This window comes from Drosophila eugracilis, unplaced genomic scaffold (assembly GCF_018153835.1).
Source record: "Drosophila eugracilis isolate 14026-0451.02 unplaced genomic scaffold, ASM1815383v1 contig_1197, whole genome shotgun sequence".
NCBI classification, from domain to species: domain Eukaryota; kingdom Metazoa; phylum Arthropoda; class Insecta; order Diptera; family Drosophilidae; genus Drosophila; species Drosophila eugracilis.
This window is the reverse complement of record NW_024571981.1, coordinates 3,222,116-3,359,130: the sequence shown is the minus strand read 5'-3', so window position 1 is coordinate 3,359,130 and position 137,015 is coordinate 3,222,116. Positions and strand designations below refer to the sequence as shown.

Here is a 137,015-nt window from a genome sequence, read left to right as displayed (position 1 = left end):
TAAATAACCAACCATTTTAATTGCTTTTCTGCTTAAACATAAATTGAATTTGCCTCTTGACTACCTCCTTATCCCCTAAGATTATCGAAATATTTGAAAATCTTAAACTTACAGTTGCATTTGATTGGCAAAAGTTTACGTGCCTAAATAAACACAGAAAGTTGAATACGGGTTTCTTTGGCTTGTGCTAAGCAAATGTTATGCAATTCCATTTTTAGCTTCAACATTCTAAATAAAATGTTTTCCCACCCAGATTAAATAACAAAATATTTTCCGAACCGAACTCCCACGAGCAAGCCGCAAAAGGTAAATGAAATGTGCAATCTGTGCAAATCGGGAAATCGAAAAACTTTTAGCTGGAAAAATTTTGCCAACAGCCGAACATGGCTAGCTTGTGTTTTTTCAGTGAAATCTGTTAGACCAGCAAATGTGTTGTTAGTCTTACAATAAAAAATAACTCCATTTTACCCACACATAAATATTCATTTATTTTATTAAAAATATTTTTGGCTAACCCTCTATGTAAGAAAACCGGATTACAAACATGAAAAGGAACTGAAGAATTTTTAATATCCGAAAACATATTTTCTCTGACTAATAGTAATTACGTTTGGCTTCTTTCGGATTCTGCCAAAAATGGAAAAGGTATTTTTCATGTTTGAATGACATTGGAAATATACGGGAAAACATTTTGAGCTGAAAGCATAAAAATCAAGAGAAATATGTGCATGTGAGAGAAGCCCACTGGGAGTCATATTGAAAAATGTGTCAGCTTTCATGCTAGAAATTTGCATTTGGCAACGAGTTGGTCAAACTAACACCTGGCATTGTGAAATTGTATGGCAAAAGGTATACTTTTTTTTATTTTTAGAACATTTTGGAAATTGTTGAACACGTGTGTGCGCTTGTGTGTATGTAGGTGACTTGTCAGAGGCAGTTAGAATAGTTTGTACATTTCCATAAAATATAATTAAAAGCAACTCGCCGGAGACACAAGTCTGACAGATTTTTGTGTTAAATACCATTCGTAACTCTGGAGATTTCTTGCATATTTTGCGGTGTTGTCTCAACATATTTAGCCCAGCTTTCAACGCAATTATCCTACCGATTATTGTGCAAATGCGTCAGTCAAGTATTTTCCCAAAAACAATTGCATATTTTATTGTAACTGCTGTTTGCAGCTGACAAATGCCTTTTGTGCTGCTTGTTTAATTGTAACTACGTCTAATTGGAAGCATCAACACTTGTTTTGTGCAGGCAACTTAATTAAAACACACACACACACACATATATGATTATATATAGATATGTACACTTATAGTCGCGCAGTGGGTCTGCTGGTGAAGTTTGAATGACTGCCAGTAGAGCTGTGGAAGAAATCGAGTATACGCCCCTTGAAAAATTTATCTGACATTTTCGCTTCCTTTGTTTCGAGAGGAAAGATCCGCCAACAGGCAAGAGCCAAAAAAGAATTCACGCTCGATTTGAAGCTCATCCCGGGTGTCTATCAGCAACAGCAGGCACACGGAGAAAAGAGTCGTTTACTAATATAATATTTTGTCTAATTCTTAACGTCACCTTCTAATAACTTGAGTATAATGGAAGTTAATAAACAAATTAATAAAAAGACCAGACCGATATATTATAGTTAAAATATAAGCTAGGATTACCGGCATAATATTTTTCCAAGTGCATCCCTCCCATTCCCTCTATGAATGCGACAGTTGAATGAGGCTCCTCTCAATGAACAGGGCCCGAGTCCTCATACCACACTCATTAGATCTGCCCCCTGACATTGGCATGAGATGTCCCCCTCTTAGGCTGACAACCCGTTTTCGGGCACACTGATATTTCGTCACTTAGGAACCCATGAGTCCCCGGACCAGAAATTGTTTTTACATAAACAGAGAGAGAGGGAGATAGAAGAGAGAGACCGAGCACGGTCCTGGTATTTTCTGGCTTTTCCGGTGTTATGTCAGTCATAATCATTCTGCCCCACATCGCCATACCCATCTTGCATTTGGCTGAATGGATTTGGGGAGATGTTTGCCCGAGATGTTGCCCCAGGCCCAGAAAACAGGACATGGCCCAAACAATGGTTAACCAATTTAGTGGAAAGTGTGGGCGAGTGTCTGAGCGTCTGTTTTGTGGTTGAAATCCGGCTATTGTTCGCAATTGATTTTAAATTAGCTTCATTTGCAGTTTACTTGGGTGGCTCCAAGTGGACTATTAAAGGTTGCTCTAAACGTTGCCTGTGGCGGTAACAAAAAAAGACTTTAACCTAAAAATTGTTTAAAAACTAAATGATTCGCCTTAAAGTTTTACTTTTACAGTTTCTGTAAAAACTAAGTATACATGGTTTATGGGTATTAAACAACAACTTTTTTGAATTGTTAAGCTGATAAAAGGATTATTTAGAAATGTTTTAAACATATTTTGAATTCCCTTATTTAATCCATGAACCTGAGAAGTCGATCAGTGTTGTCTTTAAATTGGCGTCTTTCGTGTTGGCTTTTAGATTTTTCTGCTTTTTATATAACCGGATTATGAGAATTATGCATTCAAAGTGCAAAAAAGATGACAGACAATGACCGGGCTTGAGACTTAAAAGTGCGAGCTGAAACAAAAGGCGACGTCAAAACGCAAATTGCATACAAATGCCTCGGATTGCAGGGCACATCCTAGAGCAGTGCTTAGTTTAATGCGTTTCCCCGGAGAACTCGACTCTCCCGTAGTGAGTAGAGTCGAGAGTTGGCTTACTTCCGGCACATTGCGACCATTTTATTTGGAAATATTTTCGCCAAGCCATCTGCTGTCTGCTGTCAATCCTCTGCTCTTCCCCTTACATGCAGAAAAACCTGAGTTGATATGAACAAAAATTGGTAACTATGTTTTTAATCAGACATATTAAAATTATATTTAGTTAAAGAGAAATAGTGTTTCCAAATTATTGTTAAATCTTTTTGAAAATAGAACATTTTTTAATAAAAAATACCTCATAGTTTTCCTTTAAGTGCATCCCTTGGCTTGTGTTTGTTTTTCTTTCGGTTTGTTGTCAAATAGTGGACCCCAGCTATACAGTTTTCAATGGAGTTGCAGAGGCATTTCGACAACTGACAAATGTCCTGGGTTGAACAAACAATAGATTTGGAGGGCTATCTCTATCTCTATAAAATGATTGCGACTCTGCTTGGTGGGAAATTTAATTTCCCGACTCCCACTGAGTCGAAGAGAGAAAAATTATTGACCCAAGTTTTCAGCATAAATTCTTGAAGTGTCGCGAATAATTTGAGTTTTCTTCAATTTCGCCTAAGTGCCCTGCCAAGTTCGGGATTTCCCATGGCACTTTTGAGTGCTATTAGTGCATTCATTCATGCAGCTCGGAATTGATGTCAGGTTCTTTGACTTACGATGCTCCGCAGCGGGCTCTTTGGCGCATTGCCTTTCTGAAGCTCATAATTCCTGTTTTCGCCCACTCCTTCGTTGCTCTCGGCCATTTTTTGCGTTTTTTCCTTGGTCCACTTTAAGTGACGGAATGTGTTAAAAAGTGAAAAGGCCTCCTCTCTGGAGGGAGTCTCAAAATGTGGAGGTAACTTTAAGGGCAGCAGTCAAAGATAAAAGTAGAGATGGCTTAGGAACTTTAAATTTAAGTTTCTCAAGCGGAATATTAAATATAATATTACACCTACACTAATATATATATAAAAAATGAATTTTTATTTTATATTTTTAATAATTAAAAAACCTATTAAATAACTTGCACAATTTTCTTTAAAGTGTTTGGGATAGAAACGCCTATTGAACATTTGCCAGTTGTTAAATTAGAATATTACCAGTTTTGGCACGCGGCCGCAGCCTTTGCATAATTTAATTATGCCAACTCTCATGCATATTTAATGTAAAAGCTTTTTAACGCCTTCCTTATTTATGTATTTTGAACACAGAAAATTTATTCCTTGTTATTGAAAACATTCAAAGGAAACAGCAACAATATTTGGCCCCGAAGTGTTTTTGCTAACCCACTTTCTGTTGGACCCTAATTAAGAACACTTTTTGGTCCGAACTTCTGTTTATGCCGGTTGCACTAATTGGTGGAAATAAGTTTTTGGTTCTATCTGCGGGGATCGGTTTGGAATCGATTTTCAATTTGCCAACATTGAATTGTGGCCTGTAGTGGCAACTTGACAGCGAATTTCTCGACTGTGGTCTGTCGTTTAGATAGGCCTACCATTTTCCAGGGAAAATTGATAAACACAAAGAATGCATTCTGTCCAACACACAAATCGACATCTGCATCTGTTGGCGTTCATTTAAAAAGTGTTCGCGGCCCAATATTGATAGCATTTCCCATGTGGAGGCGGAGTGGCCTCTATTGCTTCAATTACTGGCCATCGGAAAAAAAATGGAAAATGTTTGCCTTGTTTGGCAACTCTGGTCAGTGCAGCTGCATGGGTCGGTCGGTTTTTGGATGCCTTTGCCAGCTTTTACCCCTGGCTTCCCTTCGTTACCATCACATGTCAATAGGCATGTGGTGGGCGTGTCCGTTTTGAAGCAAACATCCATAGATATCCGGAAACTCTGTAAATGCCAAACCAATTTAAGTTCAAAAACATCAAAAAAAAAAACGACTTATTTTAAAAATAAGTTTCAAGAAAAGGGGTTTTTGAGTAAATAATTGCTACATAAATGATAGAATCGAAACACAAATATTAATAACTTTAAGAAAATCATCTAGCTTGTCAGTTATACTTTCCATTATACCCTCGTCAATTAACGGATAACCAAAAACCCAAAGGAACAACCCAAATAATTACCACAAAATATATCCCAAGGGGTGGCAATAAAATTAAACATAATTACAACAAAGTGCCCTCAGCCAATACAATCAATGGGTAAAATATACATACACATACACACACCAAAAACATGGATTGAAGAGCAAACAAATAGGCAAACTACCAATATAGTGGCAAAAACGATATAATTTTGTATAGCAAAGAAAATATTCTCGTTAACTTTTGCATAGAAATCGAGTGGGCCATTGTGAGTCGTTGGCAAAAACAGAACAACAAATATAAACCAGCTACAACGTACACACAAAATTTACTGGAGTTACAACACAGATTCACAGAAATAAGAGGGCAAACGTTGGTTTTTATTAGCAAACGCGTGTTGTGCCAGTCGTACGTGCCTCGAATTAGTTTTTTGCGATTTGAATAAAATGGTTTTGAATAAATTTGAATGCTACACCCACGCAACACAGCCAAGTACATAGCAACGAATCCATTGCAATTGTTAACTGGGCAATGGATATTCCAGCATTAGGCAAAGGACATTCAATTGTCCCCAGAGGCAATTTTGTAATTAGACAATCGCAAAAGCCCATCGATGAATGTAAAATAGAATAATCGTGTGTGTGAATGATGATTTGTTGAACTTCAAATTGCAACTGCAATCAGAAGATTAGTTATCAAGTAAATTCTAATTTTTAATCTTTTCCAAATATGAAAATATTAATAAAAAGTTCTTTCAAACTGATTTGTAAAAAGAAAATAAACTATAATTCAATTATAATTACATGAACTTTTCTATTTAATTTTACATTTTTAAAATCATAATTGAATGGGTCTGTCAATATTTTTTGTACTTACAAATTTAATTAACTTTTACATTGCAATTATAGCATTTATTATTTTTCCATTAGAGGTTGGGGAATACAAAAATCAAAACAAATGTAAATGTCAGCCAATTAACTGAACTACAATTAGCTGACTCCCTCCAAATAATATCCGAGTTAATCGCCGAGGCGTGACCGGGTCAAAGGTTAAGGCAGCATCGAGTGGCAACATAAAAGTCGGCCATTAAATAAAACACAGCCGTGAAATCGAAAAGGAGGGGGTCTACCGGGGTCACCAATACAATCATAAATCTAAGTGCACATCTGTGTGTATATGTGTTGGCATTTAGGTGAGCGTTAACAAGCCAAGGACTTGTATAATATTTTCTAATTTCTCAATTTCCCGCACATTGACATCCGGAACTAATAAAAATAAATCGCACTTTGATATCCGCTGCGCATTGCGTTCGTTCATTTGGCTTCGTTTTCCTTTTCCCGCCATTTTTTCAATAATCGTTATACCCACACTCATAAAGGAACACGGAAAAAAACCTATTTGTATTATTTATTGTGTACAAATTCTTAAAATAAAATATCATTTAAGTTTAGAATAATAGAAATATTCTCGCACATATATTAGTAGCTTCGGGATATGACTTTATCTACAGTTTAAAACATTTTATATTAAATTGATGCAGATTTTCCTTCAGTGCATACACATGCATGCCTGGCTACACATGGAAAGTTCTATCGGCTGTCAGTGTCGTGGCCCACTAACATTTTTATATCATTTTTGGTATTTCTTCTCCATTGTTTTCCTTTTTGCTCCCCGCACTTTTTTGGCCTGGCGAGTTAGCGCCAACAATAAATAAATACGCTCACATTCCCATAGACACATATATACTTTCCCACACACACACATGAGTAGAGATACAGTTACAGGAAATTTATAGATCTGACCGGATGTGCGTCTCTCTGGTGACAGAAACAGCGAGATAGGAGAAATAGTTGGAGAGCATATACCCCGTATCGGACATATATACATATATATGGTGTATATATTACACTTTATGTGTGTGTCTATTACATGTACAAGTTACAACAAAATGACCAACTAAATAAATAGTTTTCTAACCGCACAGAAACAGGCGGAACAGGCAAACAGGAATGTGTGCCACCAAACACCACTTCAATTTCATAGAAATCGCTTTTACGGCTTCCCAATGCCCAATTAGTTTGTTGGGGGTAATATTTGCAGTAAATATAAGGAAATATTTTATAGTGAAGGGCAGATGCAAATTCAAACCGAGTCTTGAATAAAAGAGCAACAGCACTCTGCCATTTATCCTGTAGCCCTCTGCCCAGTAATTGCATTGCACCTGAATCAAACTCAATTTCCCAGCCCGCCCTCTGAGCCCATTCCCTTGGGCAATTGTTCCAATCGAGCACTTTCGGGCTCCCTGGCAATTTGAAAATAGAGACAACTCGGCGCTCCTGCTTTTCTGCTGATTTCCTGCTGCTGGCATCGTAAATCCTGCCGAAGGGATAGTATATATATCACCGCCCTACAATATAAGCGACTCAGGGAAAGACGAGCCAAGGCAAGCGTATTATTGCTTCAGTGCTACTTGCTGTATCTATTTCTATTTCCGAGGATTTTGCACTTGGCAAAAACTAGAATTTAAAAACTAAAAATAATTCAATTTAAAATTTAAAATTACATATATATTAAATTGGCATTATAAATAAATATATATTTATCTAAAGCTAAAAATTAGCATATAATAAATATATAAATTTCTATAAAATATAAATTATACGCCAGCCAAAATTAGATCAACTTTAAAACTGTTTCTTTTTCCCAGTGCAACACAATAAAATTTCTCAAGTTGATGATGAGGAGCAAAACGCTTTTCAGTGTGTGCCAAAGTCTTAGAGATATATCTGCCTGCAACAGGAAGAAGCAGGTCAGCAAATGCAACAAAGCTGCTTATCGCTTAACGCTCTGTGTAATGCGTTTAAACTTGATGATTGATTCCGGGCAAACGCCCCTTCAGCCCCCTCTCTATCACAAAAAATCTCCCTTTAAGCCATTAGCTGCAACTAAGTGCAGATACCGATAGAAAACTGAACAAAAGTTTCTTGGTCAAACTTTAAGGGGGATTCGGGTTGGGTTATGGGTTATCCTGGTTCAGCCTAGGCTTAACTAAAGGAAAGCCCTTTTCCCTATACCTACACCCCCCACCAACCCCCTCGTAACAGATTTTCCTCCTGCTAGCGCCATTGTTCCATTCATTTTATGTTGTTGCCTGCGTTTTATTGACTGAAGTGTGGCCTGCGATGGCAATGGCGGCCATTGTGCCCTAAACTAAAACAAAGTACTGTTAGAAGCACTTTCTCCCGCTGTCAATGTGTGTGTGTGTGCCAGTGTCTATGTGCGTGTATGTGTGTGTACTGGTTATGGCTCGTTATATGCGTGCGTGTTACTGCGCAAAGATGCCCCATAAATTTCGCGCGTTTTCGCCTTCAATTTTTTGTTTCCCGCTCCTTGTTTTTAATTTTTTTTGTTGCTTTATTTTTAGTGATATTTTTTTATGGCTGAGCTAGAACGGCACAATTATTTTTGTTGCTGAAAGTTTTTTTCGCACTATATTTTCTGTGGCAATCTTTTTTCCTAAATTTAATGACTTTGGCAGCTCTAGGCCACTAAATCAAATTGTTATTGCCCGCTCCTATTTCTTTTTGTCACCTAAATTAATTTTACGATGTCTGATGTGGCAAGTGTCTGGCTAGGGTTTTTATTTGGCTTTGCTGCAGTAAAGTTAAAAAACTTGCAAGACTTTTTGCAGCTGCTGCCAGTTAATTAGCTGAAAAGGCTTTTGAAATCGAAAGAATAAAAAGGCTGGTGAAATTGCAATTGCAATTGAAGACAGAAAGTAAAAAAGGAATTTCCGCTCTGAGATTTTCAAAGAGATAAACGAAGCGACAAAGTCATAAAATAGTTTATTAATGCGGACACAAGTAACTGGCCAACTGTGAATCAAAAGGAATCGTTGACATCATTTAAATATGAATATAATATGCTATGTGTCATGATATATGCATTATATTTCATAACTGACAAGCTTTAAAAAGAGTTTTAAATAAATGATTTGAAAAATGTCACTTTTAGGTTTCAAATTTTTTTTTTTTATTTTTATGGGAAAACCTTTTAAAGTCAATTCAATAATATTTTATTTCTGCCCACACAATATAACAGTATTCGGCAATTCACCTTGGCATTCATTTAAAACATTTTCGTTTATTAACAAACCAGCCAAAAAAAATAGTGGGAGCAACCGAGCAGCATATTTACCTGGTGTCCCAGCACTTCGGCGCACAGTATTTATGGACCGGTGCTGTAGTCAAATATTTTTCCACGCACTCAACTCACGCACGAATGGAGGGGCATTTGCAGTGGTTGTTGTATTGCTGGGAAAACGAGGCTTTTGTTTGCATATTTTTTTGGCATAGCACTTAACGCCGTGGCAGAAACGCAGAGCCGACCACAATGCCCAGGCTCAAAATGCCATCCCACCAAAACTCCGGCTGAACAGATCCCGATTCCCCGGGGCGGAGCTTATCCCTGACTCTCTGGTCAGTTCGGCTGGCACTTTATATACTCGTACTTGCATTTTTCCATTTCCACATTTAAAACGCCGCATTTCCCTCTTTGGTTTCTGTTATGCTTTTGTTTTTCCCATTTCCATCGTGACGATGACGGGGCTCAGGTAGCGTTAACACTTGTTTAAAAATTTGTTATTGGATTTCTTTTGTTCGCATTGTTTATTTATTGTGGCAGTCGGCGGAATGGAGAGTGACAAAAAGGACAGATAGTGGGGGAAAAAGGAGCCGGGAAATGGGTTGCAGGAAGACCGGAGATGGCAGACAAGTTGACCTCACATGGGTCACGAGTTCTCCATTTATTGGTGTCGTTTTTCTTTTTTTGCTTGGTTGGTTTGTCCAGTAGCGCCTTTGTCACTTTCCATTGGCTTTACCGGATTGCACGTAATATTCCGGACAAATTGAATATAATTGCGCTTAAGCTGAAAAGCGCATTAACCAAATTGAATATCCCAGGCTGATTGAGGTATCAAAATTGATTTTAAGTTCCATATGTGCAGACAGAAATAAAAGCCCAAATAAAAAAGCTGTACCTTGATTCGAGGTGCTTAATTGGCCATTTAAGCCAATAAAAAAGGCAAAGATAGGTACAATTTTCTAGAGTTTATTTTCTTTATAAATTCAAGTTCTGAAAACTTCAACTTCTTTAGTTCCTAATCTTTATGCGTGCCTAAATATTTTCCTTAAACTAATTGAAAGATAAATTTCCATGAACTCAAGAGTCTGTATAATAGCATTCCCATTGAAACAGATGTTTCCTCTGCATGTCACCGACAATAAAACATTTTATAATTCACCTTTTTCGTATTAGGCTAATTAACTTGCAAACAACTTTGTTTTGCTTATTTCATAATTGAAAGGACAGAACTTGTTACTTTGCCTTTGCTCACATATGGAAGAGAAACAAGAAACTCGTTTGCGTTGGCCAGCAAGCAAATTAAGTTAATTAGAAGCAAATGAAATATGAGAAAAGTTGGCATTTAAATGCTGCAAATTCCCCAAGGGGCCAGTGGAGAGTTGCTATGGTCGTGTCCTTGTTGCTCAAACATAATATTTTTGGGCATTAAATTTAAGGAAGGAGTCGTAGCCGGAGTCACGTTTTACACTTCAACAGCATTCCCGCTTGTTAAATTCACTGGCCATTACAATTGCGTAAAATGGTTGAATTAATGGCTAGCCAATGTCTGGTCTGTGTTTTGGTTTTCGCCAGGTCCTCAGTGGACTCTGTGCCCTGCAAAAACAGCTGCGTGTAATTTTAATGGGAATATTCATTCGTGCCCACAATTTGGAGACAAGCGGCGGTTGAAAGATTGGCGAACACTTCCACAGGCAGCACTTAATGTAATGTAATTTGGATGCTCTCGGTTAATTATTCAGCAAATTTTCTACGACCTTTTGGGATGGTTTATATCAGTTAAACACACACTTTGATGTCGCGATTTGCCAAGAAATTCAGTTGGCTCTCAGTTTTACACTGGCTCTGGTTTCTCGGCTGGCTAATTAACGTTACTGCAGGAAGGACCAAAATTCAATTAGTTAAATTTTCCAAGTATGACAAGTATATTGCTAAATTCACCAAAGTGGAATTTATCAAAGAGATTTTATACATTTTTTTGGGAAAATTTCGATTATTTTCGTTTGTCACTCTAAGAGCTTAGATTGAGACATTCCGCATTAAAAATTAAGCTAATTTCCGCGGCGACATTAGGGAAATGTCACGACCAAATTTAGACCACTTTGATTCCGGTGGCGCATTTGATCCTAACATATAATTTGATTTGCTCTGTCAAGTATAAATATTTCCTATTTTTACACGCTTTTTGAAGCGAATTTTTTTGTTGCTGTAAATCAATGAATTTGAAATGTAGAAGGAGAAAATTTCTTGAATTTCCTTTATATACGAAGAAAAATATGAACGTTTTCTTTATTTTTCTATAAAAGAAAAATTCTAGATTTCCATTCCCTGTTGCTAGCGGTACTAACATTTTTTGACCTCTCTTCTCTGTCAATAAGATCCTATCAAGTGCGTCCTAAAAGTGTGGGATTGCATTACAAAGGTGGGAAATACCGGCAAAGAGCATCCCTTTGTCCGGGCATAAATCAAGGTCTGGATGAATATAAAAAGCAGGTGCGTGGCGCAACAAAAAGCGAAATATAAGAGAAGGAAATCTGCATTAACCAAAAAGGCATTTAGAAAGCGGTGGCCACGACCACGCCTGCTGCAGAAATTAAAAGCGAATTTCCGACACTCAAGAGGGCTCTCAGCCCGACGGTTTTCTTTTAGCTGTTTGGCAGTTTTATGAGCCGGCTTTAAAATCACGTTAATGATATTTACAACGGCGTCTGTGCGGGAAGCTGAGTTGCAAATTCGCAAGTGGAACGGTAGACTCACTGCGGCCTTTTGACCAGAGACGCTTCCGTTTTCCGACCCCTCTCGACCATGGTGTTAACTGTGTGAATTTCCCGGCATTTCCCGGGCAGCTCAAGTCATTTGCATAACAAAGTCCAACGAACACGCCCGCACACACACACACAGTTGGTATTTACAACATTTAAATTAGACATTAAATTTGAAAGATGGGCTGCCAGGGAACTTTGCCCATTTCTCTCGCAGGTGTTCCCTTCTTTATTTAGCCTTACATTTGCCTCCTTTTTATATTTTTCTGCCAAATTTATTTAAGCTGCAGATCATTTTTGGTCTCGGCACTCGGTAAATACCACTCTTGATTTACTTATTTACTTTGCTTTTATGGCACTCAAATGACATTTCGCCTTTTGTTGTTGCTTGTAATTTGGCCAGTTGTTGAGTGTTTTCTTTGGGGTCGATTATCGCGATAAGCGTAATTCCTTTTCTTTGGCCAAAATGAGACCAGTCTATATATTAACTTATTGGCAATTACAAAAGAAGATACCAACTGGAGAGTCAGCAAGTTCGGAAATCGTAAATATGTTTCGGGAGTTCTAGTTTAGTGCGAACATAATTTAGGCTGATTTATGGGTATTGAATTGGAACTGCCATTCGGGGACTGTATTTAAGGGATATTGACTCTTTATGAGAAGTTTTTATAGAAATCATATGAAAATACACCATTTAAAAAAATGAATATCAGTTTTGAACCACTATTTAAAAATCTCTCTTCAGACAGAACCTACTTCAGATTGTATTCAAAATATGCTCACTTTTGCCCATTAGGACTAAAAGCATAACAAAGTACAAGAACCGAGAGCACAAATTAATTCTCATACAAAAAGTTTATCGCTCCTGTCTGTTTTGGGGGAACCCCAGGCAAGGACAAGAGCTACACTATATAGGCGAAGTAGCTATAGAGACTACAGAGTACTAAGGAAATCAGCACATTTGGTTTTAACGACTATGTTCCCCGGCATTTTTTTCTGGTAACAACGGAGAATATGCTCCACCGCTGGCATATCTTTTCCTTTGGTTGTTTTCATCTCGTTTTTCTTATATATTTTTATTTGTGTCCAACCAGCTCGTTATTGTTGCTTTTTAATGTGCATTTGTTGTCGCCGGTGGTGTCGGTGGTTGGGTGGTGCTATTTGGCGTGGCATTTCAACATTCGAGCACTGCAAACGTCACAAGATGAGACGCCAGCATTCCTTTCAAGGGGTATGTATATATTTAACATCATTTTGACTCCGAGTTAAATCCAAATATAAATACATTTTCAGCTTGGGATTGTCATGGAATCAAGTTATGATATATTCTAGAGTAATATTTCTAGATTTCATTTTATATGCATATCCATTCGCATTCATAAGGCAATCAATCTTCGGCTTTCTCTCGCTCGGCAGCCGTTTCTGGTCCTTTTCCCTGTGTGGTGATGGTGTGGTGTCCTGTGAATTCAAGCAGCTGAGCAGCTCTTGAAATATGCAGACAGATGAGCCGGCAGCAACCATCACCCACAACAGCAACAATGCGATGATGGCAAACTGTTATTATGCAAACAAATTACATGGCGGATATATCACTGAGGGAAAATAAATGTTTGGAATTCCAGGAAAAGTTAATGATTTAAGAGCTTATCACTCTGAAAAAGATTACAATGATGATCTTGTAGGAATAACTCATAAATATAAGGACAATAAAAAAAGTAACATACATTCTTAAACTGTTTTAATAATTTAACCCTACAAATCTAGTAATTTTAATATGTTTTTTCCGGTGCATGCCAACTTAAGGACATCACAATAGAGTTTCCTTGCATTCCTTTGCCTATTTCAGCAGTTATTATTTGGCCATTTGGGTGGATACTTCGACTTTGCTTATTGCCGAATGTAATTAAAATATCCAATTAGTTCAGGGAGCGATCTGCATATATGTATATGCCTCGGTGGCCAGGACTTTTATGAGCTCCGTCTCCTGTTGGCCACATAACTAATGACCGAGAGGACAACCCCGGGTTCGGCCAGCAACATAAATTCCCTTTTGGGTAAAATTAATAAAAATGATTGCAGTCGCCTGTCTTGCTACGTAGTTCGTACAATGAATGAATGGCGCATGCCAGCTGTTGGCCAAACACGCTTTTGATTGCCAACAACATCCAGCTACAGCTACAAAACCAACATTGTTGTAAGCCAGAGAACGGGCCCAAAACAAAACATCAGGAAGGGAATCCAGTGTTGAAAAAAAAAATGGAACCCGTCTTTCATCAGCGCGTGCATAACAAGCAGCTCGGCTCAAACTAAAGCTGGACAGCCCTGGCTGACTGGGAATGGGCCAAAACCATGGTGAAGGAATGGGCCAGGACGGCACTACCACTGGCCTGTCGCTCACTTGGCTCACATGGTATAGGGAGGGCGATAGGGATGTACGGTTCTCCGCTCGGAAAACCATTTCGGATGTCCTTGGTGTCGCTTTCCTTGTGTCATGCCACTGCAAAATGACAAACAGTTCGCGGGATGTGATGCAAACTCAAACGCGAAAAATAAGACAGCACAAGTCAAACCAATATTGGGATAAAAAATACCCAAATTGTTGTTAATTTACTTTATAATTTTCATAAAAAAGTTAAGGAGTAAGTCTAAATTAAGTAAGTGTAAATTAATATCAATGCAAGGATTGATATTATTTATTTTATTTTATAAAAAAGATACCTCATTTATATGTACTAAATGCCTAAAAATTAAATCTTTCTTTTTAAAAACAGATTTTTTGGAAGTAAAGATGATAAATGTAATATGAGTAAAATACCAACATACCCCTTAATAGGAACTCTGACAAGCTTGTATGTCTGGGGCGTCAGAAAAATTCCATTTGCACAAGCCTGTCTCCAGAAAAGACCACTCAGCGTGACAGGCAGTGAGAAATCCTTAAACTCAGCTGCTGTTTAAAGCGCCTCTTAATCCAACATGGTGGCTAACAATTGTCATGGCTTTTTTAGCCACTCCACCATAAAGCACCACCACCCGCGTGAGCCAACAAAAGCGACCACATCGCTTATAAGCACTTCACATCTAATCAATTATGCCATCTGCACATATCGCTGGGGCTCTTGGAAAGCACATTGGCCAATGGCCACATAACATTTAAATATGCATGAAGATTTTAAAGCACCGCGCCAAGGATTCAGCGGGGAAAATAAAGAGAGAAAGAGATAATATATAGCCGTACAGCCAAATGATGTTGTAAAGGATAGTAGCACGAACAACGTGAAATAAACAAAGCCAGAATAGAAGAATAAGGGAAATGTATGGCGAAGGATAGCAATGGCAACTCCAGAAGCCCAAACAGAGATGGGAGGACACTCCAGCTGGAGTGGAATCGGGACCTAAATCCGAATCAAGATCCGACGCAGAATCAGCAACAGAAACAGCAGACTTGATACGGAGCAGAAACAGGAACCAGAGCCAACATTGCATGGCTGATGGTGCGCTAATTCCGTTAGCAATTTTACTTGCCAGCCGAGAAAGCGCACAAAAACACGGAAACAAAAATCAGACAAATTGGCGAAGTCATCGCCTTGAAAATGCTCTTTAAATGTGGATGGCATAAAAATATTTTACCACTGTTAAATGCAAAGTAATATAGATATTTTATGAGATTTACTCATCATAATGCTATTCTATGGAATAAATTATAAACATTAGATCATATAAAAGTGGTTTAATTTAGTTTGAAAAATATTAACTTTTATTTCATGGCTATATATATTATTAATTAAAACTACTCAAGTCTAGGATTTTAGCAGTATTTAATATCTGATAAATATAAGAGGGACTTTTCTATATCAAAGGAATATACATTTACGCTTGAAGATAACAATACAATTTAATTTGCAAAGTAAGCTTTCTACTTGTTAAGTCAAATAAATATAATAAAGTAGTCAAATTTTTGATACTCCAAGAATCAACTTCAAACGCACATATGCGTGGACTTCTTGGCATAAAAACTCAATTTCCCCGGAAACGAGAGCAAACATCCAAGACCTGGGGGAAGGGAAACAAACAAATCTTACGCTGCAATGAAAAACGAGGCGAAACTGCTTAACGGCTGCCGTTTTCTACTGCCATTCGTCCTGTCAAATGTGCGAAGGAAAAGCAGAGCACGCAAAAAACAAAACAAAAAAAAAATGGAAAAACGAGGGGGAAAACAACAAAGGAGATGGTAAAAACGAATGAAATGGCCAAGCAAATTGTATTAGTGCGGGGGTGTGTTGGCCACATTGCAACAGATTAACGTTCTTTACTTGGCTTAAGCATTAGCAAACAGGAGACGAAGATACAGATGGGGCGAGGTCGAGGCAGAAAATACGGAAAAAACCCTGCCCCAAAAGTGGACGCCGCACAAAAGTAACGTTAATTGCATTGAGGGCACACATATGCGGTCCCAACTGCCCCTCTCACTATTTCACATTACCCTCCTTTGACATCAACAAAAAATTTTTAAATAAAAGAAACCACGCACTCACTCGCTTGTTTGCATGATTTCCTCTTTCTGGTTGCTTGTTTCTTGTATTTATTTACATTAATTGGATTTCAATGTGTAACCAGCAGATACACCCGATTTAAATTGGATATAAGAGCCAGGGCAAACGCATCCTCAAAGGCCCAAAGGGAAGCTCAAAGGACTTGAACAACTTAAAAGGAAGCCCGATGGTCAACTCTGTAGGAAAAAACGAAAAAATAGTTAAAGGTGTTATTTTCAGAGGAGACTTTCAGTTATTTAAACCAAAGAAACGAACAGATCTTAAGAGCTATAATTTAAAAAAAAAGACAATAGGAAGGGTTAATAAATAAAATTGTAAAATTTCTATTAGTTTTGATTTTGATTTAAAATCAAGAAAATAATAAAATAAAATCTTAATACTTTTATGGAAAAGCAAAGGTTGTTAAGTCAAAATGCGGCAAACGAGCTTTAAGCCTTTTTTAAAATCAATATTATACTAGGCCAATCCACTCAATGACGAGATTAGAACTAATGGTCTAAAATAATTAAGCAGCCTCTGCAAGCCGGCTAAATCACTGGGTCCTTGTGGGCTTAGTTGAACAGATGATGTGGCCCTGCCAGCCCTGTTAGATGGAGCGTATATTTGTGTGTGTGTTAAAGTGTGTGGAGGGCAGGATCTCCTGCTAAAAGGATATGTAGGACTTACCCTAAGTACGGAGAAGCCGCAGCCAAGTGCAGCGGCGACACTAACAAATGAACCCTGTTCTGGGCTATGACAATGGAGATATGGAGGCAAAGGGCGGGTAGCTTGAGCATATTGAGCGTAAAACCAGAAGATTTAAAGGTACATGCACAAAGATGATACTACTTAGACATATGTCTTTTGGCTCCCAGCTCCCTTACAATTTATGGTGGCAAAAAGAGCAGCCAGCGAAGCATCATCAAGCCGGCCAGTGCAAGCCTTTCGCTCTCCATCCATCATCTTGGCAGCTTTTGCATAGACCAAGTCGAGTCCTTTGGCAGGAGAAAGAAAAGTAGAAAAAGTCAGTATATAGGGGAAGGGGGAAGAGAAAGCCATTTCATTGTGCCAAGTGGCTGTTTATGATGTTGTTGCTGGCCGGAAGTTATCAGTTGCCCCGGCTCAGGACCATAGACCTCGGTCTAAGACCAGGACCAAGACTAGACCAAAACCAAGACCAAAAGTCAACTCTGTGTGTTGCCCCAAAATGTTGTTAGTTTGCCATTTTGTTGCCTAACTCCTTGCAATCTTATTGCAGGCTGGTTGGCGTGGTCTTCTCTAACAAAAGGTTTTTTAGCTAATGAAAACTAAAATTAAAACTTTTCAACATTTGTAGTTCTTTAAAATCGCTTGAAAGCTTATACTTTTTATAAATACCAAACTGTATTCCGAATATAAAATATTCTTTTAATTCAAAAAATTTGCAGAAAGGAGAACTTATTTACAATTTTTAATGTAAACTCTTAATACTACGTACGTATAAGTGGAAATGGTTTTTTAATAAACATTAAGTAACTGAATATTTCAAAACAGATCTTCCTAACTATTTTAAAGAGTATAGAAACGTTGCAAACAGTCCAAAAGCACTGTATCATTTTTTTGGCCACCCTCAGGGCTTAGCCAACAAATGGTTTTCTTAAATTGTTTGCCATTTTCCATTTTTACTCCTCCTCGTGCAGTTGTTTTTGTTGCTCTCAGTGCGGCTGTTGAAAGCTTCCTTAAATAAATTTTTTGTAGTTTACAGTTTCCGCATTTTGGTGTAGAAGAGAAGCCTTAACCGAACAGAATAACAACCCGATGGTAGAAAAAAAAGCATCATTTTGTTGTCCTGGCCAAAGCCAATCATCAGAAGTCTCGCCTATTTTGGGCATCCGAGTCGAAAGTCCCACAACCCTGGCTTCCTGCTCTCGTTCGCTTTAACAATGTTAATAATCTTATTTTGTGCCTCAATGGACTTTTTCCTCTTTTTTTTCCAGGGCCAGAGCCTTTTGTTCACATCGGAGGGCAAAAAGAGCAAAAGGGCAAAATTTATGCATGGCATTTTATTGCATACCTTAAATGCAATTTTTGTAGCACAATTTTTGGCGTAACTTGCCCTGGGATGGAGGAAAAAACCCCTTGGTCACTGATTTTTGTGCCTTTCTGTTGGCCAATTTTTTCCTTGCTACTGCCACTGCAGTTGGCCCGAACGCCAGCCTTTGCCATTTTTATCATTCCGCGCAAAGTTGCAGCAACATTTGTCCTTTGCCATCCCCAGATTCCCGAGTCCAAAAGCTTTGAGCCTTTTGCAATGTCATTCAACCACTTTTTCCGCTTGAAAATGACAAGCCAGTTAACGGCAATAGCTTTAAATGACTTCTTGTTTTTATTGGAGACATGCTTTTAAATCGAATTTTTACAGTTTCCCAAAAATAAGTAGAATTTTAGACACTAGCACATAGATATGCACTTTGATTTCAATCATTTTTAAATTCAAATAAATAACTATTTTTAATTTTTATTCAAATGATATGATAAAGTTATATTAAGTAAGAAATAAATCATTTTCGTAGCTATATTATTTGTGATGTGCATTTATGATTTATCGTTTTTTTATTTTTATTACGAAACCTAATTAATCATTTATGCATTTCACTCCATACGTAACTTCATTTATTAAGTACTTGATTTGACTAATCTCATAACAATCATTTAAAGCAGCCTAATAGAATCAAACAGAATTAAGCCAGAATAAAATTGGGCGAAAAAATCAAGACCTGTAAGAGGCAAACCTTAAAAAAGGGAACAAGGTGACTAAAGTCCCTTTCCAGATGATGAAAGCACAATAGATGAAAGCGGAAAGGAATAAAAGAAAAAGTAAAATGGGCGGTATCATATCATTGATGGCCAACTCGGGATTGGGGCGGCCCAAATGTGTGGCGGAAAAAATTATACACGAGGAATAACAAAACTCAAACAGATTACCAGGAGCATGAAGCGACATGGAACGGAACTAAAGCTGGCCAAAAGTAGTAAAACGAGGGAGTCGGCGAATAAATAAATAAATAAAATCAGGAGCCCGCGCTGATTTCGTTGGGGGTCTACTTTTCCGTCTGGATTGCTGCTGCCCCCGGTCCGATTTCCTGGGTGCCCAGCTGCAAATGAAACCCAGCCAGGCGAAACTCAAACAATAAATGGCATAGATAATGCCCTAAAATATTCAATTAGTTTATGGCCACGTTCGCCATTTACGTTTGCTCCACGGATCCTCTGGCCCTGGTCAAACTGAAAACTCCCCGCAGCAGGAAATTTCCAAAAAATTAGAGATGTTTTCCCCGTCGCTTTTGTACCTTTTTTGATATATTGTGTGGGTTTTTGTTCTGTTTTTTTCTTGTTCATTTACGTGCTTTGCAGCCCTTTTAATGGGCAGCCGTAAAGTAAGGGAATTCGAGTGGCGGACAACAGGAGAAAACGAAAATTGTTGCATTAAAATATTTTTATTGCCTGCTCAAGTGCAGAAGGAAAATTTTCAGAATTAAAGGGCGACGGAAAAATTGAAAATAAAAATTAGATAATGGGCGAAAAGAGAAAACCAGATAGAACTTTTACAGGTCATAAACTCGCATTTTTAGTATGCGATGCTGCTGATAATGATATGCGGTAAATGAGGGACAAAAGAAAACAAAATATTTCTAAAAAAACTTTTTACAAAAGGTCAAAAATATGCTGATATTTGAAAGAAATTTGACTAGTTTTCACTAGAAATTATGTGCTTTTTTAAATAAAATTGTTCTAATTAGTGGAAAAAAAGCTGATGGCCATAATCCTGTTTGTGATTAAAAAATTCGAGATTTCCAAAGGTTTTTTTTTCTTTAAATTAATTAAACATGATGTTCGATAGATTGCCAAACTTGTTTTATGTTCACAAGGCGCAGTACAAGAATGAAAAGTCGGATTTAAAAAATTGATTATAAATTTATTGACAGCGCGTAGTGTGTGTTGTAGTAGTAGCGAGTAGTAGCTTAAGCCACGTTATGCAACGCTAGATAGTATTTGCAATGCGCTAGCCCTAGCTTGCAAAGTTGCCATACAGTTAAATTATTTCAACTAATTTTACGTTATATTCAAATTCTCTTGCTTAAACTTCAAGTCGATATATTTGAGGTCGAGGTGCTTGAGTCATGTTAAAATTAAACCATCATTCTCTATTTGACTTCAAAATGAAGCTCATATCTACTTAAAGGATTTCGTTAGTCTCCTTTGATCTCTGATCAAATCTTTCAAGAATCTCATCTGTCTCTCGAATCCCCTTCATTTATCAACCGGCTAGGTTACAATTTGCAATCACCAAACGTATATGGCACTGTACACCACACCACCTCCACTCACTCATTATTCACGCATTTGACTGCTGTCGCAGAGAAATTTGGGTTTAGCCTGCACATTTGCCAAAGCCCTGACAAATTAATGCACATTTGCGATAGCATCTTCAATTCAAATCACGCGACCTGTCACAGACTTGGCAGCAGACACATGCCATTGAAAACCAAATGGCGACTCATTTGATGCCGCCCCAGATGTTTTCACCTTTCCACCAAGACAACGGCTGCGATGTCCTTGTTTTCGTTGTTTTCGTCGGTATTGTTTGTCATTGTTGCCTGGCACCCAAAACAGTCATTTGCAAGGCTCCAAGTCTCAGAGTCTGCAGTCCACGAGTCCAAATCTACATCGCATCGCAGCCTCGAAAATGCGCAACAATTCACTCAAGTGTAAATAAAGCCAAGACCTGAGTCTGGTGGGGATGAACCTTATCTTTTGTAGAAAAGCTCGTCCCAATGGCGTCTGCGGCGCTAAAATGACAAAACACCTGCACGACTTGCAACATGGCAACAGAGCAAAGCGAATGTGATTTCTGATTCCTCTACTGCAGCCACCATCTTATCCTTACTCCAACCAGCTTATAGGTAAATCAAGCCGGAATGCTCTAGCATTCGAGGCGCCTTTAAAATGTTAATAAAATGCAAAGAAGGTGCGATGTAGATGTTATCCACAGACAAGCTCAGCAGTTGCATATTCTAAGAGATATAATTTAATAGAAAGCAATATGGTTAACTAAGATTGTACTGTTAAAACTCATACACTATTTTTGGTATTTTAAATAAAAATGAAGTTCTTTCAAAAGAACAGAAAATATATATGTACACGTATTAAATTCTGCTTTCATGTATATTTAAAATAAATAAAGATTTATTTCATTTTAAACAGCAAGCAGAAAATGTATCCTTTAATAATATTCAAATTTGTATACCAAGCAGAAAGCAATGGTAAGAGTTTGTCACCTTCATCTACGACTTTAGAGACGTGTTCGTATTTCTGGCAACTATTGTCGCCTGCCTCGCCTCCTTTGCAGACTCAGACAATCGCAGAGCATGTATAAATGTAGAATGGCATAGCTGCAGTTTCTGTGTACTTGTATTTGGATATGTATCTCATTTATGCATCTGTATCAGTAACTGTATCTGCAGCCATGTCTAGATGTCTGTCTTAGTGAGTGTCTGTGTATATCGCGAGGTGAACGCATTTGGCGCACACGTGCTTTTCAGGTGCTACGTACCACCCAGTATTCCCTAAGCCCCCGTAGATTCAGGGTCCCCATCCCATTTCCACCATAATGTATTTGTGCCTGTGCCCAAGTGGATATGGTACCAAAGGATGTCGCCAGCCATTGTGAGAGGTACTCGGGTGGACTAGGCAACACGTTGCCACGATGGAGATAATAAGTCTGGCGTAAATTAGTTTGCCATTTTGAGTTATGAATGCGCATTTCAGCGGATTTCTACCATTCTGATTGTGTGCTATTGGGTGAGTGCCTCGGAATGGATGCGAATGAATTTCGCTAAGCTGTCTCTAGCTCTAATGAAAGATGAAAGAGGATCCATGATTCTGGGTAAGAGTTTTTCGGAGCAAAAGCTTTACCCTTTAAATGAGAAAATATTGTTGGTATGGTAACGAAGTTAATCTTTAGAAACTCATTAGGAAACTAAACTCACGAAATGGACAGAAAGGAAAGTTTGCTAAAACATTTAATAATTTGGTGCTTATCAAAAATAAAATCAAAAAACCTTTAATGACATATTTTCACTTAGTAATACCTATATAATTATATATTTATCAACGAGCTCAGCTATAATAATCACCTTTATTTCCTTATCGCATCATTTATTTGTCTTCCCAATTGGCAATGTTAAATAATTAATGCCAACAAGAAATACGATGTACGCATAATTAAGCATTTGATGGTGCAAACAGACACTCACTAAGGCTTCTGACTAATATGGCCCAATCATAAAACTAATCCCCAAGGCACAAGAAAAACCTCATTAAAATAACGCATACGCAACGTTGTGTGTTGACAGACGGGAGTACATAAAGCGGGCAAACAGAGGAGGCTATGGTTAATGTGTCTACTGGCCCAAAACCGACACTGGTTTTTGCGGCCAAGAAGTCTAACCAAGCGAAATTAACATAAATGAATTTGCAGCTGTCCAAACGGGAAACTCCTACCATCCGAATCCGAACCCTTGCCCTCGAAATCCGAGAAATGCCCAGACAAATGGCAAAATCACACTGACCTGCAGTTTAATGTGGCGAGACGTGTGTGCATGCGGGGTCTCGGAGGTTTTTTGGAGAACGGGTCCGAGAATTAAAGATGAATGAAAACTTGTGGCAACACCATATAAATCATTTATGCCATGCTAAGTCCAGACCCCGAGCATGAAACGAGTCTAGAGCCAAAGGTGGCAAGCATATTAAGTAACGCACAGGGCTTGTGCCTTCGATTCAATGGCTTTAAGGCTACGACGACAACGACGAGGCACTAACCTACAGCAATGTGAATGCGAAAAGTGTGTCAACGACGACAAAAAAAGAAACCTAAAATGAGAGAGAACATTTTCAAGCATGCGCACTTTCCCATGCGATCCACAAACAATTCGAACTTCGGGTTTTGACTGTTAACATTGACCAAGAAATTATTCGGAATAGCCAACGACAGCAGCATCCGAGAAAAGTCAGTCAAGCGGCGTTGCTGTTACCGAGCACAACACAAAGTATCCTCGACTAGCGTCAGGCCATATATATATATTTTCCTTAGGAGAAAATCGCGTGAATTCGTCGTGATTTACCGGCACATTTTCTGTTTGTTTTTTCCGCAATTGGTGCTAAGCCGAGTGTCCATAATTGACAGTACTGTCAGTCGAAATCAAGTCAAATCGAGGCCGGGTGGAGCTGTAACGGCCAGCAAAGTGTGTGTTTAGTGCTTGACTTGATGCCACAGTTTTGGTGGCTCCGTTAAATATCTAAAATATCTGAAAGGTGCTGAAACCGGCTGCTAATTAGCCTGAGGTGGGGCAAAAAGTAAGAAATATTCAAGGAAAGAGCAGCAAATCAAATTCATTTCCTCATTAATCAAATTATAAATCAAGATTAAATTAATTGAAAATCAAAATAAATCAAAAATTCAATGAAGTGAATTAGAAAGAAATAATTTAAAAAATACTGAAAAGCAAACAAAGAATGTCAAATGATTTCAACCTAACAAAAGCATAAGAAGTAAAAATATTGTGTTTACCAGCAAAAAAAGCCCAATACTAACGCTAAAAAATATATAAAAAACTAACAAAGAAATATATACCATATATATATAGCATAAAAGAGGTGAAATAAAGAAGTTTTTTTTAAATAACTACAGGCGAGAGCATCAATGGTGTGTCATAAATTACCATAAAAACAGCTGCAATAAATTCCGTATTAAACGATTAACCGAAAAAATAGTTTGACACAAAAACAGAAATAATAAAAATCAAAATTCCACACTGAACAGCTTACAGTGATTTAATAATTCTGAATAATTTATAATTTGAAGTCATAACGAATGCAGAAGAACAACTGATTCAAATTAATACAAATTAGATAAGGTGAAAAAGAATAACATATGCTTATTAAATCAATGATAAAAACTTCATTTAATCGAGATTCATTTGACCCAAATCCATGTTAATCGGGCAAAAATAGCAGTTCGATCAAAATGCAAATGGCATGAAGCGGTGGAAGTTTCATTGACAACAAAATGGCGGAATTCATATAAAATGCAATAAATAGCAAATGGCAAAATTTCAAACGGCAAACGGCCATAAATCGATGATATAAATGCATTAAAGTGCTCTGTATCTGTATCTATGTATAACATTCTGTGCAGTTGTGTTTTTGTATTCGAGCCGCTTAATTGAGCATGCATTAAAATAATAGCAAAATATAAATTAATCTCGTCATAAAATATAAAAGAATGCTTACATAATTTAGGCTTTCGAAACATTTAAAGCCAAGCATCGCAAAAAATGTGAGTCTATTTATGTTTACATAAATATCAGTGTTCGTGTGTGCGACTGTGACTGTGTGCGGCTGAAATAAATGCTTTAATTAAATGCATGGCAAAAACAATCGGCCAGCTCGGATTACCACTGGGAATACGCAGATAAAAAATATTCAGTTTGGTAAGCTTAGATTTGAAATAATTTAATTTATTTCTCATTCAGTTCAAGCGAATGAAAAGCAAGCAAATACTCGTATGACTATGTGCTGGTTTTTATTTGAAATTAATTGACTATACAGCCATGAAAATTGTGGAATTGTAACAAAAACCTTCAGGTTGTCACTGATTGAACTCTATCAATTAAATCAATTTGTGTTATTGCATTGTTCGTAATTCCAAGCTCATCTTCGCCTAAACAAAGAATTGCAATCAAATTGAAACGTATTTATTGGAAAACTTTGGCAGCGGAAACAAAACAAAACCCCTAGTTCACTGGTTGGTAAATTATTTATTGATTTTAAAACTTATTGAAGCTGAAATAATTTGGAAAAACAACAATTTAAAATTCTCAAGCGGACGGAAAAGTCACTCACTTTTGATGTAATGCTCATTGATTTCCTTTGGCATATAAAACGAAATTAATTGATTTCTAATGTTGATAAAAGTAAAGTAAACAGAAAACTTGACAAACTTTTACGCAACGCTCCTTCAACTTATCACCTACACCCCGTGTATTTTCCCAGATTTTTTTCCTGTTTTTCCTACTTTGCTACCTCCCGTCCGCACCCAACCTTGGTTGTCAAAGTTTACTTTGAGTGTTGATTTTGGGGACGAAATAGCAAGCAAGTCTCCATCAGTCGAGGACTCTGTGTTGCTATTGCATGTAATTAATTTTCCAGCTCGAAGCAGCCGCGAGTTTTCCTTGGCAACCAAAAAAGAAACCAGCGAAACCCTCCTATAATTAATTTAAATTTAGCTTAAAATGTTTTGATATATTTCGAAAGATTTACCGTTTGCCCTTATAAATCAAATTTCAACTCGCACTTTGACTCTTACAGGGCAAATGTCAAATCAATAATTTTTAGATTACTAAATTTCGTTAATAGCCACGATGAATATCCTGTAATAATATTGTGGGAGACTGTGACTTGTCCTTTTCTTATTCGAAATCCTGGAAAATATTCTTTCCCTATTGTTCGAGAGCTTTATATTTTTTTCCAAACCTTGATTTCTGTGGAAAAAGAAATGTCAACGCAAGAAAATTGACATGTAAAGCTTTTACCTTCTTTTTACGTTCAAAAAATTAACCTTCACCAATGTTATTTATATTTTTCCAAGCTGTTTAAACTTCAAATTAATTCTTTATGTATTCCTAAGCATGATAATTTATCTTATAAAAATGTATGCAGCTATTGAGAGTCTTGTACTTGTAGTGCAGGCTTTCTTTCCCCATTAAGATTATCATTTTGAATCTAACTAAGCGCCGCTTGTTGCACTAATAGTCACAGCTGCATTTGCCATTGCCACCCTTTCCTTGCCACAAATGGCGACGTGCTCAAGTGCATGACAAATATGGTGAGGTAAGCCAAGGGAAACCAGCAACAGACGTGGCAGCTCCAGAGCATGCAGACCAGGGCCATTACCAGGACCGCAGCTCTGCCAGCCGAGAGTGTTTGTGAGTTGCATTGAGGCTGCCTAATGCTAAAAACCGAACGACGTAAACAATTTGTAAGTCATGTGTAAACATCATAAGTTACTTGGCGTATTCCCGTTCGTTCCAATTATAAGTACTTAATGTATCAACGGGGAAAATCCATACGCCACGTAGGCCCATCCTGCATATATTACGCATACGCCACGTTCGCTGGCAATAAAAACAAAGAAAATACACACGTACGGGAAGCTGCCTGAGTGCTGCTACCCGGGAGTTAGTTAAACAGCAGCCAAGTAATTAGATTTTTCCACATGAAACACACAAATACAGATACAAAGAGAGAGAGCTAGTGAGAGGGAAGAGTGAGAAAGCGAGATGCCGCATCGAGCCAAGTAGTGTGCAAATACGAGTAGTTTCAAGTGCAAACAAAGGGCCTGCTGCCATACAATTCAATTATATAAAAAAAATGTTGGAATTCCAGAGCGGAAAAGAACGCCGCCACATTTAGATGTGGGGAAAAGTTTCAGCGAAAAACTTAATGCATTTAATGCGTGCGGGGCAAGCAAAGGGATTAGTGAACAGAGGAAACTTTTGTTATTCTCGTTAAAATCCGGCATAGCCACCATCCAAAGAAAAAGCCAACCCACCTGCCATAAAGTTTGCGTTGTCATATATACACTTTGCCATATGCCACATGCCAAAATCTCTCTTGAGCAAAAGGAAAACAAAAATAACCCAAATGCAGCCCTTTGGGTATTTTCTGCGTTTGTTTGTATATTTGAGTTGGTGTTGCTCCCTCAAAAAGTTATGCTTGAATCTCGAATTACATGTTCGTTGGATGTGCGCTTTTTTTCAATTTTTTTCTTCCCTTTATCGTGCCACAGCCAAAAACACGTGACTGCAGAGACAGGTGGCAAGTGGGCTGAAAAAAGTTAAAGAGGAGGCACAACTTTGACTGCACTAAAATTGATGTCGGGCAAAAAGAGAATGACAAAAGAATTAATAAACTTTCCGGACATTGTTTAATTACCCAAAAGTAGTTAAAGTTGAGGTATGCAAACCGTAATTACCAGAAAGATGCTTTTTTGATCAGCCAAAGTAAGCTCTTATAAGCTGCCACAAAGAAACTGTCAAGTGGGGGGACTAAATTTGCTTTACTTTGAGAAGCTAAAATGAGGGAAATCGGTGGTAATGAATATGACCATATAGTTTTCATAGTGCCTCTTAAATTGAAAACTATGAAATAAATTTAAAGCAAGACCATCATTCAAAAATAAAGTTATGTAGCATTTAAATTCATACAAAATTTTAATGGAGAAAGCAAAACTTAAACAAAAGTTCTAAAAAAAAATTTTCAAAAATGTCTATCCTGTACACTACAACAAAAGATAGACATATGAAACTACAAACTTAATTGTATTTTTTAGCAAAAATCACCAACAACTCATTATACTCAGTTGGAGAATAAAAGACAACAAATTTCACGCTCCGGGCAAAATAATGTTAAGTTCACCGATGTTTTGCATATCAGCTCCCGTACCCTAGTTCAGATATATGTATTTAGAAAATACATACAACCTGCATTCGCCGCAGGTAAAAGCTTGTGTGCCTAGCTGGGTGAATTTTAAAGTCCAATTTATGCATATTTTAAATAATACGGACTTTGTGCATACGCAAAGTTTATGCGACCACCGAGTAGCAGCCAAGTTTATAGCATGTCTGCGGATAGGTGAATCGCTGGCAGGCTTTGTGTTTTTGGCTTGCTCCTAAACTGCAGGACCCGAAGCTTCTTTTTTGAACAGATACTTGCATATTCCACTTGTGTGCTTGCCAGATAAAATAGCTGCATATAAATCATGTCATGGCCAAGATAAAGACCGAAAATAGTCTTCTTTCTCTGTGGCAAAAAGTAAGAGAAAAGCATATAAAAATGAAGTCTTGGACAGGCGGTTCTCAGGAGAATAGGACTTTTGTTTGATTTCGACTGAAATGCATTTATATGGTCAAGTGCACTCTGTACGCAAATATAATTGAATTACCTTTCAGTGATTTTTCTATACCAAAACGGTCAGGTTTTGCAGATAAATATAAAATATATACATTATTTTTAGTTAAACTCACAAACTTTACTTGCAGGCTTTTGAGCACTCAACATTATTTGGGCATAAATCTATTGAGTACATTTTCTGCAAGATATTTATTTCATTTCCTCTTAGTTTATCTTTCAATTTATTTGATAAGATTTTCCGACGAAGCACATATGAATGAGAATGCGAATATAATATTAGGAGATTCCTATTTGCATATCAGATTTTAGATTACCAAATGGAATTTTTATAAATTCTTATTGTATATGTTTTTCAACGAAAATAATATTTTTTCTGTTGAAAAATCAATAATTTTTCTGTTTCCTTAACGGAGAAAAGTATGTTCATAATTCCCCCAGCGGACATAACCACTTTGGATTCACGCTCGTATTTCCGATCCCCAGGAAGTTTGCCCAAGTATGACGCTAATCCCCAAGTAATTGTCTGCTTAGCGCTTACTGCCAATTTATTGAGATTTTTGTTTTTCCTTTTTCCATTCTCACCTGTCGCACGTAGTTAAGTGTGTCGATACTTTTGGCTCTACCTGTGAATTTTGTTGAAGGCGAGTTGGGAATCCCCTGCACACATAGTTATCACGTCGCAAACTTTGCGCACATCCATTTTTATTATGCGATTTTATTTATTTTGATTTTGCCCTAGAGAAAGTTTTCCGGCCAACGTCTAATGATGTTAACTGCTAAGGGCTTATCCGGTGAGTAAATCGGCTCAGGACTTAATAACTTTGACAGAACGTCCTTTTTGGATAGTTGCCATGAACGTTAAGTTACTGGATTAAGACCGTTGTGGCCTGGTTTTCATCCCAGCTGAGTTCCGTTCTTAATTAATACCAGGCATGTGCTGAAATCAACAATTTTCTCTGGCCGAAAAATGTTCTCAGATGAACGTTGGGGGGCGCAACGTTGGTCAGCGCAATGAACTGTCTCGTTCCTGCACTTAATGTACATATTTCTTCACTATATATGGGGTTATATGGGGTTTCTTGGGTACGAGGGTGGATATCACCTTCCCCATGTGCAATTTCAATTTTCTCGTATTCCTAAAGGAAGGGGAATGCAATTATTTTTACGCTACTTTTGCACCCACTTCACACTGCATCCGAATATATATATGTATATCACGGGATATACCTTACTGCACAGCAGCTTCGGGGCCCATTGATGGTCATAAATTTTTAAACAACAGAAATTACAATTACTGACCACGGCCAAAGGGAAAATTCAACGCGGATGCGGAATGGCGGTGGAAAATTGTGAAAAATGCATAATGAAAGCAATCCATATATTAAAAATATAAATCACGCAGTGCGCCAAGGATGCGGAATGTGGAATGTGGATCGGTGGGCGTAGGACATATGGCGCACTCTGGGAACAATAATAATATGGCCAGCTGTCAGTCAATTCGCCTGCGGCATGAGCCCGGCCAAATAATTAATTGGCTGCATTATGGCACTCAAAGACAGGCTCTTCATGGACAAAAGTGTGCGGAGCATTTAAAGTGATGAGCCAAGGGGCTTCCAGGACGCACTTCCACTTCCTCTTCCACCTGTCAATGGCAGTCATTCATCGCTGTCATCGGGCATTCCGGGGCATAATTTTCAACTTGTTGTGGTCGCCCAATTGCCGTTCATTAAGAGCGCGTAATTGTGGGCAAAGTGGTTTGGTTTGGCGCTATGGCGTTCACATTCAATGCTCCTGGCCACAATGCCACACGAGACGATCCCACTTTCCCACACAAAGAAAACTTTCCATCTGGCTTTAAGAGCTCCCAGTTAATTGTGGAAAATATATATTAATCGTTTTTCAAAATGAAAATGTGGAAGCCTGTCGCACATATTTAAAAATAAAACAAAGTTCTTTTTTATGTAAAAAAAACTAAACGAGCTTTTCAAAGATTCCTCATATGGATGTGTTACTGATTGATAAAATACACATTTAGTTTAGTTTTTTTTTTAATTTTCCTTCTAGCACATTGGCCGTTGAACCATAGTTATTTATTTTGCTACTGCCTCAAGGAAGCCCTGCAGTTGCCTTGGAATGCACAACATTTCAGAGACAAACACAAGTCAAGTCAAGCCCCCGGAGCAGTAGAATAAGGGCCCAGGGCCAAGGATATTAGCCTGCATTCCGAGCAGCTGTTGTGTCATTGTCGCCGGGCGGTATCCTTGTTTTTATAAGCTCTCTTGCATGTAATCAGTTAGGGATATTCATGGACATGACTATGATTTTAGTGCGCACACACAAAAAGAAAAACACAATAGCCTGTATATATACTACACAAAGAAGAATTTTGTATTTAAAAACATTATTTTTCGAGATAAAATATGAAATTTTCGAATTTTTCGGATATCTTACATTAGAGTTATTTAAACTCTCCATTAACTATTTGTTTCTCAAGTAGTTTCAGAAGTTATCAGAGTTTTCACATAATTATTCAGAAACTTAAGAAATTTTTCCCCAGTGTAAACATCTTCGGCAGAGATTTGTACATGGGCTGGCGCCAAGTCGCAGCAAGTAGTCGTTCCATAGTGAAAAAAAGAAAGCCCAAGCTAAAAAAACAAAAATCAAAGAACACTGCAATGCCATGCAAATCCTGCTGAGCAACACAACTCAACATGATGGCCAAGGAGCAAGCCAATCCACTCGTGTCCACTGCCCATTTCCCATTTGCCGTCAACAACTTGCTTGTCCAGCTGGTCCGGCTATATGGCGATATATGTGGCTGCCTGGCTTTAAGCCCATAATCAGGCGATTTGCAGGCATTAGAGATGGCGAATGGAGGGCTGCAGGGCCGCCAGTGTATCCTGCTTACCGAGGACACAAGGCAGCCTGTTGTCGTACGTCAGCTTTTGTCTATGGTTGATCATTTGCTAGCCAGTGGATTTGGTTCTTAATACTCTTGAAAATGTCTCCGACAGTTGTGTTCACTATATGCTCATGTGGAGCCGCTTTAAGTGGGCTTACCTATGGCAAGAAACTAAAGGCAGAAAACTAACCGAAATCTAAATTGGTTAAAAATATAAAATATGACATTATATGTATTTGAAGTCATTCCTGATATGTTCTATAGTTGCTATCTATATTTCGATGTATAAAAATAGTATCCAGGGAATCTCAAAGAACTTTCGTTACAATACACACTTGTCAATTTGCATAAAAAATTCTGTTAAATTGTCTTAAGTAATCTTGCAATGCTCTAATGCTAGACTGTTACTTAACTGCAGTTTCGCCCTGTGGTTTTTATTCTCCCCTCTCGACTATCAACTATTTCTTATCGAGCAAACTAATCTAAGGTAGACCAAAAAAGAAAGCAAATGGCCATCTATCTTCAGGCCTTATGGAAATCCGTTTTCCTTCTTGCCCGGCTTTTCAGATGCACGCACTTCTTTTGCACTTTATTCGTCATTTCTACTCTTACACAGGGAATAAATTTTCGTAACACAAATTTTATAAATTATTTTAAAGCATTTATAGATAATTTGATCAATTCAAAATGATTAAACCAATTTTCTCTATTTAAATCATCTTTCTTGGACAATTCGATTCTTAATTATAATCCGTCGTTATTATAATAAAAAAATAAAAATCAATTGATTCGATTTTTTGATTTCTGTGACAAAAGGAAATTTAAAGAATTATCAGTATTTTCCATGTGTATCTTTTTACCACAGTTTTTCCTTGGTCCATTACTAAGGAACAGGACTTTTTTATAGCTCTTCAGTGCATATGCTGACATCTCTTGGCTGCAGCTCGCTTTTCATTACGTCTGTCCTGCTCTCCATTTCCACTTCCATTCCCATTTCCACTGCCACTGCCCTTATTTTCTTGTTACACTTGCTCCAAGAATTATTGCCTTTGCATATTCCACTCCGAACTCTGTATGTGTTTGTGTGACTGCGCTTTTTTATGCTCCTTGGCATTTTTTGCCGGAATTCTTTCCACAAAAATGACAGCTGACACTTGCGTTTAACCGCACAGATTTGCTTTCAGTACGCTTTCGTGTCTCTACGAGTCGAATCCTTTAGCTCCCTGTCCGCCCCTGCGTTTGCGGTCCATCTGTTTGTGAGCTCCTCTGAAGGCAAGTTGTAATTGTCGTTTGTATTACCAGCAAACGACGACTCGGGGCGTTGTGATTGCGGTTTCCTCCTCCGCCGGCTGTTCCAACAACCCATCAAACGCAGCTTCTACCCAATCTACGCTTTGTGGTTTTCCCCAAATTCTTGACAAAAAAATTTTGAATTCCATTAAAATGACTAGGTTTGTGGGCTTTTCACTTCAATGCACTAAAAGTTGGAAAATATTGACTTTTCTTTGGAATAGCAGGAAATTTAGAGTTAAATTTGTATACATTTTCGAAAAATATTTTAGAGTAGTTTTTATAATTGTTCTTTGTGTGTGTTTTGGAACCCTGTGCTCGAGGAAGGATGGAAATATTAAACTAAGTTTATACCCTATTCTTGTAAATCTTGCTCATAACTTTTTTAAATTTATTTTAAACTGGACAACGGCAGGGCTTTATTTGGACTGATTTGTTAGCTTCAGCTGAGGTGCCAAAAGCGGAAGCCGTTGCCCCTATGAACCGAATTCTTCATCCGAAAATCCAGAATAAACCTCCACAAACCTCCACCGCTCTCATCAATCTCGTTTGGATGGTCCTGAAAAATATTGCCAATCCTTTACACGGCGCATGATGAATTTTTTGTAACTGCCACGCCCCAATTCACTTAGAGCGCCCACCAGTGGGCCATAGGCTTGTTGAGCAATTTCAGCAATATATGAGAAAACATTTTTGATTTTTGAAGCATTTCGAGCACAGTTAGCTGCAAAATATTGCAGCGCATAAATGTTTACTGTTTTTGTCTGGGAAAAGTGTGATGATTTTTCTATAGAATATTCATCAAATTCAAACAGTGATTTCAGTTCCTTTAGTGAACTTTGCTTTCGAGCTATTTGAGTATATTGCTGATGAGGCTTTACACATTTTACAAATTTAACTTTCGTGAATATTTCCCTATTTAAATTTTTCTATTTTCGTCTGAAAACACACTAAGCCTAATGCTCAGGGGTCTTAAAAATTGTGTTATGTAGTGGTTTTAGTAGTTTTAGTTTACCCAAAAACTAGAAGGAACTTTGTAAAATATTCAGAGGAGATTTTTTTTAGAATGAGCTCTTTATTATTTATTTTCACATCGTCACCCTTTAAAGCTGCCCTTCAATCTAACCAACAATGGAAAAACTTTCTAATCATCCACTCAATAATAGGGCCAAAGAGAATGACCATAAAGTCCAAGGGTAAATGGCTTAGAAAATGTTCACCAACAATTGCCATAAATAAAAGTCACTCGGGGCCACATAAATACAGTATCGAACGGCAACAAGAGGACGCCGGGCTATTGACGATGACAAAGCTGACAATACGCAAATAAGATTTGGCTCAAAAATTTATTTAATTTCATTTTATTGGATGAAATTCAAAGGCGAAGAAAGTCCAGACAGTGGCAACATGAAGAAGACCAAAACCGGCAGCGGGAAGGAAATGGAAAATGTTTACCATCGAGAGCAGCGGATCTGTTGTCGAATCATTAATCTTTTTGCGCTGAATCAGCTCAAAGAGCTTTGGCCTCTTTTGGCGAGACGAGCGGGCTGAGTAAACAAAGCAGCCATTTTGATACCAAGTCATTGGGCCAAAGTTCAGCGGCAGAATCTTGGCCATTTGCAAATGAGTCGCCAGCATAATGACCATGAAGCTATTTGCTCGACAACAAATTGCCAACAATTTTGCACACTCCATTGACTTTGGCCTTTCTCTCTCTCTTTCTTTTTGGCCTGTTCAATTTTCATTAATTTACTTATAATTATTTGCCGACATTTTCATATTGACTCTGCCCGTTTATTCGGTCGTCCGGCCTAGGAAAACAAGTCAAATTAAAAATTTAAACCCAAGCCAGGGAAGAGATGGAAATTGCTTTTGTGACCTTCTGCATCCCACGGCAGCAATAAAAAGAAAGCAATGAGAAATATGCGCCTGTTAACTTGTTCATTACCCTAATGGAGCGTTTTTCCCATGCATTCTCCTCCTTAATATTCCTTTCCACTCACATTCGGTATCCCTTTGGACCTTTTTGCTTTTGTGGACCGTCTCCTTTTCTCCAAATCTTGTCCTTCGGTTCGTTGGCCCTTGTATGCCTCTCATTGTGTCCTTTTTTTATAACATTTATGCGGAGTGAAAAGGACAAAAAAGAAGCAGGCTGTCTGCCCCGCCTTAATAGAGTGAAATTCCGCACTGTTATATATTTCATTTAAATGACATTTTAATTAATGTCAACAATTTTGCCATTGTGGCGAGTCGACGCTCTCATTATGATGCCTTGAGAATTCCGCTCTCGCTTGCCATCACTTTCAACATATTTTTTACTGTCTGCCGCTTTAATGTGATTATTTCTAATTAGATATTTTAATTATGCGAAAGTCGTTGAGGGTCTTCTCAAGGTCCCTTGTTCATTAAACAATTTCGTAGCTGAAGGTGAGAGCGTGAGTCGGTTTCCTGACTCACGCACGAGCCATAAATTTTAGACAATTATTTTTGTTTTCTTAAACTTATAAAATTATAGTAGTCAAAAAAATCTATGCAAAAATATAACAACACCATGCGGTCATTTCTTTTCAAAAATAACAATTTTTGTGCTCCTTGGAAACAAAGTTTCGGCCTTTAAGCTAATTTCAAACAGCCAGCTCATCATCTTTTATTCAACAGTTTTAACCCATTTAAATGACATTTAATTCAGAGACAGAATGACAACCCATTTGATATCTGCATAATCCCAGATCTTTTCGAGTGTCAATTCGATAGGCAAAATGAACAAAGTCGAGAGCAGATGATAAATAAAAAAGTCAAAGGAATGTCGGCTACTAATCACAGCTTAATGTCGGTTTTAATCCCAGCCAAAGTCACTGCTGACAGTCGAGTGTTTGGCAAGCCGAGATCTTAAGCTCACCGAAAAAATAAACTTGCACAAAGGCTCTGTTTAAAATTGCCCACGAGAGACCAACAAAATTCAAAGGACCAAAGAAATGAAATCCCTTACTTATTTTTCGGCAGGCCAGAAAAAAGGGGCACAACTTTTAGTTACAATAAATTATATGCAACAGTTTAAAAAAGAAATGGGCCAGCCAAAGAGTTAACGATGTTGTGAGCTGTGGCTGCGGATCCCCGAGCATTTTTTTGTGTGTTGCCAAATAAAGCACTTGAGGGAATTGCACATAAAACGACTGACGGGATGACAGAGGGTAGAGAAGGGTTAAGGCCATCATTGGCATGTGGCAAAAAAAATCTTTTCATTTGGGAGATGCCCAATATTTGCAGGTAAAAAATAGACGACGGAAAAGGGACAAATCCCAATATGCCAGGCACTTTATTGCAATCCCTTTAAACAAGTTTTCCGAGCTCCTTTCCTTTACTTTTTCTTATACATATTTGCTTGGACGCCTTCACGTGCGGCTGCGGCAAACAAATGTGTGAGACTTTTTCGCCAAACACTTGAAATTGTGAACTTCTATGTGTGCTTGGAAGTTTTCCGTCCCCCCTGAAGAAATCCTTTCTATTTCGGCAAATAAAATATGGAATTACTTAACGGCCATGTCAGAGTCGCAGACTTTGTGTGCGTCTGTCTATTTGCTGGCGGTTGCCTTTGTGCTGGATTTTATTTGTTCTGATGTGATTTGTTTAGCTCAGCGGTCCCATATGTCAGGTTGTCTTTAAACTCTCGTCGAGAGTTAAGGGAACTCTTTCCGACTTTCAGTTTTTGTGGGATTATGCGAAAGTAAGTGCTACATGTGTCTCTGAGTCGGGGCTTTACAAGTAATTTCCCTTGTTTGTCCAAATTGTTTTCAGTAAGCAGCTGCGTGTGATTGATATTTTCGCAAAGGCAAAGTATTTATAGCCTTCTGGGAATAAGTTTATATTGATTTTAGCACAGCATTTTTATAGGCTAGAAGTAAAGAATTAATTAAAACTTTGAATAAACTTTTTAAATAAATAATTTGGTATACCGAAAACGCGTAAAAATTTAACTAAAACTTTCGCTTTTGAGCAATAAATTCTTCTTCGTCTGACCAACTTTTGCACGCCTCATAAAGCTGGGGCGTATAAATAAAATTTTCATAAGAAGACAGCATTTCTGAAGAAGGGTTGCTACTGCGGGTGAAAAAACTCATCAGAAATTCAGCATGCGTGGTCTTATGAAAACTTGATGCCTCCGTGATGACACTCATTGTCTTGAGTGAAAAGTGTGGCAAATGACATGAGCAAGGAATGGTTGTAGGAAGGCCTGAACATTTTTGGCTTTTATAAAATTGCCAGTGCACCCACACACACACATTTTAGTCGCGGTCTTTTGTTCAACATTCCCCTAATGCTTTTTAAACACTCATACATACACATTTTTCTTAAGCGGCAAATGACTTTCAAGCTGCCTTTTCCGCTAAATTTCCCTCCATTTCACCCGCCAGGTGTCCCCTGTCTTGCTCAGTGCATAAAAAGTTTTCTAATGAAAAATTCAGCTGCTCAGTTAAAGTTTTTGTTTATGAAAATGCAGATGCCAGCCGAGGAGTGACCAGATAGCAGAGAGATGGAAATGGAAATGGAGTATTCGAGAATAACTCCCCTGAATTGGATGCGGATGGCTTAAGCTGCACAAACTGCCTCGAATTGCGAAATGAAAAGTAATCAAATTCTTGTTGCTAGTTTGCAGACTCGTGAAAAGGTTGAGCCAAGTTTTTACTGAACTCTAAAAAGTTCTGAATCGTGAAGGTGACATTTTAGTATAAAGGTGAACTAGACAGGTCATAACAACTTATTTAATTAGGAATCCGGCTGTTTATTGTCCATTATTTTGTTCTTCAAAGTTTTCATTTTGGATAATGTAAATATTTATAATTCTGTAATTTGGTAAGTTGAAAATGCCATAGGGTATCGCTTTTTTCATTATCTCTATTTTGTACACGAATTTATTTATGAATTTCAAGGATACAATTTTTCTACTTTCGCGAAACTAGATTCGTTATAAAAGGCATTCGCCCAACGTAGTTCAAAATTAATTTTGTTCTAGTTAAGAGATGGAAATTTTATTAAAGCCCACGCCCCTGCCATCCGCATAATTTATAAAGTGTCGAGCTGAAAACTGCCCACTGAGCTGCTTCAACAGCAGTTTCCATCTCGGAACCGACCATCCAACCAACCAACCAACAAATCCGTCCATTTATCCATTGAAGGTCCGGCTGCGGCCATAACAAGGCGTGACTTACAGCGTACTTGAAGGGCCAGAATGAAGCAATTTTAATTTGCTGCTCTTGGCTGGATAGTAAAACATCAGCAGTAGCAACCAGAAGATGAAGATAAAAGCCCGAAAGAATGGGGCACTTGCTTGCCCCCACCCCAAAAGTTTTTACAGTCAAAATGCAGTGGGTGGGGTTTAAGAAAAGTGTTGCGCTTCATAAATAAAAAAGGGGTGGCGAAAGTTCCGGGCAGAGGATGTGGTGCTGGATGAGCGGCAAACTTATAGCTCTGTTGGCCAGTGTAAAAGCATATTTTCTGCTTTTAATTGCAATATATTCTTTTAGACAAAATGACTGATGATGGTAAAGTTGCCTTTCTTTCTCTCTCACTCGCTGGCTGCCTGGATATTTGCCGTCTTTCCTCGCCGAAGCAGGAAAAATATATTGCCATGAAATTTGCAGATGGCACAGGAAACGGAAACCCAGCGGAGACAGGCATGTCTCCACACTGGCAAACTCCGTTTGACTGCTAAATGAACAAGGGAAACTCATTCTACGCTTTTCTCTGAATTTTCCCACACTTTCCACTATCCAACAGCTTCGAGGCACTCCGAGTATTGCGGTTCTTGGTCACTGTGGTCCTTGATGTTGTTTTTTATGACAATACTGTGAAAAATTTCTTAAGTTATCCAAATATAAATTGCAAAGTTAATATTATTATCTGAGTTTTGAAATTATTTATAAAAAGAAATAATAACGTTACAGATCCAAATGAAGATCTAGATTAAAAACATAAGTTCTCACAATTTGATTTTAGATGTTAATTTTGGGTATAAATGCAATGAAACCCCTAAAGTATTTCCAATTTCGAAAACCAAGTTAATTGCTGTGCAACTCTTCTATGGCTTTTATATCTCAAGTGCAGCCTCCACGAATCCTTTCTCCGCCTCGGCGAAACAAATAACTCTGCTATAAAGAGAGGGAAAGAAAAGGGGCTGGAGAAACTAAGAGAGAGCGGCTTCACTGAGGCCTTTGTCTTAGCCATCGCGACCGCCATTTTGATGATGAATAAATGAAGGCCTTTGTGTTTTTGGACGTGGCTAAGGAGAATTTACCACTTTCATTTACTCGACATGCACTCCTTCGGACAAATGGAATAATTAAAATGTTTGCCAGTGCTTTAATCCTTGTTATTCAGTTAATAAATTTAATATTAATGTCTATTTCATGTTTCGCATTTATACGTTATCCCATTTCTTCGGTGAGGGTCATGAACTGCAGCGGTCATTAGTCATGGAAGTTTTCTCCTTATTCACTCGGCTTGTTATAAATTTCCTAATTTATTTCTCACAGAATCCAGAGTTATTCCCTTCCCATTGGGGAGAAGGGATTTGATGGAATTTTCGCTGAACTGCAAAAATGGCAAATCGCTGAGAAAACTCATAATTTTTTCACTGACCTGCTGTGAAGGCAGCGTAAATTTTATTATTGGCAATGCCAACTGCACGGGCTCCAGCAACTACAACAAAGTTTCCGGCCAAAGTTTTTGGTTTTTTTTTCCGCGCCCTATCAGCCGTTTTTACACCCCCTTTAAATCCCCCCTCAAACAGATGATTAATGAAGCTTTGAAAAGTTGAGTGCAAATTTAATCAAGCGCACAAGCAAATCGAAACAATCGACGGAAAAAAATGGAGAACTTATAATAAGCTCCAAATTGGCACAATATGCTCAGGAAAAAGAGAATACGGAATGGAATTATGCAAAGAGGCTGGGAAAAACAAAAGAGCATCGGGCTTAGGAAATAAATTATGCAATAAGTAGGAATCTGTCCTTCTGTGATTTATTATTTGATTTTTGACATGTATTCAGGATAATGGAGTGAAGTGCTGAATAATGAATGGTCTTATGTAAATTGTTTGATTTTTATTAAAGGAGAGCTAAATGTTGATTAATTTTTGTTGGATAAGCTAAGCAATACTATTGGAAATATGAACGAACCTTGTATATATAATAAGAAGCCTCAAACCATGATTTGTTAGTTAAATTTGCCGAAGTATTTGATACTTTAATAACTATAATTGCACGAACATTAATAAAATTTTAACCTAACTTAATGCCCTTTTTATCTTTTTATTACAGTTGACAAATTTCAATTTGGCTGGAGTCATTTTAAGCGTGAGTATATATATTTAATAGAATAATATAAATACAAAGGCAAATAAGAAAAAAATAATTTATTAATAATCAAATTAATAAGATACGTAAGAAGTTTTAAAATAATCAGGTTCAAAATATTTGATGAATGCAACATTTTTATTAATAACAAACAAATCTCAGTTACCTTAACAATCTTTACCCAATTTTGTTTTCATCCCTTAGTTTATTTTATTTTACCCTCTTCAAAAATATTATCACCTACTCTCAGTTCGAAATCCAGCTTAGACATTTTCTTAACCCTTTTTGCTGGCACGTGTTTCACATTGGGCTCCCGTATGTTTTTGTCCTTAAAGACAACTTCATTCATCATGCTGTCCGGCTTATATGAAAAATTTCATTAAACTTTCGAAGGACCCCCAATAATCAAATGGCCATTTTATGCGTATTTGTTCTCTGATGTATTCATGAGCACCAACTAACGCCATCAATTTGCGAAATGTCCTTCCAGCTCAAAAATATTCCCCCCTTGACAGGCGAGGGCCTAACTTTTGGCATTTCTTGGTCCTAGGGTGACCTGAAGACTTGACAGGACCTTGTGTCCCGGTGTCCCGATGCCTGGATGTCCCGGTTCGTGGCCCAATTATTATCATAATGCCAAATGAAGATGACAACATTGACAGCATGTTGGCTGGGGGGCGAACTTTTAATGATACTGCTAAATTCACTGGCTGAGGGCCAATTAATCACTGCCGCCCAGTGTCTCCTTTTGAGTGTCACTTAATTTTTTATGATACTCCTCCGCCTTGACTTAGCGTCAAACGTTTCACGTTCAATTGTTTTATGCCGTCTGCGCTTTGAGGTTACGAGTGGTTCCTATAAAGTGTTTCCAACCCCCCCACCACCAACAGCACTCAAACCGCATTTTCCCGCTCGCCCCCTCGAGCGAATTGTTGTCGAGACTTTCGAGCCATTTTGAGTGCCTGGCCAGAAAGTTTTCTCTGTTGCCCGAGAATGAAACCGTCAATTTGCCGCAAATATACGTACACATAGGATGTTGAATGAGGGAATGCGGAGGGGGTAAATATATACCAACTACGAGAAGTTTTTAATGGCCATTGAGGCCAGTTTATGCAGCTGCCACTCCCATTCGGGTCTTACCAACCAACTGCCCTCAATCCTCCCTCCCTTATGGTTTGTTGCTATTATTAAATTAGTTGCGGGCGATTTGTGGTAATTAGGGTAAAATTTAATGGCTCTTTGAACTCGGTGGCAAAATGCAAAATTTATATGCCAGCATCATACATGGTTAATATTCCCCAGCAGCCTCTGTCAGATATTTTGTTTTCAAATATAATTATTTTATAAAATTACTGAATAAAATATACTTATAAAATAATAATTTAAGTCAACTACTGTTTCTTTAGAGATTGCATGTAGATTTTAACAGTAAACAGTAGTGCAGGACTTTAATGAAGGGAGGTCATTGCTCATCCATCTGGGATGTCATAGGCATTCATGTGGGTTCTAATTAGGTCGCATCACTGCATCGATTAGCTGGCTCACACTATTCCCTCTGGGAATTACACCTCCCCCTCAACTCCTTAAGCTCTCGATGGGATATGGATACGGATATATATCAGTGTGTCTGAAATCTCATCAGGTGCATAATCCTCTTGCTACTGGCACCTTCAACCACTGAGATCTCGCCAATCTGTACGTGCATGATGCTGAATCTTATTTGAGGCATCAGGAGCCGTATCATCATCATTTATTTATGCGTGGCACAGCGTTGCATGGATGCATTATGGGCATGACGACATCTGCTGGATTCACGCGGTGTTAATAACACGTCAACATTCGGGGCGTATACTTGATGGGTGTGTGTGCGTGCTGTGCTGGGAAAAGCGCATCCAGTATACGCCATGCTGGCACCTTACACAATGCCGTCGCTGGTAGAGGAAGAAAACCAGTTGACAGCGGCTGCAACTAAACGCGTTTAATGGCCAACGTTGTCTGCTGCGCGCTGCGTCTTTGCAAATTGCAATTAATTAATTGAAGTGCCGGTGGTACAGCATCCACATCCTCATCCACATCCCCATGCACATTCACCCATTAATGTCTGCACAATGGCAGGCTGCAAACTGCTTAAATGGCTGTCACGTCTGCCACTCGAGGAACAGCCAAAAGAGCCACCCTGGAGCTGTTCTGTCTTATTTATGAGTCTTAATAGCTAGCCAACCCACACAAGTTGGCCATGCTTTCTTAACAGGTTAAGTAGCAGTTTGCCTTGGAAAATTAAAAAGTCTAGCAACGAGTGGCATATGTACGCCAATTTAATTCCATATTCAGTTCGTAGTTCAATTTCGTAGCCCCTCCTTAATGAAGGTAATTCAAGCGCTTCCCACCTTCACCAATTATTAAAGATAATATGATAAAATTGCGAAATAATCAGCGGTAATGAACATACATATGTATTCAGCGCATGTGAGAATGATATTAATTAAGTTTCATCTTTACCTTTTTATGTTTAAAGATGTAAATAAGTTAAGGGGATATATTCAGGAAACAAGCTTATAACCCGCATGGTAAATTCCATTTTCAGAGCATATTCGATTTTTACTTCACTTTCTGGGGATGCCAGTTAAAGGATAAGCTCTGTGAAAGCCTTTAAAATTTCCCAATGAAAATCAGAGTGTCAGGGAATATTTACAGGCGCCACGCCTTGAAGCTGAATATTTTGAATAACACCGACATGCGTGTCACTTAATTAAGAAAAAAGTGACTATTTTACATCCTCTTTAATATGCGATATTTGGGGCGTGTCTATATACTCGTACTTGCATGTTCGTCTGCTTTCAAAAGCAATATTTATTGTAATTTGTTTGTAATGATAAAAAGAATTGAATGGCACACGCGAATGGCATATAAAAAAACAAAATCGAGCTGGTGAATCAAATTAAAATTGCACCCACATTTAATATTCATTGAAAACATTTTGTAACAACAATAATATTGCTGCGTGTATCTCGCAGACCGACTGGTGGAATTGAATGGATGTTCGGGGATATATATATACATATAAAATACAAAGACGGGATATACACGTTTGATATGAAACAACAAACCAAACTGTCGTGGGCGGAATCGCAAACACATTGAGAGCCCCAAAAGCCGTGGCAAATTTATTGATGGAATGTGTTGCGGGACCATTAAGGTTAAACGCTTGGATTGAACAAATATTAACATGAGAATGATTTGTATATTTTAATTGTTTCAAAATGAATTAGAAATTTGAGTCAATTTATAATCTACATTAAAAGGTTTTTGACAACCTTAATGCCTTATTTTAATTCACATTTATTTTAATGTTTAAATATAAAAGCATTTGCTGGATTTTCTACTAATTTTGTGTATTTTATGTTTTGGATTCAACTACAAGTTATGTCTCTAAATATAAATGCACTTTTAATTCCATAACCTGCTTATTATTCATTAATTAAACTCTGTTTATTTGTTTGTTTTTAGTTATATTTAAGCAGCTTTGCAGTGTTTCTTTAATGAATGATTTCTTTGATACAATGAATTATGCTTACTATACGATTTTATGAACATTTTATCCTTTAACTCAATTACCCAATAAATGGAAAGTCAATTATCTCCATGACTTGTTTGATTAAGATTGTATTTCAAATTTATTTAAATATTCGAGAGTCCAAACTTAATAAGATTACTTACTTTGCCTAAGTATGTTTGGCCACAAACAGTAGATAATTCCGTTCATTTGGCACTTTGGATTCTTGCCAAATACAGAAGCACATTGTCTGGACATTTGATTAAATGCTCGTTTCAAGCAGATGCTTATAAATACACATGCATCTATCAGGCATAATGAATTCAATTAATTTACTCCTGCCAAAAATACGGGATTATATATACACACATGAGAGACCTTCATAAAAACACATGAGAGACCTCCGACTCATCCTGAACTTCATCCTCCTTGTCTGAGCCTCATTATGATGAGTGATTGTTGCTGCTGGGAGTGTCTGCGTGTGTCGAAGATTTTTCTCAGCCGATTCGGGGATAAATTCCTTTTCCCTCCCATTTGTGGCAATTTTTTCCTTTGTTCGTCGCACGTTTCTTGTGGTTTTATTAATGTGTGCTAAATGTGCCGTCTACTTATAATATACGATCTACTCATTCATATATACTTGTGCACTCCAGACGCGAATGGCTTATTTTTATGAAGTCTCATGAACCCGAGGTTCCTCAATCCTCGATGATTTGTTTGCCAAGGCCATCAGTGTGAAGTGTATGTTTATATACTCGTACCTCAAGTGCCAACGATTTTCATGCTATTATTCACCAAGACAATAGGCTTATGGCTATATATTATGTTGTACATAGGAATTGTGGTCACCAGAGGGACTGGATTGATTGGAATGAACGGAAAGGATAGACAAATTCGGCTGATTGAAGCTGAAAAATTGTCCCATCTAAATCAAATCCTGGCCATTGATTTCCATTTTGATTTTCAATTCAGCCAATCTAATCGAATGCATTTTAAGAGCCTAACTTATTGGAAACCCATTTTCGGTTGCCCATTGCATCCTCAATTTATATTTACAAATCTGCAGCGAGCGACATTTGAAAAGCCAATTTCGTCCGCATCGCATCGCAAATTTTCCGCCTGGAGCCAAACTAATACATAATTAGTTCAATTTCCGTTGTTGTCGATGACAGCGAGGCATTTTCACAATTTTCCCCATTGCTCTGCAGTGCAGTCGTCTAGCTGCCTAGAAAATTCCACTAACGCTGCATTTTGTGGGAAATTTCGCATGAAAATATATCTGTATACTGGGTAAATTTATTCAATTAAAAGTTTGTGGTCAATGGTCCATTGAGGTTTATTGGCCTGTCCTTAAAAGGCTACCGTAAAATTGTATTTAATACAAAGTATTTGGCTTGTAACTCAAAAGTTTTGGGGCCAAGAGGATGCTAAGTCCAAATAAACATAATGCGTCTATTTGCCACTTAATGAATATTTTTTTTTAAAGAGAAAAACAAAAAGTAGCAAATGGCAAACCTGTGTCCCATGTCCTGTGTACTGTTCGGCGTCTTCATTTCTTGGCTTTTGCCAACTGGCAAGTTTCAGCCAACCGAGTGGCAAATAAAATATCGCCAGCAGAAGAGGGAGAGCCTCTGGCGCAGGGCTACAAAATTTTCGCTTCTGTCTGCCAAGTTAAATGTAATTGTAATTTTTAATTTTAAGTGCTCTCTGCCAACGACAACAAAAAAATAATAGAATGCGGGAAAATGCTATGTGCGCCAGCATTACAAATGTTAATTGCGCAGCACATAACTCATAGTCTGGTTGGGTCTGGGGAAAGCGGGAAAGCGAGTTTGCAAAGTTGTTAAGGCATTTTCATATCTGCATGCTGCTCGGAATTTCTTTTAATAAGAGAAGCCTTCGCAAATATTTACTTTTCATGGCAGGTGAACTGATGCGCTGCAGGAAGTATTTCATAATTTTTTGGATAAAGAAGTGAATATTTACTTAAAGAACAAATTATTAATGAATATCTATTCGCATATCATGATAAGATAAATATTCATTCGATAAAAATATTAAAGAAAATACTAAGAGCACTTTTTGCCTGGGCACCTGCCATTGCATGGAAACGTTGCAGTCAAAGGGTGTTTGGTGCAAATGCTTGCGACTGTCAGCTAGGCAATATAAAGTGTCCGCTTCCTGTGTACATAGGACACTTTTCCCCTTCCGCTCTTCACCCTTTGGCGCTTCTGCACTTATGTCTTTTGTGCGATACTTATGGCAGGCAGTGTAACTGATAAAAGGGCGCTGTGTTCGCCATCGGGTGCTTGCAGCTTTTGCTGCAGGACAAAGCATAAATTCGGCGTTTAACAGTGCCCACATGGGAGCAATGCTGGTTTTTCCCATCCCCCTTGTCGCCTTCCACATGAGTGGGTGGAAATCCCCCTCCCCATGACAAAAAACCCCCTCCATTTTTGAAAATCACCCGCACTGACCATTGTCCTGTTTTCGCATCTCGCTTTCCCTGCAATTGCAATTGTTTTCTATGGTGCCTGCATCGACGATATGGGCATGACTTGGAGTTCAGTTATCTTAGCTGTTTGCCCTTTGCTTTTCCATCCGCCTTTCCGCTCACTTTCCCAGCTCCCTCTCGTAACGGTTTTAATTTTCATCCTCACATACAGTTGATATGGTTGCGATTTTAATCAGCTCGAAACCGTTGATTGCCATTTGCAGTGCCTGTTGTTTTTACTGGCCACTTGCAGTTGATTATCGCCTTCGCACTTGGCCAACTTCGGAATTGAGATGTGCTTTATGGCCGCCTCATTAATAATCACTGATACGGACACTTATGGAGGCTTAGGAGCTTTACATTTTCAAAAAGTTCGTTGACTATCGAAAGAGCTTAGGCTATCAATGATATTTTAATAACATTTAAACATCTGTAAAGTCTGTTGCTGTAAATTGCCAAATTCAAAAACCAGTGTGCATAGCGGGAAGCTCTAAGGCCATTTCAAATCACAGCAGCGACAACGTTTTACGGAAATTAAAAAAAAAAAATTAAAACACAAACAGGAACCAGAGCAAACAGATAACAAATTAAAAATCTGGCCAGTTTGCTTACATTGTGTGGCCGGAACTTCAAATAGCAGGATGGGGCATATGGTCTGAAATATTTTGCTGGTTACATAATTATTTTGGTTTGGCCTCTGGCGGATGTGGTCGCTTAACTGCCGGGACACAAAACTGCAAAATGCATTTGATGGAAATTTATTCAGCCCCCGTGGCATACAGCTGCATCCCATCAAAGCCTCCATTTTCCCCTTCCCTAGTAGTTGGTAGCAGCGAAAAATTCAATAAAAGCCTGGCCCTTTTTGCCCTTTCCTTTTGTTGGCCTGGACAATTTTTCTAGCTAATGATTTGGTTTCCGCTCTGGCGAATGTGTGCGTGACCCACTGTGTTTTTTCCCGATGTGTTTGTGTGTGTGTTGAATTTATGGCTTGCCAAGTGGTTAATTGTGAATGCGTATTCGCGGCTTGGGCGCTGAAATGTGGATTCGCTGGTGGCTTATAAGTGAAATCGGCTGTGATTGAAAAGAGCAAAATTGCATTCGGACTCTAAATCCTAGGACAAAACCACCAGAATGCCTTTTCACAAATGAGAAAATAAAAGTGTTTTTCGGAACAAATGTATCTCAGAACTGGAATTTCTCAGATAAAACAGTTGAGCGGGAATGATTTGCTCCTTTTAATTTAAATTGCTGAAGCATAATAAAGACAAAAAAGGGAGCAATTTTAGTTCACTAATCTTAATGAAATTGTTTATTTATAGACATATATTTTCAATGGTTATTCAGGATAGAAAAACTAAACAGCTTTTCTTATAAGAATCTCTCCCATTTCCAAATACATTTCAAGTTCTAAACACTACAACTATCAACCATTACCGCTAAAGTCCAAAACTAATGAGCTTTCCCAAAACACGCTGTTTTGCATACATTTCCCAACTTAACTACTGTTTCCCCAGGGTAGGGAATACTGGTATTTGTGCGGCTCAAAATTAATGGACAGAGGGTGCAAAGGGTGCTGCGTGTTAGTGGTGCCTGTGTGTATTGACCAAATATTCCAGATCGATCGTGAAACGCCACCTAATGAGAAATCCTATTAAAGTACAAATTTAATCCTCTAACTAATTTCGCAAGCACGCCGGGAGCCGCACGCACATATTTGGCAGCTCCCTTGGTAGCTGGCCACCATTTCCAGAAGCCCCCACTTTCCCCGTCATTGGCGACAACTGACAGTTGCTGTTATATATTTGGTTGCTGGGTTTCAACGGGCTTGCTGGTGCACAGAAAAAATAAATATTTAAGTTTCAATTTATAATATACCAAACTTGTTGTTAGACTTAGTTTCTGCACAAACTTTTTCTTTTATATTTATTAGTTAGCTTACTGATAAATGGTTTCATTTTTACTTTTTATCCTGTCTTGGTTTATACCCGAAAAACGATTTCTAAAATCCCTAAGAACAGATAATCTTATCAGAGTAAATATGTTTTTTCAAATAACAATCTTTTATAAAACCTTAAATCTTAATACCTAATTTACATTTTTTGCCCTGTGCTAAGCCAAACTGGAGTAAACCAAAAATATGCACAGGCGATTGAATCAATTAAAAGTTTGCCACAGAAGTACGAGCTTGCAACAGCAACGACAAAAGTGCATATAGCAAGTGCGGCAAAAACTCGACAAAATCACCAGAGAGGTTCAGCATGGGGACTGAAATACTTTCAACAAATTTACCAAAAAATTAACAACAAATCTCGAAGGGTTGAACGGGGAGGTGGGGATGAACTTCAGCTTGTGTGATAGGTAAAGTGCACAAGTTGTGGCAAATATTTTGAGCGCACTTTATTGACCAATATGTGTAGCAGTTGGCAGTGGGAAAATGCGGAAAATGCTCGAGCGGACAAGCAGTCAATTGATGTGGCTCTTGGTGATATGGCAAACTTTTCCGGCATCCCAATGGGACAAGTTTTCCACACACAGCGTAAGAGACTAAGTTCTGACAAAACTTCAAACAGCATGCTCTGACAGCATCGAATTGGCATTTTTTAATTGCTCAACACAGTTGGCAAAGTTATTAAGTCGTGTGAGTGGGTAAGCTGCCTGATTAATCAGAAGATAAAGCACTTCAGAGATAAAGTTTATCTGACGAATATTGTCTAAAGTTTATGGACAAAATAGCATTTTCATTTGCAAATAGAAAACGATGGACATTTTGGAACGTTTCATTAATTTTAAATAAGTTTTTATAATAATATTACGTACTTAATATACAAAAGTAAAAGGATTATTTCGATAAGCCTTGGACATAGTTTCGTATTATTTTAAAAGAGAATTTATATAAGGTTTTCCCGCTGTGTAAAGCCCATTTAAATTGATTGGCTCAACCGGCTCACATGTAAATAAAATCCCAGACAGTGCATAGTGTCAGCTTAAATGTAATTGTTTGGAATTTTAATGAAATTGAAAGACTCCATGCTGATGCAGCTGCAGCGTAAAATAAGAAGTAATTGGCATGCAATAAAAAACGTCTAAGAAAACCGAGAAAAACTCTTTTACTGGGGTATGGAGTGTGGCAGTGGCAAGTAGAAAATGGGATATGGGGAACTTCACATGAGCTGGCAGCTCTCGAATCTATTTGCACTAAGTGTTCGTTAGAAAATGTTTGCATAACAGCACTCAACGTCATTCAAAACACATGTAGAACCGTTGAGGGACCCTTGAAGGGAGAGAGTTTCTTGGGCATGGAAATTGCGTGGGAAATGGGAGAAATTTCGGAAAGGCAGAGGAAAGTACAAGGCCTTGACTGTGCGATCCGAGTGAAGGAAATCAAAGAAAATCAATAAAAGGCAAATTGTCGTAGGAAAACAGAAATGTGCATCATTTTCACTTTATGCAAATTGCAAAATGTGTGATGAAGGCGCCAGGACTGCCGCTCTGCTGTATTTCCTTTCTCCCCTTTTTCCCCTTTTCCACCATTTCATTTCTTTTGCAATCGTCATGAATGAATACAAATACAAGTAAATGTGTATGCCGCCGCCCCATCGCCCGCCACGCCCTCTTTTCCACTGTTTGTCATGTGCAAATGCAATGGCTGACAAAAGGCATTTGCATATTTAATGTTATTACGTTATTTTGCATGGCACACAAAAATTTATGTTTGCATGCGACAAAACTCTCAGACATTTTCATACACCCAGAATGCGCATATTCGTTATATTTCCCACAAATTTCACAATAATTCCCTTACAACTTTTTTGGGAAGCCCCTGGAATAGTAGAGAGTGGAGTGGAATCTCGTTGCCACACTTGTTCGCCATCGTCATCACCATAAATAATACAATTATTGTCTGCTGCCAGTTTGAATTTACGCCCATTTCGAAACTTGGCTAGTGAAGTAAATATCGAAAATGCACAGCAACAGGAGAATGAAAAGTCGGAAACGTGAAGAAATGAAAATCCCATTAAAAACACGTTTCAGATTACAATGGTTAGAGGCTTCTGCCTCCTGTCTTCCACATCATCAACGCTGATTTGAATAACTATGAAAAACCATCAACAGTGTTTAGTTTTATTTTACAGTCGAGTCTATCATAGCCTTTTATTATAATTTTTTTTAGCAAAAATGAAGTATTTTTGCTGAAAATATGAGAATATCCCAAAGATAATAAAGTTTATTTTGCGAAGTCTCTAATATTTCATGTGTTCCATGTGAATTAGAAGTACATATATACTCGTATGTATATACTACAGAATTAAGTAAATAAAATGGTCCAAGTAAGTCGATCTCTTTCTGACGGATTTCACTTCTAAAAACCGCCACCACTGCCCCTGAACTTACAAAATCCAATTTATAACAGAACACTTTCAGTGAATTTTCACCACATAAATTTTTCCCTTGAAAAATTTCATCTACAAGCAGTCGCAATTTATGATTTTAAATTCCATATCATCATAATCAATGTTCAAAGCTTAATGTAATAGCGCAACCCACACGAATGCTATCACCCACTGGAACAGACACACACATATACATAGGCATGCCGCCTCAAAGGACTCAAAGGACCCGAGGACAGCCAACGGCAGCCCAAAGTGTGACTTCAGTCACTTGACTTTGCCAGCCAGGAAACCAACCAAAGGGCAAGCCTGCAGAGCGATGCCATGCGATAGAATCCTGGCCTACAATCCTGCACAGGATGTGTGAAACAAAGATGGAAATAGAGGAGGCTAGCATCTTCTGGCCGACAATCATGGCAACCGCAAATCATCATAGATATTTCGAAAATTTCATTACATTGTTCGGTTGTGCAGGGCAACTTGGTGAAGGTGGCAGGATTTCTTCTGCCTCCACCCTGCAACATTGTCCCACCACACCCATTGACCCACCTAGGGTATCTCGTTATTTCCCACTACACTTCGGGAAAACGGTGCCTTGAATGGCCAATTTGGTTTTATTAGATGGCTACATGGTAAAAATCAAACTATTATAAACCAACTTACAAAGTCACGGGATTAATTACACAAATAATATTATTTTCTTAATACAAAATAGACTTTGGACCAACAAATTAAAGAATTTATTTCTTTTAATAGAAATTTTTAATAACAAAGAGACCGGATTTGTTCTCAGTGCATTTGTGCACTTGGTTGAATGTTATCTACCATGCCAAATGATGTCAATGAATGGTTAGATGAGGTGTGCTTGTATGAGACGCTGTATTATATAACTCCCGAGCCACACACACTCACACTCACACATACACATACGCATAACAGTTAATGACGGCAGTGGAAATTCTCTGGCAGGAAAAGCCCAAGTTCCCGACAGAACCGAGCCGCCTTTCATTTCCACATTTTTACCCCAAGCCAGAATTTTTCGTGCCGTTTTCGTTGTTGTTGTTTGTTTTTTTTTTTTTTTTTCGTTCTCCCCACGGTCTCCTCCGCCCACTGCCACTACCACCACCCACCCGGACCCTTTTCCGCTTGTACAAACCATTCTCGTCTATTGTCTCATTGTCTGTGTGCTCATGTATGATTTTTTATTATAAATAAGCTTGTAGGCATGTGTCAGCTAGAAGGGAAAAAGTCCTCTGTGCCAACTAAACTCTGGCCGTAATCTGAAATGGTAAGGCAACAGCAACAACAGCAGCAATGTCTGGCAATCATGGTGTAACTGCCAGCAAACAACAAGCACAGAAACAACATGGGCAAAAACGAGAAAATGTGTTGTGACATTAAAATTTAAGATTTGAGGGAAACATTGGTCGGAATTTCATTAGATGATAGCCGGCAATTGACTTTAAAAAGGAAGCTGTCGAAGAAAAAGACATGCGAATACATTTATCTATTAGTAATGACGCAAGTCTAATAGATGTATTTGAATATTTTTACTAGAAAAACAGAAAACGAAATTATATTAAATGCTGCTTTACCAAAACGAAGCTAATATTTATAAAGAGGGAAAAATGGAATCTTAAGATTAAGTAAAAATACTAAGCTAGAATAAGTAACAATAAATTTGACAGTGATATATGAAACAATGTTTTCTTTTTATTACAGAATTATACCTAAGCATCAGAATGGTAAGCAAAACTCAGTCATTGCTTTAAAAATAAAATTTAATAAGTCCCATTCAGACAATCTCTTTTAATTTATTTATGAAATTGTCTTATTGTATGTTCTTATTGTAAAAGTAAATCGCTTTCTTCCAAGCAATTCAAATTGAGCACCCATAAATACCTCAAGCAATTGCTGTAGGCCTGGTTGATTGTTATCTCGGCGCAAATCTGGGCAATTCAATAAAAAATAAAGGCACAATCCAAGCAAAATCACACACACATGCTGCATTTGTCTATCGAAAGCAATTTGGTTTTACTTAAAAATCAACGAGAAGTAAGAACAGAAACCTTTGGCTGGCACACGAATTGTATATCTAAATTGCAAACAAATCGAAAGCCGCAGACTTTGTGTGTGGGTGTGGATGAATATATCTCAATTGCTAAAGGAGTTCGAGGAAATGGTAAGGAAAACCAAAGGAAAAGGTGGCTAAAAAAGAATACACATTGCCTAGGGATTATTTGTCGATTGTGCGGCAATGCAACACTTTTTTGCTCAATCCCCAGGTTTAAATGAATAATGGCTAGGTCCATATCATTCACCATTCGCCATGCCGCCAACCAAGCCAATTTCAATTCTCTTCGCCAGCCACTCGAATCCTTCCTGGAAACTGTGGCTGCGTCATTTCCATCAGTTGATTGCCATTATGTTGTTAAGGTGAAAAGCGCAGGGACATTGTTGTTGTCGTTGCCACTGTGAGGCAGGAATATTGCGACACTTGCAACTTGCAACAGCAAAAAACACAGAAACAAAGTGCAATGAATGGAGCTGCCTCTGCTGTTATTGTTCTGCTGTTGAGTGGAAAATGAGTTTACACTTAAGTAAATCACTTTTGCGCTTTCATATTGACAAATGAAATTAACCCAGGGGGCAGGTGGAGAAAGAAGGGACTTTCTCCCCGAAGCACGCACACGTAACACATTGCGTATGCACAATATCTGGCTTACTTGCCTTCCTGCATTGTTAACTTGTTTATTAGTGAGTCGGACATCCTCTCGACCTGATTCAGGAAACACCGAACCGGTGATAAAGAAAATTTGATTTCGAATTGGCAGCACAAACCTCAGAATTACGGTTGAAGGAGTGAAAAAAAGGTCTGAGGTTGCGGAGGGCTTACTCAATTTGCTGGCTAATTTAATATGCAGGCTGCAGAAAAAACCTACCGAAAAGTAAAATAAAGGCATACCAAACACATTCAGCTCTCGTAATTGGATTTTGCAAAGTTATTGTCTACAGGACGCCATGGCTCTTTCTTTATCCCTTCGTTTCCATCTCGTACTCGCTGCATTTGAAATATCGAAAAAGTTTCTGTATAGGAAAAGGGTTTTTGGAGTCCTGAGTATGAGATATGCATGCTAAGTCACGGCTGACCAAGCATACGAAAGTTTTAAATGACTTTTGCTTACTCTTCAGCCCACTAAGAAAAGTACCATACCACTCTAACACACATCTGAATCGCACAATAACTTTCTGCCTGTAAGTTTAGTTTAATTAAATCTAAAAAAACACAGCTCGTAAGGAGGCTAAAAATTGTCAACTCTGGCAAGTTTCGCATTGCACACAACTATTTCAATTTATGTAACATTGCACGTCGGCAACTTTTCAAATTCTTTTCTCTCAGCTTAAACATTTTTTTCTTGCCGTGTATGTGTGTGGAATATTTTCAGCTTTTCGACATGCATAAAGTTTATCCTGTCTGACGTCCGGTACTTTTTTAGTCCAATTATTTAGTTAATTTAACTGATTTAGGGTTTTGACCTAAAATATGATGTAACGAAAGTTTTTAAAAATATTTTCGGATCAGAATAGGAGGAAAAAGCATATCTTGTTGCAAAGCTGAACTCTTCTCATACTTTGCATAACTTGTCATCTGCAGAAAATTACTTTAACGTCAACGAGAAGACGATATTCTCACCGAAAGTTCTTGTCTTTTTGTTTGCTCAACTTATTCTCAGCACACATAGGGAAAATTGTTGAAACTTTTCCAGATGCATATCAGTACAGGACATATTTTTCCTTTACTTTTCCAGAGAATTTTCATATAATGATTACGCTTACAAATTTATTAAAAATTTTTTTAATTTAATATTTAAACATCTTTTATTAAATGGAAGCGTAGTTACAGCTTCGGCTTAGCCTGGTCTTTTCTCTGGAATTTCAGTTTTAACCAAACACATGCATAATGTTCATAATGAAAATGTGCAAAGTGCAGGCATAAGTTGAAGTTTTTGCCAGGCTCTCAAAGCGGTTGCCAACCCATTTTCCACCTTTACCACTGCCATTTTCGCTGTCTCATTTCCCCACCCACGTAATCTTTCTCTCAAAGCTTTGAACCTGCACCTTCCGCTGTAACTCAAAACTGTTTGTTGGCAGTTTGATACCGTGTGTGCGTTATTTTCTGCTATCAGCCACTTCCTGTTGTTAAGTTTTGCCAGCCAACTTGTGTCTGTAATGTAGGTTATCAACTAAAAATGAGGCAAAATTTAAGTCCCACATATATAATATGAGGAAAATGTTCAAAAAATCAATTCAATATCCCAAAGCACACATTATGCTGATGCTCATTGTAATCTCTTCCGAGTTCCCACGGACCGCAACCCACACAACTCGCATAACAATGCCAAGTGATAGTAAAAATCAAATATTATAGACACAAAGCAAAGACTCTGGAAGGAGGCTAACGTCTGCCCGGGCAGGACCGAAACAAACTGGCTAACAGAAAAGTCAATATGCGCCTGACTGGTGCATTTCTCAAGTTGGATAATATTGCGGCAAGCTTTTCATGTGGGAGAATGTGCAATAGAAAGGGGAGCATCAAATGCATTGAAAAAATCTATTCTTGAGAATATAATCTATTCATTTATATTCTTAAAATAATACCTGTGACATTAATCAATAACCTGTTTAAAATGATATAAAATCTATAATTTATTTAGTATACAAAAATATATTGCGTATATTTTTAAACCAACAATTTCTGTAAGTGTTGAATGGGGAAATTTGCCTGCAACAAACTGCAACGTCTTAGTTTTTAGCCGACTCTTTTGACTGTTAATCGGCTGCAAAAACAAAATGTACTCGAGTGGCAAAAGTTCCCAGCATCGCCAGCCAACTGTGAATCCAAAAAGGAGCTGCTTCGGCTGAAAAGGAGCAGCAGCAGCATTGGGAAAAGGATCAGGCGGTAAACCCGTTGCTGACTGGAAGATGCCCTAATGTGGTTGCCACACATCACTTGTTCCCCGCTCGACTGGCAGTTGTTGTTCTTGTTCCAATTGTGGGCCAGAGTGCCTAATAGCAATTCAATTTGTTCCGAAACGTAAGCTCCAAAGTGGCAACAACTTGCAGGGGCAAGAGGTTGTGCTGAGTTCTTGAACTCCCAATGGTCCAAGGGCTGTGTATCATTACATTACAAAGGCATTGGACAATTTAAAGAACTTGGTAAGTGGATTTTATGATAAATGTTGTTTGAAGATTTTTCTCAATATTAGTTCATCTGATTTTTACAAATGGTTTCTGTTCTGACAGAAACAATAATGAGAAAATGATCCAAAGTCAATGATGATTATTCACAGTGATAAATACCCATTTTTAGGCCATGAAACTACATTCCAATTAGTCAGCTTCGTGTAAGACAGTTACTGCATTCAGAATAGAAAAATATAATAGCAATAGGATCTGCAAAAATGTACAAAATGCATTTTCTGATTTTCCGGGGAAAGTGTTGAGCTGCTTTGGGTTATACCATCAAGCTGAAGAGGGATAAATGAACAAAAAGCTATTAGGTCCTGCCGTAAATTCAACAGTTTATTGGCTCCTTCGCCAAAGTGCAGCCAAAATATTTTGCTCTCCTTAATTGAAAATGCGCTTGGCCAGAGGAGAGGAGCCACCCAACGAAAACACACATTTAGCCATTCAACCACCTCATCTCTGTCTGGAGCATTTCTAATGAGCACTTAACAATTACATACCTCCCGAGAACGTTGGCAGGACATGGGAATTCTTTTTATTCCTTTCTCCCATTCCATCTTGCACAAAGTTTAGCACATACTTTGCTCTACTTTATTTCCCAATGTCCTTTTAATCAAAAGCCAACTTGACCGGGCCAACAACAAAGCCATCCATCCCCATCTCGACAACGACTTTCACAAGGAGCATTCAGCATAGAGCATTGAACGGCAATCGATTTAGTCCGTGGAATTGCCGGATGAAAAGCTAGTTCTGCAGGGGCATGAGGAGAATTTACCTTGTCGAGTGCTCTTCAAGATGCACTCATTTAATTGAGTGACCCAAAAATGAACAAGCTGCATGTTTAATTTCTCGCTCTTGTGCCTCTCGAGCACTGATTGAGATCCCAGGCCACTCGATTGCTCTTTAAATATTTAAAGAAATTTCAAAGTGAAGGAGCATAAGTGGTGTCGGCCAGGAGTCACCAAAGGCACTTAAGTGGCCATAGAACGGATGTCGGTGAGGGACTTAATTATAGAGTTGCTAGTTGAACAATATTTTCAGCTTAAGATTGGTGATTGAGAAATTACTAACGTCTGTAGTTTATGTAATTGCAACTAAGAGTAGCACACTTTGTGTATTTTTGTAACCATTCAATTTAAATCACTTCTTCATAGAAGAAAATAATCAAATGATGTTTGATACTTTAAGTTTTAGGCCATTCAGTATTTCCAAGGAAATTCGCTGCGGGACAGTTGGCCATTTGGTTATATTTAGGCAATTTCAGCTCTTTCCGTGGCTAATATCCACATGGAATTTCCGCAAACAAGCTGATTGCATGTTTTCAGAAAATTAATAAACCAGAAGTACATGGCCATCCAGGAGCAGTCATCCAAGTTCCCTGTTCCCAAGGGCAACCACCCACATGAAACCCTTACCAGAAGCGCACATTAAATGCGTGTACATTAAACCAAACCGTGATTTTCCTTCTTTCCGCCATGGTTTACTCTCCATTTTCTTTTTTATACATCATGAATTCATGCTCCTCGAAGGTTAATGATATGGTTAATGGTTTGGGGGAAAACTCAAAGTGCTACAGTTAATTATGCGCATGTGAAAGGAGATGGGTGGGGTTTTTGGGGTGTCCTGATCCGGCCACATTAGTTGTATTATTCTAATTAGGCGACGGACAAATTAATCGTGTAGCTAAAGAATCCAATGAAGTGTGGGGAACGCAGACTCGCTCGATGGGTTGAGTGCAGGGAAAAGCACTTTAGAAAATGTTCAGACATTAACGCCACTAGCTGGTTTTCTTCTTGTTTTCCTCTCTCCTTTTCAGGTGTAATCGCTTGCAATTTCTTTTTCTCATACTTTCTTCGTCGTTTATTGCGGTTTTTATTTGACCTTTTATGTTCAATAGTTCCGCTGCTCATGAAATTGCCAGCGTTTCAATAACAATCAACTTGCTCCACCCCTTCTAGCCATTAAGAGCACTTAATTTTTAATAACCAGCAGTTAAATGGTCGGACCCGGAACACATTACATTTTTACTCCATTCGGACGCCATTACTTGAGTCAACATGCAATCAAAGTGATATATCATGAGCAGAGTGTGAAATGATGTATCTTAATTAATAATATTTTAAAAAAAGGAAATGATGTTGGGAGTTTAAGAGCTAAGCTGCAATGATCTGTTATATTCTTATCTATATTTAAGTATATAAATAAAGCCTTGTTCTTCCACTTTCTTTAATATTTTTTTTTTGATCAAGGAAAGATATGAATCTTCTCATGTTCATGAAAATCCATAATTAATTAAAGTCAAAGCCAAGGACCTTTGCTTAACGTAGGTCCTATCGCAGACTGCTTGGTGTGTATCTTGAGATACAAGTACCAGGGCATAAATCAAATCAAAAGGAAGGTTATCACGTTGATCACGTAATTGATTATGTAAGCTGTGCATTGGGTGTGTGCTTGGGTGGTGCCCCATATATACGTATTTATGGAAGGGAAATGCTCGCTTTTGTTCCACCAAGTGATTTCGCAATTAACAAGGAAAAAGTTAGCTGTCATCTGTGGGGCAGAACGAGGGGATGTTGGCAGGGAGGTACACGCAATCCCCCAAGCACGTGGGCATAAAAAGTCCGTACTCCGGACTACGGACTTTGGACTCCGGACTGCGGGTCCAGTCCGGTCGGATGCTATTCGGACTGCCGGAGTTTGCCATTGTTGATGCTGCCTCTCGTTTGGGACGTGACAATAAAGCGCCGAACCGTTAAACTATTGTGCCCCATAAGGATTAATGTCATTTACATAATTTTCCCATGTGTGAGAGTGGGTGGGTGGGTGTAAGGAGTAGAGAATGGGTTCGAAAACCCCAAAACAGGGGAACATGCGTTTCGGCATTTCAGCATTTTGGCCACTCGCACGAACAGCTGCTGCAACATGATTGAGCTCTCAAATTGCTAGACCACGGACAACACTCGGAAAAAGTTCGATTGCGAATTTCGAAGAAATATTTTCTTTTCACTTCAAAATTATACAAACAACTTTGAATTCTACAAAACCGATTAACCAGTTATAAATTAAAAACATCATAAAAATCATGAAGTTTAGTCACATTTCTCTTTAAAATAATAAAACACTTTTTACGCAAACGGAAAAATGTGACAGCAATATATTTCCAAGGGTCCTAAAACAAGTTTCCAGTGTTGCAGCCTATAAACAGAGAGTACAAGGATGCCTGGAACATAACCGATGGCATCCAAAATGCTACGACAAAAATGTAGCTATGTTCGTGGAAGATTTGTTTAATTCGTTAGTGGATTTTTCGAGGTTTCCACTGCTCCCATTCACTCTGCCTAACCATTCGTAATCAGAGTCCGCACCTGTCATTTGTTTTCCGGGCATCTCCCTCCATGGTCATAATTATCCCTCTGACTTGTGCTCATCCATGTGCGATGTCGGGACATTGGTTGGAAATTTTTCGTCAATTACGGCGACAACCGCTGCGAGTGTAGTCGAATAGTTGTCTATCATCAAGTTGTTACTCCTCCCGAATCTTTCTTCCTATGGAAGCAAAATAGTTGGGGCGTTGTCCGGGAAAATGGCGAAAACATAAAAACTTTGCCCTGACACTGTCAAACCACAATGGAGTCCCCTTACCCATGCATAAGGATTGTTGGGATTTCGGGCTGGATGAGTAGGGTTCTACATGGGTTGCATCACCCTCTGAGCTCCGACGTATCTCAGTAGCGACAATTGCATTGGAAATTGGATTAAGCACATGCCACAAAGAAATCAACAGCAGCTGTCTGCAAAAATGCAGCTAAAACTGGGTTCGGCTTATCCGACTAACAACTAGAAATTTGAAAATCAAATGATTGCAATATTTTTTAAAAGTTATTCTACTTACAAGGTTTTATTCGAAGAGTTGGTTTTAGGTTTATTTTAAAACTATAGATAATTCCAAAATATTTTATTGATCAACTTAATCAATCAATAAACTGTTTATTATTTGAATAGTTTTATAAATTGAATCAAGTTTTTAGGAACTAGCGAAAAAGAGTTTTAGACAGTGGACTATGCCTTGAACTAACTTATGTTGCTCGTAAAAAATGTTGGCCATGTACGGAACAGACAGTGACTATTGCATGGCTCCGCAGGCACCGCCAGCACCACCCACTCGAAAACGAACCACCCGGCACCACAATCATAAAGAATCATGGAGAGAAATTGTTGAGCATAGTCGTCATATCTAGCCATAACTCATGCTTTGTCCTCTTGTTCCTCAAATCTGTCTAGCGCCCCTGTCCCGCCCCCTTAGCTGTTGGCACGCCCCCTCCATCCGACCCCTCGACACGCCTTAATCTGAAGTCGCATTTGGGTTTTGGTTTGCGTTTGGCACTGGTTTCGTTGACGTGACGTGACGCTGGAGTTTTGGCCTGGTTGGCCAATGACAATGACATCGTCATGTCTTTCGCAGAAACATGAGATGCTGCACCTCATCGTAGTCTAGTCTGGATTTTTTTCCTTACTCCTGTCGATCCAGAGATATATATATCTGGATATATGTATATATGAATGGAGATGAAACGTGGAATGCTAAAACTGCGTGCCATAGCTTACACGTGTCAGTGGTCATGTCAATTGTCCGAATGAAGTGCAAGTTTGCTTCGTCCCATGTGAAAATTTGAGACACTCACCATCCGGGGAGTGAATTGTCCGATTTCCAGCATTGATTTCCAACTGTTGATGAGCTCAATGGAGAAGCTTTTGGATAAGCTGATTGCTGATGCTTTCTTTTGGCACTTATGCGGTGGAAAAAGGGATCTAAATTGATAATAACTGTTAAGAATGTTTAAAACGTCAGCTTCTTCTTTTAAAAATGAAAAATGAGTTATAAAATAAATATAAGATTTAAAAATAAAACTTAGTTCATATTTAATATTTTATAAAATTTATACTTAAAACATATGAGTTTCTTATTTTTCCTCTGTGTAATTACCAACATTTTGGGTTTATATGGCTGCATGCAAAGTTTCCTCAACTTTAGCTAGTTTCTAAATATCTTAGTCAAATAGACCTTGCCACTAATTAGGCAACTAAATTGATCCTATGGTGATGAGACGCCAATAAGGTCACAGATGATGATAATGACGATGATGCAGCAGCTTCCGGTGGGAAATTGAGCACTACAGCGAACACGTTGAGCATTAATAACTTGTGATTTATAGCAGGAGATTAACTTTCACCCCTCCCACGCCTGCATAAAATGGTGTTAAATTGCTACTAGTTCGATGAAAGTTTTCCCACGAAAGTGTTTGAGGGTGTATATGTTTGGAGAAAAGTTTTTGCGTCTAATTCGAAAGGATGGGAAAAGTATTTGATAAATGGTCTATGTGATTGGCGGATAAATTTGGCTATAGAGTTTGGTTTGTAAGTATAAACAAACTTGTAAATTAGCCAAAAAAAATATAATCGAGGATAATATGGGCTATTTCTAGTACAGTCTGTGAAATACATTTTATTTTTGAAAGGTGTTTAGATAGCTTTTCTTTGGCTTATAATGATTTATTGATCAGTCTATAGTATCATTTCTTATTATCATGTTGCACAGTCGGTAAAGAATCCCTCTTAAAGCGACAAACACTTGGCATAATAACTGGCAGCATTTGCATCTTTTACAAAACATAATGACAATGTCGGTCTCCGACCCTTCAGTGATTTCTAAACTGTCTTTTGTTGTGCCAAGCTTACAAAACAAAAAAAAAAGTAGAAAAACTGGGAAAATGAGGAAAAATGAAGAAGCGTGCATGGAGTGCAAGATAAGTCCCTGTTTTATCCGTTCCCCTTCGCACTCTGCTCATTGTGAAAACGCCACAATGCACAATTTTTACGCGCTCTACTTCATAAATTAAATAGCAGTCGTTCTCAGTGTGTGTGCGAGTGTGCGTGTGTGCGAGCCTTTCCACACATGCAAACAGTGTAATACACACACACACACAGGCATCCTTATTGTCTTTTGCGGTTGTTAGAAAACAAAACGTCAAGAAAAGAAGTAATTCATGGCAAAATGGAGACAGGCCGCCAATAAAACGAGACGAGACTAGACTAGAACCCAAAACCCTTTGAAACTCCATGCCTACCCTCATAAATCCATTTTTAAAATATTAAAGTAGCAAGATGATTTTTTTTTAGATATATTAAGGGTGAAAATTATGCTTGGTTATTCGAAAGTTTTTCGATTTTGGCGGTCTCACAAATTTACACTAAAAAAACCATTAAATTTTAGGCTGCATTAATGAGATGGCGATGATACTAGTTCAGCTGGCTGTTAAAACTTAGGGCATCATTTTTGTGTCGATAAAGTTGTTTCACAGTTTATTACACCTTTATGGTGAATAAAGCCAAAATGACAACAATAAATGCCAAATAAGCTCTCCTTTTTTATTGGCCTGACTTCGGTGAGCTGGGAGCAAATTTGCCAGCTTTATTTAATTTATTAATTATGGAAACGCTACTGTTTAACTCGTTTGCTCATTTTCCGGTGTGCTTCGTAAACATACACACCGCACTTTAAATACGTGGATGAAAAAAAATGTGTGTCCCACAATTATTCAATTTCGCCTTTATGTGCGTTGCATTTATTGCATTTTTAATCGCACTTAATATTTCAGTTTGTCGCGCCTCGGGTCTCTTCTGGCATGTTATTATTTTTTTCTGTTCAATATTTATTATGCCAATAATTTGTGCATTGTCCGCCTTGGCCTGGGCTCATAATTAATCATCGACACTGGCGGGAATGTAAGTGGCAAGTTAATACAGCATTTTATAGATTTTTTGTGATCTTAGTAAGCCACAAGCTTTTAATATAAAAATATATTCACAAATAGCAAAAATATTTGCATATTAAAAATAACTGGATTTTATTTGGGATCATGTCACATGTTAGTAAATCCCTTTATAGAAAGAAGAGTAAAGTCTCTTTAATTTTTAAACCTTTTCCTAGTCCACTTTAAGCACTTATACTTTCTTATTCAACTTTTGTGAACCAAGAATAAGCAAATCTAATCTTTATGCTTTTCCTTTTCCTTTCAGAGCTGGCAACAACTTAAGCCGGATTCAATGGGAAACACAAAATCGCAATAATTGACAAATCCAGTTAAAAACTGTCCAATTCCCCAAAAGCGAACACAAAACCGGCACTAAAAATAACTTAAAGACCAGGCCAAAAAAGAAGGGCAAGAAACAACGGAGACTGAGCCCTGAAATTGCCCCAGAAAATTGCATAAAATTGCAACTAGCCAACAGGAAGTGGAGAAGTGACAAGCAGAGATACGACAAGGATAACCAAAGGACACAGACGGGATAAGGAATAGGAACGGGGTCAATCATTTACTGCACGATTGCCAGCACCGACCAACGAACTGAAAGTTTAATTGCCTCTGTTATTCGTCGAAAAAAGAAAGATAGAAAAATCAAAAACGGAAACGTAGTCCAGGCGAATGCAACAATTAAAATCAAAAACTTTTGGACAAGATGATGCTGCCTACGCCGTGGCGACAACAAATCCCAACTGCTGAGCGCATCCATCGACAGCCATTCCGAGCCTAAGATCCTGTGCAGAATCAAGGATACGAACAGAGCAGAATCCTTCGAGCGAAAGAAACGGACTGAGACTGAACGATAGATTTGGGGAGAAAGCACGCTGGCGAGTGGCGGGGCTTTTAAATCGTCTGCTTCTAATTTGAATGGACTCAGCCGCATTCGACATTCAAATGCATATTTGGAAACTTTTGTTAATTGGTAAGTGCCAGTCCGTGTTATTTTATGCTTGATGAAAACGAAAACTTGACCAGTCTCAGATAACTTTCTCAGATTCAAATCAAAATGCACTGAAATAAAAATATAGAAAAAAATTTTTAAAAAAATATTAGAAATAGGGATATCATCTTTTGGTAGTAATTAAAAATTTTTACTTTCTTAACAACAAAAGATTTTTTATGATTTTTTTAGGACTGAAATTTATTTTTTTCAGTTTTAAATTTCACCAAAGTGTGTGAAAAAATGGGAAAATCTGAATACTAATTTCAAACTTTCAACTTTGGGTTTCTTGAATGAAAAAGCAAACGAAAAAAGGGATACAAATGTATAACCACGATTGCAAAATACTCTAAGAAAGAAAATAAGAACCAGCTTTGGGATTTAATATGTACAAATAAGGAAGCCTACGAAATGGGGGTCACCCTTCAAAGTGCTTCCGAAATTTACAACTGTCCTAGTCAAAGCGCAAAAAAATATCCAAGAGATAGCCAACTCTTTGTATAAAGGGTTAAAAGTTGCCGCTCTCATATTTCCGTATTTTATTTTTTCCTCGCCTTTCCCTCTTTTTTCTGTTCATATTTAACTTGCCCAAAGAGTTTCTACCCGCCGAGTGGAACATTTTTTTTATATTTGCAACCCCTACTCTTCTTGAGCATTTCAGCCAGGCTGGTTTAAATAGTACTTTCACCTACTTTCTTCCGAGTTTAAGTTGTTGAGGGTTTACCCACGGGAATAGACTCTCCTCCATGGCAGCCGGAGAGCTTTTTAATTATGAAGCAACATCTCTGGAGTGAATCTGCGAGCGTTTAGTTAATTTATATTTTTCAAGTTTATTAGAAAACACAAGTTTGTAATACGAAACTCGCTAGAGAAGTAGCAGATGCTCAGCGGCTTGGAAATTAATTTAATGCACTAATGAGTAGTTCAAGGTCCAATTGGAAAAATATTGAGTTTTATTATTTCTGACATTTGTATGAACTATATACAAGTATACTATTATATTAGCTCATCACAAACTGAAATGCAACTAGTTCTGCATGTTTCGCAAAATAATTATTTTACAAAACCATATTCAACTTTTAGTTAAATCTGAAAAATGTCGAAAATCGAACTGAAAAGTCACAGAATCTTTATAGAAGCTTCCAAGCCGAACTTGAATAATGCAACTGCAATCCCACTTTGTAAATTAATTTGATGCACTTGGATGAAACTTTCAGTTGAGATTGCCATCCAATTGCCTCGCCATATTAACAGGCAATCAAATTTGATTAATATCCAGCACAAAGCGCTTGCTTCTCGATTCAAGTTCAATTTCAATTTGTGGCCCGCATATCCCCCTGCCAAAGCAATTGCATTTTTCCCCTTCTCGAGTGCACTTTCTCCCTCAAGTTTGGAACTTTGACATGGAGACTTGCAGCACTTAATAAAGTTATTTATCTAGACCAGACTCTGCAGTTTAGCTGGAAGGTAAAAAGCATGTGCGTTGAGGTGATTGATGATATCGATAAGTTTTTATAAATTGCAAACGCTTGTGGCGGACATCCAAGTCACTTTTTTATCCTATATATAACAGCCAGATAACATGGCCTTAAGCTTTGACATCCCGGCAGTTACTTTAAATTTCGCATACTAAAATCAGCATAAACTGTCGGAAAAAGAAAAAATGGAAATCACCGCACATTCTATTGCATAATTACGCCATCGCCACTGATTTCGACCCCAATTAAAAGTCAACTGCACTTGAGACTTACTTTGGCTACTGACCACACACCACCAGCTGGAAAAAGAGTTCGGAGCAAAAAACTGGGTAATATAGAAATAAAACTGCAAAAAACTTTTGCGCCAAATACTTAATGAGTGGCTCATAAAAATTCTCATATATATGCAAGTGAAGTTCCTGAGCGGGCGAGGGCCAAAACACACAAATGTCAGACGCAAACAGAAACCTCAACAATTAAACTTTTGACTGGACTCTACAAACTGCCAGACCAAGCTCTTTTATAATGTATAAAGGTTTTCTGGCAATTGCCAAAACAAAATCACTGCAAATTGTGCAAAAAGCTCGGCCAGCAGAGTTATTCAAGTGAACATCTTGGCAGGATCTGACTTCTGCAAACTGAATGAGAGACTTTGTGGTCCAGACGTGTGGTTAACTTGGATAATAATATTTCTCAAAGAAGTTTTGAGACTTTTTGGGGTTTTCAACAAGAATTTTGGTTTTAAAATAAAGTTCAATTATTAGTTTTGAAAGTTTTTGATTTCAAAATACCTTTACATTATAAATTGGCCAAAAAACTAAAAACTTGTATATGTTTCAAAAAATGTTCGCAAATTTATTATTCATTGTATATATGAGAAAAAAAATTATTAAATAGTAATGATGTTTTTATAAAATAGAAAATCGCTGCTATATTTCAAGCTCACATTGATGTTTTGTTGAAAAAAATTTAAAATCGTGGGGAAAAGAGAAAATTCTCCAAGAAAGCTTTATGGCTAAAATGAACGAAGCATACTACTGTTCTATAAAAGTTTAACCACGCAGCTCTGCTTTAACTATTGTAGAAAACTCATTCGGAGAGCTTTTATGGTGGGCTTCAGCCCATAATAAATAAAGTATAAGTCTTCAAGTTTAATTTTGGTCTTATACTTTACAACCGAACGTCATAAAAGACTGCCATATTATATTTTAGTTTATAGAAAATGTTAGAGGACTTTTAATGCTTTTCAGGAAGTTATTATATTCTTCGAATTAGGAGATTTGCAGAAAACGTACTTTATACTACGCCGAATATAAGAGCCTTTCGAATAAACCAATTCCAAATGAAGTAAAATATCCTTTTAGGGAATTTTTTGCAACCGCTCACGAAAAGCTTTTAAATAAATGTAGGGGATTTTTGGAATCATTTACTGCGTTCAAGGATTTTTTCCTTATTATGTCGGAAGTCGTTTTGTTTTAAGAAAAACGTCAACTTTCCAACATAGTTTCCCATTTATAGGAAGTGTTATACAAAATTTTAAGAGAGAATAGCTAAATAAAAGAGAGTTCCCAAAACCTCCAACGAGGAGTTAATAAGCAATGAATTTCTCAAGTAATACGACACCATCCAAACCGCAATTGAAAATTTATGCAACTCCAACGAAGTGTCAAGTTAACTCAGTGGCAAATGAATGCCATCCAGTTTAACAGCATTATTCAATTTAGCCGTCACAAATGTCATTCGTAATAGAGACAAACTCAAAAGGCAAGAAAGTCGACGAGAACTGCGGCAATAATACAAACAAATTAGAAATTACGATCCGACAGAGATGACATCGGGCGGGCAAAGGACAGGCAGGGGTTTAAGCCGTGCCAACTAACCCGCAAAACCATTCAGAATGTTAGCACCGAAGATAAGAGCAGCTACTACAAGTAGAACTGCGGCTCCGGCTGGAAGAACAAACTACAACCCGGAGGGGAAAGCCAGCTTAAAACTATAATTTGTAGGTTGTTGCAGTCTGGCAAAGCCACAAACACACTAATGTGTGCGTGCTATACAGTGAAAGAATTGTATATACATTTATCAGGGACTAAGTTTCGCCTGGTTCCTCAGGAAATGTAAAATACTGCATACTTTCGAGAGATGTTTTCACAAACATTCTTCCCATTTTGCTTTAATTTTATGACATTACTATTCATTAATCTCTATTTAACAAGCTATTAAAAAATATTCAGCTAAGAGTTAATGCAGTAATACAATTTTTGCAACTTTAAAGTGTTAAATATTTACTTGACACATATTTTCACTGTGTACTGACATGAGAGTCTGGGGTTTTTATTATTGTGGCTTCATTTACAATGCAAAAAGAGAGGGATAGGGCAAGGAGAGTGAAGGAGATAGAAGAAGGAGAATGCGTGGCAAGTTGGCGACCACATCTAAAATGAAAAATCTCAAGCAGACGAACACATCTACAGTTCTACACATGGCAACAAAATTTAGGAAAAACAGGAAGGTTACGATCCTAAGAAGGGACAGCACTTGTGGCTTTTCCACACACACTCACACGAACAGTTGTTGCGGGTGCTAAAATGGCCACAGCCACAATTTGTGTTGTCACGAAGTAAATGTTGACACTTGACATAGACAAATACAAATACACCAACACCACTCACACATTCATACACCAGCACGCACACAGTCAAAATGAGAAAGAGAGAGAAAGTGAAAAAAGAGTTGCTAGCTATCCCGTTAGGAGTTTGTTTTATGCTTCCGCACACTTGACATTACACTGCCAATGCACATCCTCCCCCAACGCCCATTTGTCCCATTTCTCGATCTGTTCTTTCCTTCTCCATTTTTTGGACCTCTTGTATCGTTTTTCTAAGGGGTAGCCAGGTTATATCAAAAACAGGGACCAAAGGAGGACAGAAAAATAATCCAATTAACTGGGAATGCTAAAACTTATCGATTTTAATTGCATTTGTCTATGCTGTGGTGCCTATGCTTCTATGTGGTGCATGGTCACACTGTGGATCTGTTATATACAGAATACTTAACCGAAAAGTAATTTTTAATTATTAATACTTTTTGAATATTCATTTTAAATTATTCAGGTATGAGAAATGTTTTTCCGCCCTAAAGTTTTGCATAATTTATCTAAATAGCTTTGGGAAACGAAAACTAAAGAAGGTGTGGAATATTTCTCTAAAAATATCCAAGACTGTATTTGCATACAGAGAACCCAAAATCCTTTTCCTGGGTATTCCCCCTGATGACTTTCCCCCAACCCCTATTGTTTATTTGGATAAGAATCTCTGCCTATCCCATCCCACAACTTTATTTTCGTTCGTGCCTTTATTCAATTTCACTTTGACTGCTAAGCTCACTCAAACACCCACCCACCCAATGATCCATCCACGAGGCGTTTAGTTACCACTACTTGAGCAGCGGCATCCTACATCCACCACCCCCAGCCTATACAACCCCTATAAAGTCTCTACCCAACCCCCCTCGGGCACCCTGTTCGTGACACTCTCTGATAGCAAATTATTACAGTCTGATGAGTTCGTCCTGCTGATGAATGAATGCCGAGCCAATAAATTGTGCTCTGGGCCAAGAGATACTGGACCATTTTTTGTTTTTCCTGCCCCGTTTCGTTTGGTTTTGGTTTTCTTCTTTTAGGGGGTGAGGATAGGGAATCTTGTTATATTCAAAGTATGGGTCACATCAATTTGTTTGCTTTATTTAAGTTTCTGTTTTGATAAAAATTGTTTGCATACTTTGTCAAGTCAGCTGCCTGCTCTCTCAAATTTGATTGTTTGTCCATGCATTATGGACTCTTCTGTTTGGGAATATATTTTGACAGGACACAGGACAGAGCCTCTGGCCTAAACAATTTTCTTTACATTCCAAACACAACTTAATTAAATATATACCTATATATTCCGAATTAACCACGTGCATAACTCAGGTCCAAAGGCAAAAGTCAAACCGGAACTGAGGACCGCAAATGAGCAAGCTTTCGGTTGTGCCAAAATATGTTCAAAGAAATTAATTACGCTGGTGGGGAGTGGAGAGCTGCTGCTTGGGGGGCACATACCTGTGTATCCTTATTGGCCCTATAATGCGGTAAATGGGCAAATGCATTCCAACTGCTCCAAGCTGAGACCACCACCACAATCCTTGCAAAATAAACTACCTTGCGGTTCAAAGTTGATGCCCGGAAACTTTTGGGAATGCCTCGCGTCCGCAAGTTAATTAAAGTGCTTTATATCCTGCTGAGGAATCCGTGCACTTGGCAGTTTATCTTCAGGTTCTTGACTTTTTGGCCATCGAAGTGGTTTACTCTTATTTGAGACATGTTGGCAACGTTTCTTATTTACTGTTTTTTTAACTAAAGAAGGAATCTTAAACCCACAAGTGATAAGGTAAGAATTAATCAATCACGTCTTTTTTGTAATTTAGTTTATTTGGCTGAATAAAAAAATGCCTTTTTGGAATTAATCACTTTCAATAAGGAGAAACTTAAAAGAATGACGGTTTGAATATAAACTCGATTACGAATACGCCACATTTAGTTCAAAATTCGCGACAAAGACATAATTTGCGGTGGCATTAAATTGAAATGAATCGACTCGGTGTAAAGTACCATAGTTCAGCCGGCAAACAAGGGGCAGTGAAAAACTTTAATGTGACAATTTGCAGTAGAATCATCTGGAGAGGTGGAGAGTAGATCGGAGAATTGTGGGCGGGAAGACAAAGGCAAAAGGGCAGAGAAAAGTTGCAGCTGGGAAGGCCGGGAAAGCGAAGCGGAAGCAAAACTTGCCGGCAACTTGCTGACTCTTCTGAATGAAAATGAAGTTGAAAAACCAGCGAGAAAACCAGAGATTTGTTGGAATAACCCGTAATGATTGCAAGAGTTTTTGATTGTGACAAGGCGGACGCACACACCCAGATATCTCGGCATACTCTTTTCTATATATATATATATATCGCCTAAACGATGATAAATGTCCAGGCAGGCGACACGAATTTGTCAGGACCCCGAAAATAGTTTCTGATTAAGATCTTTCTTGCCATTTTTCGGATGACTGCGTGCAAAGGCATAGAAACTGTGAATTAACTTCATTTTTGGGCGGCAACATTTGTCTTTGATATCAAAATAGCCTTTGGGCAAGAGTGTTTAAATTAAATAAATATTTATACATGGCCCCAAATCAAAATCGGAAAATGACAAGTAGCAGCTGTCAAAGCAAGTGCAAAGGATTTTATTGCTATCACCAACGGATCTCCAGGAAGTTCGTGTTCTTTTACCTGGTTCTCATTTGCGGAGGAAGTGGCAGATGACTTCCTCTGGCTGGACCACATCCTGTGCTTTCCATCTTTGCCATATTTTTCATTGTTTGCTGTAACCTTTTGTAACAGCTTGGGAACGCTCTGGGCTTGCTTGTTCATGCACATGAAAAAATATAAACTTTCTTTTCGTTTTTTAAAAAAAATTTAAGTCCGTTTAAACATTTAAGATATCAAAAAATAATAATATAGTACAAGGTTTTTATTCAATTGGACTGTTATTTCAATCAAAACATTATTACATTTTAATTACAATTAATAATAAATAAAACACTTTAAGATTTGAATTTTCATTTTAATTAATGATAATTTTTAATAATTGATAATGCCATTCGATTTTTTCCGAGTGTGTCGCATTGTCTTACTTTGGTGGGTCTTACCTCATTTCCTGATTCCCTTTTCTACTTCTCACTAGCCCTCGAGTTATTTAAGCTGGCACTTATTTAATTTTCATGTAAAGTTGATGGTTGCAGAAAAAGTTTGCCCCGCCTTTGTTTAGCAAAAGTTAAAGTTAAACTGTCTTCAGCTCGAAAGCCAAACAGTTTGCCAGCGTATTAGAAATTCCAGTACGCAAAGTTGCTGTTCAAGTTGCTGCTGGTGTTTTCTGTGTGTTTCTGGCTGCTCTTGGCAGCGGCTTCCTTTGACACAAGCCGGTGGATCCTTTAGCCCTTATACCCGGGGCGAAGTTTTCATCCTGCTTGCATAATTGAATTCCTTTTGGGGGTCAACAAGTTGTTAATTCGGGAATAAATATGAAAATTATTGGTCAAGACTACCAGATTGCAGGCTACTCGATTTCAAGTCAATTATAAATTCTAGTTCATTATTTATGTGCAGTTCGGATTGATTAATATTTTTTAATACAGATCAAATCAATTTATATTAATTTACATCTATCCAAGAAATGTTTGGCTTACACAATGCTGTTTCGTGTTTTACATTTAATGATGCGGGCTTAAATTACAAATTCGTATTCTAACATTTTACAAAGTTCATTTAGTTAACATTACAACTCTGGTTTACTTTCGGTCGAAAGTCAAAATTAAATCAAATTATTTCAATCCCTCAAATATGTTTAATACATTTTGGGATCATACAAAAATATCATACGCGTTTTAATATTTTCCTGGTTAGTTGAATTTCAGAGGAATATTTATGCTGCTACCATGTTTGTCCATCAAAATATTAGCATAAATATTTTCTAAGTTTGATATGCCACACACTCATGTCAGTAGCCAGCATTTGCCCTTGTTGCATGCCACATTTGCATTTTGCTTTTAATTTCCCGCAGCATATTTACATAGTTTCGTGGCATTTGAAGAGCGTGCCTGATTAGGCGTCTCATTTGATATTTTATATAATAAATGATGCAATTTTAAGGTCATAGCTTATGGCAATTTATGCACCTCATTATTATAGTTAGAGGAAAAAAAGAGATGGAAAAAATGCAGACGGGTTTCCTCGCAATTTGTCACGTTTTTTCACCAGGGAAGGGGTATCTCCCTTTTGCTATGTGGGGCCTTTTCCTTATCAAGGCCGTCTTTGGTTGCTAACGAGTGTCAGCTGCGGCGGCGAAATCTTTGAAATTCATGTTCGGCATGCAAACGATGTCACAAAGCACCGGCTGCCAAGATATTTGCCTTGACAAGCGTGTGTCAAGCTGGGTGAAATCCTTTGGCACTAGCAAAATCGAATTTTGTCTCTCGCGGATTAAGCTTTAAGCCCGGGAAATGGCGAAATTGTGGCCGAGTTTCATGGGTTCACTGCACCCGTACTTGAACACATGCGAGCCAATGTCTCAGGAAGCAGAGTCCTTTATTTCAATTCACTGTTGCATAAAACGCGCAGCAGTTAAATGCCTTGAAATATACAACAGCAATTTGTCAGAGTGTGCGTGTGCCAGAGACAAATAAACAACAATTCATTTGTACGGAAAAAGAATGGATGAGAGCCAAGTGCACTTAGAAAATTAGTTTCAATCAAGTGAAAGTGTTTTTAATAAATTAAAATTATTGTGGAAATTACTTAACTAAGCTTATTTGATTATTTTAATTATTTGTATTATCATCGTATGAAAGATAAGAAAAATATATCTAAGAATAATACTCGTAAGCTAATCTTTTTCCCAAGTGCAGTATAAATTCGAGTATGGGGCATTTATTCAACGCACTCACTCATGCAGTTAGTGTGTCACTCTGCAAGCAGTGGCAACCCTGGATTAGTGCACTTTTGTGGCCAACTGTACTAGTCTGCCTAGTCCCCATCATTCATATGTGGCATCATGCCATTGGCATTTATCTTCGTTCTCAACTGGCCATTGTTCCGACTTATTTGTGGGGGCTTTCCCTTGTCTTTTGTGGGTTGATTTGTTCAGAAAATAGATGCTCGGTCAGACAGGACATGTTAATGTGTTGGACAGTTGACAATCTACCTGGGAATACTTCACTCCCATTGCATATTGGCGTATTGACCGCATCTTTGTCCATTTTGTAATAGTTACACTCGTTCGAGAGTTCCTTACCCCAATGTCTATTGTCATTGGTAGAACGCATTCGAATGGTAAGTGCATATCTGTGACCGTGTAATGACAGTCCCCAACGCTTCAGCATGCTGCCTGAATGGCTTTTTTTCGTCATATAGTCTGGCAAAATTTCCCCTCCTGACTCTAACTCGGCAAAGTTAATTGAAATTTAGAGCTCTCGAAATTAACTTTTCAATTATGCCTCCGCAATCGAATTCTGTATGGAGTCCGAGCCCATGGCTGCTTTTAATGTTTGCCAGTGCTGCATTGGCGAGTTTATAGGATGTTAAATGTGTTTTATGTTGACAGTGTTGTCGCTGTTCCTGTGGCTCATGCATTGAGAGAAATTTGTATAGAATTTGTGTACATTTCACAATTCATATATGGTGGGTTAAAAAGGGAAACATCCTTGACTTAATTGTTATAATTAATTATAAATTCACTTTAAAGACGTAACTTTTTAATTCAAATTAAGTTGTTTAAAAGCAAAACCAAAACCTAAAGTAATAAAAAATTAAACTTCAGTGTACCCTAAGTGATCGCAGCCAAGTCCATTACCATCCCAACTGCTTTCTGTGTATTCGATGCTGTTCGGTTCCGTTGTTGGTGGACAACATGTTGACAACAATAACAACAAGTGCATACATGCCTCGTTGCAGAAATTATAGACATAAAAGCTATGTGCCTGCCATCCTGCTCAGGCACACATCCTGCTAAAATATCGTTCTACTCGGCCAGAGCTGACATGACAGTAACTTCAGTTGCAATGCCAACAACGGCAACAATTGCAACAACTGCAACATCAAGAGCAGCGGAGGCAGCACCACCAACAACAACAACAACAACACAAAACTGTTTCAGTGTCTTTGCTTGCAGAGAACATTCATAGTTGGTTCGAGGAGTGGCGAAATTTTGGACCAAACTGAGGGATAAAAATTGCATTTATGCATGTGACGTGTTGCTCGCCCCGACACGCCAGCAATTTGGCACAGAAAAACGGGGTAAAAGGGGCAGAAATGTTTGGGGTAAAACGGAAGCGAAGTTTTCGGTTCCTGCTTCGGAGATTTTCTTGTCATTGGCGACCACACCGGACAGTCCGGCAGAGCAACAAAAAAAATGAAGCTGCAAAATGCAACTGACGTTTTGAATGCAACGGCAAGTTGCTGTCAAAATGGTCACTCCAACTCATTTAGGGTGTAACTCATTAAGCGGATTGACTGAATAAGCTTTGAAGTTGCCAGGCAAGAAAATAATCCACTCCAAGTCAATCATGCCAAATAAAAGTTGGAAAGACATTTATGAGTATGATGATGATGATGAATATGAGTTAAATATTAGGCCACATTGTTTTCGCAGCTTTAACAGGAAAACAACATTTGTATAATTTTGATTTGGCAATTCCACCCAAAAATCCTCTTAATGAGAAAGGAAAACACAGAACAAATACCAAAAACTCATACTTTTTCTCCTACGCCAAGTGCTTTTCCCGCCGAGATTAAAAACCATATGGAAAAAGCGCCGAAAAAAGGTGAAAACCCACTTCTTTTGGAGGAGCACTTAAAGTGGACGTGGACTGCATCAATGCAGGACGTGTAGATCGAGCAAACACATATAAATTTCTGAACTTTTTTGGGTCAGCGGGATAATGCCGATGGGCGTGCCAGCTGCCTCTAACGCACATGTGCCAGTAATTTACATGCCTGTCTATTTGCCGGCGCTTGGAGGTCGCTGGCTGTCAGGACACTGGTGAGAAAGACAGATGGATGTGGAGTGATGAGGGGGGGAGCAATGGGAAAACTAAAAGGAAAGGACGGGAAAAAATCGAGAGAGGAGCAAAAAATTGGACATGTAAAATTCGCCAGAAAGACGCCCATTGCCAATGCAAAAGGCAACCTTCAAAACAGTTGCATGCATTTTTCAATTTTAGAATGACGAGGCGATGGTTTATACGCCACACCCCCTTTGTGCCACTCGCCTTTCGTGCCCCTTTTTTCCTACCCTTTTCCAACCGCCCCTTTTTCCCGCTGTAGCATGCAGGCGTTGGTTTTTCTGCTGGCTTAAAATTTCACCGCATGACATTCATCATAGAGCAGGACCATTTCGACCCCCAGCTGTGTGGGATGGGTTAAGGCTGCCACTGCTTTTGCTCTCTGTGTATGTCTATGTGTGTGTGTGTGCTTTAGATATTTCGGTTTGTTTTTGTACTTGTACAGAGCAGGGAGTCTGTACGTGTGTGTGTGTGTGTGTAGCCAAAACAAACATTGCAAAATTTATGTCGTCTCATAAATTTGTAGCATAATTCTGGAACTGCTGCTCTGCAGCCGCCACTCGAAAATGTTTGGCTGCAATTTTGTGCTTCTGGCCAAGAGCAACCCGACACGACCCGTTTCGACCCGGATTTGCCTTTGGACCAACTCGGTTTGGCCTTTGAGCCGTTTGCCTCGCTTCTTTTCTCTGTTTGTTGGTCTAACGAACCGCGTAAATGCAATTTCTCGGCTTCTTTTTATTTTGTTTTTCCTTCTACTTTGTTGCCGGATAAATCAAACATTTCACATATAATATTTAAGGATTTTAAATTTGAGCTTCTATGCGCTAAAAGCCATTTGACATGGCGATAAAAATGTTTGACTGAAAATAATAAATGTTTAATAAGCCATAACAATAAGAAATGTAAATTTATCATAAAATTAGAATGTACAAAATGAATTTTAAAGACATAAGCTCACTTTTAAAGAATTTTTATAGATATGGCAATTTTTTTAAAGTGCATTTAACCACAATCAAATCAGAAAGCTTGGCTATCGGATCATATGAATAATTGCCATTAATTTGACGGTGTCAGAAGTTGCAACGAGCTGAAAGTTCAATAAATTGTGTGAAATATTTAAATCTCCTATGGCAGCTGCACTGGCAATCAAAGTTCAGCAAAGTGTCGATGGCAGAAAAGTAGCCACAAGAGCATTTCACAAGGCTGTCAACAATTGGCAGTCGGCGAAACTTTCGGCATACTAATCGAAAGCAGTCAAACCGATAGAATCCGCATAATCAGGATGAAACTTGGGAGCTACCGTCATCAATTATTCCCGACTTTGGGGAATTTGGAGCTTAAGTCACTCGGTGTGCATCGTCGCATAAATCAGATATTAAATTATTTGCACTGTTGGTGGGCTAATGGCAAGAGTTACAGCTTGTGCAATGTAATGCGCTTACATGGAATTAGGCTAAGACCCGAAGACTTGCTTAGTAGATTGCGCATACGCAGCGTACGCCAGTAGCAGTGAAAGTTAAACGAGTCTTTTGCCATGTCACTCAGACAGACTCTCTGACCTATGCATATGCAAGCATGCGGGGTCAGGTTAGCTACGCAAGCTGGGTAAACCGACAGGGAACCAAAGCCAGGAGCCGGGAGCCAAATCTCATGCCAATGACAGCTAAGAAATGCAGGGGAAAACTTTCCCGAGGCTGTGCAGCAAGTAAATGCATGAATTAGTAATATAAGAAAAGAGATTTCGTTAATGCACCCACAATATCTAAAGAGTCAGATTTTGAATTTTATATTCGTTTGACATATATTATAAAAGATACACAATATAATCTATGAATGCCCTTAAATAAATTCTTATAACAGAAATACATCTTGTTTTTGGTACAGTCATAGGGCAACATTAAATTTTTAGCAATTTAGTATTTTTCTTTGCCTGTGTAATCTATTGCTTTAGCAGTGGCTTTCCCCTTTGTGCTCTAAACCTACGTCAACTAAATTAGTAACTCTGATTAAACCGAATTATGGTGGATGATAGTTTACTATTATCATACTAAGCTTCCGACAAATTTACTTCCCTCCAAAAAATGTTTCCGAAAGCTGACCGCAAACATTTTTGAGCTTCAGCTTACCGAACTTTCGCCTGGAAAATAAACCGAGCTTGTAGAACAACCAAAATTGCGGCACTGGCAATTATTTTTGCTGCTCTTTGGGCAAACAAAAGGCCAACTCAAAAATGGGGGGAGTGAATTCTACTGCCGTAACCTGACCAACGATACGGGTTGGCAAGAGTGAAAGCCACCTTCGCTCTAGCAACATCCTTCCTGAGTGACTTTCCTTTGCCGCTTAGTTGACTTGCAAAATGGCTGAAATTTCAGCAGGCAGCCAAGCGGGCCCAATTTGACCTACATGCATGGCAAAAACGGGCCAAAAAGGTGGACAACAGGATTTTAATAATTCATTGAAATCAACAAAACTAAAGCCCGTTTTAATGCCCGTTTTTTAAGCTGACTTTGCTTATTGAATTTGCATTTTATCTATTTGAGGTTGCCGTCCCGGCACTAATGCCCACATTTGAAAATTACAAAAAATAAAAAAATGAAAAACAAACCATAACAAACCATTCTGAATAATGTTAAGCAATTTGTGGCTGCATTTTGGATGGGAGAACTTAAGCTTTGTCATTAATTTAGCTTTGAGGCCGCCGGCCTGGTCAGCAGATTTTCAGTAGACCACAAAAAATGGCTTTAAATCCATTTTATGGCCATGGCCATTAACCAAAATTTGTCTGTCATGTGAGGGAAATGTTTACGATGATTCGCATACGGCATATGTAACATTTTTGGGGCGAGCCCTTTTCATTTTATGGCAGACTCATTTGCCTCGAGGTGAAAGTGTAACTATCGGTCATTGAAAAGTTTTTTTGTTTGGCGGGAAGGAAATCACGCATACGCCGGGGTGAACATATATTTTTGGCATTGAGCTAAAAAACTTTTTTCTTGGCTCACAACTTTGCTCATTTAAATGCTTATTAAATATGCCTGGTTAGGTTTTTCACGAAAAGGCCCATTGCGAAAAAGGGTCTGAAAGGATTAGTCTCGAAAAAGTAATACCTTATAAAAATAATTAAGAATTCTTACCATTTTAATTTTAAATTTACTATTGCTACCGATTTGTAAAGACTATTTTACCATTTATCTTAAATATAAAATTGCGCATGTATACGATAAATTTTTTAATTTAAAAATCTGCAACCTAATATTCAAAATAAAATAAAAACTTACCTTTTCCATTCTGATGGTATTTGCTTCGGATTTTAGTATTTTTTGTATTCGTCTACAGCAAAGGTTTATTCAGTTTCAGAATTCAGTTGCCGATCGTTCTAAAACGCAAAAATAAAAAGCAATATGCCATTTAATAGCCAACGGCGGAGGACGAACGAACCCAAAACTATCCGGGCACAGTGGTAAAAATATAATCAAAATAGAAATTGTTGATTTTTCGTTTCGTTGCGCATACTAACGAGTTTTAAAAACTTTAACCCACCAGTGGAGAGACGCACTTCTATACGCACACACCCACACCCGCCCTCACATCCACATTAATGTTAGCCCATGCCGCCCCCTTGACACATTTACTCGTTGCGCATTCGATTTCATTTTGCATTTGTGGACCTTGTCGCTGCCTTTTTTTGCCTTCGCCAACTGGCGGCTCTTGTAATTTCCGCTGTGTGTTTTCCATTTTTTCGCTGCTTTTCTCGTTTACTCAATGTTGTAACCCTTTTTTACTTTCGCTTTTGCTTTTCCCGAGACACGGGGAGCAGCCTTCTCGCAGCCATTAAGCTCCTTGAATGCCCAAATGTCCTGGCAGCTCCTGCCTCCTGCTAAACTGCTAAATGTCGCATAATTATCGTATTTCACTGGCTGCTCTTTTTTAGGGTATTTTTCGTTCCTACCTCGTATAGATGTCTCTCATTATTGTCTGGGCCTGTTTTGTTAAATCCTCTTTGAGTATTACATATATTTTATGGCTTTGAATATGCCAGCATATTTGTGGAATAAAAAGAAATGAGCTCTTATTAATTTCGGTAGGAAAAATATTTTTGTTTACGTTCATATAAGCTGAGATGGGTTCGTTCCAGCTAATTAGAAAGGTTTTCGAAAAAAAGAACCTGGTGAAAGGGTTCTTTTTTGCTTCGCCTTTCCTCTAACTCTTGCATTCATGTGAAATTCTAAGAGCTCTTCTATATATACATTCTATACATTTATCTGCGCGGCTTTCATCAATTTTGGTTGGGAAACATTATCTTTGAGCCATTAAAAACTTTTGGCCCACTCCAATTAATGTTGACAATAACAATTAAAATCATTTAAACCATTTAAGCTCACTTAGGCCAACGTATATACCATGTATTTCAACTGCAATAACCATAAACTATTTGCACAAAACTTTTCTCTTCGCGGCATCGTTAAAGGGACAACCAGTGGAGCTTCAAGTGTCCGTTTTTCCACACTCTCTGAAAGCCGCAGAAACTTTTGAAAGTCCTGCACTAATCGTTTGACACACACATATATATAAGTGCATGTATATACTAGCAAAAGGGATAGAGAAGTCCTCGAAATAGTAGACAACTTTTTAGGTACACAAAACACAATACAAGTTTTTCGTGAAAATTATTTTTGGCTCCCCATGCAGCAAGTACGATTGTTTCCTTTGCGTTTATTTTCCTTTTGGCGCCACTCCCACATTTTTTTCCTTGTTCTTGTTTATGTCTTGGCTTTTTTTATGAGGTAGCCAGGCGCAAGACAAGATTTTATTATTTTGTAACGTTTTTCTTCCGCTTACACTCTTCTTTACTTTATGTGGCCCAGCGAGCCTAAAAGTTTTCCAAACAATTCCACCCAGCTGAGTTTGAAAATGATTGCTTCTTGGCTTTGTGGGCTGGGTATCTTCTTTATCCCTCGTTTATCCTAAACGTTTTATTGTTTCATAAATACTTAATATGCATTGTAATTACTTCTGAGCATCTTATCATCGTTTATTATCCTCGCTGTACAGTAGTTCGCCCAGGATTTAATGTGAAAACTAAAGTTGTGGCCTGATTGTGTGCGGTTTCATTAAAGGGATTCACCCGTTTTTCAGTCATTCTTCCATTTCAACGTTGTGGCATCCCACAAAATGGTCAGTGAACAAGTGTGTGGAATGCCTTTCGGGGTTTACTAAGTGTGAATTTAATTAGAATTTAACTGGAGAGCCAGGCAGACAGCTTTTGAAGTGGGTTAATGTCATTGAAGCTATTCGCAGAATTGCCTAAAATTGGGTCTCTATAGCAGCTCAGTGTGTGTTGACCATAATGTATCCATTTCATGGCCAATAAACAAAAGCTCAAGCCTCAGAAAATCCCACACTCTCGATCTCCATGTGTTGCCAAGTGCGAAAACATTGCATCCATTTCTATTCATATACAATAAACATATACATATACCTATACGTATAGTATGTAAATGTTAAATATATATAGAAAGATATACTGGCAGGACATAACATCAGAGTAACTGCAATAAGCCAACAAAACGTAGAAAAGGCGACAAATGCCAACAATGGAGCTAAGAAGTGGCCAAATAAAATCCATAAATCGCCAGACAATGCAACAGACATGGCGGAGAAAGCGGGTGAAATGTAATAAAAATACGAGTCGCAAAGAAGGAGGGTCCTGGCATTCCCAATGTGCCAAACATGGACTTAATTTCTGCAGCACAAAATGTAATGCAAACAACGACAAAAGCAAAAATGCATCTTGTTGTTGAAATTTTCGGACTTTATTTCGTCTTCCATCTCGTTTTTAATAAAATGTGCCAAGCTCAATTCAAGTCAGGTCGGTCCAGCCGGCTTAGACTCAAAAGCGAACTAAGCTCACTCAACTGTAGTTATTGCTATTCTGGTTTTGGTCAGATCCCCAGACCCGGGCAATATCAAAAGCTGTCGAATCTGACCGCAGAACGGCCAAAAGGACAGGACATCGCATATAGGGTACACACACTCGCCCAGCACTTGACCACATTTGAAAAGAGTTATGAATATTACAGCAAGGTCTGCAGGAGAAAACTTGTTTGGGGGTTCCTCTATTTTTATGACCCCCAATGTATATGTGTGTGTGTGCGGTTGAAATTGTTATTTTCCTTATTTATTTCAATTTATGAGATTTTTATATGCGCACTTTTGTGGCTTCAGTTTTCATGCAGCCAGTCGGCCAGAGTACAAGTATACGAGTATTGCCTTCTAAATAAATCTTTTTTAATCAAATTTATTTGTATATAAGAAGTCAAGGGAAGTTGGTAAATTCTGGAGAAAATAAATAATAAGTAATCCGAAATCAATCTAAATTATACCTTTTTATATTGCTTTTGAGATATTATCAAGTCGATTATTAAAAAGTCCTGTAGGAGTTTACATATTTTGTTTACCCTTAGGTACGAACCTCATCTGTCAATTTTCTTCGTTTAAGTAAAGTTCAAGCTCTTAGGTCTTAATGAAGTCATCCCATCACTTTTTATATTGGCTGCCAAGATGAACTGAAAACAAATCGAAAGCCAAGTTCTGCGAGAGATTTGAGGAAATGGAACCTTAACAAATTATCACATCCATTACTTGGCAACCTCTTAGAAACCATTCGAAGATTAGGAAACCCAACTGCCACTGCCACTAATTCAATTTCCAGGAACACGCGAAAAAGACAAAACTGAAAAATCGGATGGGGAGAACTATATATATATATATGTATTTCTCGCTGGGAAAACTAGTTTAAAGCGACTGCAACTCGGTCACGAACTGCCATAAAAAGCGCAGTGAAAATGGGAAAAGCTGGGATGAAAAAAAAACCGAGGAGGTGGTAATATCGGGGAAGGGGTGCTTAAAGACTACCGAGAGTGTGTATTGGAGTTGATATTTGCGCATCAGTGAGCACATTGAACTGTCAATGCCAGAAAAGGGAGCAGGCGAAGAATAAGTTCTCTGGAAAATGAGTGGGAAATGGCGAAAAGCGTCTCCTCTGCCAATTTATCAATTGCAGTTGGCAATTGACAACGACGAACCCTGACGACTAATGCAGCCATTGCCGTTTGACCCGAAGGTTGAGTGCTCCATCTAAGGACCGAACCTCATCATGTGCGTGTTGAAAAAGTAATTACATCGTCGACTGCCAACTATAAATAACAAAGGGGCCACGGATGGTACGACACAGTTTTTATTGCAACTTTAAAGTGTCATTTTGGGGCATAAATATTCCCACAAAAAGATCCCCCTTCCTTTCCACCAACTCCAGCCTCCATGGTTTCCTTCGTCTGCATAAATCAACGTAAATGAATGCTATTTAGTTGATGGCACAGGCCAGGAAATGCGCCGCTTAGCCAAACACACTCACAAGGATGCACACGCAGGTTCTTAAAAATATGCACTGAGAACAATTTTTCATAGAACTGAAATACAAAAAAACATTCTAGTATTCAAAATATTGTTAATCTCTGATTTGTTGATCATAAAGAAAATATTGAAATATTATAATCAACTAGAGAGTAACATAAATTATATAAAAACTAGTTGGTATCCTCAAAATATTTAATATTTTTCTGATAATTTTGAGATTTTAAAACTGTTATTTATTTTTCAAAGTGCATTCACTCTCTCGAAAGTCTCCGACTGGTTACAGTTACAAATGCAGTCAGTGGCTGGCATTTTCCACATGCATTTCTCAAATGTTCAAATGTGTACGGAAACCGAAGCCAAGTGAAGGCGGAGCGATGTTGCCAACAGAAGAAAGATGGCCCACAGAGAGAGAAGTGCTAGGGCCGGGGACCAAGATCCCACTGTGTGTACGTTTGTGTTCGGCACTTCCGTTTGATATTAGCCTGCTCTCTTCAACGAATTTAGTCAACATCCACAAACATTGGCGAAAGCACTGGCCCCACTGAATTTTCGAGGCAGTGTGAGGGTTAATGCATTTCTGCGGTCTTGGCCAGACTTGAGGGGATGCATTTGTGATTCGGGAAACGGGATTTTGGGGGCATTTTGTTGCGTCTTGAGTAACTGAAGATGTTTGGCCTGCCAGCAAAACGCAAGGCACACAGGCATATTTTGCATACTTTGGGGCTAAATCAGCTATGCCCATAAATCCAGTGCGGAAATGCAGGATATAGCCGACCCAGCCAAGTTGCGCATGCCATGGCGATTCAAAGTGAATCTGTTCGAATCTAATGGCATTGCTAGAAGCGTTTCAGCCATCTGCCCATTGTTGGCATTAGTTCTGCATTTAGTTCAGCAGATGCCGCATTAAAAACAGTTTCATTTGTATACAGATTTTGCAAGGCAACTGTCGCAAAAATATCAAAGAAATATGTTTCAAAAGTTTTTTCAATAATGACTAACAATATTTATCATTAATGCAAACCGGAAAAAAATGCATTGCAAATAACTATTTTTGTGTATTTTATGCAAAAATATGATAAACAATATGTTATAGTTAAAACAATGAGGCAGCAGCTGTTGTTTCAAATACATCAGGGCTGATCAAGTTTTCAAAAAAAAAATATTTTATATTGTTTATTGTTTATACTAATGGCATAAATGTGATAATTAAATCCGCCTATCTATGATTTTTTTGCAGGTAAGTGAACTGATATCATTGACTGTCATTCACACAAACGTAAGTAACAACACAAAAACAAAAATAAACAAATTTGTATAAGCTACTTTCACTTTTTGTATGCACCATAACATAAAGTTAAAATCGGAGTGCAAATAAAAAAAGTAAAGCATGGAAATTAAAAAAATAAGTTGCAGAATTTTTTTAGTGCCTTGTGTGGAGGATGTTTTCCGAGATTTTTCAACAGGCAATGTCCGGATAGTGGGATACTGGGATAATGCCTTTGACAGGGGCGAACACTCAGGTTGGGGCGTCGACAACATTGTTTTATTAAATACAAAGTAATGGCCGCTGCTACCCAAAAACACACACACTCACGTGCACTCATATCCACCCATACGCCTGGCCACTCTCACACGGATTCACACATGCCGACATGGCCGCACTCTGACTCCGTAACGGCTTAAATCATTTTCCAACTTTCCACGCTTTTTTATTTTTTCATTTTTTCGTTTTTATTTTTGCTCTTTTACTTTTGTTGGGAGGCACTTAAATTATGCAACAATCGTTACACACACGTACTCATGTTCATACTTGCACACACACACACATACAACTATGAGTTATGGCGACAATTTCAAAGTCGCAATATTTAAGGCTTTAACTTTCAGTTTAGCCACTAAAATGCCTTTAATTAATGTCAACTGAAGCATTAAATGAAAATTCGTCAAAATTACTGATCAATATACTAAGTTAAGATATAAGTAGAAAATAGAAAGCTAAATCCATGAAGAATATTAGCAGTGGGTTAACAGAGAAAGAGAGACGGATTTATGTTGGCATAAAAAGAGAACATAACATTTGGTTTGCAGAGGTTGGTAAAGGAATACAGACTGTTATTATTTTATATCTTTCCCTATGAGAGAGAGTTACTGTTTAAGAGAGAGAAATTAAAATGAAGTTAAGTTGGTTTATGTTTCTCTGGTCTAAACTCTGAAAAAACTGTGGAAATATCTTAACTTATTTAGAAAACATTATTGATTTACAAAAAGGAAAATAATTACAAAATGTTGTTTATTTTTTTTACTTAAATTTGGTTATAAAATGTTTATTACATATATCAAAACAAGAGGTAATTTTTTAAATTATCTGTTCATATGCTTACAGAAATATAACAATGCGAATTTAAAAAGCTTATTAATACTTATTTAGTAATAAATCAAAAAAACGCTTCTTAAGAAAAATATTACCACTTATTGGGGCATGTTATTGGTGTCAGTCCTGACTTGTTGAGTTAACAGTGGCTATGCTTGGTCATCCCAGCTGTTAACTAGCAAAACCAACCGGTAAGAGAAAATTTCCCTTATTGCTATTTACCGGCTACTGACAACCTACTAACCTACTGAAGGCTCTCACGCAATCGCTTGTTATCACATTAGGAAATGTCCTTCGTATAGCAGTAAGTGCCACTGTAAATGCTACTGTACAGTGCAGCATCCCGACATCGATGTCGCAGGACACATTTTCAGTACATTTTGAGTTGTTGACGGCGGAGTGCGCGTTCTTCGGCATCCGAGTGCCCAAAAAAATAAGAGGATATGAGTGTGTGCGTTTTCCGAGTGGCTGAGTTGTGAGAAACATGAAAAATTACACCCAAATGTAAAGTTGCTTTTTGGTAGGCAAAAAATACGGAGGTCCTCTCCAACAAAAAATAATGAAGGAGATAAATTATTTTAATGTGATATGATAGCCGAGAATTTATTTGCGTCGCGCTGATAGCGCACAAATTTCCATGGCAATCATTTTTAGTCGAAGTAAATAATTCACGGAATTAAATTGAAATATCCGCGCGCTAGAATGTGGCATCGCTTAAATGCCAGTTTATCACAATCGATGCGTGCGTGCGGCTGCTTTAATTAATATTCATCCAAACTGCGTGCTCTCGTAATGATTAATGGAATATGGAATCAATTAACTGCAAACGGTTAAAGAATGGTGTCAAACTATCCACGGAATTCACACGCACGTGCACAACAATTAAGCAACGTTTTCGCGGCAAAATGGTGTGAAAAGTTTTGAAAAAGAATTCGCAAAACTTTCGCGGTTCGCTCATGTGGAATACAATTTTTCTGTAATCAGGAATTTAATTAAAAGTAATGAAACTAATTGCACACTTTGCACGAATGCATAAAAAAAATAGGGAGAACAACAAGGAAAATTAAAAAAAATTATGAGCGAAATACGGTTAAAATGTTTTAAATTCCTTTGTTAAAATAATCATAATTGAACGCATTTCTGTAGGGAACTTAATTAGTTCGAATTTAATTATCGTAATTAAATAAATTGCTAACAAAAATGTGAAATCGATCAATTCAGAGATTATAATATGCAAAACAATTACCATGAATTACAAATAACAAGATCATAAACAACAAAGCAAGGTTTGCCGTGAAATATTTTGACAATGGTATTCAATACAAATTCAAGGAAAAATATTTGAAAAATTTATTTATTACCATTAACAACGTTTAAAATTAAATTAAAGAACATGCGAATATGACAACAAAAATAAATAAACACAAATAACATTTTGTGATTTTACAAACGATTTTCGCTTAAATTAAAAATATAATATATTTCAATATATAATTTCCTTTGAAATGTTTTCCTAAATCTAAAACCACTATTCATTTTTGTGCGATGAGGTCGATAAATGTGCAGATAATTAAATATAAAATAAGTGTTCTTGGCAAATGTTAAATCCGCCCCCCCAAAATGGTATATAAATGCCAATAAGTTAGGCCTTGTATAATGAACTGTGAAAGACAAACAAATAAGCCTCGGGTCAAAACCATACAAATCTAAACGACTGCACACGAATATATATTGCATATATATATCAAATTGCGCGCATAGCGTAAACAATTATGAACAATACAGCAACAATGTCACAACATCACATTTGGGCCACAAATCTGAAATACTAAAGCGGCTTAAGTGTTATTCATGCTATGTACACAGTGTCAGACCCAAAAAATAGAGCCATCTAACCCATCCGAAACATGATTAATCTCAATTTATGACATCAGCAGTAGATGCGGCTGAAAATCAAAACTGCAAAAAATAAGATTCGCTCTCCTGTGAAGCGCTAACGATCAAACTACCAATCAATCAATCAATTTATCAATCAACACTTTACGCTTAAGTGGGGCAGAGCAGGGCGGAGTAGGAGCTCTGAAAACTAAGCCATAATTGACATTTATGACTGATGGCCCCAAACCTTAACTAACCCCAACCGTATGCATGCGTAAATATCAGAATGGGAATATGATTTATGCAGCAGCATAATTAGTATCCTGGATATGGGATTCGGGTTTTCATTACCCTCTGTCAACGTTGCTATTATCCTTCTGCCCTAATCACATTTCGCATAATGTGTAACTTAATAAAATAATAATAATATTCCCGAAATTATGCCTTTGCTAATTAGTTGCGTAAATCAAGGTATAAACCGGATGAACTGCCCTTCCTGACCCGGCTAATTGATTTGAGTTGTAGACACGATTTTTGCATTTATCTGCCTAATTAAATGGCACTACATAGTATATATATGAAAGTTTATTTCGCAATAAACGTTACCAATGGGAGAGTACACTGAAATCTCTTTGATTTCACACCTCCTCAGCTTTTACCTGGATTTCACTCGAACTCTCACTTCCGCTCCACTGGCAGCAAGTGAAATGTTTTCCGCTCTTAATTTATCATCTGGGGTTCATTTGGCGTAAGTGAGTCTGTGGTGTCATTATTTTTTGTGGCTTTTGGGTCCCGTGGCTGAGCTTTACATGCCATCACATAAAAAGCGATGCGTGGCATTATGATTAGGGTACGTGTGTCAGCATTGTCTGGATAATGGAATCGGGCTCAGAAAATGTTAAGCCAGGTTAAGGAAGCAATTGTGCGACCCGGATAACTTGTCCGCATCGAGACCGAATTTCATCCTCAGCGAAATCATACGGTAATCCAAAGCCAACAGCCATAAATCCCCATGATTGCCTTCAATCTTAATGGAGGTCCTTGAGTTCGTATGCTTGAATTGCTTCACTTGCTGAGCTATTCAACATTTGCAGAAAAAGATAAATAATTCGTCTAATATTGCTGATAAATTTAGGCAATCTATCAATGATAAGGAACTAAAGTAAATATAAATGAACCGTGACATTGGTAAAAGTACATTTTCATTATGTGGTACCAGGCAAATAAAGCCAAAAAATGTAATACTTCTTATTAAATAATAGCTATAACTTTATGCTGAACTAACAAGATATATTTCGATAAATGGTAATGATAATGCTCTGTTGTGGCAGCAAAATCTTAAGAAGAAATTTTGTGAATATCTATTGTCAGATGACATTGCTTTTTAAAAGTCAATAAAACCGCCCTCGCAGTTTATAACGCCACCCAAAACCCTAAGAAGGTGCAGCAATAAAATAAAATTATTATATTTGCCGGCACTGTTGTGCGACAGATAAAATAGTTGCAACTCCCACCGCTGCGCCAAAAATTGGCCATATATCCCGGGGCTGTGAAATCGCGCCATTACACAAGCCAAGAGCCGCGGGTCTGTGATTCCGCCAAATGTCTCTCGATATATGTGGGCGGGCATATGATGGGATGTGAAGAGAAGGAAGCCATGTGAGCAATTTGGTAGCTCCCTCAACTGAGGGCCTGGGCCGCCCAAAGGAGCCACATTCACAGCGGCTAGCCGGAGAAATCGAATCAGGGACCCGCAGCTCAGTGCCAGATAAGCAGCTGTGATTTATTGCATCTAATTGCTCACGAGCCGATCCGCGAACGTGCCCCAATAACATTTGGGGGATTCACACCTCAGCGGATTCATGGCGGATGCCTAAATGCCCGAATGCCCCGACATGGCAGCGGAATGTTATCCAATTCCATACATATTGTGGTCAGCGGTTCCTGCCGACCACGAATCAATTTAAACTGAAGTGGCCACGCTCCATTAAAACCAATTTCAATGGGCATTTTGGCACAAATCAAATGGCTTCCCTGTGTGTGACATTTAAATAGATCAAAATGGAAGACCATAAGAATATTTATTACATATTTATTCAAAAAATTTGAAAAATATTTCAGATTTTACTAAGTAATGCAATCAAGTTGATCGAAACAGAGAACTACTTTCAAAAAGAATAAATAAAAATTGAAGTAAAAATCATCTAACTAAGCCGATTCACGAAGTAACAAAGCAATAGCAAAATGTTCATGCAATTTTAAGCAACCTAAAAAATCTATATATAAGTAACGGACAATTTGAGCAGCATCCTCAGATGATTCTAATTTCCATATTGCAACCGTGGTGGTACTTGAAAAGTGAGAGAAGAAAGGCCACTGAAAGCCATCGATGGGGGTCAAAAGAAAAGAGGATATTGTTCCAATCATGAAATTTGCATGCACCAAGGAGAAGAGCTGCTTCATTCTGGCCAACAAAAGATTCAGAATACCAGGAATTTCTCATTAAATTTCTATTACACACACATGCTATGAAATTTTCCCACCCACTTGAAGGCAAGCTAATTTATTCTGAATTGTTTGAGCAGCGCAAATAAACGAGCGCCGACTTACATGACAACAATTTAATGAAATTCACAGTGGCAGCGGTAAGAACAGCCTAATTAAATAACCACGCCTATTTCGAGCACACTTCGAGCGTAACATTTACCCTGCCACGCCCCCTGCGGATATTTCCACCCACTGAGCTGTCAAGCAATGGATAACTTTATAACTCGAGCTAACTTATTTTTTGCTACTCGAACGCTTTGCTTTGGCTTCGAGCACCGTCCGAAAAAAGTAAAGCTCTCCTGAATTTCTAACTTTACATTCCCCATCAGTAAAAGTCCACAAGCGTTTTTTAAATCACAATATATGTTTTATTAAATCTAAAATATGTCTTTAAACTACTTTTAAGCGGTTAAGGTTAGGTGTTAGAATGAGAAATGCAAATAACAAAAGAGTCTATTTATCCTTTGGGATGTAAAAAATATTTTATTAAAAGCGATTAAAAGATACAATGTTTTCCCTTTCTTAACTTTTTATCCTGTCTGCCAATCAATTATTCCCCGTCTGTTAGAAACACATTATTTAAGCTCAATGAAGCTCCCTTTTGACTAACAAGCCACAGAGCAGAACGCAAACAAATACCTTCAATTTTCAAAGCTATTCAAATTTCAGCTTTCACATAACAAAAAAATACAAACTTAAAGATTTTGAAAGTTGGTTAACTTCGCATTGTTGTCGAAACTTTCCAACTGAACTTTGCTCAAACATCTATAACAAATATAACTAAAAAAATAAGAAGGCGAATAAAAGTTTTTCGGTGTAACGCAAAAAATTGCTTACTTTGTTTTCCGGTGAACCCAAAAATAAAGTTGCTAAAATAAAATTTAATTTCAAGCTTTTGCTCGTTGTCGTCCTGCCACAGAAAAATAAAAATGAAATGGATAGAGAGAAGTGGGTCAATAAAATGCAAGTAATGCATAAATTTGCAACAGAAACTGGGACTCGCAACTGTGGCCGGGATCTGAAAACCGGGAATGGTGCTATGCCCCCAAGGAGAAAGGGCAGCATTAAAATAAATAAAAATTAATTGGTATGTTACCAGCCGTCGGGGGCGGGAAAACACGGGATAAATGAAAGAGTTTGGAGAAAGGTGCTCGGCATTCAGGGCATTCGGAGTCTACATAGTTGGACAGCTGAGTCAACTGCCCTCAAAAATGGGATGTGCATGTGCATAAGGGGCGTGGCATATAGATACAGACAGCGAGTGAGAGAGAATCTTTTTTGCACCACTCCAGTTCAAGTGTATTAACACAGCAAATAAAGAAAATATTACAAGAAAATAAAGCGAGGCATATAAGTATTTCCCTTCAAAAGGGAAACATTTTCGCTAAAGTTTTCCCTTTTAAGAATAATCCCTGAGACCGCAGAGAAAGTCAAATAAAACGTGACGGGCTTTGTTATGTTTCATAAGAAAAACAAAACGTGACGAGATTTTCCCAAATTTCATAGGCCGAATGTTAATTGAGGGAAAGTCAGTTAAGGGTACCTTTGCTAAGGACATGAAGAGTGTATCAAATATATCAGAGATTAGGCATTTTGGACATAAGAAACCCTTCGTTGTTATCCTCTAGTTATGAATAAATTAATTTTAGGGCAATGTCTTAGGACATCTGAATTATGATTGGATAAGATTTAGTTTTTTGAATATGAGCTGATTAAAATCTTCCCCTTCTTGTATTTTATAAATAAAATACATGAATTTTAAGCACTGCAGTGATTACTCCGATTTAATATAAGAATGGAAAATCCTTTAACTTCCAACTCCAGCAGCTCTTTTGAACTTTGACTAACTTCTTACCTATAATCTGGTGTACTTATGACAGCATTCTTTGCAAGTTTTCCGTTCCACAAACTTTAAGCTACCTTTAAACCCGGTAAAAATGAAATTTTCAAACTTATGACTTGGCGAACTTTCCCACAAAACACAAAAAAAGCTTAGGGCAATTCCGAATTGTGCACAAAACTCGTTCATCAAATCATTTTATGGTAACTACGGAGCAGATTCTGTTGGTCTAGGTAGTACGAAGTGAAATGCATCCCCGGGAAATATCAAAAGTAGCTGGAATAAAATGCAAGGCAGTTGCAGCACCATTTTTCCTTAGGATTGTAATAGAAGGGAGGAAGGGTGGAAAAGCTGGGGAAATGGGTCACACGGCTGAGTGCATTTTTGGCGCGTCAAAGATGTCGATGTACAGCAAAAGCAGCTGGTAGGGAGTTTTCCACCGACTTGACAGAATGGCAAAGGAAAAAGCATTGGGGAAAATTGTGTCCTGTTTAGGCGTGCCTGCCTATGAAATATGCTAATGATCAACTTGAGACATGTTCAAATTATTGACACTCCTTCGAATCCAACTTGTTTGTCCTGCCACTTTTTCTTCCTTTAAAACTGCAAAGTTTTCCAGCATTTTTCATGCTTTATTCTTTTTTTAAGGAAAGAAAAGCTCTGGCGGGAAAACCGGAAGAGGACCCCGAACGCAGTTCTCCGCTAATTAAGTCAGTTTCTGCTTTCTTTATTACTGGCGTCATATTTTTCAGTCCACAATTTCTTCTCCAATATAATTCATTTTTCTTTCTTATTTTGTTGACTGTTGCCGCTGGCAACGTTTTGGCACTTTTGTCTGGCTGCGCAAATTGCTGGCAAAATTAATTCTTATAAATTTAATTAGCGCTGCATACTGGCCACATTACCCTCTGGCAATTTGATAAGCTCGCGGATAATTGAGCTGAGCTTTTCACTTGAATGGGATGAGTGTGTGAGGCTCAGGAAAATATGTAAAAAATTCGATAAATATTTACTAGGGTATGATGCAGGAGGGCATGACAGATTACTTAGAGCTTATTAATATTGGCTAATCTTTCAAAGCAAACTGGGAACAGACAACGGAATGAGATTCCTACCTTGCGAAAATCGCATTTTCTCGTTTTAATTGCGAGTTTTTTGCGCTGCCACTTTTGTTGTTCGGCAGCTAACTAAGGCGCAACAGCGGAAAGGACTTTTCCCACACACAGTCATGTCCTCCAGAGGAAAAGTCAGGGAAATGGGTGGAGAGAAAAAAAAGCGAAACAGGAACGCAAGGAAAGTGTACTGAGAGAAATTGTATTATAGAGTCAGAGATGCCTTTAATAAAAAAAATTGACAACAAGTTCTTAGGACAGCCAGAAATTTATACAAATTATTTAAAATTATTTTCTTTCTTTCTATCGATTTGGAAAGATTATTTTTTAAATATCTTTCAGAAAGGACAAGTTTTCCCTCACTGTACTCTTACACAAGAAGCGAGTTTTCTCCGCCCTGTGAGCGGGTTATGTGTGATTGTAGCCAATGCAAGGACGAGTGCACAGGATCCTGCATTAGTTCCCCGCACGCTTCAGTGCTTCAAACTTAATCCTTGCTCTGTTGGCGCCTCCTTTTTCCCGTGGCTCCGCTTCTCCTACTCCCAGTGCACTTTTCCACCGCCGATTTCCCAACTGTATGTGTGAATCGTTAGTGTATAATTTTAAAGTTGGATTAAGCAGACGGGACGAGGGCAAGAAGCAAGCACTAAGCAGGATCAACAAGGATGCGCACAGAAAGGAATGTGATGGCAAAATCAGGTCAACTGTATGTGTCACTTTTACAGCTTATTATGGCAAACGAAATGGCCCCGCCCCTATCCCGAGCACTATCTGTTTGTCACCCTGCAGCCTTTTATGGAGCTACATTATCGCATAATGTAATCATTGGCCCAAATGATGGCATGTCCTCAAGACAAATTCTTTGTTATATTAGCCTTGGCAAACCGCGCTGAAGGCACGTCCTTGTAGTTCGTCCATAAAACGAGCAAAACGGAAAAACGGAAGAAGTGAGAGAGAGAGAGGGTGGGCACCAATAAAATAATAAAAGTAAGTTTAGTTAAAGGCAGTGCAAATAACAACACCTCAGTGGCGACAGCTTGTATCTCTGGGCTATAAAACGTCCATTAATTGGCTTTTCACAACGAGGGCAGGGCATTAAGAGAGAGTGGAAAATGGAGTGGAAAATAAATACAGAATAAGCTGCATTTAGTCAGATATCTTTAATCAACTGCAGAGGAGCAATTTAATTAATTTCCATCGATTCGAGGGTCTCTCCGACTGAATGGAGAAGTTTCGCGCACTTAAAACGGAAACAATGGAAATCATTCGTGGCTCAGATGGTTGTGCATTTTCTAGCTGCGAAAATGCAGCAGGAAAATGGCAACTGAAACTAATGAGTTTCCGCTAAAGTTTAAGTGATTTGCGGTCAGCTCTAGCTGCTTCACTTTTCCCAGCGATTCATTTTCCGCTGCTCGACTTTGCCCTCTCAAGAGCCCAATAATGCAGTTTTATGAGTTCTCAGTTTTTTTTATTTATTCACATACTTTTGACAATTTCTTTCTGTTCTCTTTTCAAGAATTATTTGTATATCTTTCTGTTTAGGAAGCGAAATTTGCATATTTATGGGACAGTTTTGTAAAGCGAAATAAATCTGCGGGCCATAATGCAAAATAAGGTCCGGTCATAAAAACAGCCCCCTTCTTGACCAAAGTGAAAGCCAAGAATCTGGCTTATTGATCTATCCCCGAGAATATATTAACAGAAGAAAAAATTGTTTACATTGCGACGGCAATTTGATGTTCCAACCAAGATTGTGCCCCCGAAAAGTGTGTAGCCAAGATATTTATTATGTTTTTCTTGTTGAGCATGAAATCACAATCCTTTTGTGGTCCTGGCAACTTTTTAATGATCCAAATGCTCGATTGCTTGGGTAACAAACAGCAATTTGTCAGGGCAATATAATGCGAAACTTTTGTTCCACAATAATTGATTTACTTTGCCTCCCTGTCGTCAATCAATTGACGTTGCCAGCACTCATACGCCACGTGGTACCGAGTTCAAGCGCCGATATAACGAGCAAACAACAGCAAACTCTCTTTGGCATCGGCATTACATGCTCCGCCACTGATAACGGGATAGCTATAGCTCATGTGCCTGTGTGAGTGGTTGAGTGTGTTTGTGAACACATTAGGGGCGCGGTCGGGCGCCTTGATTGATGTCATTTTAGCTGCCGGTCCAACTCTCGCGTTGCCATCGATGATGGAAGTCTGGAGCGTACTCGACGAGTGCGATCTTTGAATTGAGTGATGGGCCACCGAAATAACAGGGAGTAGAGTGGGTAGAAAGGGTATGGCTCCAAATCGGGAATGTTCCGAGCTAAATTCACTCTAACATAAGTAGATTACCTCTTTCAAAAAGGCAACTAATAGGAAAACGATTAGAGAAATATTTTTTATACAGCCGTCTAATATACATTTAAAAGTATCATGATGGGCTTCAAAGTTAATAGAACCACAATCATTTTGAAAAGGAAACAAATTAGCAAACTTATTAGAAATATAAAATATATTTCCACCGTACTTTCATAGTTTAATTTGAGTGAATCACCCATTTTGATGGAAGACACGTTTCAATTATTCTTCCGCACTCTGCCATCCCTAAGTAGAGAATAATAATTCCACATGAGACCCGCACAATTGCGCCATTTAGATGAGTTCGAGTGAGAGGGTGTACAAAAGTTTCTTTTTTCGGCACGTGACAAAGGGCTGGCATATGAAGCTAAAACGAGGGCGTGGCTAATGCTTCTTTAGCTTTTCGCCCTTTTCTCCGCGATGTCGTCGGCCGCAAAATAGCAGCCAGAAATAATGAGACTTATATTTATGAAATTTATGCGTGACACCCACTTGAATGCGAAAGCGAGAATGAGTGCGTCTTTTGGCAGAACCAGAAACGAGTGTCTTTGACGGTTATCAGCGGGCCTTCAAGGAGCGTGAACTCCCCTTAATATTGCGCCTTTGTCATTTTTAATCTTAATAAACGAAAGTTTTTGGACAAAAGTGCCGGGCGAGGCGTTTTTATTGAGCCACTAACAAAAGTCGTGAGAACAAAATGTTTATGTCACATGACAAAATGCCAGGGCAGTCAGCCCAGTAAGGGGCGCGTCATTATTATCAATGCATGTTGACGAGGATGAGGGCGGATGGGCAAAACTTTGCGCAAAACTTTGGCATGAAATAAAATCAAAATATCATAAACACTTGAGCCGAGGGCGTGTGTCTGGTCTGGGCTAGCCAGATATATATTTATTTATTTTTATGTCCGTCGACAAATGCCATTAGATAAATAATACCAAATAGAATTGGCAAAAGAAAAAAAAACTTTTTCCCGGTCGTTTCGGGTTTTTCCTTTCTGGAGACCTCCGGCAAAGCAAATAAATAGAGCCAATAAAAGCCTTGAAAATTGATGAGGTTTTCTATTTTGCAGTGAAACTTTTCTGACACATCGGCCTTGAGAGTTCCTCAAACCGAAAGTTTAAAAAACATTTTATATGCTGCAAAATAAAATCAATTAAATTCTTCAACGCATTTACTTTCGATCTGCTGGAAGCAAAAATATTTTCTGGTATTTCCCAGAGTGATTTCCATGCTTTTTAATCCTGTTTCGAATTAGTCGATGTACGAAATGCATAAATTTCATTGCCTCCATCACTCTAATCCCATCGAAAAAAGCAATACTTTTTCTGCCATTCACTGAACTATAACGCTATAACACGAAATAACGCGTGTGTATGGCAAAAAAATATACACTGCAATTTTTATTGACTGTCGCACCGAAAATAAAACTGCAAAGAAGCGGGGAAAATCAAATAAACATTCCGCATAAAATACATTCTGGGGCATATCAAACAGCGCCACCCGAAAACTGACTCTGAGCAAATACAATACAATTTTCATGTGCGAAAGGGTGTGGCTGGTGGTATTTTATTTTCGGTGGAGTGGCAGCGATTGCAGTTCAGAGGAAAAAACCAAATGCTGGAAATCAAATAAATCAAATGCTCGTAAATAAATCATTTGAATTTATTTTCATTTGGCCAAAAACGAAATGTTGACAAAATAAAAGCACAATAAATACTCGACTCCCAAACACACGTCGCATTCACACAGAGCCCAACCAAGACATATGTACGAGCATATATATTCAGCTTTATATATTTATATGAGCAACAAGAATCCTGCTGACTGACATCGGACAGCCAGATGAAAGTGGCGAAAATAAGGACCCTGAGATCTCGTGAGCCTGTCACGAGCCAACGAAAGCTAAAATGTTATTTTCTCACTTCCAGCTTTTCAGTCTTGCAGCTGGGATCCTGAGATGGTGGGCTGTTGGGCTCCAGGACTTCTCTAGTGTCCTGTTTTCGTTTGTGTGCCTTCCTTTTGCGGTTAGTTATTTCGTCCTCAAGTGCTCCGCCAGCCCAACAATTGTCCTTTCGCCCAACTGAAATACATATAAATGCCGGCTATATTGCTGCTTTTATGGTATTACATTTTATTAGTCACCGACTGTCGATTGTTGTGTATCCATGACAACATGACACGTCTGCCGCAATAGAGTATCTTTATAATAAGACGATTACGGCTCACTAAACCATCCAACAGTTGTACATCTGTTTTGCCACTTCAAAGGAACGTTTTTGTGTTAAAGTTAAATTCCATTTCTTGTTTAGTTAAAAGGATTTTAAATTGAAGACATATGCTGGCTAAAAAGATCAAAACATGATACCGACATAATAAGCTTGAATGATAAAAGCCCTAGAAATAAATATATTTTCTTTTAGTCATTTTTTTAAATATTTAAAAATGTATAGAATTATTTATATACTGACTGATAAAATTGGATATTTTTGTCAATATAACATTCAGAAAATAATTATATTACTTTAAAACATAAAGTGGGGATATCTTCAGCCCCAAAGAGACTTAATACCGACTTTGTGTAAAACTTTTAGACAAATTAACCAAGCAAGCAATTGCAATTTGCAGCTTTCAACAGGATGTTCAGACGAAGGTAGTGCTGTAAAATCCTTTAAGCCAGAGAATTGCTTATGCCAAATGCCAGTCGGAGAACAATTTGAACAAGAGTTTCTGCTTCCTGTTCCCTGCGGTCGGATGTCTTCGGATGCAGCTCTACATCTTAAATGAATGCTGAGGGAGTTGGTCTAACTGCAAACTTCACAAGTTTTCCACCAAAAAACAAAGAAAACAAGCTGTAATTAATTACATTTTATTTAAGTTCTCCTTGGCCGTGGGACGATTGATTATTTCGTGTGCGCATATTTGGTGCTTCATTTGTTTGCCAGCCAGCCAAAAGGAAAACTTGAGCTAAAGTTCTACTTTTCCATGGTATTCCAGAGTTTTACTGGCCCAATCCCGCCATCACATCGAATCCATCTTACAATGTCTCGCTAATTGAATTGTTAAGCACATTTGATGCGTTTGCTAAGTTGCTGTTAGGATGCAATTTTGCTGTGGATTTCTCGGCAACAGCACACAAACACTTGAGTGGAGGGCTGCTCGTCTGCAACAGGCAACAATCTGCTGGGTTTTCCGGGAAATGCTGGTTATAATTGTTTCCCCGCAGCCCGGGCACTTTTCCATCTCCGAAGCGCCTTTATTCACTTTGTTGTTCTGCAACTGTGAACAGCGTCAACAACAATAAGGACATACATATGTTGCCTGCTTGTTCTGGCTTCTCTGTTTTTACAACTTCAAGTTTTCATGTTTTTTTTTTCATATACATATATATATATATATATATATATGTTTTTTTTCCTCCAGTTTTATAGCTTTTTATTTTTTATTATTCCGCTCTTTTTTTTAGTTTGGTTCGCCAGATGTTGGCTTTGGCGTTGGCTATGTGGGTCACTCACTTTTTGCGTTGTTAACTCATTTGAATTGCACGTCAACAATTGTGAAAACAAAGCGAAAACTTTTGCCATTTGTTCGGGCAACAACAAACAGCATTCGACAGCAGCACCACCACCACCACCACCAACAACAACAACAACAACAACAATAAGAACAACAGTTACAACCAAAGTAATAAAGACAAATACAAAAAGAAGCGGGTGATCCCAGAATGCAAAGGCGCTTAGGGACCTTAGTTTCATCTACTAATTCCTTAGATCATCCCCTAGAGCTGCGTAGATAGATTTAATTGTATGGGAAAGTTGGCAACTGCAACAAGCAAATGCACTTCGGCGTTGCTTTAAACCATTTCTAATTCCTTGGATTAGGACTCCTCATGGGAGATTTCCTGGCTTTTTGTGAAACAAATATTTTAGTTTTGTTGAATTTGTTAAAATTATATTTTCTTTTGAAAATATTTTTGAGTTGACTTAAAAGGTTTTAAACGTTAGAATAGGAAATAAAAAGTTTTAAAATGTATATAAAAGTTTACTTTTAAATATATTCTACTTTGCTCAACTTTATTAAATTTTAAAGTTCAGCATTTTATCCTTTAAGAAATCGCTTTACTAAAACTTTGCTGACAGCCGTTTTGCCCATCTCAGCAGGTGGCCAACCAGATGTGGCTGAATTTTTTCCATAAATAAAAGAGTTGATTTCCTGTGGTCCTCATAAACTTGTCATTCCAGTTCCATTTGGTAGGTATCACATTTCTTTCATTCTTTCTGCCATTTTCTTGCAAGTGAACTTGGCTAATTTACTTGGCTTGTTTCCTCTTCGTCCTGCCCGCCATATCCACCGACTTGTGGGATCAGGCAAGTTTATATTCATTAAACTTCCGCCACATTTTGCGCTTTATATTTTGGCGCTTTCAAATGTCGGCCCGGGACACTCAACTGTAGAATCCCACTCTCCTTCCTCATTTTTCCCAGCCGCCCAGAAGAGTCTGCGGTTAGTTTTGGCCGGAAAGTTTATGCTTTTGTATTTCCGCCGGGCCTGGGCAACAGTTTTACCCACTTCCTCTTCGCCTTTCTGTTTTTTTCTGGTCTTGGTCGACTTCATCTTGGGCCGGAAAAGTGCAATTTCAAAATTTGTGCTGCATTGAGGCTTTCTTTTCCTTGGTCCGTTTGAAAGTAAAGTTAAGAAATGAGCATGTTTAACTTTTTGGCAGGCAAAGAAGCATAAGACAGCCGACCGAAAACAAGAAAAAATTCTTGTTTGCCGACTTAAATTTTCCATCTCCCGTCCCGATGCAAGGCAGCAGCTGCCGTTTGAGCTGGCTCTTGCATAAATTTGCATAAATTGCGTGAAAGGCGGATTATAGAGCTGGCAAAATGACTTAAAGCCGGCAAGCCTGACGCTAATTTCCCTGACCTCAATTCTCGTTTTTTCCCCCCTGGAGCACTGCTCAACAAATCGTTTTGAAATCAGGAAAATACTGGGTATTCCATATGGAAACAAACTGAAACTACAGAAGCGATTAATTTATATTCCATTCTAAATAAAGTAAATGTTATGTATTTTTAAAAATTGGTTAAAAAGTAAAATTTCAATACTTTTGCAAATTTTTTTTTGGAAAAAAAATTTTTATTATTGTATACTGTGAAATATATTCCCCAATTTTCTTTCAGTGATCTCACTCCATTTTTATTCATATTTGAGTACGTCAGTTGGCTGGCAATTGATTTGGACAGCTTGTGCCGGCTTACGGGTTCATGACAAAACCACCAATAACCCATCAAAGTCCAAACAGGCTATTTGTATGCGGTACTCAGCGCCAGAGCGAAGCAATTGAGTCACTAATTACTTTGCCTTGGCTTTAATCGTTTCGGCAACGCAAAAGCGGATGCTTCTCCATCGTCCAACTGTCCATTAAAAGTCTCTTCCCAAGTGGGCCAAATTGTTAAAGAACATTTGGCGAATGGCACAACGGCGAAAGGAGGCAACGGGGTTTCGCCATTACCCCTTATAGCATAAACAATTAAATATTTAGGAGCCTGTCCACGCCTCCGGATAAAGGTCAAGGCTGTGGCCAGGACCAAAAAGCTCCTTGGGCGGATTTCGGCCAGCTTTAGCTGCGTTAATTGGCCCGCCTTGGACGGCCTTTTGTTTGGTCTGGGTCCAAGTTAGCTAATGGCCAACTGTTTGAGCAGCGTTTGAGAATTTCCAAGGCAAGTTTGGCAATTCTAATTGCTAAGATTTAGGCGCTACCTTGCCTGAAGCTCATCCAAAACTGGAACACAGCCTTGGCAACAGCTCTGTATAACAAATCTGCGCCTCTACAGAAGTAATTAAAGTAATGAACAAATTTTTAAGGGGTGTGTGAATGTACATAGATTAGATAAACTTAAAAACAAAGTAAGGGTTGAAATATAGTTTATAAGTCTTGCCCTTCTCATGAAAGCTATATAAAATTTATTCAAACTGGTAAGCATTGTAATAACTGAATACATCATCTTTTACCGCAGCCTAAACTTAACCCTGTCAATCAATCATAACCTAATCTTACAAGCCATCAAATGCCAGTAAAATCCTATCAAGCGCATAAATATAATTGAGATAACTCTATTAATATTATACCACACAAAACCTTGTCTATTATTAAAAGTTACTAGCATATTTTCGGGAAACAAAACTTTATGTTAACCAAACCTAATTAAGTGGCCACAAAAACGACCGAAATTGCTCGAAAAGCTTGCTTAGAGTTTTTGACAATGTCACAAGCTTTTAATAGCTAGGGATTATGTTGGCAATGGGGATGATGGTGAAATTGTGTGTGTGTTAGAGACATTGTTGCTAACATAAATAAACGAACAATTTTAATTACCCTGCCAAGGACAAAATTCAAACAATTTTAATAACCGCCAAAAAAGCTTCAAAAACTCCGCTAAAAAAAACTATGAGAAACTCAAATATTTTCGTTGAAGGCCGCGAAGTGAATGTTTAATTTGTGTAAAATATTTTGTATGGCATCATTTTTTTTCATCTAGCTCCAGCGCAGAGTGAAAAATGATAGCTTGAGTTGTACACGAGATATTAATGCCAACTACTATGAAAAACGCGCAGCGTTTTGATTTATGTGAACGCCATAAAAGTGCACAGCGCAAATTGCAGAAATACCTCAAAGGCAACAGCCACCACAGCAACTCATTAAAACTAGTGCAAATCAACAAAGGCAAAGGCAAAGCCTGGAAGCTCGAGAATAGTGGGCTGGAGCTGCTTAACTTATCATTTTAATCACAGGAAATTGCGGAAAGGTGTCGCGGCAAAAAAAGGAGGAAAAACAAAACCACCTGGCAACGAAAATCGACGTAAATTAATTGCTCAACGCTTTGCGACTTTCAGCAGTTTGTTCACTTACAGCCGCTGAAATAGCTTCCGCTGTCATTAAAACTGCGTAGTTATGGTCGATCCATTAAAAATCTTTTGGGTTTTGACAAATAGCACCTATTTGGGTAAGTGTGTACCGCCATTTGTATACCCTGTAAATGTAAGTGTAACCGTAATGTGTGTAGCTACTTAGAAGTGCATATGATTATTTGCTCATATGTACGTCCCAGCGTCGTTATGTTTATGTAAATGGTCTTGTGAAAATTTCATGAAGTGTAATTTGTTGGCGAGCCGAGAGTGAAAGGCTCCGAGAATCTGAGTCTACACGTGTGTACGTGAGGGATCCTGGCTAACGACACCTCAGAGGATGTGGCTGCTCCTCACTTTAAATATGCATTCAAGTTTCCTGGCTCTTCCTAGCGTAATTTTCTTAGTTGATTTCCTTTTGGCGTAATGAAGAATGTAGCCGACATTTTTGTAGATAAATGGGCAGAAATAAAAAAATTTTATATTTTTACACGTAAATGGGCTTAGTTTTATGTATGATATCCTTGGGACTTGAGATAATAGCTCAGGGAGAACTATTTTAACCTAACAGAAATTATATCTTTGTCTTCATTTATCCTTGAAATGATTTGTAAATTGTTTCCTATTTTTTGGGTCTTCTTCTTTCTTTGTTTCTTATTAATAATTAAGTCAAAAATAAAAGGAAAGTTATTTAAATTTGTTTCTTTATATGTTTTAATTTTTGTTGATTTCTTTTCACCAACTAAAACCTTTGCACTGCCTGAAAACTTAAATTTCAGCTAAACAAGATTCTTTTAATAGAAACTTTCCAGACTAGATCAAAACTTTAAATTAATTTCTGATTAGGATGACTTTCCATTTTAACCTAAAACCCATGACAGCGCCCACATGGCGTATACGCAACATGGCTGAATTGATAAAACTGCAATTTCTACGCGAACCCAGCTTTTTAATTGCGGCTTTTGGTCTTGTGCCACTCTTAACCCTGTCATCAGAGCCCAGTGCGAAAACCACCCCCCGTGGCGGATGTGGGTCGTAATTAACACGCCAGTGGACCATCCTGCTGGTTAATGAACAGCGGCAATGGAAGCGATGAGAACGAGGCCCATAAACAAGGTCTCCACCTCACCTTGTCTTCTTGCCCGAGAACTCATTATGACTGACAAAATATTTGTCAACTCATCAACGCTGTGGTAGGGTCCTGAGAATAGCGCCATATTTTTTTATATCGGTACAGCATACTGTCTGCCTTGTTTTTCCCAGCAAATTTTTTTACAGATTATTTTGTTTTGCTGTTTGACGCTTTGTTTGTCACTGTCCGCCGCGCACACTTTTTAATTAGTCCGGCCTGAAAGGAAACTCACAGGAATTTTAATGCGCTTCGGAATGTACGGAGCAAAAAACAAAATATAATATGAACCTCTTCTAAACATTTCATAAGTTTAATTAACAATTTTTTGTGTTGGTTAACTCGGGAAAAAGCCAAGGGGATAAAGCTGAAGTGCAGGTCACTTCCGGCATCGGATGCGGGTAACGATGATAATCATCATCATCGAGCCGGCTAATGAATACAAATATTCCGCACTCTCTCGGACCCGGTTTTAATTGAAATTTCAGCCCAACAAAGAGACTCAAGCCAAAGGCCCCGAAAAAATTCGAGCTGGCCATCATCAAAGTTAATGAGCTGCACGTTACTGGATACAAAAAAATGGGAATTGAATACATGGCCGACTGGGCCCAAAGGGTATTATTTGAATTTCGTGGGGTTCAACGAGTTCATTAAACGGATTTAATTGTACTTTTTCCCGGGAAGATCAGCCTCTACAAAAGGTCTTCTTTCCCTGTGAGATTTGTTGTTTTTCCGCTTAATCAGCAGATGTGTAAAATAAATGGCTTATTTTAAAAGCTTGATAAAAAAAAGTAAATAATATATTGGCGTTGGAATCCAACGAAATAATAAATTAGTAGTTATTAAAATGAAAAGTTCTAACTTATTAATATTAAATATTGTATATACTAATTACTTAATGGACATTATTATTTATGAACGTATTTTTTTGAGAATGTCAAGTGTCAACAGCAGTTGTTTGCAAGATCAGAGTGTGCACACCGCAGCAATAAATTAATGGTGAAACTAATTATAAAACTCCCACGTCCCCAATCAGTTATGTCAGAAGTCAAATGAGTTGCCATTATGCGGATGCTTCAACTGACAAATCCAGTGAAACAAAAAGCAGAACCCTTGGCTTTTTGCATACATCAACACCAGCATAATGGGCGTGTAAAAACTGTCAGGCAGTTTTAACTTTTGCCACATATTAAGCATACGCGCCATTAACATCCTTCCTCTTCCGCTCGCTAACACGTGGCGCACTAAACTAATAATAACTTTTACACGCACAATTTGGTGGTGTTTCCACCACCACCCATCGCTCACACCATCGATTTCCGTCAATATTTGTTTTACTTAGGATAACCGAAAACTTTTTTGCATATTACACAGAAAACTTAACGCGAAAACTTAATCCAAAATACATAAGTAAACATAACATGAGATTATCATAAACTTACAGACAATTTATTAGGCATTGTTTTAGGCGATAGTGTGCGGGTTTTTTGAGTAAACTAAGCCCTGTTAAACGCCTTGAGGATTAAAACATGACCACAAAAACATTATGGTTATTTATTCGCACTCCACTCCTGTACGCTTTCGGATTTGTTTATTTATCTGTTTGTTTGCTTTGTTGTCAAGCGTTTCGGTCGAAAACTAATTAGCAAATTAAAACTTGTAATTTATTTATTTGCGGCACAACTTTGAAGGCATTTGTTTAACTAGATTTTCCAGCAAACTAAATCAGGCCAAAGGGCATAAAATACCGCCCGAGGTGACTAATAAGACAATTTCGGTTTGCTTTGTATATGAACATTCTTTGAAGTTTGTGGCTAAAACTTAATGAGTTAAGTCAACAGAATTTTCGATGAGTTGAGAAATTTGTATCTCCATAAATTTAAACGATTTCTATTCTAGGAATTATTTTACAAACTTATTAAAGCAATTATTAGGAGCCAAATTAAATTTGATTGGCCTTGCAGTTCTGAAGGTCAGTATTAGCTTGTTGGTTTGCATATAATTAAAAATTACACATTATAATCAAAATTTTTCCAAATGAAAATAAAATTAAGTAGTGTAAAAATATTGTTATATAAATAAATTATGGGAATTCATGTAATGCAGCAATTAGTAATTTGAGTGCCTTTTTAAACGCTTGAATATTTTCCTCTTCACCCAGCTAATCCGATTAAAATAAAATACAACACAATTTTTGATTTCATATACTTAACATGAAAACTGATCCCACCATAAACCAAATATTAAATATTATGGCGAAGGGAAGGCGTCCGAAAATGCCACCCAAATGTGGGATAATGTAGACCCAGGGAAACCCTGCAGCTTTCAGTTGTCAAAGGGACAGGCTCCGCACTTTTTTCCCCACCATCCTGTCAGTTTTAATGTGATGCGCTTTGTTGCCTTTTGGAAAATGTAACTTCCTTTTTTTTATATTTTTTTTTTTTGTTGCCTCACAAAAACTACTTTGACTATCTCTGCCTTTTGCGACCCAGTCTGCGTTTGTGTATCTGTGTGTTTGCTATGGCTGATTTGAACAGCTCTGACATTTGACGCCACTTTGCACACATTTTCCTTTTTTCCCCCCTTTATTTATTTTGCTTTGCTGAACAAAAAAGCAAAAAAATAGGAACAACAAAAACGAATTCTAAAGCAGCATATAAAATAGAAAAATGTTTACGGCGTGCAGCAAAAAAAAAAAGAAAAGAAAAAGAAATAAAAGTAGTGCCAGCTGCCAGTCATTCATGGACTGACATATGGCTCACCAGCAGGTGGGCTGCGGTGGTGGGCAGGGGGCATGGCTGGGCTTGTTAGTGTGCCAGTTATGCGGCCATAAATAGCTGACGGCAGCTCACCTGCCACTGCCCTCGAGTCACGCCCCCCGCCCGCACCGCCTCTGACTGCACGTTAATAGTTTAAAGTGAGCCCTTTTGACTGCCCCTCTTACGAGTGGGGGAAAAACCTGGTGGGGAAAATGGAAGGAAAAGCGGAAAGGCAAGAGCATGCTGCCTGGCTGATGACTCGGGCGCAGTTCACTTTGCTGCTCAATTTAACACCAACAAAAAAGAAGGCAGCCACTTTAGCCAAACAGCAAGCACCGCTTTTCTACAGGGTACATCAGGGTGTTAAGGTAAATTTGGAATATTGAAAGAAGAGATGGTAATAGGTAAGATTATTAAACCTGTGAGTATATGTTAGAAATTTCTTTCTTAATATGTAAAAAAAAACATAATAAGCTCACATATAACTATGATTTAGTTAAATAGAATCCACTAGAACTGCCCAAATGAACATGTTTCCTTTAAGAACTTGATTATCCACACTCTCTGGGTCGTATGTTGTTTACCTTTGATTTCATTCAGTATGACTTAGTCCATTCACTAGCAAGGATTTCCGCTTACCCTGCCATAATGCCAGAGTGCCAAAAAATTAAGTCAAGATAGCTGAGAGCGAAAGGGAAAAACAGAACAAAAATGCAATTTCAACTGCCAGCTATGTTTGCTCATCGTGTTTGCGTGTGTATTTGTATTTATTCAGTATATTGTAGCTACACACATTCGTTGAGGTCCTTGGAGTTTTCTTCCTAAACGCTTTCCACTCGACTCGCCTTCCCTTCCATTTGGGGTCTTATTTATACGAGTTTGGCTCCAGAAAATAAAGAGTGTGTGTGGATGTGTATTTATTTTGCTCATTTCTCATTTTCTTTCCTTTTCTGGGCCAAAAGAAGGAACATATTACGTGCTAGACTTACCTGCAAACTAAATAAAGCAAAGAGCTAAATTCTAAATTAGATTCTATTTGTCTTAACCCATACTTGAGTATGAAAGACCTGAAAGGCGAGGAGTTCATTCCGTTTTTTCATTTCATTTTTCAATGAAAAGAATTTTCAAGTTTGACTTGAGCATTCAAACGACTGAATGATGTGTGCGAGTGGAGAACTTCAAGCAGCCTTGCCATTAACACACATCAGCGAAAAAAAGGGGTGAAAGCACATTGCATTTCGTATTCCTGTCCAATATTTAATTAGTTTCTAAAACTTCTTCTTTGCACGCAACTTTTGGCAAAATTCAATTAAGTTACAAACAAAGAAAAAACTGATTAAACAGTTTAACAGATTCTGCCATGTATTGGCAGTGTTTAGCCAAGTCAAATATTGAAAGTTTGTTCAACACTTTCGCTTGGCTACCAAAAATTGTATTTTCAATTTATGTCATCTGCCAAACAATCCGAAATAAAAAAAATACTGAGAAACATAAGCCAAACATATCAAGGACTCGGGCAACATATGCACTTTGTTTACATGCAAGATAAATAAATTTCACTATACTCTTTGCTTGGTCAAATTGAGATATTATTCAAGCAGCTTTAAAACGATTGGAGACTGCATTTAATAAAATGCTTTTGCAGCCGAAAGGATTGCCCCAGCAACTGTCGTCTTTTCAATATTACGTATACGCAACGAGCGCCCGCTGGCCATATTAATGCTTCCTCTTTTACCCGGCAGCTCTGCTCTTTTATGATGTGTGACTGCCAACCTCGGTAACGTTGCTCTAGCGTTAAAGAACATTTATTTTTGTTGAAAATATACATTTTATCGTACTTATATTTATGCCCAAGTTGTGGAAGCTTTTTGTGTTTCGTGTAAAAGCAGATTATTGCTTCCGTCATGTGGGAACCGATACAAAAACAAGGCAAAGGACCTTTCAAGTCTGTTTTTGTCTCTGGGAAAAATTAAACCTTTAAAATGCTTTTTTAGTTACGTTGACAAAAGAAGTTTCTGAGAATATTTCGGCAGTCGAATGAAATGGAACTTAATTATTTAGGGAAAATTTAAAAGTTGAAAAGAGTCCTATGCTAATGGGACAACTTTTCGTGGGATTTCATATTTTTCGGAAAACAATTGTCAAGCTCAACAGAAGTTTATAAACTTTCGCTAAGGGGATTGCAAAAATCCACGCTTATTTGTGAAGTGCAATTCGCATCCGTATTTGCCTTGAGCTCCCCTGCTCGAATAAAACTCATTAACGCACGTTCCCGTTCCGAAAACTAAACTACACAACTATCCAGAAAGTTTTGTTTGGTAAGACATTAGCAGGGAATAAGCAAATAAAACGAGGCAAACAAACGTCGCTGCATTTTGCTAAGGGAGAGCCGGAAAAACCTCCAATACGCTGTGCACTTTGTGAAAACTTATTTTGCTTTCGACTGAAAAAGGGGGACACAAACTTTTCACTTTGAGTAGATTGTAGTCTGATTTTCGTTGGCTTTCGGTTGTGCAGTTGCATATTCTTATAGTTCAGTCTATTTGGGTGAAGGCTTTGTCTGGTTCAGTAAAGGGCTAACATGTTAGTAACAGGCTAAGCTGAATTTTGGAAATGTAAAGCTGTATGTATCCAAAAATATATTTAAAATCAAAAACTACAAGCTGTACTTTAAATATAAGAAATTTAAATTATTTTTTTGTGATTGCTTATAATTTTAAGTTAATAATTTTTAATATTAACTTTTAATTTTATCTGTATTTATGGCTTAAGTTTGATTCTCTCTGTGTATAGTTAAGTCTGGGATATATGTGGTAAATTCGCCTCTTTTATGCCTGCCACGTTTTGAACATAAACGAATAAGTTTACGACTTCCTCGACCGCAAAGGAGGCACGCGCACAATTTGTCAATCAATAAATTTGCCATAATTAATGCTGCTTATTGGCATTTCATACACTAAGAGCATGCAACCAACGAATCTATTTTTATAGTACGAGTATCTATATCATGGCTTGCCTTCTTTTTTCTCATTTGCAGTTACAAAATTTGTACGCATTGGTATTGCCGACAAAAACGATTCACCACCATATTTCGATAGATTTCTGTACGAGACTGAAATCGATGAAAGTGCCGACTTGCAGAGCACTGTCCTCACTGTCAACGCCAAGGATCACAATGAGTGTGAGTAACAAGCCCAGCAACAGCACACATAAACAATAAACCATCCCTTCATCTAGTTTAATGTGATTTTGTCCTTCTATTAAATTGGATTTCAGCTTGAGCAAAGGATGTTCGTACTTAATCGCTCGAGCAAAAGAATATATATTGCATAAATTAACAATTGATTTAATTAAGTGTGTCTTTAATTGTAATTGTCCAACGAGTATGTGTTCAAGTCATGGGCAATGATTTGCATTTGAAAGATATTAAGATGTAGACAGCTGCTCCAGGGACTGAATCCATCAAGGATGTCAGTGAACTCTGGCGTTAAATATGCAAGAATTGTTTGAGCAATTAACTGCAAAACATTTACTAATTTATTTAAAGCTTAGTTATTTTGAATAGTAACAGACTTTTTATATTTGCATTACATTTTGAACTTAACAAAATATATAAGATACTTGCCTATTCATAAGCATATTAAAAACATTAAATAAATAATAAACAGCATCTTTTCTTAGCAACCATTTCTTTGTGAATTTTAAATTGATTTGTTCTGCTCAGATTACATCACATAAATTGCTACAATTAAGTTGCTTTGTGAACTGTGAAATCTTTCTGTTGACATCCCAGAAGAAATGAGTCAATGAGTCATAAAAGAAACTAAAATAAAATAGACCAGAAATTCGTAGTAAACAATACGGACTTTCTTCATACATAACTAAAATCCGGAATTAATTTACCTTTTCAGTTTGCCAACTTGCGTAAGAGCAATATCAATGTCATGGGAGAATAATTGCTTACTTGATTTTTGTCAAGTCATGCGACAACGACATTCTCAGTCAATTTGAGTCATGAATCCTATGACTTCCTTCCATAAAGCACAAAAAATTATATCACAAGAAATATACGTATAGGATGTCATAAACATTTAGAAAAAACCAATTTGGCAATTTCCCTTATGGAGCCATAGCAAAGTTATGCATAAATATTAAAGCAGAATATTTTGCCCTTCCACGCGGTCATAATAGACATTTACAACATTTATTTATTTTAATACTCATACATCGCAATGTATGTGGATGTGTGCAGCCATTGTCAAATATTATTAGACATCGGCCATGTACCGCAAATATTTACGAAATATTAACAAAGACAGGCTCATTGTTGCCAAAGATACAGCTCGTAGTCATGCATAAATCCATAAAATACAAAGACAAACACAAATGGAGGGCAAGTGAGCATCTAATATGCGTATTTGTATATCTGTCTATTGATTCCCAAGCGGAAATTATTATTGTTAATACAGCAAGGGAAAAGGAGAAAGTTCTTCTGCGTCTGCGGCAGATACGATTTGCAGCACGAAAAACATTCAAAATCTCATTGAAAGCGTTTAACAACTTTTTCGCAAGCAATGGGAGCACCAAACTTGCGGGTAGAACTTTCTTGTCTTTCTTGGCTCAGTCTCCCCAGCAGCAACAGCTCGCAAAGGACATCCGAGAAAGCTCAGAGTCCTTGTTGTCGCCGGCGCGACGACTGCGAAAAAAGCATTAACCCGAATTGGAAAAAAGCAGAGCAGCTCTCACAACAATAACACAGTGCTACAAAAACTAGTTTTTATTTAAACGAATAAAATTCTTTTTTTTAGTACAATTTACAATGAAATACATTTTCTTTAATTGGTCAATTAATTATTAATTACTTAAGCAGATTTATTTATACTAATTCAATCTATTGGCAAAAACTTCTAATATAAAAACTTAGCCAAAAGCGTACTAGAAATAAAACATTGGCCAGTGTAATCCTCCTAGAAAAAAGAAAATGGAGCCGACAAACGGAAAAATAAATGGGCACACGAAAATTTTGAACTACTCGACGAAGGGAGAGGATTTCAGTGCTATGTGTGAGTCGAGTCGCATAGAATATGAATTGAAGGCTGAGACTAACGAAACAGGGTCAGGACAAATCTTTTATGCGATTCCTTGGGTTGCCATGCTTGCGTCTACTTTGAAATACGAATGGAGCTGTAAAACTTTTGTGCCATTGCGTGCCACATTGCGAATTTATGAGCGAAAAGATTATTTATATGAGTTTGCCCGAGTGGTTGCCATGTGTTGGCCAAATGTTGTCACATTCGAACCAGTTCAAAGAAGTTCCACTTAGTCGGATGCAAACGATGCTCATTTATTTGCCTGGAATCCGATTCACTTTAAGAGCTCAATTTTAAAGACCCACCTAAAAGGTGGCTGGGAAATAAACAAGGAGTCCGACAACCTTTCACTGTGTGCCATAAAAACACTTAGCTGCCACTTCCAACCTTCAAATAAGAAGAAAAAACTGAAAAAAAGAGCACGCAAAGACCTAGAAAAATCTAAGACCAGGGCAAAAAAAAAACAAGAATGTTTTTCCCTCCGCTTTTTAAAATGACTTTTCATGCTAAATAAGTACACAGACAACAGGGAGGGATATTTTTACTGCCTTGGCTGCTCCCATGTGTGCCTGGGTCCCTGGTGTCTGTATATTAATTTATTATCATTATCAGTGATTTAAAAATGGCGTCATGACATCGTAAATTGTAAACGTCATTGTCTAAGACTGGGGACTACTTAACACGACTCGCCTGAGCTACTCTTAATGTCCCTGTTGTTGTTATTGTCTGCATGTAAAAAACCACTCAAAAAAAAAACAAGAATAAATAGATATTTAGACTAGAGTACATTTTATAGGTTTCTGCTCGCGTAGAGCAGTAAATTTAAATGGAAAAAGAATATAAAATAAATACTTTATCCGAGGGATGCTGCAGAAGTATTGGATATTTGGTTGCATGATTATACCTGAAAACCAATAGCAAATAAATATTTAAGCTTTCAATGTTACTCCACTGACATCGCATAGCAGGCGTAGCACAATGTTTGATTTAATTTCCTTGAATATGGTCAGTTTACTTTTCAAAGTCAAAGTGAACAAGCCAAAAATTATATATCAGTCATATTTCAATTCAAAAATAATACGTATATTACGAGTACAGCCATGAATTGTATAACCCTGAAGAGATCTTTAAGTTCCGATGACGATTCGCCTTTTACATCTACCGCAAAAAGAAAGAAAGAAAAAAATAAATTAAGAAAGTTACCAGGTGTATCCTTAAAGCGCTCCCAAGCTTTCGGAGACTATTTCCAGGATTCTTCTCCAGCAAAACGAGCAAAACATCAGTTCCAGGAAAAGGATATTAAGAAGGACCAGAAACCAAAGGTTCCAAGCGACTTTTTGAAAGATTTGCCCATACTGCACGATTCCGATTCCACTGATTTTGACGAAGATACTCGAGCAGCCGAAATCGTAAAGACAAAGATAGTAGCTAGGGATAATCAAAATATGTTTACTTTTGAGCAACTGAAGTCCATTTGCTGCGATATGATGAAGAAATGCGAGGATCGAGTAAAACAGGAATTTGAAAGAGACTTAACCCAGAAACTGACAGAACAATACGATACATTCATCAAGTTCACTCACGATCAAATGCTTCGTGAAAGTGCGAATAGTTTTAGTTATTTGACATAGTTAAACAAATTGTTTTCATTATTCTTGTTATATTCGAAGGCTTGATCTTTCTTTTTTGAAAATTATTGTTAATAAAAAGTGTGTGAGGATAAAAATGGTAGTATTTAATAAAAATGGAGTTTGCTTTGTACTACGCTATCATATTTTACCTTTCCCACAATCACCAGAGTTCATGATTATTAAAAATTAATTAAAAAATCAGATTAAAACATTGAAAAGCTTTCAGAAACTTTTCGTTCAGCTCTCTAAGTAATTCCTTAATTGTGCATAAAGCTGTTAAGGCCCACAAACAGCAAAAGCCAAATGTGGCCAAGTTTTAATGCCTCAAAACGCAAGCTGCCTGGCATCCTGCTCAACCAGTCCCCCTTCCATACTCAGCTAGTCGAGCAGGTTAAGCGATTTACGCGTCGCTAATTTACGCTAATGTTTGCCTTTCACATTTCCGCATAAATGCACAGACAATGTGGCAACATCAGCCCCCTGTTCTCTACCCTTTCCAACCCTAACCCACTTTCCCCAAACGCTTTTCCCTTCAGACGTGTCCTGGTTGTTACATATGAGAGCATTTCCATATTCCGCCAGTGAAGACAACATTTTCGCAGGCTGTTTAAACATGAAATAAGTAAATTATATGGCATCTTGTTCTGCCTGGCATTCTCTTGAAACATTCGGGCCATGTCCTTGTCCTCTCTCCCATGGGTGCAGAATGTTTTTTAATGAACTTAATTATTTTTTCTGCCTACTTGGCTGCTGTTTTATTTTTCACTCTTTGACTTTGTTTTTTTTCGAACTTGGGTTGCTGGGCCAAGTTTTCCTTTTCCTTTTAGGAAATTTAAACATTAATAAATCTGTTCAAAAATCGGAAATGTGAAAACTTATTGATTAATTGCGAAATAGCCATATGTTAGCTCTTAGTTTAAGCTAATTATAAATAAATACTGCTTATATATCAAATTCAATAATATGCACTAATATTCCCAGCAATTAAAGTGACATGGACTCAGCTTTTTGAAATGAAAATCCTTTTCAGCTTCGTTTTAATTCTTAATGACCTGAAAGTGGATTCATTTTTATTAAGCAAAGCCGGGTGATTTTCCTCCTTTGAGTTAAATGAAATCGTTTTATAACCGTCATACTCTTATTGTATCATTTCAGCGACGAATATTCGATACCAGATCACAGGCGGTAACATAGGCAATGCCTTCGCCGTACAAAACACCACCGGTGTCATTTACGTGGCAAGTCCACTTGACTACGAAACTCGGCCAAGGGTAAGTAGTCGACAGGTCTGAAGAAGAAAATGTTAAAGTATGGGACTTAAAGTATTGGAAGCGTTTTTATAATTAACACAAATTAATATTCAAGTAAAGAAGAATAATTAGATAGGTTCTGAAAAGCGTTTTTAAAGATTTTTAAATTATTTATCTACAGCCTTCTGTTTCTTTGTGTGTCTACAAGTTGATGTACATTTTTCTTGGTCCTATTTTTTATACTGGGACCTAACTTTCTGCTGCATGCATAATTTATATATTTTTCTGCTTTGGCGATGAACAACAAAAAAAGGGAAATATGTAAAACTATGCAAAACTTTTGGGGGGTTTGGCAAAACTTTCGACCGGGCAAGTCGAGGCGTATAAAAAAATTAATCCGAAAAAAAAGAGAAAATTCGCTTACAAGCAGAAAGCATTTCCATCTCAGAGAACTAGAGGGGTACAGGGGATATATAGACAGCTACAGCTGTCGTTACATATCCCAATGCGCATTTTTAACGTGATTGGCAACGCACAACCATATCACTTAGAAAAAAACAATACAAATATAACCAAAAATTATTAGCCGTCACAGAGGGAAGCAGATTAATAAATTTCTTTAAATGTAGAGTTATTTTATTTTATGAAAACTATTTATATATTTACTATATTCATCTTTTAAATATGATAAGCCTGTTAAATCCATTTTTCGAAATTTTTTTTTCTGTGTGCAAGGAAGAAATATATGTAGAAATCCACCAACTTCCTGCACCGCGTAGTCATCACCTATACGCAACTTGTTTTGGCACCCCCACAGGACTGGAAATCCGTGTAGCTGTCAATGCCCAGCCATGCAACAAGCACTGGCAGTGCCACAACGGCCAAAACAACAAGCCACAGCAGCCGGAACATGTGTTGCCAATTTCGTATTTAGCTCTTCTTTTTTCCACTCTGTTCTGTTCTACCCGTGGAAAAAAGTTTCACTGACCATTCATGCGAATTTGGCTTTTGTTGTTCAAATTGCGACTGGACTATGGCAGCCTCGTCCGCATCAGGCGCATTAAAAACGTCAGGCCAGAATAAATCTCCTTTGCTAATGGCATTGTCTATTTTTAAATTTCTCTGAAACTTCCGATGGAAATATTCATAAATGAATTTTGAAATTTCCAAACGCTTTTGCCAGATTACGTTAAAAGTTTCATTCTGTATTCACTTTTCTGCCTTTGCAGTGGTTTTGAGACAGCTGAAAGACATTATATACAAACGCATTATTTTACTTTACCTATTTACCTAATTAATAATTGTTTTTACGTTTTATTTTACAGTATGAACTGCGCTTAGAGGCCACCAGAAATCGCAAAAATAATTACACCACCGTTGTGATCAACGTTCGCGATGTCAACGATAATCCACCGGTATTCGATCGTCAAACATATCGCACACAAATCACCGAAGAAGACGATCGCAATCTGCCCAAACGCATTCTGCAGGTTAGTTTCGCGTTTAAAAATTTTTGCCTACTTTTCAGGGCAACATATATCGCCTTATTGGCTTTACAACAATTTAAATATTGATACCAGCAGCGGCATGCACATCGAAAAAGATAAACACGAGCCAAAAACAATACATACAATACACGTAATTTGCATAAAAAGCCAAAAACTTAACAATAAAAAAGCGGGTAAAGCAGGCCGAAGGCAGACACATAACAGGCTGGGAAACTCAAGTGCCGAACGTATAGTGACGGCAAAAATGAGAAAAATCGAGGAAAAGTGGGAAACAGTTGGCAGAAAAGTTCTTCGCTCGGGTGGAGCCATTCAGCCGTAAATATAAATAAATACTCATTCATTAATAATAACGTGATAGTTTCGCAACGGCAGTAAAATGCGTACACAAACGCCAATACATACATCATCATGAGTACGCATACATACATGCATATATGTAAGAAAAAGCCTCATATAAGTATATATACTTTTATTTATGCCATCATTTACCAACATCAAGACCATCGTAGAGAAAGCCGATTTTATGACCACATCAACATTTGAATACACTTTAACGGGCGCATTAAGAAAACTGTCATTTCTAGGTTGTAAATGTTGAAAAGAAGGTCTTATAATCAAGATTAAACGATCAAAGAAAAAAATTAGCAGGAATTAAATTTTTAATCATTAACACATTTTATATATGTTTACGAAAAGCCTCTGACTTATTTGATTCACCTTCAATTAATTTAAAGAGCATTCCATTAAGGCCAACTTATTTTTTAAACATTAAATACAAATTAAAATTGCACAGCTCAGCGGTGGTGCCCGCAACCAATAAACAAGAAACGATGCAAAAACAAGGCGAATTTTTAATTACACATTTATGGCAGGCCAAAGTGCGACCGGAGGAGCATTGTCACGGCGGGTCCCATTTATGTCCCATAAATATATATCCATATATACATGCCTCATTCATACAGATACAAGGTGAATGGAATGCGTTTGCTGTTGCCAACACCTTTGGACCCAAATTGATTTCCCTGCTTCAAAAATTAAATGCAAATATTTTTTTTAATGTAAAGCGCAGGACTTGGCAGGACTCTGTAGGTGGGTTTGGATGGCAAAGGCATTTAAAGCCAGGCATGTATGTACGATTATGTGTGTGAGTATTCTGGCGAAAGGACAATGGCACATACGCAGCTCGAAGGCTCGCTTCCGCCTGCGAAATGGGCGGGGCAATAATAATGGGCACAATGATGGCACGTAGACAACTCTTTTGTCATATCAAATTGTGTTCAACATTTAACGTAAATTGTCGCATTGTGAATGTGCAACGGATGGCTGTTGAGAATGGGTATGGGTGGAAATGGCAGGCACTTAACACGTGACGATGATTTAAAGGACCAAGGACCCAGAGGATATTGCTACAAGTTTGCCTGTAATTGTCAACTGAATCTCGCTTTTCTTTCATTATAATAGAAAATGGGTTGCACACAAGCAAGACACATGCATAACTCGTTTTGTTTCCACAGAACCTTTGTCACTTTGCACTGACAATCTACACACTGATACTTCACGTTTATCCTATGAAAGGATGCAAAGAGATAGGGAGAGAGGTGATATAGAAACAAACTGAACAAGGCAATTATTGCTTTTAATTGGCAAGACAACTGTTTAAAGACTGTACTCTCGTCACTTTGATTTGCAAGTAACTTTGTCTTAGGGGTGGTTAACTTAGTATGCAGCGATGAGGAGTAGGATAAGTTAGGAGCCTAATAATAAAATATATCAATCATTGTTTTTGCATTGTTACTTGTTAAGTAGCGATTAAAAGAATTCGTAAGCTTTCATCCAGCATGCAAACCTTGAAGGGAAATTTCAGCACTCACTTATAATTCCTTTTACCAAGAAACTTAAAACATTTTTAAATATTTTTCAAGTATTTTTATGTTGTTGCAGATTAAGAGAACTCCTCAATAGTACTTCATTTATTTCATTTTATTCAATTGCCAAAGCCTTCCATTTAGCCAATCAAACTCGATAACAGTCTTGGCTATGATCAAAGATTCCAAGAAAATGCTCCTAAATGCTGATTTAATTTACCAATCACAAACACAAAATAAACAAAACAAAAATAAAACAATGAAATAAATGAAAAAAACGGAATCCGATTGAATAATTACATAAATCTCTGTAATATTAGCATTTCTTTCCTTGGTTTTTTGTATGAAAATATTTTGTGGCCATCCCAAGAAGGCCGAAATAAAATATGCAAAAAATAGGAGAGCAAAAAATCGAAGCATAAATTTACAAGCAATCTGGCGGGTAGAAAGGAAAAATACCAACCACGCCCACCGTCCAGATTTTTCAGCGCCCTTCCTACCGCATTTTTACCCATTTCGACAATCACGTTGCCCTTTATTGGACATTTAAAGCATTTGGCTCATTTGCATATTTGATTTATAGCCTCCAATATTGTAAGCAGCGTCCAGTTTTCCACTGAATCAGAACCTGAACCTGAATCCTTATCCTCCACCGAATAATGCAGTTTTTGTTACTAACCGTTTGCTTTTCCATTTTCCATTGCAGGTCACAGCCACCGACGGCGATGTAGATAGACCAATAAATATTGTATATTTCCTGACTGGCCAGGGCATCGACCCTGATAATCCAGCGAATAGTAAATTTGATATAAATCGCACGACGGGCGATATTTTTGTACTCAAGGTAAGTGAGGGCGCGAGACTCTGTTCACCTTTCGGCGCTTTTAAACAGATTCCAATTTCGAGACCCCTCGTAAAAGGAGCGTAATGAATGCCAGTTAAAAATTCGCGACTGCCCCCTTAACAGCAAGCCGTGCAAATGGCGCTCAATTCAACTTCACAAAAAATGAAAAGAGGAACAAAAACAGGAAAATAACTTTTTCGTTTGTAGTCCAACTGGGGGCGCAGTAGGTACTCTATAAGCCCCGGGGGGCTATTTTTTGACAGAGGGGCTTTCGCTTTGGCCGTTCACAATTGAGCCACAGTTTATGCTCAAACAATGGCGCAGTTTATATTGTGTGACGAGTGAACAGTTGAAAAAATGAGAGGGTCACAGTGTTATGGAAATGGGTCTACACTGAATTTATGCGGGTAAAATAACCTTCCCAACTTTCCCATCGAAAAGAGAGTCTTTGAATGAGTTAAGGCAGGGACATATATTTTATAGGCCGTGAAAAATATATTCAAATAAAAGGAGTGATCAAGTAAAGGTAAAATATAGATTATTAAAGTAAATTCAGTAATATTTTTCACACTTTGTAAATTTTTTTATAAGAACTACTTTAACCAACAAACTAAATGTTAACAAAAAGCGTTAACTGACTTGACAGCGCTTTTAACCTTTTTGACACTGCGGCATTCTTTTCATAACCGGAAGAACTTGAAAACGTGTTCAATATTTAACACTTTTTGTCGGCTCCTGATTGCTGTCATCCCTTACCACCCTCGATTTCGCGACTTTTGTAAATTGTAAAGCTTTCCACGCGGTTCGGTGGCGTATGATTAATTTAAAACTGTGTCAAACCACACACACACACACACTGGCAAATACCACACCCATTGGTACATGAGGCAAACAAAAAATAACGTCATTTAGATGCAAAAAACTGCCACCGTCGGTTGTCAGATACATAGACTCCAATTAATTTCAGACAAAGTCCATAAAAACTAACGAGTCAAAGTGTCAGTAAAGCGAGCGAGTGGAAATTAGTGTTGCTAACTATGGATTACAATAGGGGAGCTAAATGCAATATTAGTTACATGGCTAAAGAACCTATTTATATTGAGGCAAATAAAAGTAAAGAAATAAATATTCTTTTTAAATACTTAAACTTAAAATTTACATTATTATAAAATAACTTGAAATAGTCAAATACTTGAAAATTTATATTTGTATACAATTATCAGGGAACGTAAGTTAGAGCTAGTAATGACTTTTAATTTTAAATTTAAGTTTTTCATAAACGTCAAGAATATATCTTTTTAATTCTAGTCTTTAGATTAAGCCACAGAATTTCAAATTTTTATAACATTGTTTAGGACCCAAAATAGTATAGAATTTATCTGGAAAATAGTTGTCAACACTAGTGGACATTCCCGAACCTTTCACTTCAAAGTTCGAGCCTTCGGAAAGCCCCACTCCGATTCGCATTCTGCATAAAATGTTCAAATGTTGCCGCTGGCGGTTTGCTTTATTTGTTTTATTGCTGGCGGATAGGGCAGTTTGCTGATGCGATAGGGTTAAAAGTGAGTGAACGTGGTGTGAGTCAATGGGCGTTGGGAGCTGTGTGGCAGTGGGTGGTTCCAGCGACAGCATGTGGCATTTGTGGTTTTGACGCTCTACAACCAACCACATGTAAATGACGTTCGTCGTTCGTTATTGGTGCGCGGTTGCCTGGCATAAAATTGTGTGTAAAATCAGGCGAGGAAATGGGGTTTTGAAAAAAAGAGTTCAGAGGATTCTGAGGTCGGGGACTCCTTCGTTTGGCGGATGCCACTTGCCGGCTGCCTGACGGCATTTAATTTGTAATTGCGATTGCATTACGTGTCACGTGGCAATGAAGCCATTTTTTTAACCCGTTTTAATTGAGCGAACTGGGCTTTAAAGTTTATTTGCCGACAGCTGAGTGATTGGCTATCAAATTGGTTATCTGGTAGGCTGCTAAAAAATGGTTTTAAATAAAACGCGCTATCTGGGTCACAACGAAATAAGTCTCAAAGACATGAAAAACATAGTAAGAGATTTATTTAATTATTTGAATAAGTGATTAATTAGAGAATGAAATAAATAAACACCTAGCGGTATATGTAGAGCATAATATTTAATGCCACAAAGGCAGTGAATAGAGTAAGACAACAAAACATTACTAGCTATTAAGGTGAACTCATTTTTATCTTAGAATTCAAATTCCCTGAGTTTCTTGACCACTTAAATATTCTCTTACAAAGAACATTTTTAGCCGAAACAATACATTTCTCGTGTCTTTACAATAAATACAAGACTTAGCTTTCATTTACTTCAATAAGACTTCAGAATTAATTCATCGTAAAAGCAAATTGTCCTTCAGACCAACCACAGATACCAACACATTGAATACATTTCGTTAAGGTTTGAGAGTATATATACACTATACGCATTAGCTGAGCAAGCAATGTTTAAGGGTAATTTGAATAGGGGCCAGAGCCAGGCCAAGACCAAAAGGTTGACAGGGCCAACACATTGGCAACTCACACAAAAACAAACAAAACACAGCCATAGAATACTGGAGGACATTTCAATCGAATGGATGGCTTTTATTTTGTCATTGGCAATGCAATTTCGTGTGGATAACTCATTTAATGAGAAATCTAATAACAGACTTGTGTATGTAAGACCACCTACCAACCCAAAGCCATCAAAGCCAGGTTAGAAACAAACAACAATCAATGGCCAACGGCTCAAGGGTTTCCAGGGTCTCCGACTCAGTCTCAGTTACAATTTACCAAGGGGCATAAAATAATTTGCAAACAAACAAACAGCTGCCAAATCAAATCCCTTTCTTGCACTTAGAGAAACTTTTGTGTATAAATGAAAGGCCCATGAAAGGTTTTTTTTTAAATTTACAGTTTATATAAAAATGAACATTTATATATTGCAATCCTGTCCCAAAATTGAAAATTATTTTTAAATAAAATCTGAATAAATTAATGCTTCATGTGTAACTGTGAATCCGCAGCCCCTGGACCGAGATCAGCCCAATGGCAGGCCACAGTGGCGCTTCACAGTATTCGCACAAGACGAGGGCGGCGAGGGCCTGGTCGGATATGCGGACATCCAGGTTAATCTGAAGGACATCAACGACAATGCACCACAGTTTCCGCAGGGCATCTACTTTGGCAATGTCACCGAAAACGGAACAGCCGGCAGCTCAGTGATGACCATGTCTGCCGTCGACTACGATGATCCCAACGAGAGCACCAATGCCAAGCTCATCTACTCGATTGAGAAGAACGTCATCGAAGAGGAGACAGGGGCGCCCATCTTTGAAATCGAGCCGGAGACGGGCCTCATCAAAACAGCGGTCTGCTGTCTGGACAGGGAGCGAACGCCCGACTACTCGATCCAGGTGGTGGCCATGGATGGTGGTGGTCTGAAAGGTGAGTGTTATAAATTCATCTGGGTCAAGGGCCTGAACTCAATCAGCCAGATTGTTTGTCTAGCTGGGACTGTGCCTGTGGGTGTTAATAACGCTTCAGAGGAATTCCCAGAAGACGGTATTAATATCTTGATTCGCTTAACCATACCTGATTGCCTTGAGATGTCTGAAGTTAGAAATATATTTAGCTTTGAGGTTTTCTTTTAAACCAAGCAAATAATAATAAAATTATATTTAAATATAGTTTATGACCACGAAAATATTTAATTCGTTTTGTAAAAATAAAAAGGAATATTTTATAGAAAACTTAAATAAATTAAGATTGAAAAATATAGCTATATTAAAATCTCTACCACTCTTAGAAATAACGACCAACATAAAACAAAATTCCTCTTTACCATAAAAACAAATTTGTTCATGAGTGAACATATTTATTTTTGGGACAGCCAACTTATCAAAAATATGAATAGATACCAGTTTCCAGCCAGTCATTCCTCCAATTTCTCACACTGCTTCTGTACGTAATCGACGCCCATCTGATGCACCCTGTTTGTTCTGTTTACTGACCAATTTTGCAGGGACCGGGACCGCCTCGATTCGCGTCAAGGACCTCAACGACATGCCACCGCAGTTCACCAAGGACGAGTGGTTCACGGAGGTGGACGAAACGAATGGCACTTACATCCCAGAAACGCCCATTCTCACGGTTACCGTTCAGGACGAGGACGAAACGAACACGTTCCAATACAAAGTGGTGCCGAATAGTGGTTTCGGGGCGGACAAATTTGCGATGGTGCGGAATGCCGATGGAACGGGCTCACTGAAAATCATACAGCCACTGGACTACGAGGATCCGCTACAAAGCAGTGGATTCCGGTTTCGCATACAGGTCAACGATAAAGGCGATGATGGACCAAATAGCAGTGATAAGTATCATGTGGCGTATTCGTGGGTGGTGGTAAAACTTCGAGATATCAACGATAATGTGCCCAAATTCGACCGGGAGCACATAGAAGTCTCCATCTACGAGGATACGAAAGTGGGAACTATTCTCGAGCAATTTAAGGCCACCGATGCCGATCAAGGAGGTCATTCCACAGTACTTTACAAAATTGTTCGCTCCACAAATCGTAAAAGACAGTTTGCCATAAGTGACAAAGGAGCTGTCAGCATACAGAGACCTTTGGATAGAGAAACCATGGATCGGCATCATATTCAGATTTTAGCTATCGATGACGGCAGCCCTGCTCGAACTGCCACTGCAACTCTAACCGTTATAGTTAAGGATGTCAATGATAATGCTCCGACGTTTGCCCAGGACTATAAGCCAACTTTGCCAGAGAATGTATCTGGTAAAAAGATACTGGAAGTGGCAGCCAAGGATGCAGATGATAGGCAACGGGGCAATGGAGGACCCTTCACATTTCGATTGGATCCCTTGGCCAGCGATGAAATAAGGGCAGGCTTTAAGGTGGAATATGATCGCAGTAAGTATATAATATTCTTAAATTAGGAATAAATAGGGAATGAAAAATAGTTAAATGTTAATCGCAAACATAAACACGTGTATCTAATACAACCGAGGGCAAACCGCTTTGCATAATTAACGTTGCAAAAAATGTTTAAACGCTCACTAAGCCCAACATCTGTCATATTGGCGCCAAAATAAAAAACATAATGAGAAAAATTCGCGAGCACTTGGAAAAATGATAATATATAAAATGCTGAACATATTTAATGCATTAGCTTGATTAAAAATGTATTCAATGAGATATGTTGCAGCAATTTATACCAATTACGCATCTCATTTAAGTTATTATGCAAATTAATATCAAGCGAACTAATTTTTTACTTATTTATGCATTTTAGTCTGCATTTGTTTATTGTGAAATAATTAATTCGGCATTTGAAAATCAATTATTAACGTTGATAACCCAAAGGCCTGGGGGTCAATTCGTTTATTGTGGAGATACTTGAAACTCAAACACGTGTCAGGACGGCAGAAAACCTTAAACAAAAAAAGAGGAGCAGAGAGTGATAAAAACACATCAATGAGGATGGTCCCTAAAACAGAGAGACACACAAATACAAAAGATAAATGTGCCCTGAAATTCAAACTGGCAAGGCAGAAAAACTGGTCCAGAAAATTGAAAAACTTGCTGTCAATGTCAGCGACAGCATTCAAGTGACACCTCAAATTTTCTTTCATTTGATCGATTTTATTGGGGTCCACTCGAAAGTTTTCCTTTTTAAGGATTTTTTGTCCGGGGTTTTTGTTTCAAATAACTCCCAACAATGGCTACACAAAAACTGTAAAGCAATTTCCATTTTACAAAAGAGGAGAGCAGAGAAAAAAATGCAAAACCAAGATTGAAAATTTACTTCTTTTCGAAGGTGCTCCGTGGTATACACTTAGGTATTTAATTTAATTATTATCCGAAAAAATTTAAAAACTTAATTTTTATTTTAGATACAACCTAATATTGCAAACTAAAAAAGTGAAACAAAATTCCAACAAAATGAAAAATGCAAAACGACAAATAAAAGAGGAAAAAGCTTTTACATTTCATACGTAATTTTCATTTCAGAGAATATTTGATTTACATTTTGAAGATACAAGAAATACCAAAAACTGTATTGCCATGGAAAATCAGTGGTTTTGTGAATATACTCGAACCTTAGGGAAAACCCATGAAAGGAAAACACCAAATCGCAATGAAAACAAAAGCCGACCGGACATGGTCAACTGGACGAACCGAGATGATGGCCTCGAGGCTGAATTCTGTCCACAGTTCCATCGCTTCTCTGTTTCACTTCTCTGATTCTCTGGCACTTTTCGACCAATTTCTCTATCTCTCAGTTGGCTGTTACAGTGATTTTTTTGTGTCGGTTACTAACTTTGTGGCACAAACAATGCTGATGATGCTGATTGTCTGAAACATAATTCAATCACCATTACTATGCAAACACAGTTTGGTTTAGCGTTTGATTTCGACTTTGATTGTGTGCCAATTGCCTTGAATGAATGAACTGAATTGGATGGAGTGCCGGAGTGCAGAGGGAACATACTGAATTGGTTCGGTTTTGAATTGCAAGTTGTTTGATCTTAGCGTTTAGTTTTAGCGTTTGGTTAGTTTGGGCAAATGCGGTCGACCAAATTCGCGCCGTTTGAAGTTTGGAATGTATTGCAAACAGAGTTTAATATTTACTAGCCGGTCATGAGAACTTAGAAAATAAAAGTTGTTTTGCAACAACTCTCGTCAGATTCGTGAAACATGCTTTTCAGCTTTTAGCAAACACATTTGGAAATATTTTTGAATTATAAAATATTTATATTGAAACAATATGAAACACCTTTTAAATTTTTTAAACTTAAAATTAAATACTTAACTGAAATACTTACTTATTAAATATCTTTTTTTTAGGAGGTGACAATGGAAATGGGGTGGCCATCATCTCATCCCTTCGTCCCTTTGATCGCGAGGTGCAAAAGAGCTATGCCATTCCCATCGAAATCAAGGATAATGGAGCTCCAGCGATGACTGGAACCAGTACTTTGACCATAACTATAGGCGATGTTAATGATAATAAAATGCAGCCAGGTAGCAAGTCCGTGCTGGTATATAACTACCAAGGACAGTCTCAGGATACGCAAATTGGAAGAGTATACGTCAACGATCCCGATGATTGGGATGTTCCGGATAAGAAATACTACTGGGAGGTTCAGGAACACCAAAGATTCAAACTGGATACCGATACTGGAATTTTGACAATGAGAGCTGGTACACGAAGAGGTCGCTATCAGCTTAAGTTTAAGGTTTACGATCGTGAGCATGGTCAGGAGGATATACCCGCAAATTTGAGTGTTACAGTGCGAGACATAACAGCAGAGGCTGTGCAGCAAGCTGGTTCCATGAGGTTGGCTCACATCACAGATGAGGATTTCGTGAGAACTTGGAATCCGGTTAAGAATCAAGTGGAGCCCTCTAAACTAGAAAGGTTCCGCAACAAACTGGCCGAGTTACTATATACAGATCGAGATAATGTGGATGTCTTTAGTGTCCAACTAAAGGAAGGTTCTTCCTATCCCCTCACAGACGTTCACTTTGCTGCCCGTTCTGCAACTCAGCAACCATATTTCAAATCAGTTCGATTAAATGGAGTGGTTCAGATGCATCGTGAAGAGATTGAACATGAAGTGGGCCTAAATATCACTATGGTTAATATAAACGAGTGCTTGCATGAAGGTAAAAATAAGTGTGGTTCCAATTCCTGTACCTCCAAAGTAGAGTTAGGTAAGAAGCCCTATACAGTTAGTGTAAATCGCACTGCTTTGGTTGGCGTTCGGTTGGATATCACGGCTCAGTGTGTTTGCCGGGCCAGGAACTTTACCAATCATGATCATAACTGCAGATCTCACCTCTGTTATAATGGCGGAAGATGTGTGGAGACCCGAACTGGTCCGAAATGCGTAGCATGTCCCGTGGGCTATAATGGGCCTCGATGCCAGCAATCCACAAGGAGTTTTCGCGGCAATGGTTGGGCCTGGTATCCTCCACTTCAACTCTGTCAGGAGTCTCATCTCAGTTTGGAGTTCATCACTCGTGTTGCAGATGGCTTAATTCTCTACAATGGACCAATAGTCCCACCAAAACTTGAAGAATCCGTGATTAGCGACTTTATAGCCATAGAACTGGCGCAGGGCAATCCGAGGCTTCTCATGGATTTCGGTTCAGGAACCTTGGAACTGCGGGTAAAGACCAAGAAAACCCTGGATGATGGTGTCTGGCATCGTTTAGACATATTCTGGGACACCGAGAATGTCCGAATGGTTGTGGACTTTTGTCGCACAGCCTTGGTTTCCGAAATGGAGGATGGCACTCCGCCGGAATTCGATGATAATGCCTGCCAGGCGAGAGGACAAATTCCACCGTTTTCAGAGCAACTGAATCTAAATCAGCCCCTTCAATTAGGTGGACTTTACAGGCAACACTTTGATCAAACTCTTTACAATTGGCAGTATGCTTTTAGCTCCAAAGGATTCGATGGTTGTATACGAAACGTAATCCATAACTCCGAGCACTATGATTTGGCTTTCCCTGCTTTGGCCAGGAATAGTTTTCCCGCCTGTCCGCAAACCGATGAAGTTTGCCTAAAAACCGAACATACAGCTCGTTGTTGGGAGCATGGAAATTGTGTGGCAAGTTTGGTTCAAGCCAAGTGCCATTGTCAACCGGGTTGGATGGGTCCGGGTTGCAATGTGCCCACAATTCCTACGACTTTCAAGGCCCAAAGCTATGTGAAATTTGCCCTCAGCTTCGAACCGGACCGGTTTTCCACCCAACTTCAGCTGAGATTTCGAACTCGAGAGCAGGGTGGCGAGCTTTTCCGGGTTAGTGATCAACATCATAGGGAGTACGCCATCCTGGAACTCCGAAGAGGCCATCTACAATTCCGCTTTAATCTGAATTCACTGAGAAACGAGGAACAATTGCTGACCTTAACCGCAGTCGCAGTAAACGATGGACAATGGCATGTGATTCGCATTAGTCGATATGGATCGGCGGCACTGATGGAACTGGATGGCGGGGAATCGAGACGGTACAATGAATCTTTTCACTTTACAGGACATCAGTGGCTAAGCATCGACAAGCAGGAGGGTGTTTATGCGGGCGGCAAGGCCGAGTATACGGGAATCAAGACCTTTGAGGTGCAGTCCGACTTTCAAAGGAGCTGCTTAGACGACATCAGGTAAGGAGGTTTTATCAATATTCGATCAAAATATAAATTAACTTGTCAGATAGTTAGCTAAAGTTGATTGACCTTAATTATTCAGATAGTTAGTTTCTAGGTGCGTTTAATGCATTTCAATTTGGAACAGAATACCTAATGTTAATACATTAAAGTAAATTTGAAAACTAAAACATCAAGAATATGTCACTTAATTTATGGACAAATGAACAGTAGACTCTGCTAATCAATGAAAGCAATAAATGGACCCAGTAAAAGACCTCAATTGCTGGTACTCAAGCGAAGTTTTCCCCATTTTTTCCCCCTACTCCGACTGACAGACTGGATGGAAAACACCTGCCACTTCCGCCCGCCATGAATGGGACCCAGTGGGGACAGGCGACGATGGCCCGCAATCTCGAACGTAACTGCCCCTCGAATAGGCCCTGCTCGAATGTCATCTGCCCAGATCCCTTTGACTGCGTCGACTTGTGGAACGAATACGAATGCACGTAAGTATACCTTTTTCATTTTCATTTCCTGAGCATTTCCTTTGTGAACGGTGCACAGTAATTTATTGCGTTTTCGATTTAATTATGGGTCCCTTTGTTTGCCTTTGAAGGCAAGCCAAAAGTTGTAATCAAATCGGTGCAAATGTCAATTACAAATAAGTCAATTAGATGCTCAGCAATAGTAAATGGAATTTGCCTAATTATTACACAGATACAAGATGCTTGACTTAAAGAGTTGTATATATATATATATACAGTTCATATGCTAAGGTAACCCTGAGATACAAACATAAATTTATGTATCTGAATGCCATTACGGTAAAAGATACCTGCAGTGGTACAGATATTTCCGAGAACGACTCCCTGCCATTTTCCAGTTGCAGGCACACAGACAATGCCAAACAGCAAATTGACTCCGAATGCAAAACAAATAATATCAATTGTCATTGCCTGACTTCCGTTGCTCATGCAAACCAGACACCGCAGAAGTGGAAGGTCTCACTCAGAAAAATTAACCAAGCTTTGGACTTTCTTATATAAAGTAAACTTTTTTGTCTTTTTCTATTTAGTAGAATAAATCATTTGAAATTAAATTACATTAATAAGCGTACATTAAGCCTATTCCCTAAAAAATATTCACAAATGCTATAATTATTTGCGCCATGTTCAAACGTACTCTAGGAAAAAATGTATATTTTCCAAGTGTTTGCACATGGAAATTTCTACATTTGGCTGGCTGGACTGGGAATCTGGGGCACGACTCCTGATCCTAGAGCTTCTGCCGTACAACACCTCATCGATGATGGGTCGCTGTGGAAATGTGGCGGTGGCAGTGGAAATGGCACTTCCCTTGCCCGAAAGCATAGCACATTTTCCACATCATTAGTTTTGCGGAGTGACTCCATTCGAGAGCCGACGACAGCCAGCAAGGACACCCAATCTGGCACTGCATCATGTCCTGTTCGCTCCTTGTCCTCATCCACCCGTCTCCCCTGTTTTGAAGGGGAGAAGACTAAGCACCCCCAGCTGTGAGCTTCTCGCTCCATTTGCTTTCGAGAACAGGAACATCTGGGCCTGCTGCTTTTAAACACGTGTTCGCCAGGCTCGCCTCCTTGCGGTCTTCTTATTTTTTAAAGATAAATTTAAATAGTGGCACACGCTTCACCTTCAGGTGGCGACGTGTCATAAATTATGCTTATTTTAGCCTCAATTTCGTTGCCAGTTGTGGGCAGCAGTTAACGCAGTGGCTCTGCTGGAATTTGTGTCACTCACTCAGGACACTAAGATGTCGGACAAGAAGCTGTCCTCAATCGGAATACGAAATGACTTCAATTTAAATGTGCAAAATGTGTGCGAGGGGTTAAGTTTCTTTCTTTTTACTTACCCGCGCTTAAAGCTTAAATTTCCCCATCGCTGAGTTGTCCAGGGACTTCCGCATAACCAAAATTTCACGCCCTTAATGCGCTTCGGAAAATATTTGAGAGGGGCGCAGCTCATGGGGGAATTAGTCTATCCTTTGGTTGCACAACTTTGTGTGAAAATAAAAAGTTTTATTTCGGGAAAAAAATGTAGAGAACAAAAGTACACTTAGGAAAACACAATTAGCCATTTTAGAACTATTTGCAACTTAGGGAAAATGAAATTAACTTTGTGATTTCAAAATATCTTTAGTAAAAGTTGAATGATATTAAAGGTGTAGCTAAAGCTTATTACAAAATATAATTTTATACCATTAAACTTAGTACATTTTTTTAAGTGTGAAAGAAAATAAAATTAGTGCAATCTTTGTGGCAGCATACATTTGCCTTCCCTTTGCAGTAATAGCCTTTGAATTCGTAATAACTCTCCTGACCGCCGAATTTGCCGTTTCAGTTGCAGCGAGGGTCGCATCATGTCCTCGGACACCAAGGGATGTGTGGATCGGAACGAATGCCTGGACCTACCCTGTCTGAATGGAGCCACCTGCATCAATCTGGAGCCCCGACTCCGCTATCGATGCATCTGTCCGGAGGGCTATTGGGGCGAAAACTGTGAGCTGGTGCAGGAGGGACAGCGCCTGAAGCTGAGCATGGGAGCCCTGGGTGCCATATTCGTTTGCCTCATTATCATACTGAGTAAGTACGAAGGACGACCGCAAGTGAAGACAAACTCAGACAAAAATATACACCACCCACTCTGTCACTAAGCTGCTCTGAGAAATTTCCCATTCATGTGTGACAATTAAGCGGCTTAAGCAGCAACATTTTTGCTTCACCCCCAACACCCACCTCTCCATCTTGGTCCTCTCTGTTTTTCCATGTTAATGCAATTTGCTAGTGGAAATCTACCTTCCCCAAAAACGAACACCAAAAAAATACAGCGACACTGACATCTGTTTGGACAGTCGCGACCGTGTGGGGTTAAAAAAATAAAAAAATGTAAAGGGTTAACATGGGAGGAAACCATGCATTTTCAACAACATAAAGTGGCAACAAATCTTGTATTCGTTGCTTTATTTTCGCAACACTTTTTTATGCCCTGGCAGGGGCAATTTGTATGTTTAGCTTGAAAAAAGGAGCAGAAAAATATTTGCATAGCGGCTAATTAAGCTTGGATAAAAACGAGGAGAAAAGTTTGCTTATTGGGAGGAGAAGTTTACTTGTCCTAGTACTAGTAATTTAGGGGATATTTTAAGAAAAACTATTTGGGATTAAAGTGCCATTAAATGCATTTTTACTTAATATTGAGACGTAAATTCAATGCTTTATAAGATATCTACAGTAAAAGTTAGCTTCAAATATAAAAATAAACCAATATTAAAACCACAGGAAAGCCGTGTATATTAATTAGCAAGCTTTAAAATTTTATAAGCTTTCTTTTCTAAAATTTATTATTTCCCTTATCCATAAAAATAATCTAGTTTTGCCCAAATTTGAGTGCTCTAGCCATTTAGCTCGATGCCTAAGCCAATTAGAGCTATTTTATTGCTTGAAAAAATCGCAGAAAATGGAATAAAATTTTTAGCAAAATGCTGAGCACTTAATGGATTTGGCGAACGAGTGTTAAGTGGCTTTGCCCATTTGGTTATTTTTCCCATCCAGCTGGCCAGTCCAGTCCAATGCAAATGCGTTTCCTCGCACGCAATGCGCGACAATCTATTTTCGTTTCGCCAACTCTTCAGGGATTTGTAGGGATTTTCAATTAGCGCAACATTTTTGCCCCTTTGCCAGATTGGTTTTATATGGCAAGCTCTTCACTGTGAGTTTCTGCAAAATGCTGTAGGCAATTTATTTTTGGGCCATATTTAAAAGTGACGCTAATTTATCCCACCGCCAGGCCAACTTTAATGAGTTCTTGCGCCAAAGTTGCAGCTGAGGACAACCGAAAACAGTACAACAAAAGGCTGAGGCTCTAAGCTAATTAGTCGCTTCTAAGGCAGATAATTACACAGTTGGCTGCGGGCGGGAAAACAAAGACTGGAAGTGGCCATAAAACCGCTAAACCGCAAAATAGGCGCAATAAATAAACGACGAGCCGTCCATCGCACAAAAGTACTTTTATCTCGACATTTTTGCTACGTTTTTTTTATAATGTGAAAATATATCTCAGGAACCGAAAACATAAAATCTGACAGCCGCAGTCTTGTCCTTAGTGTTTGTGTTGATTCGCCGTAAAGTGGCGTAAAGTTCTAGGGTAGGGGCGACAAAAAACAAACTAAATAATTATCCAACATTATTTACAGTCAACGCTTTTTCATGTCCTGTCTGTGGAGCTGGCTGCTCGGCTCCTCCTGTGTAATCTGTGAATGGCTGAACTGTATTTTAGCATAAAGTTTCAAGTGTCCAAGTGGAGAAACTACAAACTTGATGAGCTGACCTGGTCAGCAAGTTCAGGCCAGCAACAAGATATTACCCGGGTCCTTGGTCCTCTACAGCTAAGTGCAAACAAAGGCCGTTAAAGAGCTTTCGGTCCGGCTTTTGTTCATCTTACAGAATATTTTTGCCTTTGTTTTTGCTAGTTTTTATGTAGGTTAGTTGATGTTCTCCTACGGCTGTTGTGCAGTTTTTCGGGCTTATACTTGTTCTTGTTCTATTTTCCTGGTCGGAGGTAATGTTGATTAAAGGTTGATGAATGAACAGTTGGCCCTGGCCTGCTTAGCAAAATATTGTGCACTTTATTCCCAACTGCAGCCTTTAAAATGGGCTTAGATAAAGTACTTTTAGTGTAAATTGAACTAAAAGATTGCTTAGGCCAATAATTAAGTTTAGTCCTTTGGTGCATAGTTGGACTTTCAAGCACGTTTCAATGGAGAATAAAATCCACAATATTTCTCAGTCAGAAAATATTTATTTAGCACGTTTAAGCGTTGGCACGCAAATTAAATTTTATTTATAATTGCCAGCTGGGTGTGAAAAAGAGGAAAGGTGACAGAATGCTTAAAGTTAAATTGTGAAAAGGTAAAAAATTTTTTAAAACTTTTTACTTAAGTTAATGTTTTTGCCAAATTTCTATTAATAAACCTGATTTATAATCAAACTTTATGAAATTTTCTTTGATTTCCAAAAGTTTGGAAATCAGATTTGGTTTCGCTTTTAGGACAAATTATCGAAGATTTTAGTTGTCTCTTTTTGGAAGAGGGGGCACATTAATAGCAAAACTTGTGCGGCAAGATAATTTAGAAAGTTTGCTCGCTCCTTTCTGCGGCAAGGGACAAATTTAATGCACTTCAAGCCATGGCCAAGAAGAACTGGTAGTGAACTATTTTCGGTTCAATTCGGTACTCGGTTGTGGCTTTGGGTTTTGTGTCTTGCTGCTGTTGCAACTTTATGCTGTAATTGTTGCATTAAACTTTCCAGCATCCAAAGACACACAGGGCAACTAGAAATCGGGTGGGGGTTAGTCAGAGTTTTAGTAGCAGGGACGGATGATAGTGGTCCCCCACATTGACAGTCATTTGCCAACTAAGCGGATTACAAGTCGGCCAAAAACATTCACATTCCAAATGCACATTTCGAGTGTCTCCGAATCATTGTAGCATGAAAACTTGTTAAGTTCTGTGTCCTCTCTGCGTTTGCCTTTATACTTTAGTTTGCTTAAGTAGCATAAAGTTATTAATAAGTTTCCCTCCACTCAACCACTGCAACATATTCTCGGAAAATTCCCAGTCACTCTCCTTCTGTTTGTCGGGTAAACAGGACTTTTGCTCAGCAACAAAAAAGAAGTGTATACTGCCAAAAGAGAATCTCTCGTAGACTTGCATTTTATCATTTGCGCTTCAGTTGACAGGAATATTAACTTGGCTCTGACACAGTGGGGTTAAGCAAACAGCTAAGTAAAAATAATTAAAACTCTGGCTCGACTTCTCTCCAAAATGACAAGCCAGCCAAGGATGTTTCTTTGGTATTTCCCACCACCCCCTTGTTTTTTATTTTGGCTTTTAATGCCTCAGCATTTCTACTGGGCTAAGCGGATTCATTAGTTGCAATAACTGCCAGCTGACTTTCGCAAAGACGGGCACAAAGTTCATTTATAAGGAAAAAGCATTAAACATTTCTTCACTGGCGAGTTGATTTCATTTTATTTCTCTTTGGCCACTGAAGGCCGTCTTGAAATCATTATCTTCTTAAATTTCCAAAGCTTGTGTTTGTTTTTTATTGTCCAGTGACCTTAAACTTAGTGATTTTCTCAATAGATGTTCAAAAGAAATTTATTTATTATTATGTGCTATATGAATACCACAAAAGCAGCGACAAATAATTACGTACTATTTTCAATTAGATATTTAAAGTCTTAAAAGTATTTAAGAGTATTCCCACCTTCTGCAATGGCACGCAAGCTTACGCTTCCTTACATTTTCCAAGTGTGGAAACGCAAAAATGAAGAAGAACAACATTTTTTCTACATTTAATTACCTTCATTAAACGTAAATGGAGTTGTTGTTATGGCTCTGACAGTTAACAGACACCCAACAGACTCCCGGCCTGGCTTTAGGTATTTGTTTCACAATTTCACTTTGTTTTTTGCCTTAAAGCAAAAGAACAGCGGACTTTGTTGGGCAACAAAGAGGTTTAAATAATGAGAACAGGAGAGAAACTGTCGACTAACTTAATACGTATAATTTAAAAGAATGTCATACGAAAGAAGAGAGAATTTAGACAAACCATGAGAAGATAAATGCTGAATAAATAAATATTTATATAATATTTTTGGGAAAATAAATAAAATAGAAAATGTAACACAGATTTGTATAATATTATTATATTTTCTTTCAGTTCTCGCCCTGATCTTTGTGATATATAGCCGCAAACGTAAGACGACCAAAAAGAAGAAGCGCTCAGGTCCCGAGAAGGATGTCCGGGAGACAGTCATCAGCTACGAGGACGAGGGCGGCGGCGAGGATGACATGACGGCCTTCGACATTACGCCACTGCAAATACCAATCAGCGCCCAGGGAGGACCGCCGGACATTGCCGCCTGCAAGATGCCCATAATCTGTGAGTAAACACGGCAAAGAGGTGCCTGAGCACCCGAGTGCCCGAGTGGGACATGGCCAAGTAATTGGGCGGTTGTTTGCACTTAGACCCCGTGATGACGCTGCTGCCACCTGGCCAGGAGCTGAACGTGGCCTATCTGATGGAGGAGCGCAAGCAACGCATCGACAAGGACAGCAACGCACCGCCCTTCGACGACCTGAGGAACTTCACCTTCGAGGGCAGCGGCAGCATAGCTGAGTCGTTAAGCTCGCTAGCCTCCGGTAAGAATATTATATACACTTCCAATAATTCTGGAAAATGCGCCAAGAACTGGGATTCTAACATTTTAAATTGTTAAGATATTTCCTTTAAGATTTTGATTATAAATTTTAAAAAATTATATCGAAAATAAAAATGAGTAAAATCAATTTAAAACCAACGAAACTCTTAGTGAGTGTAAATTTAATTTCGCAGCTCAATCAAATATCTAAATTTGATGGCTATTTCCAACATCCTTGCCACCTTTGCCACAACTTCCCCTAACTTACGACTCCCCCTTGTCCAATTCCAGGCACTGATGATGAGAATCAAGACTTTAACTATCTACAGAACTGGGGTCCACGTTTCAATGCTCTGGCGGCTATGTACGTGCACGATAAGGCGAAAGCCAAGCAGCTCCCATCGGATGGCGGAGGAGGATCTACGGATGGACCCGGAGCCTCATCATCATCGCCATTGGGAGCAGGAGGTGGCGGAGTCTTGATACCGGGCGATGTCCTAGCCGTGGTGGCAACGGGAAGCGGGGCAGGTCCTGGAGGCGGCGGCGGTGCCAGTGGGTTAATGGCCCTGGCTGATGTCGACAAAGTTGTATTATAAAAATAAATAGTTAAGTTGTAGTTAAAATGATGTTTCAGCTGTAAGCACTAGGGTGGGAGCAAACTCCCAACCGAAAACAGGTGTTTTGTGTATTCGTGTGTCTGGTTAGGGTTAATTGTATGTACTTGTGGCTAACTGTGGAATTTAAGACTAACTTAAGGTTTTAGGTGTTTTCTCAAATCTCACATAGGATATTGAGGGGCTTAAATGGATATCTGGTTATAACCATAGAATATATCCTTCTCTCGCTTCTCCCTGAAACTACACAATGAAATCGACTTTCTATTCAATTTAGGAATTACGCATATTTAATTACAAATAATATTTAAAACATTTATAGATCCTGTTAAACTGTATTCTGTTATTCTATGGCTAAAGCTGTTTTAGAAATAGTAAAATTAAATGCTACTTGTGTTATTGTGTCCTATTTTTAAAGATTAATATTAAAATGCATTTAAGCTTTAAACCTATCGCTTATCCACGAGATAATGCTAAACTATCGAGGATATAACATTCCCTTGACACCTTCTTTCAAGAATCTTTCTGTGTCTTCCTTTCAAAGCTCATCTTATCGATGACATTCAACTGAACCAACTGAGAAATCAATGAGTAGTAAAAACAAATAAAACGATATGACTATATTAAGCATACTACAATGAAAAAGAGTTTATAAAACTTGCTATATATTAGTTAAAGGCCCTGTATAAATACGGCGTTAACTCTATAGCACGTAAGTTGAACCAAAATGAAACTAAACCGAAATTTCAACCATCCTCCCAGAAAATGTTGAGCGTTGCAACTTTTGTGTGCCACCAACAGGGGGAACGTGTCCGATTGCCACCAAACCAGGTGGCACCTGAAAACCGTGGGTAGAAAAACCAACGCTGAAAGCTGCCACCAAAACCCATGCAGCCACAAAAGTTTGCAGAGCAAAGTAGAAATTTAATAAGAGGAAAAAAATCATAACTAACTTTGGTGAAAATTAAAGGTAAATGAGGGAAACTCTACTGTAACATAATTTTTGTACATACGAAATTCTGTAATTCTACAATTAAATTAATGGCTATTATAGCGGAGAAATACAAAATAAACATAAAACAACTAATAGACTAATTAACTACAATTAAACCTACATTTAATTACCGACATAAAAAAGAAACAGAAGCCGAAAACAATTACGAGTGTTGATCAAACCAATTTCATATTTCTGCATTTACTAGTAACTACACAACCAGTACAGAAAATGAAAGTATTAATAATAATATTGTAATATGTATTAAATTATGAGTCATACAAAAAAATAAATGGTTATTACATTTACGTTAGTTAATGGACAATTTGTTAGTAGTTAGCATCTAAGCATAATTTTTAAAAAAAATCAATAAAGACCCAAGAAAAAATAATTCCAATTTCATGAACCATAATTTCCATGCCAATATCCTCTGTACTCTATGATTTTTCTACGATTTCTGGATGTTAGCCAATCCGGCAATCCGCTTGTTGACACTGCCTAATGATCCTTGATGCCTCCACTTCCGGACCAGACATTGCGGCATTTGGTGGCCTAAACGCGCCGTTAAGTCCCGGCAAAGGTGTCCAAATGGAAGCCCCAGAAAGGAAGCCACTTTCGGCGCCTCCTCCAAAGCCAAAGTTCAACGGAGCGTTTGACAGGGCAACATGCATTGCCTCTTACAGAAACCAGAAACTGTCAGCCAGGCAACTGGATGAACCGCCAGTTCTTCTAGGCCGTAAAAAATGTTGAGCAGTGACCTTTGAAATTTTCGGTTCATGTTGCCACTTTTTTTCCTGGCCCTTAAACTTCTCTGTGGATTTACCAGGGAAAAAACATTTTACAGCGCATAATAAATGAGCCAGGCCGAGCTATCGATATGAAATATGGTCACCAGCCATCAATTTATCCTGACTCCTCTGCTTATCCCACTTAACTTCTCTTTATGGGATAAATAAATTGATGCTTTATATTTACCGTTAAAAGTCGGTTAAATTAAGTTAAGAACCGTGTTATTCTTACTGCGGTGATTACATGAACTCGTCGATATTTCCAAAACCATTTCAATCCAGCTCACGAAAATGTTACTGTGGACTAATTCTGCTTATTTTAGAAATGATTTTAACTAATCAATAATAATGTAATTAAATACTAATGTCTGTTACAACCTCTGGAAATTAAATATGGTTCAAGTATTTCTAGAAACATCACAATGTCTAATATTCTCATTAATTCTTCCCCGACCACAAATATTTGTATAGTTTCAAATTTAAAGGAAATTACAAATTTAATATGCATTTATGCTTCCCTATCAGCAGTAGCTAATTATCATGTATACAGCATAAGCAGAAGGTAAAGATGAGTGCTCTTAATTAGTGAACGCTTAACTGATTTTCAGACTAAAATGCCGTTACTAAACTATGTTTTATTGAAATATTGACTTTCAATCTAATTAATATCATAACCTTTATAAAAGTAACAACTTTTCCAGTTTTATCTGTATTATCATGCTCTTAAAAAATGACACAATATGCTTTTAAGTCAATTAAGTGCTGTATTCATTACAAACATTGGGCTCAATACTATCACTAATACATATTTATGCAAATATTTGGAAAACGTAGCGAGACGGAAATACAGCTGCATTATTTGTATCCAAATTGTATGCTAATTACACGGATTTTCGCCTGATTTGCCGCATGAACTTGCATTTTCGTCGTTGGACAGAATAAATTATTAATAAAAATCATGCAATTTGCTTAATTATTTTTGGCCCCGATTTGTTTCGCCGCTCGCTTCTAAAAATATTTGTGGATTACCTTTTGGCCAGCGAACTGCCGAATTCCTCATTCAAGCTCCAACGCCGCTTTGTTTTCCATTTGGAAATTTCCATTTCCATTCGCTGGCCATTACTTAACAAAAATACCCAGAAACATTAGCCTGGATGTTGTTATTATTTTTAATTGAATTTTTGGTCTGTCGGGAGGTATGTGATGTTTGGACTTAGAGCGAATGCATTTAAGGTATTTACCTCGTCATTTTCCTAGCAATAATTGCTGTCGAAAATGCGCAAAACTGTATAATTAATATTCGTTGAAATTCAGAATAAATAAGCACA

General features: G+C 38.1%; 3 protein-coding genes across 5 annotated transcripts; all 3 read left to right on the top strand.

Annotated features, from left to right (window-relative positions):
- The first annotated feature begins 13,169 nt into the window (after nucleotides 1-13,169).
- On the top strand, nucleotides 13,170-13,283 carry LOC108103057. Its single transcript, XM_017208370.1, has one exon. The coding sequence runs from the start codon at nucleotides 13,170-13,172 to the stop codon at nucleotides 13,281-13,283; it is 114 nt and encodes a 37-aa protein (XP_017063859.1).
- Nucleotides 13,284-62,527: 49,244 nt separating this feature from the next.
- Nucleotides 62,528-135,290, top strand: LOC108103060 (putative neural-cadherin 2). Of its 3 annotated transcripts, XM_017208389.2 has the most exons (14): nucleotides 84,547-84,604; nucleotides 100,424-100,888; nucleotides 107,716-107,859; nucleotides 112,555-112,670; nucleotides 113,975-114,139; nucleotides 116,729-116,866; nucleotides 119,898-120,318; nucleotides 120,896-121,804; nucleotides 123,743-126,068; nucleotides 126,389-126,559; nucleotides 128,432-128,673; nucleotides 132,811-133,032; nucleotides 133,119-133,292; nucleotides 133,583-135,290. In XM_017208389.2, exons 2-14 carry the CDS (start codon nucleotides 100,837-100,839, stop codon nucleotides 133,885-133,887), a joined length of 5,385 nt encoding a protein of 1,794 aa, XP_017063878.2. In that variant the 5' UTR covers nucleotides 84,547-84,604; nucleotides 100,424-100,836; the 3' UTR covers nucleotides 133,888-135,290. The 3 variants fall into 3 exon arrangements, with proteins under 3 accessions (XP_017063877.2, XP_017063879.1, XP_017063878.2); XM_017208388.2 differs by lacking the exons at nucleotides 84,547-84,604; nucleotides 100,424-100,888 and adding an exon at nucleotides 62,528-63,229; XM_017208390.2 differs by lacking the exons at nucleotides 84,547-84,604; nucleotides 100,424-100,888; nucleotides 126,389-126,559; ... (2 more) ...; nucleotides 133,119-133,292; nucleotides 133,583-135,290 and adding an exon at nucleotides 62,528-63,229 and having other exon boundaries at nucleotides 123,743-126,300.
- On the top strand, nucleotides 110,693-111,716 carry LOC108103061 (akirin). Its single transcript, XM_017208391.1, has one exon. It carries the CDS (start codon nucleotides 110,869-110,871, stop codon nucleotides 111,397-111,399), a length of 531 nt encoding a protein of 176 aa, XP_017063880.1. The 5' UTR covers nucleotides 110,693-110,868; the 3' UTR covers nucleotides 111,400-111,716.
- Nucleotides 135,291-137,015: the final 1,725 nt, after the last annotated feature.

Coding starts and splice junctions, on each gene's coding strand:
- LOC108103057 (XM_017208370.1), top strand. CDS start 13,170: ATGCAGACAGATGAGCCGGCAGCAACCATCACCCACAACAGCAACAAT.
- LOC108103060 (XM_017208388.2), top strand. CDS start 63,175: ATGGACTCAGCCGCATTCGACATTCAAATGCATATTTGGAAACTTTTG. Junction 112,671..113,974: donor ACTACGAAACTCGGCCAAGG/GTAAGTAGTCGA, acceptor TTTATTTTACAG/TATGAACTGCGCTTAGAGGC. Junction 114,140..116,728: donor TGCCCAAACGCATTCTGCAG/GTTAGTTTCGCG, acceptor TTTCCATTGCAG/GTCACAGCCACCGACGGCGA.
- LOC108103061 (XM_017208391.1), top strand. CDS start 110,869: ATGAATTGTATAACCCTGAAGAGATCTTTAAGTTCCGATGACGATTCG.